The sequence below is a fragment of the Ovis canadensis genome, chromosome X (genome assembly GCF_042477335.2).
Source record: "Ovis canadensis isolate MfBH-ARS-UI-01 breed Bighorn chromosome X, ARS-UI_OviCan_v2, whole genome shotgun sequence".
NCBI lineage: Eukaryota > Metazoa > Chordata > Mammalia > Artiodactyla > Bovidae > Ovis > Ovis canadensis.
The window spans coordinates 83,788,142-83,932,320 of NC_091727.1; the positions used below are offsets into that span (position 1 = coordinate 83,788,142).

The following is a 144,179-nucleotide window of genomic DNA, read 5'->3' on the forward strand; positions in this document are numbered from 1 at the left end:
CGTGACATTGTACAGGAGACAGGGATCAAGACTATCCCCATGGAAAAGAAATGCAGAAAAGCACAAGGGCTGTCTGGGGAGGCCTTACAAATAGCTGTGAAAAGAAGAGAAGCAAAAAGCAAAGGAGCAAAGCAAAGATATAAGCATCTGAATGCAGAGTTGGTGATGGACAGGGAGGCCTGGCGTGCTGTGATTCATGGGGTCACAAAGAGTCGGACACGACTGAGCAACTGAAAAGAACTGATTGCAATAGGGAGAATGTTTTGAACACACGTTCTTAACATGTCTCAAAATGGAACAGAAAAAGATATTTCGTTAACATGAAAGGATAAGCAGGGTGAGCAACAGCTCTGTGTGTGTGCGTGAGTTTGTGTATCTGTGTGTGTGTGTGTGTGTGTGTGAGTGTGTGTGTGTGTGTGAGAGATGGGGCAAGAGGTGGGGATGGATGAACAGACAGCATGATGGAGCAGTGCGACAGGAAGTGTTTCTTTCTGTAGTGAGCTGATTCTTAGAATGAGCTGTTAAGGGAGCCAGAAAGGTCTGACGCTTTGTGCCTGCTCAAGCTTGGGGGAAAGCTGAAGTTCAGAGGAGAGAAGGTTGGCTAAAGCTTAGCCAAGCCAAATGAATGGGTATATTATGGATGACTGTGAGCACTTGGCCAGTCTCTGCTGTTGTTTAAGAGAGGCAAAGTCAGCCCTTAGACAGTATTGTTGTTACCACAATTGCAAGTCCATGTGCTTGATGCAGAATGAGGCCCATCAAAAGGAAATGTTTGAGTTTGGGACAGGGAAAGGTTGATTACAGATTCATACAAGGATGAGGGTGGCTCTTGCCCTAAGAACCCAAAGTTACTGAACGTTTTCAGTAAGTATGTTTAAAAGCAAAGGTTAGAGAAAGTTGTGGTAAGTTGTTTCAGACTTCGTGGTGTCACACCCTTTGTGCTTAAGGTTAGGTCATGGTCAGGTAATGATGTGCCTAAATATCTCTATCAGATGAATGTCATTTTCTGTCCTGCCAAGAGAGGGCAAAGTCTCAAGGAACACCTTTCACCGTGAAATGTCCCATCCTGGTCAAACAGAAACAGGTTTCCATTGGCAGCTCCTTCAGGGCAAGGTTCCCATATTCGACCCAGCTCTCATCCTTGATGGAGCCAGGTACCCAACACAATAGGTCCTGTCTCCTCAAGCTGTCCAACTGAGGAGACCAGTTCTCACAGCCTGAGACCCAGAAAGATGGCCACCTGCTATTAAGTTGCAGAGACAGGGATGGGGGAGAGGTTCACCGCTCCGCACGGCCTGGGCCAAGGCTAGTGGAGGGACTTAGTGAGGGCTCTGAATCACTAAAGGATGTAGTCCCCAGTCTATCCCCTGGGACCATCCAGCTCACCCACTGGCGCAACGTTGGGTGATCTCCAGGCCCTCCACAAGAATGCCAGAATCTCTCTTCTCTCACTTTCCACCTGATGACCACCACACCACCCTTACTTAATCACTTCCCCAATGAATGGTCCCTCATTGACAGTAACTGTGGGCAGGGCCCACTGTGGTGCTGACCAATAGCTGAGCAGGACAATGAATGGCCACTCCTAGACAGTTGGCTGCTTGCAAATGGGGCCCTCTGAGGCACCAAGCAAGGCTGAGCCACACCTGCTGCCTAGGATCAGGGTGCATTGAAAAGAAGCAGCCCAATGGCTAACTGCATAGGGCTGTGCTCACTCTGCTCTGTTACACTGTGCATAGAATAAGAATCACTGTGAGGTGAAGGTTTGTGAAAGTCGTTCTCAAGGTGGGCTGGCTTTCACATTCTTGTTGGCTTTGAAATATTAGCTATGCTATATGCGGCACATGTGATCATGTGGCAGCTGTCGGAGGGGCATATAGATGAGCACTGCTGACAGGCATGCCTGGGAATACAATGAAAAGAATGATGTACAACAGTTAAAGAAGCCTGTGAAATCAAATCCAGATTTGGAACAGAGTCCATTAAACAGAGTAAAGCACACTGGACCCAACGTATCCTTCGGTAAGAGAGCAGCATGAGCACAGCCCTTAGCAGGTAGCCATTGCTGTGCCTGATGACTCCATATCCTGTTACTAAGCAACCGGTCTTGCCTAGCAGTTGGACAGTGCAACCCTGGGCCCTGCCCATAAGCAACCAACTATCAATGAGGTACCTACTGGTACTTCTCTTGCTCAGCTATTGGTCAGCTCCACAGTGGGCCCTATCTGATGATCACTGTTAATGTGGGCCCACTGGGGAAGTGATTCACTCAAGAGTTAGGGGCGCAGTGGAAAACGGACTCTTGCCTTTGGGCACCTTCCTTTCCTTTTCTTCATTTTTGCCTAAATCGGGAATGTCTTTCTGGTAGATGGGGCAAAGTGAGTTTCCCTCCTCAACATGAGAGTTGAAGTGTCCCCAACAATATTAGTGGAGGAGGCATTTAACACTTTCTTTGCTCTGAAGTGTAATCTTATGGAGACGGTGTATAGATCTTGGGGCAACGGACTGAAGTTTCACCAAGCCTTGGGGTCTCTAAAGCTCACTGGAGTAGACAGAACTTCCAACCTGTTCTCAATTACCTGCTCGCTCTTAAGTTCCTTAAGCCCCTCAAGAACCCCCGATAGGAAGAGGGTGGTCTAAAGATGAAGTGACTAGAGGACTCTGAAATGCTGAAATGGGATGAAAAGTGTTTGGCAGAGGTTCATACAGGGATGGAGGGGGCAGGAGTGTTGAAGGGGGACATCCAAGTCAAAGAATAAAGGGCACTGAAGGAAAGTCTGAGGGTCACGAGAAGAAACACCATGCCCCTGAATCACCACTCCCCAGAATCAGACACACAGAGGGGTCAAGGGTGGGAAAGTTGTTTCATGGCCTCCCTCAGCACCCACTAACCCATGTGGATGGGCACCGTGGTACCTTGTGATGTCTAAGACTCCCAAAGCCCCCATTGGCTGGGGGAGTGCCTAGCTGACCAATCAGAGTGAAGGGTGTGGCTCCTCATTGTCCTGGGAAGGTATATATAGGGAGGTCCGAGGCAGAGATTCTGGGTTAGGCCACTTCATGGTGTCATCATGGCTAAGGGAACTAGGAAGCCACGGCAGCCAAGAAGAGTTGCAGTGCGGTTTGCTTCAAGGATGAAAGGAAGAAAGAAGACCCTTTGGCAACGGAGATACAGAGGCAGCGTGAAGGTAAGATGATTCCATCGACACTCCCCAGGTTCTCCATTGACTTTGGTGCCCAAGACCTCTACACTGCCCTTGCCTGGCGCAAAAGTCCTCATCAGGCCACCTCCCTTTTCATGAAGTCTCCTTTCCAACTCAGTTGTTATACTCTTTCCTCAAAACTCATAGCCTTCTCTTGTCTTTCAAGGCACGAAATATGACCATGAGGGTCAGAAGACCTCTAAAAGGAACCTTGAGAAAGAAAATCCGATCGTACGCCACTCCGTCGAAGAAGGTGAAGAAAACAAGAGAACCAAACTGTTTTCTCCGTTCCTGTGCACGTGAGAAACTGAACCAAGCCGAAAAAGGTACCAAAATATGAGTCAGAGTCAAAGAAGGGGGCAGAATCAAAAGAGAAGATAAGCTCAGCCACCCCAGAATGAGAGACCCTGGAGAAGTACAACCTGGGCAGCCAGTAACTGAATAGAAAAGGTCAGACAGTTTAGAATTGTGTCTCCAGTGGTCTGCTTTCTTAGAAATGGTTAACCAGGAAAAGACTGACTCTCACACTAACATAGTAAACTGATGGCTGCGATTAAAATAAACATCAAAGGGTGAAAAGATGATATTTGTGTGTGTGTGAATTTTCTGATGGGAAGGGAGGGAAGGAAGAACAGAGGTGGGCACCTGAGTGGGGAGGGGTGCGAGGTCCCGAGACATTGGGGGACAGACCCTGAGGTCCCCAGTTAGCCAGAGAGGAGAGGCCTGGACTGGCTCAGGAGTCTGCACTGAAGATGGCTAACCCGGCTTATCAATGGATCTCAGCGGCAAGGAGTAGTGGTGTGGTGTTACTGCCATTGTTTGGGGTGTGGAATGACATGAGGGGCTAGATTGCCAGAACCCAGATGGGAAGAGGGTTTCACATGGGGATGGTGAATGTCATACTTCCCCTGAGAGAGGCAGGCAGAAATCACATCCTGGCCACTTACGTCATAATGGGCTTTGTTGCATCACTCACCTTTGCTGTCAGCTAAAGGTGCTCAGGAGGCACAAAATGCTGATCCAACTGAAACCCACAACCAGCACTCCCAAAGATTAAAATAATGTTTGGAGGGAACAGACCAAATATCAATTAGGCCACTGTTTTCCTAAGAAATTGGTGGGAGCAGTGTGTTCTCAAGGGCAGGGCAGTGGAGCTGGCCCAAATCCCGGTGCAGATGACAAACAGGATCACCACACACAGATAAATTTTTTGGGTGGTGGGCACCATGCAGTTTGTGGGATCTTAGTTCCCTGACCAGGGATTGAACCGGTTCCCCTTCTAGTGAAAGCATGGAGTCCTAACCCCTGGACAGCCAGAGAAGTCAGGACAGAGATTTTTGATACAGGTATCAACATAAGACTGAGTAAAAGCTGGTCTTATATTGATCATCATCCCCTCGTATTTCTAAATAACTACAGTCGTAAAATATTCTTCCCCCCAAAAATCTTTTGTAGTCCAAGCTCTGCAAGTTTTGTGGTTTAAATATAAGAGTATGGGGTATCTACTTTGAAGGCAAATTGGAAGTGGTCAAACAAGAGATGGCAAGGGTGAACGTCGACATTCTAGGGATCAGCGAACGAAAATGGACTGGAAAGTGTGGACTTACCTCAGATGACCATTATATCTACCACTGCGGGCAGGAACTCCTCAGAAGACATGGAGTAGCCATCACAGTCAACGAAAGAGTCCGGAATGCAGTACTTGGACGCAATCTCAAAAACGACAGAATGATCTCTGTTCGTCTCCAAGGCAAACCATTCAATATCACAGTTATCCAAGTCTAGGCCCCAAGCAGGAATGCTTAAGAAACTGAAATTGAACGGTTTTATGAAGACCTACAAGACCTTTTAGAACTAACACCCCAAAAAGATGCCCTTTTCATTATAGGGGTCTGGAATGCAAAAGTAGGAAGTCAAGAAACACCTGGAGTAACAGGCAAATTTGGCCTTGGAATGCAGAACGAAGCACGGCAAAGGCTAATAGAGTTTCGCCAAGAAAATGCACTGGTCATAACAAATACACTCTTCCAACCACACAAGTAAGACTCTACACATGGACATCACCTGATGGTCAAGAGTGAAATCAGATTGATTATATCCTTTGCCACCAAAGATGGAGAAGGTCTATACAGTCAACAAAAACAAGACCAGGAGCAGACTGTGGCTCAGGTCATGAACTCCTTATTACCAAATCCAGACTCAAATTGAAGAAAATAGGGAAAACCACTAGACCATTCAGGTATGACTTAAATCAAATCCCTTATGATTATGCAGTGGAAGTGAGAAATAGATTTAAGGGCCCAGATCTGATAGATAGAGTGCCTGATGAACGATGGAATGAGGTTCGTGACATTGTACAGGAGACAGGGATCAAGACTATCCCCATGGAAAAGAAATGCAGAAAAGCACAAGGGCTGTCTGGGGAGGCCTTACAAATAGCTGTGAAAAGAAGAGAAGCAAAAAGCAAAGGAGCAAAGCAAAGATATAAGCATCTGAATGCAGAGTTGGTGATGGACAGGGAGGCCTGGCGTGCTGTGATTCATGGGGTCACAAAGAGTCGGACACGACTGAGCAACTGAAAAGAACTGATTGCAATAGGGAGAATGTTTTGAACACACGTTCTTAACATGTCTCAAAATGGAACAGAAAAAGATATTTCGTTAACATGAAAGGATAAGCAGGGTGAGCAACAGCTCTGTGTGTGTGCGTGAGTTTGTGTATCTGTGTGTGTGTGTGTGTGTGTGTGATGGGTCAAGAGGTGGGGATGGATGAACAGACAGCATGATGGAGCAGTGTGACAGGAAGTGTTTCTTTCTGTAGTGAGCTGATTCTTAGAATGAGCTGTTAAGGGAGCCAGAAAGGTCTGACGCTTTGTGCCTGCTCAAGCTTGGGGGAAAGCTGAAGTTCAGAGGAGAGAAGGTTGGCTAAAGCTTAGCCAAGCCAAATGAGTGGGTATATTATGGATGACTGTGAGCACTTGGCCAGTCTCTGCTGTTGTTTAAGAGAGGCAAAGTCAGCCCTTAGACAGTATTGTTGTTACCACAATTGCAAGTCCATGTGCTTGATGCAGAATGAGGCCCATCAAAAGGAAATGTTTGAGTTTGGGACAGGGAAAGGTTGATTACAGATTCATACAAGGATGAGGGTGGCTCTTGCCCTAAGAACCCAAAGTTACTGAACGTTTTCAGTAAGTATGTTTAAAAGCAAAGGTTAGAGAAAGTTGTGGTAAGTTGTTTCAGACTTCGTGGTGTCACACCCTTTGTGCTTAAGGTTAGGTCATGGTCAGGTAATGATGTGCCTAAATATCTCTATCAGATGAATGTCATTTTCTGTCCTGCCAAGAGAGGGCAAAGTCTCAAGGAACACCTTTCACCGTGAAATGTCCCATCCTGGTCAAAGAGAAACAGGATTCCATTGGCAGCTCCTTCAGGGCAAGGTTCCCATATTCGACCCAGCTCTCATCCTTGATGGAGCCAGGTACCCAACACAATAGGTCCTGTCTCCTCAAGCTGTCCAACTGAGGAGACCAGTTCTCACAGCCTGAGACCCAGAAAGATGGCCACCTGCTATTAAGTTGCAGAGACAGGGATGGGGGAGAGGTTCACCGCTCCGCACGGCCTGGGCCAAGGCTAGTGCAGGGACTTAGTGAGGGCTCTGAATCACTAAAGGATGTAATCCCCAGTCTATTCCCTGGGACCATCCAGCTCACCCACTGGCGCAACGTTGGGTGATCTCCAGGCCCTCCACAAGAATGCCAGAATCTCTCTTCTCTCACTTTCCACCTGATGACCACCACACCACCCTTACTTAATCACTTCCCCAATGAATGGTCCCTCATTGACAGTAACTGTGGGCAGGGCCCACTGTGGTGCTGATCAATAGCTGAGCAGGACAATGAATGGCCACTCCTAGACAGTTGGCTGCTTGTAAATGGGGCCCTCTGAGGCACCAAGCAAGGCTGAGCCACACCTGCTGCCTAGGATCAGGGTGCGTTGAAAAGAAGCAGCCCAATGGCTAACTGCATAGGGCTGTGCTCACTCTGCTCTGTTACACTGTGCATAGAATAAGAATCACTGTGAGGTGAAGGTTTGCAAAGTAGTTCTCAAGGTGGGCTGGCTTTCACATTCTTGTTGGCTTTGAAATATTAGCTATGCTATATGCGGCACATGTGATCATGTGGCAGCTGTCGGAGGGGCATATAGATGAGCACTGCTGACAGGCATGCCTGGGAATACAATGAAAAGAATGATGTACAACAGTTAAAGAAGCCTGTGAAATCAAATCCTGATTTGGAACAGAGTCCATTAAACAGAGTAAAGCACACTGGACCCAACGTATCCTTCGGTAACAGAGCAGCATGAGCACAGCCCTTAGCAGGTAGCCATTGCTGTGCCTGATGACTCCATATCCTGTTACTAAGCAACCGGTCTTGCCTAGCAGTTGGACAGTGCAACCCTGGGCCCTGCCCATAAGCAACCAACTATCAATGAGGTACCTACTGGTACTTCTCTTGCTCAGCTATTGGTCAGCTCCACAGTGGGCCCTATCTGATGATCGCTGTTAATGTGGGCCCACTGGGGAAGTGATTCACTCAAGAGTTAGGGGCGCAGTGGAAAACGGACTCTTGCCTTTGGGCACCTTCCTTTCCTTTTCTTCATTTTTGCCTAAATCGGGAATGTCTTTCTGGTAGATGGGGCAAAGTGAGTTTCCCTCCTCAACATGAGAGTTGAAGTGTCCCCAACAATATTAGTGGAGGAGGCATTTAACACTTTCTTTGCTCTGAAGTGTAATCTTATGGAGACGGTGTATAGATCTTGGGGCAACGGACTGAAGATTCACCAAGCCTTGGGGTCTCTAAAGCTCACTGGAGTAGACAGAACTTCCAACCTGTTCTCAATTACCTGCTCGCTCTTAAGTTCCTTAAGCCCCTCAAGAACCCCCGATAGGAAGAGGGTGGTCTAAAGATGAAGTGACTAGAGGACTCTGAAATGCTGAAATGGGATGAAAAGTGTTTGGCAGAGGTTCATACAGGGATGGAGGGGGCAGGAGTGTTGAAGGGGGACATCCAAGTCAAAGAATAAAGGGCACTGAAGGAAAGTCTGAGGGTCACGAGAAGAAACACCATGCCCCTGAATCACCACTCCCCAGAATCAGACACACAGAGGGGTCAAGGGTGGGAAAGTTGTTTCATGGCCTCCCTCAGCACCCACTAACCCATGTGGATGGGCACCGTGGTACCTTGTGATGTCTAAGACTCCCAAAGCCCCCATTGGCTGGGGGAGTGCCTAGCTGACCAATCAGTGTGAAGGGTGTGGCTCCTCATTGTCCTGGGAAGGTATATATAGGGAGGTCCGAGGCAGAGATTCTGGGTTAGGCCACTTCATGGTGTCATCATGGCTAAGGGAACTAGGAAGCCACGGCAGCCAAGAAGAGTTGCAGTGCGGTTTGCTTCAAGGATGAAAGGAAGAAAGAAGACCCTTTGGCAACGGAGATACAGAGGCAGCGTGAAGGTAAGATGATTCCATCGACACTCCCCAGGTTCTCCATTGACTTTGGTGCCCAAGACCTCTACACTGCCCTTGCCTGGCGCAAAAGTCCTCATCAGGCCACCTCCCTTTTCATGAAGTCTCCTTTCCAACTCAGTTGTTATACTCTTTCCTCAAAACTCATAGCCTTCTCTTGTCTTTCAAGGCACGAAATATGACCATGAGGGTCAGAAGACCTCTAAAAGGAACCTTGAGAAAGAAAATCCGATCGTACGCCACTCCGTCGAAGAAGGTGAAGAAAACAAGAGAACCAAACTGTTTTCTCCGTTCCTGTGCACGTGAGAAACTGAACCAAGCCGAAAAAGGTACCAAAATATGAGTCAGAGTCAAAGAAGGGGGCAGAATCAAAAGAGAAGATAAGCTCAGCCACCCCAGAATGAGAGACCCTGGAGAAGTACAACCTGGGCAGCCAGTAACTGAATAGAAAAGGTCAGACAGTTTAGAATTGTGTCTCCAGTGGTCTGCTTTCTTAGAAATGGTTAACCAGGAAAAGACTGACTCTCACACTAACATAGTAAACTGATGGCTGCGATTAAAATAAACATCAAAGGGTGAAAAGATGATATTTGTGTGTGTGTGAATTTTCTGATGGGAAGGGAGGGAAGGAAGAACAGAGGTGGGCACCTGAGTGGGGAGGGGTGCGAGGTCCCGAGACATTGGGGGACAGACCCTGAGGTCCCCAGTTAGCCAGAGAGGAGAGGCCTGGACTGGCTCAGGAGTCTGCACTGAAGATGGCTAACCCCGCTTATCAATGGATCTCAGCGGCAAGGAGTAGTGGTGTGGTGTTACTGCCATTGTTTGGGGTGTGGAATGACATGAGGGGCTAGATTGCCAGAACCCAGATGGGAAGAGGGTTTCACATGGGGATGGTGAATGTCATACTTCCCCTGAGAGAGGCAGGCAGAAATCACATCCTGGCCACTTACGTCATAATGGGCTTTGTTGCATCACTCACCTTTGCTGTCAGCTAAAGGTGCTCAGGAGGCACAAAATGCTGATCCAACTGAAACCCACAACCAGCACTCCCAAAGATTAAAATAATGTTTGGAGGGAACAGACCAAATATCAATTAGGCCACTGTTTTCCTAAGAAATTGGTGGGAGCAGTGTGTTCTCAAGGGCAGGGCAGTGGAGCTGGCCCAAATCCCGGTGCAGATGACAAACAGGATCACCACACACAGATAAATTTTTTGGGTGGTGGGCACCATGCAGTTTGTGGGATCTTAGTTCCCTGACCAGGGATTGAACCGGTTCCCCTTCTAGTGAAAGCATGGAGTCCTAACCCCTGGACAGCCAGAGAAGTCAGGACAGAGATTTTTGATACAGGTATCAACATAAGACTGAGTAAAAGCTGGTCTTATATTGATCATCATCCCCTCGTATTTCTAAATAACTACAGTCGTAAAATATTCTTCCCCCCAAAAATCTTTTGTAGTCCAAGCTCTGCAAGTTTTGTGGTTTAAATATAAGAGTATGGGGTATCTACTTTGAAGGCAAATTGGAAGTGGTCAAACAAGAGATGGCAAGGGTGAACGTCGACATTCTAGGGATCAGCGAACGAAAATGGACTGGAAAGTGTGGACTTACCTCAGATGACCATTATATCTACCACTGCGGGCAGGAACTCCTCAGAAGACAAGGAGTAGCCATCACAGTCAACGAAAGAGTCCGGAATGCAGTACTTGGACGCAATCTCAAAAACGACAGAATGATCTCTGTTCGTCTCCAAGGCAAACCATTCAATATCACAGTTATCCAAGTCTAGGCCCCAAGCAGGAATGCTTAAGAAACTGAAATTGAACGGTTTTATGAAGACCTACAAGACCTTTTAGAACTAACACCCCAAAAAGATGCCCTTTTCATTATAGGGGTCTGGAATGCAAAAGTAGGAAGTCAAGAAACACCTGGAGTAACAGGCAAATTTGGCCTTGGAATGCAGAACGAAGCACGGCAAAGGCTAATAGAGTTTCGCCAAGAAAATGCACTGGTCATAACAAATACACTCTTCCAACCACACAAGTAAGACTCTACACATGGACATCACCTGATGGTCAAGAGTGAAATCAGATTGATTATATCCTTTGCCACCAAAGATGGAGAAGGTCTATACAGTCAACAAAAACAAGACCAGGAGCAGACTGTGGCTCAGGTCATGAACTCCTTATTACCAAATCCAGACTCAAATTGAAGAAAATAGGGAAAACCACTAGACCATTCAGGTATGACTTAAATCAAATCCCTTATGATTATGCAGTGGAAGTGAGAAATAGATTTAAGGGCCCAGATCTGATAGATAGAGTGCCTGATGAACGATGGAATGAGGTTCGTGACATTGTACAGGAGACAGGGATCAAGACTATCCCCATGGAAAAGAAATGCAGAAAAGCACAAGGGCTGTCTGGGGAGGCCTTACAAATAGCTGTGAAAAGAAGAGAAGCAAAAAGCAAAGGAGCAAAGCAAAGATATAAGCATCTGAATGCAGAGTTGGTGATGGACAGGGAGGCCTGGCGTGCTGTGATTCATGGGGTCACAAAGAGTCGGACACGACTGAGCAACTGAAAAGAACTGATTGCAATAGGGAGAATGTTTTGAACACACGTTCTTAACATGTCTCAAAATGGAACAGAAAAAGATATTTCGTTAACATGAAAGGATAAGCAGGGTGAGCAACAGCTCTGTGTGTGTGCGTGAGTTTGTGTATCTGTGTGTGTGTGTGTGTGTGTGTGATGGGTCAAGAGGTGGGGATGGATGAACAGACAGCATGATGGAGCAGTGTGACAGGAAGTGTTTCTTTCTGTAGTGAGCTGATTCTTAGAATGAGCTGTTAAGGGAGCCAGAAAGGTCTGACGCTTTGTGCCTGCTCAAGCTTGGGGGAAAGCTGAAGTTCAGAGGAGAGAAGGTTGGCTAAAGCTTAGCCAAGCCAAATGAGTGGGTATATTATGGATGACTGTGAGCACTTGGCCAGTCTCTGCTGTTGTTTAAGAGAGGCAAAGTCAGCCCTTAGACAGTATTGTTGTTACCACAATTGCAAGTCCATGTGCTTGATGCAGAATGAGGCCCATCAAAAGGAAATGTTTGAGTTTGGGACAGGGAAAGGTTGATTACAGATTCATACAAGGATGAGGGTGGCTCTTGCCCTAAGAACCCAAAGTTACTGAACGTTTTCAGTAAGTATGTTTAAAAGCAAAGGTTAGAGAAAGTTGTGGTAAGTTGTTTCAGACTTCGTGGTGTCACACCCTTTGTGCTTAAGGTTAGGTCATGGTCAGGTAATGATGTGCCTAAATATCTCTATCAGATGAATGTCATTTTCTGTCCTGCCAAGAGAGGGCAAAGTCTCAAGGAACACCTTTCACCGTGAAATGTCCCATCCTGGTCAAAGAGAAACAGGATTCCATTGGCAGCTCCTTCAGGGCAAGGTTCCCATATTCGACCCAGCTCTCATCCTTGATGGAGCCAGGTACCCAACACAATAGGTCCTGTCTCCTCAAGCTGTCCAACTGAGGAGACCAGTTCTCACAGCCTGAGACCCAGAAAGATGGCCACCTGCTATTAAGTTGCAGAGACAGGGATGGGGGAGAGGTTCACCGCTCCGCACGGAATGGGCCAAGGCTAGTGCAGGGACTTAGTGAGGGCTCTGAATCACTAAAGGATGTAATCCCCAGTCTATTCCCTGGGACCATCCAGCTCACCCACTGGCGCAACTTTGGGTGATCTCCAGGCCCTCCACAAGAATGCCAGAATCTCTCTTCTCTCACTTTCCACCTGATGACCACCACACCACCCTTACTTAATCACTTCCCCAATGAATGGTCCCTCATTGACAGTAACTGTGGGCAGGGCCCACTGTGGTGCTGATCAATAGCTGAGCAGGACAATGAATGGCCACTCCTAGACAGTTGGCTGCTTGTAAATGTGGCCCTCTGAGGCACCAAGCAAGGCTGAGCCACACCTGCTGCCTAGGATCAGGGTGCGTTGAAAAGAAGCAGCCCAATGGCTAACTGCATAGGGCTGTGCTCACTCTGCTCTGTTACACTGTGCATAGAATAAGAATCACTGTGAGGTGAAGGTTTGCAAAGTAGTTCTCAAGGTGGGCTGGCTTTCACATTCTTGTTGGCTTTGAAATATTAGCTATGCTATATGCGGCACATGTGATCATGTGGCAGCTGTCGGAGGGGCATATAGATGAGCACTGCTGACAGGCATGCCTGGGAATACAATGAAAAGAATGATGTACAACAGTTAAAGAAGCCTGTGAAATCAAATCCTGATTTGGAACAGAGTCCATTAAACAGAGTAAAGCACACTGGACCCAACGTATCCTTCGGTAACAGAGCAGCATGAGCACAGCCCTTAGCAGGTAGCCATTGCTGTGCCTGATGACTCCATATCCTGTTACTAAGCAACCGGTCTTGCCTAGCAGTTGGACAGTGCAACCCTGGGCCCTGCCCATAAGCAACCAACTATCAATGAGGTACCTACTGGTACTTCTCTTGCTCAGCTATTGGTCAGCTCCACAGTGGGTCCTATCTGATGATCGCTGTTAATGTGGGCCCACTGGGGAAGTGATTCACTCAAGAGTTAGGGGCGCAGTGGAAAACGGACTCTTGCCTTTGGGCACCTTCCTTTCCTTTTCTTCATTTTTGCCTAAATCGGGAATGTCTTTCTGGTAGATGGGGCAAAGTGAGTTTCCCTCCTCAACATGAGAGTTGAAGTGTCCCCAACAATATTAGTGGAGGAGGCATTTAACACTTTCTTTGCTCTGAAGTGTAATCTTATGGAGACGGTGTATAGATCTTGGGGCAACGGACTGAAGATTCACCAAGCCTTGGGGTCTCTAAAGCTCACTGGAGTAGACAGAACTTCCAACCTGTTCTCAATTACCTGCTCGCTCTTAAGTTCCTTAAGCCCCTCAAGAACCCCCGATAGGAAGAGGGTGGTCTAAAGATGAAGTGACTAGAGGACTCTGAAATGCTGAAATGGGATGAAAAGTGTTTGGCAGAGGTTCATACAGGGATGGAGGGGGCAGGAGTGTTGAAGGGGGACATCCAAGTCAAAGAATAAAGGGCACTGAAGGAAAGTCTGAGGGTCACGAGAAGAAACACCATGCCCCTGAATCACCACTCCCCAGAATCAGACACACAGAGGGGTCAAGGGTGGGAAAGTTGTTTCATGGCCTCCCTCAGCACCCACTAACCCATGTGGATGGGCACCGTGGTACCTTGTGATGTCTAAGACTCCCAAAGCCCCCATTGGCTGGGGGAGTGCCTAGCTGACCAATCAGAGTGAAGGGTGTGGCTCCTCATTGTCCTGGGAAGGTATATATAGGGAGGTCCGAGGCAGAGATTCTGGGTTAGGCCACTTCATGGTGTCATCATGGCTAAGGGAACTAGGAAGCCATGGCAGCCAAGAAGAGTTGCAGTGCGGTTTGCTTCAAGGATGAAAGGAAGAAAGAAGACCCTTTGGCAACGGAGATACAGAGGCAGCGTGAAGGTAAGATGATTCCATCGACACTCCCCAGGTTCTCCATTGACTTTGGTGCCCAAGACCTCTACACTGCCCTTGCCTGGCGCAAAAGTCCTCATCAGGCCACCTCCCTTTTCATGAAGTCTCCTTTCCAACTCAGTTGTTATACTCTTTCCTCAAAACTCATAGCCTTCTCTTGTCTTTCAAGGCACGAAATATGACCATGAGGGTCAGAAGACCTCTAAAAGGAACCTTGAGAAAGAAAATCCGATCGTACGCCACTCCGTCGAAGAAGGTGAAGAAAACAAGAGAACCAAACTGTTTTCTCCGTTCCTGTGCACGTGAGAAACTGAACCAAGCCGAAAAAGGTACCAAAATATGAGTCAGAGTCAAAGAAGGGGGCAGAATCAAAAGAGAAGATAAGCTCAGCCACCCCAGAATGAGAGACCCTGGAGAAGTACAACCTGGGCAGCCAGTAACTGAATAGAAAAGGTCAGACAGTTTAGAATTGTGTCTCCAGTGGTCTGCTTTCTTAGAAATGGTTAACCAGGAAAAGACTGACTCTCACACTAACATAGTAAACTGATGGCTGCGATTAAAATAAACATCAAAGGGTGAAAAGATGATATTTGTGTGTGTGTGAATTTTCTGATGGGAAGGGAGGGAAGGAAGAAAAGAGGTGGGCACCTGAGTGGGGAGGGGTGCGAGGTCCCGAGACATTGGGGGACAGACCCTGAGGTCCCCAGTTAGCCAGAGAGGAGAGGCCTGGACTGGCTCAGGAGTCTGCACTGAAGATGGCTAACCCCGCTTATCAATGGATCTCAGCGGCAAGGAGTAGTGGTGTGGTGTTACTGCCATTGTTTGGGGTGTGGAATGACATGAGGGGCTAGATTGCCAGAACCCAGATGGGAAGAGGGTTTCACATGGGGATGGTGAATGTCATACTTCCCCTGAGAGAGGCAGGCAGAAATCACATCCTGGCCACTTACGTCATAATGGGCTTTGTTGCATCACTCACCTTTGCTGTCAGCTAAAGGTGCTCAGGAGGCACAAAATGCTGATCCAACTGAAACCCACAACCAGCACTCCCAAAGATTAAAATAATGTTTGGAGGGAACAGACCAAATATCAATTAGGCCACTGTTTTCCTAAGAAATTGGTGGGAGCAGTGTGTTCTCAAGGGCAGGGCAGTGGAGCTGGCCCAAATCCCGGTGCAGATGACAAACAGGATCACCACACACAGATAAATTTTTTGGGTGGTGGGCACCATGCAGTTTGTGGGATCTTAGTTCCCTGACCAGGGATTGAACCGGTTCCCCTTCTAGTGAAAGCATGGAGTCCTAACCCCTGGACAGCCAGAGAAGTCAGGACAGAGATTTTTGATACAGGTATCAACATAAGACTGAGTAAAAGCTGGTCTTATATTGATCATCATCCCCTCATATTTCTAAATAACTACAGTCGTAAAATATTCTTCCCCCCAAAAATCTTTTGTAGTCCAAGCTCTGCAAGTTTTGTGGTTTAAATATAAGAGTATGGGGTATCTACTTTGAAGGCAAATTGGAAGTGGTCAAACAAGAGATGGCAAGGGTGAACGTCGACATTCTAGGGATCAGCGAACGAAAATGGACTGGAAAGTGTGGACTTACCTCAGATGACCATTATATCTACCACTGCAGGCAGGAACTCCTCAGAAGACATGGAGTAGCCATCACAGTCAACGAAAGAGTCCGGAATGCAGTACTTGGACGCAATCTCAAAAACGACAGAATGATCTCTGTTCGTCTCCAAGGCAAACCATTCAATATCACAGTTATCCAAGTCTAGGCCCCAAGCAGGAATGCTTAAGAAACTGAAATTGAACGGTTTTATGAAGACCTACAAGACCTTTTAGAACTAACACCCCAAAAAGATGCCCTTTTCATTATAGGGGTCTGGAATGCAAAAGTAGGAAGTCAAGAAACACCTGGAGTAACAGGCAAATTTGGCCTTGGAATGCAGAACGAAGCACGGCAAAGGCTAATAGAGTTTCGCCAAGAAAATGCACTGGTCATAACAAATACACTCTTCCAACCACACAAGTAAGACTCTACACATGGACATCACCTGATGGTCAAGAGTGAAATCAGATTGATTATATCCTTTGCCACCAAAGATGGAGAAGGTCTATACAGTCAACAAAAACAAGACCAGGAGCAGACTGTGGCTCAGGTCATGAACTCCTTATTACCAAATCCAGACTCAAATTGAAGAAAATAGGGAAAACCACTAGACCATTCAGGTATGACTTAAATCAAATCCCTTATGATTATGCAGTGGAAGTGAGAAATAGATTTAAGGGCCCAGATCTGATAGATAGAGTGCCTGATGAACGATGGAATGAGGTTCGTGACATTGTACAGGAGACAGGGATCAAGACTATCCCCATGGAAAAGAAATGCAGAAAAGCACAAGGGCTGTCTGGGGAGGCCTTACAAATAGCTGTGAAAAGAAGAGAAGCAAAAAGCAAAGGAGCAAAGCAAAGATATAAGCATCTGAATGCAGAGTTGGTGATGGACAGGGAGGCCTGGCGTGCTGTGATTCATGGGGTCACAAAGAGTCGGACACGACTGAGCAACTGAAAAGAACTGATTGCAATAGGGAGAATGTTTTGAACACACGTTCTTAACATGTCTCAAAATGGAACAGAAAAAGATATTTCGTTAACATGAAAGGATAAGCAGGGTGAGCAACAGCTCTGTGTGTGTGCGTGAGTTTGTGTATCTGTGTGTGTGTGTGTGTGTGTGTGATGGGTCAAGAGGTGGGGATGGATGAACAGACAGCATGATGGAGCAGTGTGACAGGAAGTGTTTCTTTCTGTAGTGAGCTGATTCTTAGAATGAGCTGTTAAGGGAGCCAGAAAGGTCTGACGCTTTGTGCCTGCTCAAGCTTGGGGGAAAGCTGAAGTTCAGAGGAGAGAAGGTTGGCTAAAGCTTAGCCAAGCCAAATGAGTGGGTATATTATGGATGACTGTGAGCACTTGGCCAGTCTCTGCTGTTGTTTAAGAGAGGCAAAGTCAGCCCTTAGACAGTATTGTTGTTACCACAATTGCAAGTCCATGTGCTTGATGCAGAATGAGGCCCATCAAAAGGAAATGTTTGAGTTTGGGACAGGGAAAGGTTGATTACAGATTCATACAAGGATGAGGGTGGCTCTTGCCCTAAGAACCCAAAGTTACTGAACGTTTTCAGTAAGTATGTTTAAAAGCAAAGGTTAGAGAAAGTTGTGGTAAGTTGTTTCAGACTTCGTGGTGTCACACCCTTTGTGCTTAAGGTTAGGTCATGGTCAGGTAATGATGTGCCTAAATATCTCTATCAGATGAATGTCATTTTCTGTCCTGCCAAGAGAGGGCAAAGTCTCAAGGAACACCTTTCACCGTGAAATGTCCCATCCTGGTCAAACAGAAACAGGTTTCCATTGGCAGCTCCTTCAGGGCAAGGTTCCCATATTCGACCCAGCTCTCATCCTTGATGGAGCCAGGTACCCAACACAATAGGTCCTGTCTCCTCAAGCTGTCCAACTGAGGAGACCAGTTCTCACAGCCTGAGACCCAGAAAGATGGCCACCTGCTATTAAGTTGCAGAGACAGGGATAGGGGAGAGGTTCACCGTTCCGCACGGCCTGGGCCAAGGCTAGTGGAGGGACTTAGTGAGGGCTCTGAATCACTAAAGGATGTAGTCCCCAGTCTATCCCCTGGGACCATCCAGCTCACCCACTGGCGCAACGTTGGGTGATCTCCAGGCCCTCCACAAGAATGCCAGAATCTCTCTTCTCTCACTTTCCACCTGATGACCACCACACCACCCTTACTTAATCACTTCCCCAATGAATGGTCCCTCATTGACAGTAACTGTGGGCAGGGCCCACTGTGGTGCTGATCAATAGATGAGCAGGACAATGAATGGCCACTCCTAGACAGTTGGCTGCTTGCAAATGGGGCCCTCTGAGGCACCAAGCAAGGCTGAGCCACACCTGCTGCCTAGGATCAGGGTGCGTTGAAAAGAAGCAGCCCAATGGCTAACTGCATAGGGCTGTGCTCACTCTGCTCTGTTACACTGTGCATAGAATAAGAATCACTGTGAGGTGAAGGTTTGTGAAAGTAGTTCTCAAGGTGGGCTGGCTTTCACATTCTTGTTGGCTTTGAAATATTAGCTATGCTATATGTGGCACATGTGATCATGAGGCAGCTGTCGGAGGGGCATATAGATGAGCACTGCTGACAGGCATGCCTGGGAATACAATGAAAAGTATGATGTACAACAGTTAAAGAAGCCTGTGAAATCAAATCCTGATTTGGAACAGAGTCCATTAAACAGAGTAAAGCACACTGGACCCAACGTATCCTTCGGTAACAGAGCAGCATGAGCACAGCCCTTAGCAGGTAGCCATTGCTGTGCCTGATGACTCCATATCCTGTTACTAAGCAACCGGTCTTGCCTAGCAGTTGGACAGTGCAACCCTGGGCCCTGCCCATAAGCAACCAACTATCAATGAGGTACCTACTGGTACTTCTCTTGCTCAGCTATTGGTCAGCTCCACAGTGGGCCCTATCTGATGATCGCTGTTAATGTGGGCCCACTGGGGAAGTGATTCACTCAAGAGTTAGGGGCGCAGTGGAAAACGGACTCTTGCCTTTGGGCACCTTCCTTTCCTTTTCTTCATTTTTGCCTAAATCGGGAATGTCTTTCTGGTAGATGGGGCAAAGTGAGTTTCCCTCCTCAACATGAGAGTTGAAGTGTCCCCAACAATATTAGTGGAGGAGGCATTTAACACTTTCTTTGCTCTGAAGTGTAATCTTATGGAGACGGTGTATAGATCTTGGGGCAACGGACTGAAGATTCACCAAGCCTTGGGGTCTCTAAAGCTCACTGGAGTAGACAGAACTTCCAACCTGTTCTCAATTACCTGCTCGCTCTTAAGTTCCTTAAGCCCCTCAAGAACCCCCGATAGGAAGAGGGTGGTCTAAAGATGAAGTGACTAGAGGACTCTGAAATGCTGAAATGGGATGAAAAGTGTTTGGCAGAGGTTCATACAGGGATGGAGGGGGCAGGAGTGTTGAAGGGGGACATCCAAGTCAAAGAATAAAGGGCACTGAAGGAAAGTCTGAGGGTCACGAGAAGAAACACCATGCCCCTGAATCACCACTCCCCAGAATCAGACACACAGAGGGGTCAAGGGTGGGAAAGTTGTTTCATGGCCTCCCTCAGCACCCACTAACCCATGTGGATGGGCACCGTGGTACCTTGTGATGTCTAAGACTCCCAAAGCCCCCATTGGCTGGGGGAGTGCCTAGCTGACCAATCAGAGTGAAGGGTGTGGCTCCTCATTGTCCTGGGAAGGTATATATAGGGAGGTCCGAGGCAGAGATTCTGGGTTAGGCCACTTCATGGTGTCATCATGGCTAAGGGAACTAGGAAGCCACGGCAGCCAAGAAGAGTTGCAGTGCGGTTTGCTTCAAGGATGAAAGGAAGAAAGAAGACCCTTTGGCAACGGAGATACAGAGGCAGCGTGAAGGTAAGATGATTCCATCGACACTCCCCAGGTTCTCCATTGACTTTGGTGCCCAAGACCTCTACACTGCCCTTGCCTGGCGCAAAAGTCCTCATCAGGCCACCTCCCTTTTCATGAAGTCTCCTTTCCAACTCAGTTGTTATACTCTTTCCTCAAAACTCATAGCCTTCTCTTGTCTTTCAAGGCACGAAATATGACCATGAGGGTCAGAAGACCTCTAAAAGGAACCTTGAGAAAGAAAATCCGATCGTACGCCACTCCGTCGAAGAAGGTGAAGAAAACAAGAGAACCAAACTGTTTTCTCCGTTCCTGTGCACGTGAGAAACTGAACCAAGCCGAAAAACGTACCAAAATATGAGTCAGAGTCAAAGAAGGGGGCAGAATCAAAAGAGAAGATAAGCTCAGCCACCCCAGAATGAGAGACCCTGGAGAAGTACAACCTGGGCAGCCAGTAACTGAATAGAAAAGGTCAGACAGTTTAGAATTGTGTCTCCAGTGGTCTGCTTTCTTAGAAATGGTTAACCAGGAAAAGACTGACTCTCACACTAACATAGTAAACTGATGGCTGCGATTAAAATAAACATCAAAGGGTGAAAAGATGATATTTGTGTGTGTGTGAATTTTCTGATGGGAAGGGAGGGAAGGAAGAAAAGAGGTGGGCACCTGAGTGGGGAGGGGTGCGAGGTCCCGAGACATTGGGGGACAGACCCTGAGGTCCCCAGTTAGCCAGAGAGGAGAGGCCTGGACTGGCTCAGGAGTCTGCACTGAAGATGGCTAACCCCGCTTATCAATGGATCTCAGCGGCAAGGAGTAGTGGTGTGGTGTTACTGCCATTGTTTGGGGTGTGGAATGACATGAGGGGCTAGATTGCCAGAACCCAGATGGGAAGAGGGTTTCACATGGGGATGGTGAATGTCATACTTCCCCTGAGAGAGGCAGGCAGAAATCACATCCTGGCCACTTACGTCATAATGGGCTTTGTTGCATCACTCACCTTTGCTGTCAGCTAAAGGTGCTCAGGAGGCACAAAATGCTGATCCAACTGAAACCCACAACCAGCACTCCCAAATATTAAAATAATGTTTGGAGGGAACAGACCAAATATCAATTAGGCCACTGTTTTCCTAAGAAATTGGTGGGAGCAGTGTGTTCTCAAGGGCAGGGCAGTGGAGCTGGCCCAAATCCCGGTGCAGATGACAAACAGGATCACCACACACAGATAAATTTTTTGGGTGGTGGGCACCATGCAGTTTGTGGGATCTTAGTTCCCTGACCAGGGATTGAACCGGTTCCCCTTCTAGTGAAAGCATGGAGTCCTAACCCCTGGACAGCCAGAGAAGTCAGGACAGAGATTTTTGATACAGGTATCAACATAAGACTGAGTAAAAGCTGGTCTTATATTGATCATCATCCCCTCGTATTTCTAAATAACTACAGTCGTAAAATATTCTTCCCCCCAAAAATCTTTTGTAGTCCAAGCTCTGCAAGTTTTGTGGTTTAAATATAAGAGTATGGGGTATCTACTTTGAAGGCAAATTGGAAGTGGTCAAACAAGAGATGGCAAGGGTGAACGTCGACATTCTAGGGATCAGCGAACGAAAATGGACTGGAAAGTGTGGACTTACCTCAGATGACCATTATATCTACCACTGCGGGCAGGAACTCCTCAGAAGACATGGAGTAGCCATCACAGTCAACGAAAGAGTCCGGAATGCAGTACTTGGACGCAATCTCAAAAACGACAGAATGATCTCTGTTCGTCTCCAAGGCAAACCATTCAATATCACAGTTATCCAAGTCTAGGCCCCAAGCAGGAATGCTTAAGAAACTGAAATTGAACGGTTTTATGAAGACCTACAAGACCTTTTAGAACTAACACCCCAAAAAGATGCCCTTTTCATTATAGGGGTCTGGAATGCAAAAGTAGGAAGTCAAGAAACACCTGGAGTAACAGGCAAATTTGGCCTTGGAATGCAGAACGAAGCACGGCAAAGGCTAATAGAGTTTCGCCAAGAAAATGCACTGGTCATAACAAATACACTCTTCCAACCACACAAGTAAGACTCTACACATGGACATCACCTGATGGTCAAGAGTGAAATCAGATTGATTATATCCTTTGCCACCAAAGATGGAGAAGGTCTATACAGTCAACAAAAACAAGACCAGGAGCAGACTGTGGCTCAGGTCATGAACTCCTTATTACCAAATCCAGACTCAAATTGAAGAAAATAGGGAAAACCACTAGACCATTCAGGTATGACTTAAATCAAATCCCTTATGATTATGCAGTGGAAGTGAGAAATAGATTTAAGGGCCCAGATCTGATAGATAGAGTGCCTGATGAACGATGGAATGAGGTTCGTGACATTGTACAGGAGACAGGGATCAAGACTATCCCCATGGAAAAGAAATGCAGAAAAGCACAAGGGCTGTCTGGGGAGGCCTTACAAATAGCTGTGAAAAGAAGAGAAGCAAAAAGCAAAGGAGCAAAGCAAAGATATAAGCATCTGAATGCAGAGTTGGTGATGGACAGGGAGGCCTGGCGTGCTGTGATTCATGGGGTCACAAAGAGTCGGACACGACTGAGCAACTGAAAAGAACTGATTGCAATAGGGAGAATGTTTTGAACACACGTTCTTAACATGTCTCAAAATGGAACAGAAAAAGATATTTCGTTAACATGAAAGGATAAGCAGGGTGAGCAACAGCTCTGTGTGTGTGCGTGAGTTTGTGTATCTGTGTGTGTGTGTGTGTGTGTGTGTGATGGGTCAAGAGGTGGGGATGGATGAACAGACAGCATGATGGAGCAGTGCGACAGGAAGTGTTTCTTTCTGTAGTGAGCTGATTCTTAGAATGAGCTGTTAAGGGAGCCAGAAAGGTCTGACGCTTTGTGCCTGCTCAAGCTTGGGGGAAAGCTGAAGTTCAGAGGAGAGAAGGTTGGCTAAAGCTTAGCCAAGCCAAATGAGTGGGTATATTATGGATGACTGTGAGCACTTGGCCAGTCTCTGCTGTTGTTTAAGAGAGGCAAAGTCAGCCCTTAGACAGTATTGTTGTTACCACAATTGCAAGTCCATGTGCTTGATGCAGAATGAGGCCCATCAAAAGGAAATGTTTGAGTTTGGGACAGGGAAAGGTTGATTACAGATTCATACAAGGATGAGGGTGGCTCTTGCCCTAAGAACCCAAAGTTACTGAACGTTTTCAGTAAGTATGTTTAAAAGCAAAGGTTAGAGAAAGTTGTGGTAAGTTGTTTCAGACTTCGTGGTGTCACACCCTTTGTGCTTAAGGTTAGGTCATGGTCAGGTAATGATGTGCCTAAATATCTCTATCAGATGAATGTCATTTTCTGTCCTGCCAAGAGAGGGCAAAGTCTCAAGGAACACCTTTCACCGTGAAATGTCCCATCCTGGTCAAAGAGAAACAGGATTCCATTGGCAGCTCCTTCAGGGCAAGGTTCCCATATTCGACCCAGCTCTCATCCTTGATGGAGCCAGGTACCCAACACAATAGGTCCTGTCTCCTCAAGCTGTCCAACTGAGGAGACCAGTTCTCACAGCCTGAGACCCAGAAAGATGGCCACCTGCTATTAAGTTGCAGAGACAGGGATGGGGGAGAGGTTCACCGCTCCGCACGGCCTGGGCCAAGGCTAGTGCAGGGACTTAGTGAGGGCTCTGAATCACTAAAGGATGTAATCCCCAGTCTATTCCCTGGGACCATCCAGCTCACCCACTGGCGCAACGTTGGGTGATCTCCAGGCCCTCCACAAGAATGCCAGAATCTCTCTTCTCTCACTTTCCACCTGATGACCACCACACCACCCTTACTTAATCACTTCCCCAATGAATGGTCCCTCATTGACAGTAACTGTGGGCAGGGCCCACTGTGGTGCTGATCAATAGCTGAGCAGGACAATGAATGGCCACTCCTAGACAGTTGGCTGCTTGTAAATGGGGCCCTCTGAGGCACCAAGCAAGGCTGAGCCACACCTGCTGCCTAGGATCAGGGTGCGTTGAAAAGAAGCAGCCCAATGGCTAACTGCATAGGGCTGTGCTCACTCTGCTCTGTTACACTGTGCATAGAATAAGAATCACTGTGAGGTGAAGGTTTGCAAAGTAGTTCTCAAGGTGGGCTGGCTTTCACATTCTTGTTGGCTTTGAAATATTAGCTATGCTATATGCGGCACATGTGATCATGTGGCAGCTGTCGGAGGGGCATATAGATGAGCACTGCTGACAGGCATGCCTGGGAATACAATGAAAAGAATGATGTACAACAGTTAAAGAAGCCTGTGAAATCAAATCCTGATTTGGAACAGAGTCCATTAAACAGAGTAAAGCACACTGGACCCAACGTATCCTTCGGTAACAGAGCAGCATGAGCACAGCCCTTAGCAGGTAGCCATTGCTGTGCCTGATGACTCCATATCCTGTTACTAAGCAACCGGTCTTGCCTAGCAGTTGGACAGTGCAACCCTGGGCCCTGCCCATAAGCAACCAACTATCAATGAGGTACCTACTGGTACTTCTCTTGCTCAGCTATTGGTCAGCTCCACAGTGGGCCCTATCTGATGATCGCTGTTAATGTGGGCCCACTGGGGAAGTGATTCACTCAAGAGTTAGGGGCGCAGTGGAAAACGGACTCTTGCCTTTGGGCACCTTCCTTTCCTTTTCTTCATTTTTGCCTAAATCGGGAATGTCTTTCTGGTAGATGGGGCAAAGTGAGTTTCCCTCCTCAACATGAGAGTTGAAGTGTCCCCAACAATATTAGTGGAGGAGGCATTTAACACTTTCTTTGCTCTGAAGTGTAATCTTATGGAGACGGTGTATAGATCTTGGGGCAACGGACTGAAGATTCACCAAGCCTTGGGGTCTCTAAAGCTCACTGGAGTAGACAGAACTTCCAACCTGTTCTCAATTACCTGCTCGCTCTTAAGTTCCTTAAGCCCCTCAAGAACCCCCGATAGGAAGAGGGTGGTCTAAAGATGAAGTGACTAGAGGACTCTGAAATGCTGAAATGGGATGAAAAGTGTTTGGCAGAGGTTCATACAGGGATGGAGGGGGCAGGAGTGTTGAAGGGGGACATCCAAGTCAAAGAATAAAGGGCACTGAAGGAAAGTCTGAGGGTCACGAGAAGAAACACCATGCCCCTGAATCACCACTCCCCAGAATCAGACACACAGAGGGGTCAAGGGTGGGAAAGTTGTTTCATGGCCTCCCTCAGCACCCACTAACCCATGTGGATGGGCACCGTGGTACCTTGTGATGTCTAAGACTCCCAAAGCCCCCATTGGCTGGGGGAGTGCCTAGCTGACCAATCAGAGTGAAGGGTGTGGCTCCTCATTGTCCTGGGAAGGTATATATAGGGAGGTCCGAGGCAGAGATTCTGGGTTAGGCCACTTCATGGTGTCATCATGGCTAAGGGAACTAGGAAGCCACGGCAGCCAAGAAGAGTTGCAGTGCGGTTTGCTTCAAGGATGAAAGGAAGAAAGAAGACCCTTTGGCAACGGAGATACAGAGGCAGCGTGAAGGTAAGATGATTCCATCGACACTCCCCAGGTTCTCCATTGACTTTGGTGCCCAAGACCTCTACACTGCCCTTGCCTGGCGCAAAAGTCCTCATCAGGCCACCTCCCTTTTCATGAAGTCTCCTTTCCAACTCAGTTGTTATACTCTTTCCTCAAAACTCATAGCCTTCTCTTGTCTTTCAAGGCACGAAATATGACCATGAGGGTCAGAAGACCTCTAAAAGGAACCTTGAGAAAGAAAATCCGATCGTACGCCACTCCGTCGAAGAAGGTGAAGAAAACAAGAGAACCAAACTGTTTTCTCCGTTCCTGTGCACGTGAGAAACTGAACCAAGCCGAAAAAGGTACCAAAATATGAGTCAGAGTCAAAGAAGGGGGCAGAATCAAAAGAGAAGATAAGCTCAGCCACCCCAGAATGAGAGACCCTGGAGAAGTACAACCTGGGCAGCCAGTAACTGAATAGAAAAGGTCAGACAGTTTAGAATTGTGTCTCCAGTGGTCTGCTTTCTTAGAAATGGTTAACCAGGAAAAGACTGACTCTCACACTAACATAGTAAACTGATGGCTGCGATTAAAATAAACATCAAAGGGTGAAAAGATGATATTTGTGTGTGTGTGAATTTTCTGATGGGAAGGGAGGGAAGGAAGAACAGAGGTGGGCACCTGAGTGGGGAGGGGTGCGAGGTCCCGAGACATTGGGGGACAGACCCTGAGGTCCCCAGTTAGCCAGAGAGGAGAGGCCTGGACTGGCTCAGGAGTCTGCACTGAAGATGGCTAACCCCGCTTATCAATGGATCTCAGCGGCAAGGAGTAGTGGTGTGGTGTTACTGCCATTGTTTGGGGTGTGGAATGACATGAGGGGCTAGATTGCCAGAACCCAGATGGGAAGAGGGTTTCACATGGGGATGGTGAATGTCATACTTCCCCTGAGAGAGGCAGGCAGAAATCACATCCTGGCCACTTACGTCATAATGGGCTTTGTTGCATCACTCACCTTTGCTGTCAGCTAAAGGTGCTCAGGAGGCACAAAATGCTGATCCAACTGAAACCCACAACCAGCACTCCCAAAGATTAAAATAATGTTTGGAGGGAACAGACCAAATATCAATTAGGCCACTGTTTTCCTAAGAAATTGGTGGGAGCAGTGTGTTCTCAAGGGCAGGGCAGAGGAGCTGGCCCAAATCCCGGTGCAGATGACAAACAGGATCACCACACACAGATAAATTTTTTGGGTGGTGGGCACCATGCAGTTTGTGGGATCTTAGTTCCCTGACCAGGGATTGAACCGGTTCCCCTTCTAGTGAAAGCATGGAGTCCTAACCCCTGGACAGCCAGAGAAGTCAGGACAGAGATTTTTGATACAGGTATCAACATAAGACTGAGTAAAAGCTGGTCTTATATTGATCATCATCCCCTCGTATTTCTAAATAACTACAGTCGTAAAATATTCTTCCCCCCAAAAATCTTTTGTAGTCCAAGCTCTGCAAGTTTTGTGGTTTAAATATAAGAGTATGGGGTATCTACTTTGAAGGCAAATTGGAAGTGGTCAAACAAGAGATGGCAAGGGTGAACGTCGACATTCTAGGGATCAGCGAACGAAAATGGACTGGAAAGTGTGGACTTACCTCAGATGACCATTATATCTACCACTGCGGGCAGGAACTCCTCAGAAGACAAGGAGTAGCCATCACAGTCAACGAAAGAGTCCGGAATGCAGTACTTGGACGCAATCTCAAAAACGACAGAATGATCTCTGTTCGTCTCCAAGGCAAACCATTCAATATCACAGTTATCCAAGTCTAGGCCCCAAGCAGGAATGCTTAAGAAACTGAAATTGAACGGTTTTATGAAGACCTACAAGACCTTTTAGAACTAACACCCCAAAAAGATGCCCTTTTCATTATAGGGGTCTGGAATGCAAAAGTAGGAAGTCAAGAAACACCTGGAGTAACAGGCAAATTTGGCCTTGGAATGCAGAACGAAGCACGGCAAAGGCTAATAGAGTTTCGCCAAGAAAATGCACTGGTCATAACAAATACACTCTTCCAACCACACAAGTAAGACTCTACACATGGACATCACCTGATGGTCAAGAGTGAAATCAGATTGATTATATCCTTTGCCACCAAAGATGGAGAAGGTCTATACAGTCAACAAAAACAAGACCAGGAGCAGACTGTGGCTCAGGTCATGAACTCCTTATTACCAAATCCAGACTCAAATTGAAGAAAATAGGGAAAACCACTAGACCATTCAGGTATGACTTAAATCAAATCCCTTATGATTATGCAGTGGAAGTGAGAAATAGATTTAAGGGCCCAGATCTGATAGATAGAGTGCCTGATGAACGATGGAATGAGGTTCGTGACATTGTACAGGAGACAGGGATCAAGACTATCCCCATGGAAAAGAAATGCAGAAAAGCACAAGGGCTGTCTGGGGAGGCCTTACAAATAGCTGTGAAAAGAAGAGAAGCAAAAAGCAAAGGAGCAAAGCAAAGATATAAGCATCTGAATGCAGAGTTGGTGATGGACAGGGAGGCCTGGCGTGCTGTGATTCATGGGGTCACAAAGAGTCGGACACGACTGAGCAACTGAAAAGAACTGATTGCAATAGGGAGAATGTTTTGAACACACGTTCTTAACATGTCTCAAAATGGAACAGAAAAAGATATTTCGTTAACATGAAAGGATAAGCAGGGTGAGCAACAGCTCTGTGTGTGTGCGTGAGTTTGTGTATCTGTGTGTGTGTGTGTGTGTGTGTGTGATGGGTCAAGAGGTGGGGATGGATGAACAGACAGCATGATGGAGCAGTGCGACAGGAAGTGTTTCTTTCTGTAGTGAGCTGATTCTTAGAATGAGCTGTTAAGGGAGCCAGAAAGGTCTGACGCTTTGTGCCTGCTCAAGCTTGGGGGAAAGCTGAAGTTCAGAGGAGAGAAGGTTGGCTAAAGCTTAGCCAAGCCAAATGAGTGGGTATATTATGGATGACTGTGAGCACTTGGCCAGTCTCTGCTGTTGTTTAAGAGAGGCAAAGTCAGCCCTTAGACAGTATTGTTGTTACCACAATTGCAAGTCCATGTGCTTGATGCAGAATGAGGCCCATCAAAAGGAAATGTTTGAGTTTGGGACAGGGAAAGGTTGATTACAGATTCATACAAGGATGAGGGTGGCTCTTGCCCTAAGAACCCAAAGTTACTGAACGTTTTCAGTAAGTATGTTTAAAAGCAAAGGTTAGAGAAAGTTGTGGTAAGTTGTTTCAGACTTCGTGGTGTCACACCCTTTGTGCTTAAGGTTAGGTCATGGTCAGGTAATGATGTGCCTAAATATCTCTATCAGATGAATGTCATTTTCTGTCCTGCCAAGAGAGGGCAAAGTCTCAAGGAACACCTTTCACCGTGAAATGTCCCATCCTGGTCAAAGAGAAACAGGATTCCATTGGCAGCTCCTTCAGGGCAAGGTTCCCATATTCGACCCAGCTCTCATCCTTGATGGAGCCAGGTACCCAACACAATAGGTCCTGTCTCCTCAAGCTGTCCAACTGAGGAGACCAGTTCTCACAGCCTGAGACCCAGAAAGATGGCCACCTGCTATTAAGTTGCAGAGACAGGGATGGGGGAGAGGTTCACCGCTCCGCACGGCCTGGGCCAAGGCTAGTGCAGGGACTTAGTGAGGGCTCTGAATCACTAAAGGATGTAATCCCCAGTCTATTCCCTGGGACCATCCAGCTCACCCACTGGCGCAACGTTGGGTGATCTCCAGGCCCTCCACAAGAATGCCAGAATCTCTCTTCTCTCACTTTCCACCTGATGACCACCACACCACCCTTACTTAATCACTTCCCCAATGAATGGTCCCTCATTGACAGTAACTGTGGGCAGGGCCCACTGTGGTGCTGATCAATAGCTGAGCAGGACAATGAATGGCCACTCCTAGACAGTTGGCTGCTTGTAAATGGGGCCCTCTGAGGCACCAAGCAAGGCTGAGCCACACCTGCTGCCTAGGATCAGGGTGCGTTGAAAAGAAGCAGCCCAATGGCTAACTGCATAGGGCTGTGCTCACTCTGCTCTGTTACACTGTGCATAGAATAAGAATCACTGTGAGGTGAAGGTTTGCAAAGTAGTTCTCAAGGTGGGCTGGCTTTCACATTCTTGTTGGCTTTGAAATATTAGCTATGCTATATGCGGCACATGTGATCATGTGGCAGCTGTCGGAGGGGCATATAGATGAGCACTGCTGACAGGCATGCCTGGGAATACAATGAAAAGAATGATGTACAACAGTTAAAGAAGCCTGTGAAATCAAATCCTGATTTGGAACAGAGTCCATTAAACAGAGTAAAGCACACTGGACCCAACGTATCCTTCGGTAACAGAGCAGCATGAGCACAGCCCTTAGCAGGTAGCCATTGCTGTGCCTGATGACTCCATATCCTGTTACTAAGCAACCGGTCTTGCCTAGCAGTTGGACAGTGCAACCCTGGGCCCTGCCCATAAGCAACCAACTATCAATGAGGTACCTACTGGTACTTCTCTTGCTCAGCTATTGGTCAGCTCCACAGTGGGCCCTATCTGATGATCGCTGTTAATGTGGGCCCACTGGGGAAGTGATTCACTCAAGAGTTAGGGGCGCAGTGGAAAACGGACTCTTGCCTTTGGGCACCTTCCTTTCCTTTTCTTCATTTTTGCCTAAATCGGGAATGTCTTTCTGGTAGATGGGGCAAAGTGAGTTTCCCTCCTCAACATGAGAGTTGAAGTGTCCCCAACAATATTAGTGGAGGAGGCATTTAACACTTTCTTTGCTCTGAAGTGTAATCTTATGGAGACGGTGTATAGATCTTGGGGCAACGGACTGAAGATTCACCAAGCCTTGGGGTCTCTAAAGCTCACTGGAGTAGACAGAACTTCCAACCTGTTCTCAATTACCTGCTCGCTCTTAAGTTCCTTAAGCCCCTCAAGAACCCCCGATAGGAAGAGGGTGGTCTAAAGATGAAGTGACTAGAGGACTCTGAAATGCTGAAATGGGATGAAAAGTGTTTGGCAGAGGTTCATACAGGGATGGAGGGGGCAGGAGTGTTGAAGGGGGACATCCAAGTCAAAGAATAAAGGGCACTGAAGGAAAGTCTGAGGGTCACGAGAAGAAACACCATGCCCCTGAATCACCACTCCCCAGAATCAGACACACAGAGGGGTCAAGGGTGGGAAAGTTGTTTCATGGCCTCCCTCAGCACCCACTAACCCATGTGGATGGGCACCGTGGTACCTTGTGATGTCTAAGACTCCCAAAGCCCCCATTGGCTGGGGGAGTGCCTAGCTGACCAATCAGAGTGAAGGGTGTGGCTCCTCATTGTCCTGGGAAGGTATATATAGGGAGGTCCGAGGCAGAGATTCTGGGTTAGGCCACTTCATGGTGTCATCATGGCTAAGGGAACTAGGAAGCCACGGCAGCCAAGAAGAGTTGCAGTGCGGTTTGCTTCAAGGATGAAAGGAAGAAAGAAGACCCTTTGGCAACGGAGATACAGAGGCAGCGTGAAGGTAAGATGATTCCATCGACACTCCCCAGGTTCTCCATTGACTTTGGTGCCCAAGACCTCTACACTGCCCTTGCCTGGCGCAAAAGTCCTCATCAGGCCACCTCCCTTTTCATGAAGTCTCCTTTCCAACTCAGTTGTTATACTCTTTCCTCAAAACTCATAGCCTTCTCTTGTCTTTCAAGGCACGAAATATGACCATGAGGGTCAGAAGACCTCTAAAAGGAACCTTGAGAAAGAAAATCCGATCGTACGCCACTCCGTCGAAGAAGGTGAAGAAAACAAGAGAACCAAACTGTTTTCTCCGTTCCTGTGCACGTGAGAAACTGAACCAAGCCGAAAAAGGTACCAAAATATGAGTCAGAGTCAAAGAAGGGGGCAGAATCAAAAGAGAAGATAAGCTCAGCCACCCCAGAATGAGAGACCCTGGAGAAGTACAACCTGGGCAGCCAGTAACTGAATAGAAAAGGTCAGACAGTTTAGAATTGTGTCTCCAGTGGTCTGCTTTCTTAGAAATGGTTAACCAGGAAAAGACTGACTCTCACACTAACATAGTAAACTGATGGCTGCGATTAAAATAAACATCAAAGGGTGAAAAGATGATATTTGTGTGTGTGTGAATTTTCTGATGGGAAGGGAGGGAAGGAAGAAAAGAGGTGGGCACCTGAGTGGGGAGGGGTGCGAGGTCCCGAGACATTGGGGGACAGACCCTGAGGTCCCCAGTTAGCCAGAGAGGAGAGGCCTGGACTGGCTCAGGAGTCTGCACTGAAGATGGCTAACCCCGCTTATCAATGGATCTCAGCGGCAAGGAGTAGTGGTGTGGTGTTACTGCCATTGTTTGGGGTGTGGAATGACATGAGGGGCTAGATTGCCAGAACCCAGATGGGAAGAGGGTTTCACATGGGGATGGTGAATGTCATACTTCCCCTGAGAGAGGCAGGCAGAAATCACATCCTGGCCACTTACGTCATAATGGGCTTTGTTGCATCACTCACCTTTGCTGTCAGCTAAAGGTGCTCAGGAGGCACAAAATGCTGATCCAACTGAAACCCACAACCAGCACTCCCAAAGATTAAAATAATGTTTGGAGGGAACAGACCAAATATCAATTAGGCCACTGTTTTCCTAAGAAATTGGTGGGAGCAGTGTGTTCTCAAGGGCAGGGCAGTGGAGCTGGCCCAAATCCCGGTGCAGATGACAAACAGGATCACCACACACAGATAAATTTTTTGGGTGGTGGGCACCATGCAGTTTGTGGGATCTTAGTTCCCTGACCAGGGATTGAACCGGTTCCCCTTCTAGTGAAAGCATGGAGTCCTAACCCCTGGACAGCCAGAGAAGTCAGGACAGAGATTTTTGATACAGGTATCAACATAAGACTGAGTAAAAGCTGGTCTTATATTGATCATCATCCCCTCGTATTTCTAAATAACTACAGTCGTAAAATATTCTTCCCCCCAAAAATCTTTTGTAGTCCAAGCTCTGCAAGTTTTGTGGTTTAAATATAAGAGTATGGGGTATCTACTTTGAAGGCAAATTGGAAGTGGTCAAACAAGAGATGGCAAGGGTGAACGTCGACATTCTAGGGATCAGCGAACGAAAATGGACTGGAAAGTGTGGACTTACCTCAGATGACCATTATATCTACCACTGCGGGCAGGAACTCCTCAGAAGACATGGAGTAGCCATCACAGTCAACGAAAGAGTCCGGAATGCAGTACTTGGACGCAATCTCAAAAACGACAGAATGATCTCTGTTCGTCTCCAAGGCAAACCATTCAATATCACAGTTATCCAAGTCTAGGCCCCAAGCAGGAATGCTTAAGAAACTGAAATTGAACGGTTTTATGAAGACCTACAAGACCTTTTAGAACTAACACCCCAAAAAGATGCCCTTTTCATTATAGGGGTCTGGAATGCAAAAGTAGGAAGTCAAGAAACACCTGGAGTAACAGGCAAATTTGGCCTTGGAATGCAGAACGAAGCACGGCAAAGGCTAATAGAGTTTCGCCAAGAAAATGCACTGGTCATAACAAATACACTCTTCCAACCACACAAGTAAGACTCTACACATGGACATCACCTGATGGTCAAGAGTGAAATCAGATTGATTATATCCTTTGCCACCAAAGATGGAGAAGGTCTATACAGTCAACAAAAACAAGACCAGGAGCAGACTGTGGCTCAGGTCATGAACTCCTTATTACCAAATCCAGACTCAAATTGAAGAAAATAGGGAAAACCACTAGACCATTCAGGTATGACTTAAATCAAATCCCTTATGATTATGCAGTGGAAGTGAGAAATAGATTTAAGGGCCCAGATCTGATAGATAGAGTGCCTGATGAACGATGGAATGAGGTTCGTGACATTGTACAGGAGACAGGGATCAAGACTATCCCCATGGAAAAGAAATGCAGAAAAGCACAAGGGCTGTCTGGGGAGGCCTTACAAATAGCTGTGAAAAGAAGAGAAGCAAAAAGCAAAGGAGCAAAGCAAAGATATAAGCATCTGAATGCAGAGTTGGTGATGGACAGGGAGGCCTGGCGTGCTGTGATTCATGGGGTCACAAAGAGTCGGACACGACTGAGCAACTGAAAAGAACTGATTGCAATAGGGAGAATGTTTTGAACACACGTTCTTAACATGTCTCAAAATGGAACAGAAAAAGATATTTCGTTAACATGAAAGGATAAGCAGGGTGAGCAACAGCTCTGTGTGTGTGCGTGAGTTTGTGTATCTGTGTGTGTGTGTGTGTGTGTGTGAGTGTGTGTGTGTGTGTGTGAGATGGGGCAAGAGGTGGGGATGGATGAACAGACAGCATGATGGAGCAGTGCGACAGGAAGTGTTTCTTTCTGTAGTGAGCTGATTCTTAGAATGAGCTGTTAAGGGAGCCAGAAAGGTCTGACGCTTTGTGCCTGCTCAAGCTTGGGGGAAAGCTGAAGTTCAGAGGAGAGAAGGTTGGCTAAAGCTTAGCCAAGCCAAATGAGTGGGTATATTATGGATGACTGTGAGCACTTGGCCAGTCTCTGCTGTTGTTTAAGAGAGGCAAAGTCAGCCCTTAGACAGTATTGTTGTTACCACAATTGCAAGTCCATGTGCTTGATGCAGAATGAGGCCCATCAAAAGGAAATGTTTGAGTTTGGGACAGGGAAAGGTTGATTACAGATTCATACAAGGATGAGGGTGGCTCTTGCCCTAAGAACCCAAAGTTACTGAACGTTTTCAGTAAGTATGTTTAAAAGCAAAGGTTAGAGAAAGTTGTGGTAAGTTGTTTCAGACTTCGTGGTGTCACACCCTTTGTGCTTAAGGTTAGGTCATGGTCAGGTAATGATGTGCCTAAATATCTCTATCAGATGAATGTCATTTTCTGTCCTGCCAAGAGAGGGCAAAGTCTCAAGGAACACCTTTCACCGTGAAATGTCCCATCCTGGTCAAACAGAAACAGGTTTCCATTGGCAGCTCCTTCAGGGCAAGGTTCCCATATTCGACCCAGCTCTCATCCTTGATGGAGCCAGGTACCCCACACAATAGGTCCTGTCTCCTCAAGCTGTCCAACTGAGGAGACCAGTTCTCACAGCCTGAGACCCAGAAAGATGGCCACCTGCTATTAAGTTGCAGAGACAGGGATGGGGGAGAGGTTCACCGCTCCGCACGGCCTGGGCCAAGGCTAGTGGAGGGACTTAGTGAGGGCTCTGAATCACTAAAGGATGTAGTCCCCAGTCTATCCCCTGGGACCATCCAGCTCCCCCACTGGCGCAACGTTGGGTGATCTCCAGGCCCTCCACAAGAATGCCAGAATCTCTCTTCTCTCACTTTCCACCTGATGACCACCACACCACCCTTACTTAATCACTTCCCCAATGAATGGTCCCTCATTGACAGTAACTGTGGGCAGGGCCCACTGTGGTGCTGACCAATAGCTGAGCAGGACAATGAATGGCCACTCCTAGACAGTTGGCTGCTTGCAAATGGGGCCCTCTGAGGCACCAAGCAAGGCTGAGCCACACCTGCTGCCTAGGATCAGGGTGCGTTGAAAAGAAGCAGCCCAATGGCTAACTGCATAGGGCTGTGCTCACTCTGCTCTGTTACACTGTGCATAGAATAAGAATCACTGTGAGGTGAAGGTTTGTGAAAGTCGTTCTCAAGGTGGGCTGGCTTTCACATTCTTGTTGGCTTTGAAATATTAGCTATGCTATATGTGGCACATGTGATCATGTGGCAGCTGTCGGAGGGGCATATAGATGAGCACTGCTGACAGGCATGCCTGGGAATACAATGAAAAGAATGATGTACAACAGTTAAAGAAGCCTGTGAAATCAAATCCTGATTTGGAACAGAGTCCATTAAACAGAGTAAAGCACACTGGACCCAACGTATCCTTCGGTAAGAGAGCAGCATGAGCACAGCCCTTAGCAGGTAGCCATTGCTGTGCCTGATGACTCCATATCCTGTTACTAAGCAACCGGTCTTGCCTAGCAGTTGGACAGTGCAACCCTGGGCCCTGCCCATAAGCAACCAACTATCAATGAGGTACCTACTGGTACTTCTCTTGCTCAGCTATTGGTCAGCTCCACAGTGGGCCCTATCTGATGATCGCTGTTAATGTGGGCCCACTGGGGAAGTGATTCACTCAAGAGTTAGGGGCGCAGTGGAAAACGGACTCTTGCCTTTGGGCACCTTCCTTTCCTTTTCTTCATTTTTGCCTAAATCGGGAATGTCTTTCTGGTAGATGGGGCAAAGTGAGTTTCCCTCCTCAACATGAGAGTTGAAGTGTCCCCAACAATATTAGTGGAGGAGGCATTTAACACTTTCTTTGCTCTGAAGTGTAATCTTATGGAGACGGTGTATAGATCTTGGGGCAACGGACTGAAGATTCACCAAGCCTTGGGGTCTCTAAAGCTCACTGGAGTAGACAGAACTTCCAACCTGTTCTCAATTACCTGCTCGCTCTTAAGTTCCTTAAGCCCCTCAAGAACCCCCGATAGGAAGAGGGTGGTCTAAAGATGAAGTGACTAGAGGACTCTGAAATGCTGAAATGGGATGAAAAGTGTTTGGCAGAGGTTCATACAGGGATGGAGGGGGCAGGAGTGTTGAAGGGGGACATCCAAGTCAAAGAATAAAGGGCACTGAAGGAAAGTCTGAGGGTCACGAGAAGAAACACCATGCCCCTGAATCACCACTCCCCAGAATCAGACACACAGAGGGGTCAAGGGTGGGAAAGTTGTTTCATGGCCTCCCTCAGCACCCACTAACCCATGTGGATGGGCACCGTGGTACCTTGTGATGTCTAAGACTCCCAAAGCCCCCATTGGCTGGGGGAGTGCCTAGCTGACCAATCAGAGTGAAGGGTGTGGCTCCTCATTGTCCTGGGAAGGTATATATAGGGAGGTCCGAGGCAGAGATTCTGGGTTAGGCCACTTCATGGTGTCATCATGGCTAAGGGAACTAGGAAGCCACGGCAGCCAAGAAGAGTTGCAGTGCGGTTTGCTTCAAGGATGAAAGGAAGAAAGAAGACCCTTTGGCAACGGAGATACAGAGGCAGCGTGAAGGTAAGATGATTCCATCGACACTCCCCAGGTTCTCCATTGACTTTGGTGCCCAAGACCTCTACACTGCCCTTGCCTGGCGCAAAAGTCCTCATCAGGCCACCTCCCTTTTCATGAAGTCTCCTTTCCAACTCAGTTGTTATACTCTTTCCTCAAAACTCATAGCCTTCTCTTGTCTTTCAAGGCACGAAATATGACCATGAGGGTCAGAAGACCTCTAAAAGGAACCTTGAGAAAGAAAATCCGATCGTACGCCACTCCGTCGAAGAAGGTGAAGAAAACAAGAGAACCAAACTGTTTTCTCCGTTCCTGTGCACGTGAGAAACTGAACCAAGCCGAAAAAGGTACCAAAATATGAGTCAGAGTCAAAGAAGGGGGCAGAATCAAAAGAGAAGATAAGCTCAGCCACCCCAGAATGAGAGACCCTGGAGAAGTACAACCTGGGCAGCCAGTAACTGAATAGAAAAGGTCAGACAGTTTAGAATTGTGTCTCCAGTGGTCTGCTTTCTTAGAAATGGTTAACCAGGAAAAGACTGACTCTCACACTAACATAGTAAACTGATGGCTGCGATTAAAATAAACATCAAAGGGTGAAAAGATGATATTTGTGTGTGTGTGAATTTTCTGATGGGAAGGGAGGGAAGGAAGAACAGAGGTGGGCACCTGAGTGGGGAGGGGTGCGAGGTCCCGAGACATTGGGGGACAGACCCTGAGGTCCCCAGTTAGCCAGAGAGGAGAGGCCTGGACTGGCTCAGGAGTCTGCACTGAAGATGGCTAACCCCGCTTATCAATGGATCTCAGCGGCAAGGAGTAGTGGTGTGGTGTTACTGCCATTGTTTGGGGTGTGGAATGACATGAGGGGCTAGATTGCCAGAACCCAGATGGGAAGAGGGTTTCACATGGGGATGGTGAATGTCATACTTCCCCTGAGAGAGGCAGGCAGAAATCACATCCTGGCCACTTACGTCATAATGGGCTTTGTTGCATCACTCACCTTTGCTGTCAGCTAAAGGTGCTCAGGAGGCACAAAATGCTGATCCAACTGAAACCCACAACCAGCACTCCCAAAGATTAAAATAATGTTTGGAGGGAACAGACCAAATATCAATTAGGCCACTGTTTTCCTAAGAAATTGGTGGGAGCAGTGTGTTCTCAAGGGCAGGGCAGTGGAGCTGGCCCAAATCCCGGTGCAGATGACAAACAGGATCACCACACACAGATAAATTTTTTGGGTGGTGGGCACCATGCAGTTTGTGGGATCTTAGTTCCCTGACCAGGGATTGAACCGGTTCCCCTTCTAGTGAAAGCATGGAGTCCTAACCCCTGGACAGCCAGAGAAGTCAGGACAGAGATTTTTGATACAGGTATCAACATAAGACTGAGTAAAAGCTGGTCTTATATTGATCATCATCCCCTCGTATTTCTAAATAACTACAGTCGTAAAATATTCTTCCCCCCAAAAATCTTTTGTAGTCCAAGCTCTGCAAGTTTTGTGGTTTAAATATAAGAGTATGGGGTATCTACTTTGAAGGCAAATTGGAAGTGGTCAAACAAGAGATGGCAAGGGTGAACGTCGACATTCTAGGGATCAGCGAACGAAAATGGACTGGAAAGTGTGGACTTACCTCAGATGACCATTATATCTACCACTGCGGGCAGGAACTCCTCAGAAGACATGGAGTAGCCATCACAGTCAACGAAAGAGTCCGGAATGCAGTACTTGGACGCAATCTCAAAAACGACAGAATGATCTCTGTTCGTCTCCAAGGCAAACCATTCAATATCACAGTTATCCAAGTCTAGGCCCCAAGCAGGAATGCTTAAGAAACTGAAATTGAACGGTTTTATGAAGACCTACAAGACCTTTTAGAACTAACACCCCAAAAAGATGCCCTTTTCATTATAGGGGTCTGGAATGCAAAAGTAGGAAGTCAAGAAACACCTGGAGTAACAGGCAAATTTGGCCTTGGAATGCAGAACGAAGCACGGCAAAGGCTAATAGAGTTTCGCCAAGAAAATGCACTGGTCATAACAAATACACTCTTCCAACCACACAAGTAAGACTCTACACATGGACATCACCTGATGGTCAAGAGTGAAATCAGATTGATTATATCCTTTGCCACCAAAGATGGAGAAGGTCTATACAGTCAACAAAAACAAGACCAGGAGCAGACTGTGGCTCAGGTCATGAACTCCTTATTACCAAATCCAGACTCAAATTGAAGAAAATAGGGAAAACCACTAGACCATTCAGGTATGACTTAAATCAAATCCCTTATGATTATGCAGTGGAAGTGAGAAATAGATTTAAGGGCCCAGATCTGATAGATAGAGTGCCTGATGAACGATGGAATGAGGTTCGTGACATTGTACAGGAGACAGGGATCAAGACTATCCCCATGGAAAAGAAATGCAGAAAAGCACAAGGGCTGTCTGGGGAGGCCTTACAAATAGCTGTGAAAAGAAGAGAAGCAAAAAGCAAAGGAGCAAAGCAAAGATATAAGCATCTGAATGCAGAGTTGGTGATGGACAGGGAGGCCTGGCGTGCTGTGATTCATGGGGTCACAAAGAGTCGGACACGACTGAGCAACTGAAAAGAACTGATTGCAATAGGGAGAATGTTTTCAACACACGTTCTTAACATGTCTCAAAATGGAACAGAAAAAGATATTTCGTTAACATGAAAGGATAAGCAGGGTGAGCAACAGCTCTGTGTGTGTGCGTGAGTTTGTGTATCTGTGTGTGTGTGTGTGTGTGTGTGAGTGTGTGTGTGTGTGTGTGAGATGGGGCAAGAGGTGGGGATGGATGAACAGACAGCATGATGGAGCAGTGCGACAGGAAGTGTTTCTTTCTGTAGTGAGCTGATTCTTAGAATGAGCTGTTAAGGGAGCCAGAAAGGTCTGACGCTTTGTGCCTGCTCAAGCTTGGGGGAAAGCTGAAGTTCAGAGGAGAGAAGGTTGGCTAAAGCTTAGCCAAGCCAAATGAGTGGGTATATTATGGATGACTGTGAGCACTTGGCCAGTCTCTGCTGTTGTTTAAGAGAGGCAAAGTCAGCCCTTAGACAGTATTGTTGTTACCACAATTGCAAGTCCATGTGCTTGATGCAGAATGAGGCCCATCAAAAGGAAATGTTTGAGTTTGGGACAGGGAAAGGTTGATTACAGATTCATACAAGGATGAGGGTGGCTCTTGCCCTAAGAACCCAAAGTTACTGAACGTTTTCAGTAAGTATGTTTAAAAGCAAAGGTTAGAGAAAGTTGTGGTAAGTTGTTTCAGACTTCGTGGTGTCACACCCTTTGTGCTTAAGGTTAGGTCATGGTCAGGTAATGATGTGCCTAAATATCTCTATCAGATGAATGTCATTTTCTGTCCTGCCAAGAGAGGGCAAAGTCTCAAGGAACACCTTTCACCGTGAAATGTCCCATCCTGGTCAAAGAGAAACAGGTTTCCATTGGCAGCTCCTTCAGGGCAAGGTTCCCATATTCGACCCAGCTCTCATCCTTGATGGAGCCAGGTACCCCACACAATAGGTCCTGTCTCCTCAAGCTGTCCAACTGAGGAGACCAGTTCTCACAGCCTGAGACCCAGAAAGATGGCCACCTGCTATTAAGTTGCAGAGACAGGGATGGGGGAGAGGTTCACCGCTCCGCACGGCCTGGGCCAAGGCTAGTGGAGGGACTTAGTGAGGGCTCTGAATCACTAAAGGATGTAGTCCCCAGTCTATCCCCTGGGACCATCCAGCTCCCCCACTGGCGCAACGTTGGGTGATCTCCAGGCCCTCCACAAGAATGCCAGAATCTCTCTTCTCTCACTTTCCACCTGATGACCACCACACCACCCTTACTTAATCACTTCCCCAATGAATGGTCCCTCATTGACAGTAACTGTGGGCAGGGCCCACTGTGGTGCTGACCAATAGCTGAGCAGGACAATGAATGGCCACTCCTAGACAGTTGGCTGCTTGCAAATGGGGCCCTCTGAGGCACCAAGCAAGGCTGAGCCACACCTGCTGCCTAGGATCAGGGTGCGTTGAAAAGAAGCAGCCCAATGGCTAACTGCATAGGGCTGTGCTCACTCTGCTCTGTTACACTGTGCATAGAATAAGAATCACTGTGAGGTGAAGGTTTGTGAAAGTCGTTCTCAAGGTGGGCTGGCTTTCACATTCTTGTTGGCTTTGAAATATTAGCTATGCTATATGTGGCACATGTGATCATGTGGCAGCTGTCGGAGGGGCATATAGATGAGCACTGCTGACAGGCATGCCTGGGAATACAATGAAAAGAATGATGTACAACAGTTAAAGAAGCCTGTGAAATCAAATCCTGATTTGGAACAGAGTCCATTAAACAGAGTAAAGCACACTGGACCCAACGTATCCTTCGGTAACAGAGCAGCATGAGCACAGCCCTTAGCAGGTAGCCATTGCTGTGCCTGATGACTCCATATCCTGTTACTAAGCAACCGGTCTTGCCTAGCAGTTGGACAGTGCAACCCTGGGCCCTGCCCATAAGCAACCAACTATCAATGAGGTACCTACTGGTACTTCTCTTGCTCAGCTATTGGTCAGCTCCACAGTGGGCCCTATCTGATGATCGCTGTTAATGTGGGCCCACTGGGGAAGTGATTCACTCAAGAGTTAGGGGCGCAGTGGAAAACGGACTCTTGCCTTTGGGCACCTTCCTTTCCTTTTCTTCATTTTTGCCTAAATCGGGAATGTCTTTCTGGTAGATGGGGCAAAGTGAGTTTCCCTCCTCAACATGAGAGTTGAAGTGTCCCCAACAATATTAGTGGAGGAGGCATTTAACACTTTCTTTGCTCTGAAGTGTAATCTTATGGAGACGGTGTATAGATCTTGGGGCAACGGACTGAAGATTCACCAAGCCTTGGGGTCTCTAAAGCTCACTGGAGTAGACAGAACTTCCAACCTGTTCTCAATTACCTGCTCGCTCTTAAGTTCCTTAAGCCCCTCAAGAACCCCCGATAGGAAGAGGGTGGTCTAAAGATGAAGTGACTAGAGGACTCTGAAATGCTGAAATGGGATGAAAAGTGTTTGGCAGAGGTTCATACAGGGATGGAGGGGGCAGGAGTGTTGAAGGGGGACATCCAAGTCAAAGAATAAAGGGCACTGAAGGAAAGTCTGAGGGTCACGAGAAGAAACACCATGCCCCTGAATCACCACTCCCCAGAATCAGACACACAGAGGGGTCAAGGGTGGGAAAGTTGTTTCATGGCCTCCCTCAGCACCCACTAACCCATGTGGATGGGCACCGTGGTACCTTGTGATGTCTAAGACTCCCAAAGCCCCCATTGGCTGGGGGAGTGCCTAGCTGACCAATCAGAGTGAAGGGTGTGGCTCCTCATTGTCCTGGGAAGGTATATATAGGGAGGTCCGAGGCAGAGATTCTGGGTTAGGCCACTTCATGGTGTCATCATGGCTAAGGGAACTAGGAAGCCACGGCAGCCAAGAAGAGTTGCAGTGCGGTTTGCTTCAAGGATGAAAGGAAGAAAGAAGACCCTTTGGCAACGGAGATACAGAGGCAGCGTGAAGGTAAGATGATTCCATCGACACTCCCCAGGTTCTCCATTGACTTTGGTGCCCAAGACCTCTACACTGCCCTTGCCTGGCGCAAAAGTCCTCATCAGGCCACCTCCCTTTTCATGAAGTCTCCTTTCCAACTCAGTTGTTATACTCTTTCCTCAAAACTCATAGCCTTCTCTTGTCTTTCAAGGCACGAAATATGACCATGAGGGTCAGAAGACCTCTAAAAGGAACCTTGAGAAAGAAAATCCGATCGTACGCCACTCCGTCGAAGAAGGTGAAGAAAACAAGAGAACCAAACTGTTTTCTCCGTTCCTGTGCACGTGAGAAACTGAACCAAGCCGAAAAAGGTACCAAAATATGAGTCAGAGTCAAAGAAGGGGGCAGAATCAAAAGAGAAGATAAGCTCAGCCACCCCAGAATGAGAGACCCTGGAGAAGTACAACCTGGGCAGCCAGTAACTGAATAGAAAAGGTCAGACAGTTTAGAATTGTGTCTCCAGTGGTCTGCTTTCTTAGAAATGGTTAACCAGGAAAAGACTGACTCTCACACTAACATAGTAAACTGATGGCTGCGATTAAAATAAACATCAAAGGGTGAAAAGATGATATTTGTGTGTGTGTGAATTTTCTGATGGGAAGGGAGGGAAGGAAGAAAAGAGGTGGGCACCTGAGTGGGGAGGGGTGCGAGGTCCCGAGACATTGGGGGACAGACCCTGAGGTCCCCAGTTAGCCAGAGAGGAGAGGCCTGGACTGGCTCAGGAGTCTGCACTGAAGATGGCTAACCCCGCTTATCAATGGATCTCAGCGGCAAGGAGTAGTGGTGTGGTGTTACTGCCATTGTTTGGGGTGTGGAATGACATGAGGGGCTAGATTGCCAGAACCCAGATGGGAAGAGGGTTTCACATGGGGATGGTGAATGTCATACTTCCCCTGAGAGAGGCAGGCAGAAATCACATCCTGGCCACTTACGTCATAATGGGCTTTGTTGCATCACTCACCTTTGCTGTCAGCTAAAGGTGCTCAGGAGGCACAAAATGCTGATCCAACTGAAACCCACAACCAGCACTCCCAAAGATTAAAATAATGTTTGGAGGGAACAGACCAAATATCAATTAGGCCACTGTTTTCCTAAGAAATTGGTGGGAGCAGTGTGTTCTCAAGGGCAGGGCAGTGGAGCTGGCCCAAATCCCGGTGCAGATGACAAACAGGATCACCACACACAGATAAATTTTTTGGGTGGTGGGCACCATGCAGTTTGTGGGATCTTAGTTCCCTGACCAGGGATTGAACCGGTTCCCCTTCTAGTGAAAGCATGGAGTCCTAACCCCTGGACAGCCAGAGAAGTCAGGACAGAGATTTTTGATACAGGTATCAACATAAGACTGAGTAAAAGCTGGTCTTATATTGATCATCATCCCCTCGTATTTCTAAATAACTACAGTCGTAAAATATTCTTCCCCCCAAAAATCTTTTGTAGTCCAAGCTCTGCAAGTTTTGTGGTTTAAATATAAGAGTATGGGGTATCTACTTTGAAGGCAAATTGGAAGTGGTCAAACAAGAGATGGCAAGGGTGAACGTCGACATTCTAGGGATCAGCGAACGAAAATGGACTGGAAAGTGTGGACTTACCTCAGATGACCATTATATCTACCACTGCGGGCAGGAACTCCTCAGAAGACATGGAGTAGCCATCACAGTCAACGAAAGAGTCCGGAATGCAGTACTTGGACGCAATCTCAAAAACGACAGAATGATCTCTGTTCGTCTCCAAGGCAAACCATTCAATATCACAGTTATCCAAGTCTAGGCCCCAAGCAGGAATGCTTAAGAAACTGAAATTGAACGGTTTTATGAAGACCTACAAGACCTTTTAGAACTAACACCCCAAAAAGATGCCCTTTTCATTATAGGGGTCTGGAATGCAAAAGTAGGAAGTCAAGAAACACCTGGAGTAACAGGCAAATTTGGCCTTGGAATGCAGAACGAAGCACGGCAAAGGCTAATAGAGTTTCGCCAAGAAAATGCACTGGTCATAACAAATACACTCTTCCAACCACACAAGTAAGACTCTACACATGGACATCACCTGATGGTCAAGAGTGAAATCAGATTGATTATATCCTTTGCCACCAAAGATGGAGAAGGTCTATACAGTCAACAAAAACAAGACCAGGAGCAGACTGTGGCTCAGGTCATGAACTCCTTATTACCAAATCCAGACTCAAATTGAAGAAAATAGGGAAAACCACTAGACCATTCAGGTATGACTTAAATCAAATCCCTTATGATTATGCAGTGGAAGTGAGAAATAGATTTAAGGGCCCAGATCTGATAGATAGAGTGCCTGATGAACGATGGAATGAGGTTCGTGACATTGTACAGGAGACAGGGATCAAGACTATCCCCATGGAAAAGAAATGCAGAAAAGCACAAGGGCTGTCTGGGGAGGCCTTACAAATAGCTGTGAAAAGAAGAGAAGCAAAAAGCAAAGGAGCAAAGCAAAGATATAAGCATCTGAATGCAGAGTTGGTGATGGACAGGGAGGCCTGGCGTGCTGTGATTCATGGGGTCACAAAGAGTCGGACACGACTGAGCAACTGAAAAGAACTGATTGCAATAGGGAGAATGTTTTGAACACACGTTCTTAACATGTCTCAAAATGGAACAGAAAAAGATATTTCGTTAACATGAAAGGATAAGCAGGGTGAGCAACAGCTCTGTGTGTGTGCGTGAGTTTGTGTATCTGTGTGTGTGTGTGTGTGTGTGAGTGTGTGTGTGTGTGTGTGAGATGGGGCAAGAGGTGGGGATGGATGAACAGACAGCATGATGGAGCAGTGCGACAGGAAGTGTTTCTTTCTGTAGTGAGCTGATTCTTAGAATGAGCTGTTAAGGGAGCCAGAAAGGTCTGACGCTTTGTGCCTGCTCAAGCTTGGGGGAAAGCTGAAGTTCAGAGGAGAGAAGGTTGGCTAAAGCTTAGCCAAGCCAAATGAGTGGGTATATTATGGATGACTGTGAGCACTTGGCCAGTCTCTGCTGTTGTTTAAGAGAGGCAAAGTCAGCCCTTAGACAGTATTGTTGTTACCACAATTGCAAGTCCATGTGCTTGATGCAGAATGAGGCCCATCAAAAGGAAATGTTTGAGTTTGGGACAGGGAAAGGTTGATTACAGATTCATACAAGGATGAGGGTGGCTCTTGCCCTAAGAACCCAAAGTTACTGAACGTTTTCAGTAAGTATGTTTAAAAGCAAAGGTTAGAGAAAGTTGTGGTAAGTTGTTTCAGACTTCGTGGTGTCACACCCTTTGTGCTTAAGGTTAGGTCATGGTCAGGTAATGATGTGCCTAAATATCTCTATCAGATGAATGTCATTTTCTGTCCTGCCAAGAGAGGGCAAAGTCTCAAGGAACACCTTTCACCGTGAAATGTCCCATCCTGGTCAAACAGAAACAGGTTTCCATTGGCAGCTCCTTCAGGGCAAGGTTCCCATATTCGACCCAGCTCTCATCCTTGATGGAGCCAGGTACCCAACACAATAGGTCCTGTCTCCTCAAGCTGTCCAACTGAGGAGACCAGTTCTCACAGCCTGAGACCCAGAAAGATGGCCACCTGCTATTAAGTTGCAGAGACAGGGATGGGGGAGAGGTTCACCGCTCCGCACGGCCTGGGCCAAGGCTAGTGGAGGGACTTAGTGAGGGCTCTGAATCACTAAAGGATGTAGTCCCCAGTCTATCCCCTGGGACCATCCAGCTCCCCCACTGGCGCAACGTTGGGTGATCTCCAGGCCCTCCACAAGAATGCCAGAATCTCTCTTCTCTCACTTTCCACCTGATGACCACCACACCACCCTTACTTAATCACTTCCCCAATGAATGGTCCCTCATTGACAGTAACTGTGGGCAGGGCCCACTGTGGTGCTGACCAATAGCTGAGCAGGACAATGAATGGCCACTCCTAGACAGTTGGCTGCTTGCAAATGGGGCCCTCTGAGGCACCAAGCAAGGCTGAGCCACACCTGCTGCCTAGGATCAGGGTGCGTTGAAAAGAAGCAGCCCAATGGCTAACTGCATAGGGCTGTGCTCACTCTGCTCTGTTACACTGTGCATAGAATAAGAATCACTGTGAGGTGAAGGTTTGTGAAAGTCGTTCTCAAGGTGGGCTGGCTTTCACATTCTTGTTGGCTTTGAAATATTAGCTATGCTATATGCGGCACATGTGATCATGTGGCAGCTGTCGGAGGGGCATATAGATGAGCACTGCTGACAGGCATGCCTGGGAATACAATGAAAAGAATGATGTACAACAGTTAAAGAAGCCTGTGAAATCAAATCCTGATTTGGAACAGAGTCCATTAAACAGAGTAAAGCACACTGGACCCAACGTATCCTTCGGTAACAGAGCAGCATGAGCACAGCCCTTAGCAGGTAGCCATTGCTGTGCCTGATGACTCCATATCCTGTTACTAAGCAACCGGTCTTGCCTAGCAGTTGGACAGTGCAACCCTGGGCCCTGCCCATAAGCAACCAACTATCAATGAGGTACCTACTGGTACTTCTCTTGCTCAGCTATTGGTCAGCTCCACAGTGGGCCCTATCTGATGATCGCTGTTAATGTGGGCCCACTGGGGAAGTGATTCACTCAAGAGTTAGGGGCGCAGTGGAAAACGGACTCTTGCCTTTGGGCACCTTCCTTTCCTTTTCTTCATTTTTGCCTAAATCGGGAATGTCTTTCTGGTAGATGGGGCAAAGTGAGTTTCCCTCCTCAACATGAGAGTTGAAGTGTCCCCAACAATATTAGTGGAGGAGGCATTTAACACTTTCTTTGCTCTGAAGTGTAATCTTATGGAGACGGTGTATAGATCTTGGGGCAACGGACTGAAGATTCACCAAGCCTTGGGGTCTCTAAAGCTCACTGGAGTAGACAGAACTTCCAACCTGTTCTCAATTACCTGCTCGCTCTTAAGTTCCTTAAGCCCCTCAAGAACCCCCGATAGGAAGAGGGTGGTCTAAAGATGAAGTGACTAGAGGACTCTGAAATGCTGAAATGGGATGAAAAGTGTTTGGCAGAGGTTCATACAGGGATGGAGGGGGCAGGAGTGTTGAAGGGGGACATCCAAGTCAAAGAATAAAGGGCACTGAAGGAAAGTCTGAGGGTCACGAGAAGAAACACCATGCCCCTGAATCACCACTCCCCAGAATCAGACACACAGAGGGGTCAAGGGTGGGAAAGTTGTTTCATGGCCTCCCTCAGCACCCACTAACCCATGTGGATGGGCACCGTGGTACCTTGTGATGTCTAAGACTCCCAAAGCCCCCATTGGCTGGGGGAGTGCCTAGCTGACCAATCAGAGTGAAGGGTGTGGCTCCTCATTGTCCTGGGAAGGTATATATAGGGAGGTCCGAGGCAGAGATTCTGGGTTAGGCCACTTCATGGTGTCATCATGGCTAAGGGAACTAGGAAGCCACGGCAGCCAAGAAGAGTTGCAGTGCGGTTTGCTTCAAGGATGAAAGGAAGAAAGAAGACCCTTTGGCAACGGAGATACAGAGGCAGCGTGAAGGTAAGATGATTCCATCGACACTCCCCAGGTTCTCCATTGACTTTGGTGCCCAAGACCTCTACACTGCCCTTGCCTGGCGCAAAAGTCCTCATCAGGCCACCTCCCTTTTCATGAAGTCTCCTTTCCAACTCAGTTGTTATACTCTTTCCTCAAAACTCATAGCCTTCTCTTGTCTTTCAAGGCACGAAATATGACCATGAGGGTCAGAAGACCTCTAAAAGGAACCTTGAGAAAGAAAATCCGATCGTACGCCACTCCGTCGAAGAAGGTGAAGAAAACAAGAGAACCAAACTGTTTTCTCCGTTCCTGTGCACGTGAGAAACTGAACCAAGCCGAAAAACGTACCAAAATATGAGTCAGAGTCAAAGAAGGGGGCAGAATCAAAAGAGAAGATAAGCTCAGCCACCCCAGAATGAGAGACCCTGGAGAAGTACAACCTGGGCAGCCAGTAACTGAATAGAAAAGGTCAGACAGTTTAGAATTGTGTCTCCAGTGGTCTGCTTTCTTAGAAATGGTTAACCAGGAAAAGACTGACTCTCACACTAACATAGTAAACTGATGGCTGCGATTAAAATAAACATCAAAGGGTGAAAAGATGATATTTGTGTGTGTGTGAATTTTCTGATGGGAAGGGAGGGAAGGAAGAACAGAGGTGGGCACCTGAGTGGGGAGGGGTGCGAGGTCCCGAGACATTGGGGGACAGACCCTGAGGTCCCCAGTTAGCCAGAGAGGAGAGGCCTGGACTGGCTCAGGAGTCTGCACTGAAGATGGCTAACCCCGCTTATCAATGGATCTCAGCGGCAAGGAGTAGTGGTGTGGTGTTACTGCCATTGTTTGGGGTGTGGAATGACATGAGGGGCTAGATTGCCAGAACCCAGATGGGAAGAGGGTTTCACATGGGGATGGTGAATGTCATACTTCCCCTGAGAGAGGCAGGCAGAAATCACATCCTGGCCACTTACGTCATAATGGGCTTTGTTGCATCACTCACCTTTGCTGTCAGCTAAAGGTGCTCAGGAGGCACAAAATGCTGATCCAACTGAAACCCACAACCAGCACTCCCAAAGATTAAAATAATGTTTGGAGGGAACAGACCAAATATCAATTAGGCCACTGTTTTCCTAAGAAATTGGTGGGAGCAGTGTGTTCTCAAGGGCAGGGCAGTGGAGCTGGCCCAAATCCCGGTGCAGATGACAAACAGGATCACCACACACAGATAAATTTTTTGGGTGGTGGGCACCATGCAGTTTGTGGGATCTTAGTTCCCTGACCAGGGATTGAACCGGTTCCCCTTCTAGTGAAAGCATGGAGTCCTAACCCCTGGACAGCCAGAGAAGTCAGGACAGAGATTTTTGATACAGGTATCAACATAAGACTGAGTAAAAGCTGGTCTTATATTGATCATCATCCCCTCGTATTTCTAAATAACTACAGTCGTAAAATATTCTTCCCCCCAAAAATCTTTTGTAGTCCAAGCTCTGCAAGTTTTGTGGTTTAAATATAAGAGTATGGGGTATCTACTTTGAAGGCAAATTGGAAGTGGTCAAACAAGAGATGGCAAGGGTGAACGTCGACATTCTAGGGATCAGCGAACGAAAATGGACTGGAAAGTGTGGACTTACCTCAGATGACCATTATATCTACCACTGCGGGCAGGAACTCCTCAGAAGACATGGAGTAGCCATCACAGTCAACGAAAGAGTCCGGAATGCAGTACTTGGACGCAATCTCAAAAACGACAGAATGATCTCTGTTCGTCTCCAAGGCAAACCATTCAATATCACAGTTATCCAAGTCTAGGCCCCAAGCAGGAATGCTTAAGAAACTGAAATTGAACGGTTTTATGAAGACCTACAAGACCTTTTAGAACTAACACCCCAAAAAGATGCCCTTTTCATTATAGGGGTCTGGAATGCAAAAGTAGGAAGTCAAGAAACACCTGGAGTAACAGGCAAATTTGGCCTTGGAATGCAGAACGAAGCACGGCAAAGGCTAATAGAGTTTCGCCAAGAAAATGCACTGGTCATAACAAATACACTCTTCCAACCACACAAGTAAGACTCTACACATGGACATCACCTGATGGTCAAGAGTGAAATCAGATTGATTATATCCTTTGCCACCAAAGATGGAGAAGGTCTATACAGTCAACAAAAACAAGACCAGGAGCAGACTGTGGCTCAGGTCATGAACTCCTTATTACCAAATCCAGACTCAAATTGAAGAAAATAGGGAAAACCACTAGACCATTCAGGTATGACTTAAATCAAATCCCTTATGATTATGCAGTGGAAGTGAGAAATAGATTTAAGGGCCCAGATCTGATAGATAGAGTGCCTGATGAACGATGGAATGAGGTTCGTGACATTGTACAGGAGACAGGGATCAAGACTATCCCCATGGAAAAGAAATGCAGAAAAGCACAAGGGCTGTCTGGGGAGGCCTTACAAATAGCTGTGAAAAGAAGAGAAGCAAAAAGCAAAGGAGCAAAGCAAAGATATAAGCATCTGAATGCAGAGTTGGTGATGGACAGGGAGGCCTGGCGTGCTGTGATTCATGGGGTCACAAAGAGTCGGACACGACTGAGCAACTGAAAAGAACTGATTGCAATAGGGAGAATGTTTTGAACACACGTTCTTAACATGTCTCAAAATGGAACAGAAAAAGATATTTCGTTAACATGAAAGGATAAGCAGGGTGAGCAACAGCTCTGTGTGTGTGCGTGAGTTTGTGTATCTGTGTGTGTGTGTGTGTGTGTGTGAGTGTGTGTGTGTGTGTGTGAGATGGGGCAAGAGGTGGGGATGGATGAACAGACAGCATGATGGAGCAGTGCGACAGGAAGTGTTTCTTTCTGTAGTGAGCTGATTCTTAGAATGAGCTGTTAAGGGAGCCAGAAAGGTCTGACGCTTTGTGCCTGCTCAAGCTTGGGGGAAAGCTGAAGTTCAGAGGAGAGAAGGTTGGCTAAAGCTTAGCCAAGCCAAATGAGTGGGTATATTATGGATGACTGTGAGCACTTGGCCAGTCTCTGCTGTTGTTTAAGAGAGGCAAAGTCAGCCCTTAGACAGTATTGTTGTTACCACAATTGCAAGTCCATGTGCTTGATGCAGAATGAGGCCCATCAAAAGGAAATGTTTGAGTTTGGGACAGGGAAAGGTTGATTACAGATTCATACAAGGATGAGGGTGGCTCTTGCCCTAAGAACCCAAAGTTACTGAACGTTTTCAGTAAGTATGTTTAAAAGCAAAGGTTAGAGAAAGTTGTGGTAAGTTGTTTCAGACTTCGTGGTGTCACACCCTTTGTGCTTAAGGTTAGGTCATGGTCAGGTAATGATGTGCCTAAATATCTCTATCAGATGAATGTCATTTTCTGTCCTGCCAAGAGAGGGCAAAGTCTCAAGGAACACCTTTCACCGTGAAATGTCCCATCCTGGTCAAAGAGAAACAGGTTTCCATTGGCAGCTCCTTCAGGGCAAGGTTCCCATATTCGACCCAGCTCTCATCCTTGATGGAGCCAGGTACCCAACACAATAGGTCCTGTCTCCTCAAGCTGTCCAACTGAGGAGACCAGTTCTCACAGCCTGAGACCCAGAAAGATGGCCACCTGCTATTAAGTTGCAGAGACAGGGATGGGGGAGAGGTTCACCGCTCCGCACGGCCTGGGCCAAGGCTAGTGGAGGGACTTAGTGAGGGCTCTGAATCACTAAAGGATGTAGTCCCCAGTCTATCCCCTGGGACCATCCAGCTCCCCCACTGGCGCAACGTTGGGTGATCTCCAGGCCCTCCACAAGAATGCCAGAATCTCTCTTCTCTCACTTTCCACCTGATGACCACCACACCACCCTTACTTAATCACTTCCCCAATGAATGGTCCCTCATTGACAGTAACTGTGGGCAGGGCCCACTGTGGTGCTGACCAATAGCTGAGCAGGACAATGAATGGCCACTCCTAGACAGTTGGCTGCTTGCAAATGGGGCCCTCTGAGGCACCAAGCAAGGCTGAGCCACACCTGCTGCCTAGGATCAGGGTGCGTTGAAAAGAAGCAGCCCAATGGCTAACTGCATAGGGCTGTGCTCACTCTGCTCTGTTACACTGTGCATAGAATAAGAATCACTGTGAGGTGAAGGTTTGTGAAAGTCGTTCTCAAGGTGGGCTGGCTTTCACATTCTTGTTGGCTTTGAAATATTAGCTATGCTATATGCGGCACATGTGATCATGTGGCAGCTGTCGGAGGGGCATATAGATGAGCACTGCTGACAGGCATGCCTGGGAATACAATGAAAAGAATGATGTACAACAGTTAAAGAAGCCTGTGAAATCAAATCCTGATTTGGAACAGAGTCCATTAAACAGAGTAAAGCACACTGGACCCAACGTATCCTTCGGTAACAGAGCAGCATGAGCACAGCCCTTAGCAGGTAGCCATTGCTGTGCCTGATGACTCCATATCCTGTTACTAAGCAACCGGTCTTGCCTAGCAGTTGGACAGTGCAACCCTGGGCCCTGCCCATAAGCAACCAACTATCAATGAGGTACCTACTGGTACTTCTCTTGCTCAGCTATTGGTCAGCTCCACAGTGGGCCCTATCTGATGATCGCTGTTAATGTGGGCCCACTGGGGAAGTGATTCACTCAAGAGTTAGGGGCGCAGTGGAAAACGGACTCTTGCCTTTGGGCACCTTCCTTTCCTTTTCTTCATTTTTGCCTAAATCGGGAATGTCTTTCTGGTAGATGGGGCAAAGTGAGTTTCCCTCCTCAACATGAGAGTTGAAGTGTCCCCAACAATATTAGTGGAGGAGGCATTTAACACTTTCTTTGCTCTGAAGTGTAATCTTATGGAGACGGTGTATAGATCTTGGGGCAACGGACTGAAGATTCACCAAGCCTTGGGGTCTCTAAAGCTCACTGGAGTAGACAGAACTTCCAACCTGTTCTCAATTACCTGCTCGCTCTTAAGTTCCTTAAGCCCCTCAAGAACCCCCGATAGGAAGAGGGTGGTCTAAAGATGAAGTGACTAGAGGACTCTGAAATGCTGAAATGGGATGAAAAGTGTTTGGCAGAGGTTCATACAGGGATGGAGGGGGCAGGAGTGTTGAAGGGGGACATCCAAGTCAAAGAATAAAGGGCACTGAAGGAAAGTCTGAGGGTCACGAGAAGAAACACCATGCCCCTGAATCACCACTCCCCAGAATCAGACACACAGAGGGGTCAAGGGTGGGAAAGTTGTTTCATGGCCTCCCTCAGCACCCACTAACCCATGTGGATGGGCACCGTGGTACCTTGTGATGTCTAAGACTCCCAAAGCCCCCATTGGCTGGGGGAGTGCCTAGCTGACCAATCAGAGTGAAGGGTGTGGCTCCTCATTGTCCTGGGAAGGTATATATAGGGAGGTCCGAGGCAGAGATTCTGGGTTAGGCCACTTCATGGTGTCATCATGGCTAAGGGAACTAGGAAGCCACGGCAGCCAAGAAGAGTTGCAGTGCGGTTTGCTTCAAGGATGAAAGGAAGAAAGAAGACCCTTTGGCAACGGAGATACAGAGGCAGCGTGAAGGTAAGATGATTCCATCGACACTCCCCAGGTTCTCCATTGACTTTGGTGCCCAAGACCTCTACACTGCCCTTGCCTGGCGCAAAAGTCCTCATCAGGCCACCTCCCTTTTCATGAAGTCTCCTTTCCAACTCAGTTGTTATACTCTTTCCTCAAAACTCATAGCCTTCTCTTGTCTTTCAAGGCACGAAATATGACCATGAGGGTCAGAAGACCTCTAAAAGGAACCTTGAGAAAGAAAATCCGATCGTACGCCACTCTGTCGAAGAAGGTGAAGAAAACAAGAGAACCAAACTGTTTTCTCCGTTCCTGTGCACGTGAGAAACTGAACCAAGCCGAAAAAGGTACCAAAATATGAGTCAGAGTCAAAGAAGGGGGCAGAATCAAAAGAGAAGATAAGCTCAGCCACCCCAGAATGAGAGACCCTGGAGAAGTACAACCTGGGCAGCCAGTAACTGAATAGAAAAGGTCAGACAGTTTAGAATTGTGTCTCCAGTGGTCTGCTTTCTTAGAAATGGTTAACCAGGAAAAGACTGACTCTCACACTAACATAGTAAACTGATGGCTGCGATTAAAATAAACATCAAAGGGTGAAAAGATGATATTTGTGTGTGTGTGAATTTTCTGATGGGAAGGGAGGGAAGGAAGAAAAGAGGTGGGCACCTGAGTGGGGAGGGGTGCGAGGTCCCGAGACATTGGGGGACAGACCCTGAGGTCCCCAGTTAGCCAGAGAGGAGAGGCCTGGACTGGCTCAGGAGTCTGCACTGAAGATGGCTAACCCCGCTTATCAATGGATCTCAGCGGCAAGGAGTAGTGGTGTGGTGTTACTGCCATTGTTTGGGGTGTGGAATGACATGAGGGGCTAGATTGCCAGAACCCAGATGGGAAGAGGGTTTCACATGGGGATGGTGAATGTCATACTTCCCCTGAGAGAGGCAGGCAGAAATCACATCCTGGCCACTTACGTCATAATGGGCTTTGTTGCATCACTCACCTTTGCTGTCAGCTAAAGGTGCTCAGGAGGCACAAAATGCTGATCCAACTGAAACCCACAACCAGCACTCCCAAAGATTAAAATAATGTTTGGAGGGAACAGACCAAATATCAATTAGGCCACTGTTTTCCTAAGAAATTGGTGGGAGCAGTGTGTTCTCAAGGGCAGGGCAGTGGAGCTGGCCCAAATCCCGGTGCAGATGACAAACAGGATCACCACACACAGATAAATTTTTTGGGTGGTGGGCACCATGCAGTTTGTGGGATCTTAGTTCCCTGACCAGGGATTGAACCGGTTCCCCTTCTAGTGAAAGCATGGAGTCCTAACCCCTGGACAGCCAGAGAAGTCAGGACAGAGATTTTTGATACAGGTATCAACATAAGACTGAGTAAAAGCTGGTCTTATATTGATCATCATCCCCTCGTATTTCTAAATAACTACAGTCGTAAAATATTCTTCCCCCCAAAAATCTTTTGTAGTCCAAGCTCTGCAAGTTTTGTGGTTTAAATATAAGAGTATGGGGTATCTACTTTGAAGGCAAATTGGAAGTGGTCAAACAAGAGATGGCAAGGGTGAACGTCGACATTCTAGGGATCAGCGAACGAAAATGGACTGGAAAGTGTGGACTTACCTCAGATGACCATTATATCTACCACTGCGGGCAGGAACTCCTCAGAAGACATGGAGTAGCCATCACAGTCAACGAAAGAGTCCGGAATGCAGTACTTGGACGCAATCTCAAAAACGACAGAATGATCTCTGTTCGTCTCCAAGGCAAACCATTCAATATCACAGTTATCCAAGTCTAGGCCCCAAGCAGGAATGCTTAAGAAACTGAAATTGAACGGTTTTATGAAGACCTACAAGACCTTTTAGAACTAACACCCCAAAAAGATGCCCTTTTCATTATAGGGGTCTGGAATGCAAAAGTAGGAAGTCAAGAAACACCTGGAGTAACAGGCAAATTTGGCCTTGGAATGCAGAACGAAGCACGGCAAAGGCTAATAGAGTTTCGCCAAGAAAATGCACTGGTCATAACAAATACACTCTTCCAACCACACAAGTAAGACTCTACACATGGACATCACCTGATGGTCAAGAGTGAAATCAGATTGATTATATCCTTTGCCACCAAAGATGGAGAAGGTCTATACAGTCAACAAAAACAAGACCAGGAGCAGACTGTGGCTCAGGTCATGAACTCCTTATTACCAAATCCAGACTCAAATTGAAGAAAATAGGGAAAACCACTAGACCATTCAGGTATGACTTAAATCAAATCCCTTATGATTATGCAGTGGAAGTGAGAAATAGATTAAAGGGCCCAGATCTGATAGATAGAGTGCCTGATGAACGATGGAATGAGGTTCGTGACATTGTACAGGAGACAGGGATCAAGACTATCCCCATGGAAAAGAAATGCAGAAAAGCACAAGGGCTGTCTGGGGAGGCCTTACAAATAGCTGTGAAAAGAAGAGAAGCAAAAAGCAAAGGAGCAAAGCAAAGATATAAGCATCTGAATGCAGAGTTGGTGATGGACAGGGAGGCCTGGCGTGCTGTGATTCATGGGGTCACAAAGAGTCGGACACGACTGAGCAACTGAAAAGAACTGATTGCAATAGGGAGAATGTTTTGAACACACGTTCTTAACATGTCTCAAAATGGAACAGAAAAAGATATTTCGTTAACATGAAAGGATAAGCAGGGTGAGCAACAGCTCTGTGTGTGTGCGTGAGTTTGTGTATCTGTGTGTGTGTGTGTGTGTGTGAGTGTGTGTGTGTGTGTGTGAGATGGGGCAAGAGGTGGGGATGGATGAACAGACAGCATGATGGAGCAGTGCGACAGGAAGTGTTTCTTTCTGTAGTGAGCTGATTCTTAGAATGAGCTGTTAAGGGAGCCAGAAAGGTCTGACGCTTTGTGCCTGCTCAAGCTTGGGGGAAAGCTGAAGTTCAGAGGAGAGAAGGTTGGCTAAAGCTTAGCCAAGCCAAATGAGTGGGTATATTATGGATGACTGTGAGCACTTGGCCAGTCTCTGCTGTTGTTTAAGAGAGGCAAAGTCAGCCCTTAGACAGTATTGTTGTTACCACAATTGCAAGTCCATGTGCTTGATGCAGAATGAGGCCCATCAAAAGGAAATGTTTGAGTTTGGGACAGGGAAAGGTTGATTACAGATTCATACAAGGATGAGGGTGGCTCTTGCCCTAAGAACCCAAAGTTACTGAACGTTTTCAGTAAGTATGTTTAAAAGCAAAGGTTAGAGAAAGTTGTGGTAAGTTGTTTCAGACTTCGTGGTGTCACACCCTTTGTGCTTAAGGTTAGGTCATGGTCAGGTAATGATGTGCCTAAATATCTCTATCAGATGAATGTCATTTTCTGTCCTGCCAAGAGAGGGCAAAGTCTCAAGGAACACCTTTCACCGTGAAATGTCCCATCCTGGTCAAAGAGAAACAGGTTTCCATTGGCAGCTCCTTCAGGGCAAGGTTCCCATATTCGACCCAGCTCTCATCCTTGATGGAGCCAGGTACCCCACACAATAGGTCCTGTCTCCTCAAGCTGTCCACCTGAGGAGACCAGTTCTCACAGCCTGAGACCCAGAAAGATGGCCACCTGCTATTAAGTTGCAGAGACAGGGATGGGGGAGAGGTTCACCGCTCCGCACGGCCTGGGCCAAGGCTAGTGGAGGGACTTAGTGAGGGCTCTGAATCACTAAAGGATGTAGTCCCCAGTCTATCCCCTGGGACCATCCAGCTCCCCCACTGGCGCAACGTTGGGTGATCTCCAGGCCCTCCACAAGAATGCCAGAATCTCTCTTCTCTCACTTTCCACCTGATGACCACCACACCACCCTTACTTAATCACTTCCCCAATGAATGGTCCCTCATTGACAGTAACTGTGGGCAGGGCCCACTGTGGTGCTGACCAATAGCTGAGCAGGACAATGAATGGCCACTCCTAGACAGTTGGCTGCTTGCAAATGGGGCCCTCTGAGGCACCAAGCAAGGCTGAGCCACACCTGCTGCCTAGGATCAGGGTGCGTTGAAAAGAAGCAGCCCAATGGCTAACTGCATAGGGCTGTGCTCACTCTGCTCTGTTACACTGTGCATAGAATAAGAATCACTGTGAGGTGAAGGTTTGTGAAAGTCGTTCTCAAGGTGGGCTGGCTTTCACATTCTTGTTGGCTTTGAAATATTAGCTATGCTATATGCGGCACATGTGATCATGTGGCAGCTGTCGGAGGGGCATATAGATGAGCACTGCTGACAGGCATGCCTGGGAATACAATGAAAAGAATGATGTACAACAGTTAAAGAAGCCTGTGAAATCAAATCCTGATTTGGAACAGAGTCCATTAAACAGAGTAAAGCACACTGGACCCAACGTATCCTTCGGTAACAGAGCAGCATGAGCACAGCCCTTAGCAGGTAGCCATTGCTGTGCCTGATGACTCCATATCCTGTTACTAAGCAACCGGTCTTGCCTAGCAGTTGGACAGTGCAACCCTGGGCCCTGCCCATAAGCAACCAACTATCAATGAGGTACCTACTGGTACTTCTCTTGCTCAGCTATTGGTCAGCTCCACAGTGGGCCCTATCTGATGATCGCTGTTAATGTGGGCCCACTGGGGAAGTGATTCACTCAAGAGTTAGGGGCGCAGTGGAAAACGGACTCTTGCCTTTGGGCACCTTCCTTTCCTTTTCTTCATTTTTGCCTAAATCGGGAATGTCTTTCTGGTAGATGGGGCAAAGTGAGTTTCCCTCCTCAACATGAGAGTTGAAGTGTCCCCAACAATATTAGTGGAGGAGGCATTTAACACTTTCTTTGCTCTGAAGTGTAATCTTATGGAGACGGTGTATAGATCTTGGGGCAACGGACTGAAGATTCACCAAGCCTTGGGGTCTCTAAAGCTCACTGGAGTAGACAGAACTTCCAACCTGTTCTCAATTACCTGCTCGCTCTTAAGTTCCTTAAGCCCCTCAAGAACCCCCGATAGGAAGAGGGTGGTCTAAAGATGAAGTGACTAGAGGACTCTGAAATGCTGAAATGGGATGAAAAGTGTTGGCAGAGGTTCATACAGGGATGGAGGGGGCAGGAGTGTTGAAGGGGGACATCCAAGTCAAAGAATAAAGGGCACTGAAGGAAAGTCTGAGGGTCACGAGAAGAAACACCATGCCCCTGAATCACCACTCCCCAGAATCAGACACACAGAGGGGTCAAGGGTGGGAAAGTTGTTTCATGGCCTCCCTCAGCACCCACTAACCCATGTGGATGGGCACCGTGGTACCTTGTGATGTCTAAGACTCCCAAAGCCCCCATTGGCTGGGGGAGTGCCTAGCTGACCAATCAGAGTGAAGGGTGTGGCTCCTCATTGTCCTGGGAAGGTATATATAGGGAGGTCCGAGGCAGAGATTCTGGGTTAGGCCACTTCATGGTGTCATCATGGCTAAGGGAACTAGGAAGCCACGGCAGCCAAGAAGAGTTGCAGTGCGGTTTGCTTCAAGGATGAAAGGAAGAAAGAAGACCCTTTGGCAACGGAGATACAGAGGCAGCGTGAAGGTAAGATGATTCCATCGACACTCCCCAGGTTCTCCATTGACTTTGGTGCCCAAGACCTCTACACTGCCCTTGCCTGGCGCAAAAGTCCTCATCAGGCCACCTCCCTTTTCATGAAGTCTCCTTTCCAACTCAGTTGTTATACTCTTTCCTCAAAACTCATAGCCTTCTCTTGTCTTTCAAGGCACGAAATATGACCATGAGGGTCAGAAGACCTCTAAAAGGAACCTTGAGAAAGAAAATCCGATCGTACGCCACTCCGTCGAAGAAGGTGAAGAAAACAAGAGAACCAAACTGTTTTCTCCGTTCCTGTGCACGTGAGAAACTGAACCAAGCCGAAAAAGGTACCAAAATATGAGTCAGAGTCAAAGAAGGGGGCAGAATCAAAAGAGAAGATAAGCTCAGCCACCCCAGAATGAGAGACCCTGGAGAAGTACAACCTGGGCAGCCAGTAACTGAATAGAAAAGGTCAGACAGTTTAGAATTGTGTCTCCAGTGGTCTGCTTTCTTAGAAATGGTTAACCAGGAAAAGACTGACTCTCACACTAACATAGTAAACTGATGGCTGCGATTAAAATAAACATCAAAGGGTGAAAAGATGATATTTGTGTGTGTGTGAATTTTCTGATGGGAAGGGAGGGAAGGAAGAAAAGAGGTGGGCACCTGAGTGGGGAGGGGTGCGAGGTCCCGAGACATTGGGGGACAGACCCTGAGGTCCCCAGTTAGCCAGAGAGGAGAGGCCTGGACTGGCTCAGGAGTCTGCACTGAAGATGGCTAACCCCGCTTATCAATGGATCTCAGCGGCAAGGAGTAGTGGTGTGGTGTTACTGCCATTGTTTGGGGTGTGGAATGACATGAGGGGCTAGATTGCCAGAACCCAGATGGGAAGAGGGTTTCACATGGGGATGGTGAATGTCATACTTCCCCTGAGAGAGGCAGGCAGAAATCACATCCTGGCCACTTACGTCATAATGGGCTTTGTTGCATCACTCACCTTTGCTGTCAGCTAAAGGTGCTCAGGAGGCACAAAATGCTGATCCAACTGAAACCCACAACCAGCACTCCCAAAGATTAAAATAATGTTTGGAGGGAACAGACCAAATATCAATTAGGCCACTGTTTTCCTAAGAAATTGGTGGGAGCAGTGTGTTCTCAAGGGCAGGGCAGTGGAGCTGGCCCAAATCCCGGTGCAGATGACAAACAGGATCACCACACACAGATAAATTTTTTGGGTGGTGGGCACCATGCAGTTTGTGGGATCTTAGTTCCCTGACCAGGGATTGAACCGGTTCCCCTTCTAGTGAAAGCATGGAGTCCTAACCCCTGGACAGCCAGAGAAGTCAGGACAGAGATTTTTGATACAGGTATCAACATAAGACTGAGTAAAAGCTGGTCTTATATTGATCATCATCCCCTCGTATTTCTAAATAACTACAGTCGTAAAATATTCTTCCCCCCAAAAATCTTTTGTAGTCCAAGCTCTGCAAGTTTTGTGGTTTAAATATAAGAGTATGGGGTATCTACTTTGAAGGCAAATTGGAAGTGGTCAAACAAGAGATGGCAAGGGTGAACGTCGACATTCTAGGGATCAGCGAACGAAAATGGACTGGAAAGTGTGGACTTACCTCAGATGACCATTATATCTACCACTGCGGGCAGGAACTCCTCAGAAGACATGGAGTAGCCATCACAGTCAACGAAAGAGTCCGGAATGCAGTACTTGGACGCAATCTCAAAAACGACAGAATGATCTCTGTTCGTCTCCAAGGCAAACCATTCAATATCACAGTTATCCAAGTCTAGGCCCCAAGCAGGAATGCTTAAGAAACTGAAATTGAACGGTTTTATGAAGACCTACAAGACCTTTTAGAACTAACACCCCAAAAAGATGCCCTTTTCATTATAGGGGTCTGGAATGCAAAAGTAGGAAGTCAAGAAACACCTGGAGTAACAGGCAAATTTGGCCTTGGAATGCAGAACGAAGCACGGCAAAGGCTAATAGAGTTTCGCCAAGAAAATGCACTGGTCATAACAAATACACTCTTCCAACCACACAAGTAAGACTCTACACATGGACATCACCTGATGGTCAAGAGTGAAATCAGATTGATTATATCCTTTGCCACCAAAGATGGAGAAGGTCTATACAGTCAACAAAAACAAGACCAGGAGCAGACTGTGGCTCAGGTCATGAACTCCTTATTACCAAATCCAGACTCAAATTGAAGAAAATAGGGAAAACCACTAGACCATTCAGGTATGACTTAAATCAAATCCCTTATGATTATGCAGTGGAAGTGAGAAATAGATTTAAGGGCCCAGATCTGATAGATAGAGTGCCTGATGAACGATGGAATGAGGTTCGTGACATTGTACAGGAGACAGGGATCAAGACTATCCCCATGGAAAAGAAATGCAGAAAAGCACAAGGGCTGTCTGGGGAGGCCTTACAAATAGCTGTGAAAAGAAGAGAAGCAAAAAGCAAAGGAGCAAAGCAAAGATATAAGCATCTGAATGCAGAGTTGGTGATGGACAGGGAGGCCTGGCGTGCTGTGATTCATGGGGTCACAAAGAGTCGGACACGACTGAGCAACTGAAAAGAACTGATTGCAATAGGGAGAATGTTTTGAACACACGTTCTTAACATGTCTCAAAATGGAACAGAAAAAGATATTTCGTTAACATGAAAGGATAAGCAGGGTGAGCAACAGCTCTGTGTGTGTGCGTGAGTTTGTGTATCTGTGTGTGTGTGTGTGTGTGAGTGTGTGTGTGTGTGTGTGAGATGGGGCAAGAGGTGGGGATGGATGAACAGACAGCATGATGGAGCAGTGCGACAGGAAGTGTTTCTTTCTGTAGTGAGCTGATTCTTAGAATGAGCTGTTAAGGGAGCCAGAAAGGTCTGACGCTTTGTGCCTGCTCAAGCTTGGGGGAAAGCTGAAGTTCAGAGGAGAGAAGGTTGGCTAAAGCTTAGCCAAGCCAAATGAGTGGGTATATTATGGATGACTGTGAGCACTTGGCCAGTCTCTGCTGTTGTTTAAGAGAGGCAAAGTCAGCCCTTAGACAGTATTGTTGTTACCACAATTGCAAGTCCATGTGCTTGATGCAGAATGAGGCCCATCAAAAGGAAATGTTTGAGTTTGGGACAGGGAAAGGTTGATTACAGATTCATACAAGGATGAGGGTGGCTCTTGCCCTAAGAACCCAAAGTTACTGAACGTTTTCAGTAAGTATGTTTAAAAGCAAAGGTTAGAGAAAGTTGTGGTAAGTTGTTTCAGACTTCGTGGTGTCACACCCTTTGTGCTTAAGGTTAGGTCATGGTCAGGTAATGATGTGCCTAAATATCTCTATCAGATGAATGTCATTTTCTGTCCTGCCAAGAGAGGGCAAAGTCTCAAGGAACACCTTTCACCGTGAAATGTCCCATCCTGGTCAAACAGAAACAGGTTTCCATTGGCAGCTCCTTCAGGGCAAGGTTCCCATATTCGACCCAGCTCTCATCCTTGATGGAGCCAGGTACCCAACACAATAGGTCCTGTCTCCTCAAGCTGTCCACCTGAGGAGACCAGTTCTCACAGCCTGAGACCCAGAAAGATGGCCACCTGCTATTAAGTTGCAGAGACAGGGATGGGGGAGAGGTTCACCGCTCCGCACGGCCTGGGCCAAGGCTAGTGGAGGGACTTAGTGAGGGCTCTGAATCACTAAAGGATGTAGTCCCCAGTCTATCCCCTGGGACCATCCAGCTCCCCCACTGGCGCAACGTTGGGTGATCTCCAGGCCCTCCACAAGAATGCCAGAATCTCTCTTCTCTCACTTTCCACCTGATGACCACCACACCACCCTTACTTAATCACTTCCCCAATGAATGGTCCCTCATTGACAGTAACTGTGGGCAGGGCCCACTGTGGTGCTGACCAATAGCTGAGCAGGACAATGAATGGCCACTCCTAGACAGTTGGCTGCTTGCAAATGGGGCCCTCTGAGGCACCAAGCAAGGCTGAGCCACACCTGCTGCCTAGGATCAGGGTGCGTTGAAAAGAAGCAGCCCAATGGCTAACTGCATAGGGCTGTGCTCACTCTGCTCTGTTACACTGTGCATAGAATAAGAATCACTGTGAGGTGAAGGTTTGTGAAAGTCGTTCTCAAGGTGGGCTGGCTTTCACATTCTTGTTGGCTTTGAAATATTAGCTATGCTATATGCGGCACATGTGATCATGTGGCAGCTGTCGGAGGGGCATATAGATGAGCACTGCTGACAGGCATGCCTGGGAATACAATGAAAAGAATGATGTACAACAGTTAAAGAAGCCTGTGAAATCAAATCCTGATTTGGAACAGAGTCCATTAAACAGAGTAAAGCACACTGGACCCAACGTATCCTTCGGTAACAGAGCAGCATGAGCACAGCCCTTAGCAGGTAGCCATTGCTGTGCCTGATGACTCCATATCCTGTTACTAAGCAACCGGTCTTGCCTAGCAGTTGGACAGTGCAACCCTGGGCCCTGCCCATAAGCAACCAACTATCAATGAGGTACCTACTGGTACTTCTCTTGCTCAGCTATTGGTCAGCTCCACAGTGGGCCCTATCTGATGATCGCTGTTAATGTGGGCCCACTGGGGAAGTGATTCACTCAAGAGTTAGGGGCGCAGTGGAAAACGGACTCTTGCCTTTGGGCACCTTCCTTTCCTTTTCTTCATTTTTGCCTAAATCGGGAATGTCTTTCTGGTAGATGGGGCAAAGTGAGTTTCCCTCCTCAACATGAGAGTTGAAGTGTCCCCAACAATATTAGTGGAGGAGGCATTTAACACTTTCTTTGCTCTGAAGTGTAATCTTATGGAGACGGTGTATAGATCTTGGGGCAACGGACTGAAGATTCACCAAGCCTTGGGGTCTCTAAAGCTCACTGGAGTAGACAGAACTTCCAACCTGTTCTCAATTACCTGCTCGCTCTTAAGTTCCTTAAGCCCCTCAAGAACCCCCGATAGGAAGAGGGTGGTCTAAAGATGAAGTGACTAGAGGACTCTGAAATGCTGAAATGGGATGAAAAGTGTTTGGCAGAGGTTCATACAGGGATGGAGGGGGCAGGAGTGTTGAAGGGGGACATCCAAGTCAAAGAATAAAGGGCACTGAAGGAAAGTCTGAGGGTCACGAGAAGAAACACCATGCCCCTGAATCACCACTCCCCAGAATCAGACACACAGAGGGGTCAAGGGTGGGAAAGTTGTTTCATGGCCTCCCTCAGCACCCACTAACCCATGTGGATGGGCACCGTGGTACCTTGTGATGTCTAAGACTCCCAAAGCCCCCATTGGCTGGGGGAGTGCCTAGCTGACCAATCAGAGTGAAGGGTGTGGCTCCTCATTGTCCTGGGAAGGTATATATAGGGAGGTCCGAGGCAGAGATTCTGGGTTAGGCCACTTCATGGTGTCATCATGGCTAAGGGAACTAGGAAGCCACGGCAGCCAAGAAGAGTTGCAGTGCGGTTTGCTTCAAGGATGAAAGGAAGAAAGAAGACCCTTTGGCAACGGAGATACAGAGGCAGCGTGAAGGTAAGATGATTCCATCGACACTCCCCAGGTTCTCCATTGACTTTGGTGCCCAAGACCTCTACACTGCCCTTGCCTGGCGCAAAAGTCCTCATCAGGCCACCTCCCTTTTCATGAAGTCTCCTTTCCAACTCAGTTGTTATACTCTTTCCTCAAAACTCATAGCCTTCTCTTGTCTTTCAAGGCACGAAATATGACCATGAGGGTCAGAAGACCTCTAAAAGGAACCTTGAGAAAGAAAATCCGATCGTACGCCACTCCGTCGAAGAAGGTGAAGAAAACAAGAGAACCAAACTGTTTTCTCCGTTCCTGTGCACGTGAGAAACTGAACCAAGCCGAAAAAGGTACCAAAATATGAGTCAGAGTCAAAGAAGGGGGCAGAATCAAAAGAGAAGATAAGCTCAGCCACCCCAGAATGAGAGACCCTGGAGAAGTACAACCTGGGCAGCCAGTAACTGAATAGAAAAGGTCAGACAGTTTAGAATTGTGTCTCCAGTGGTCTGCTTTCTTAGAAATGGTTAACCAGGAAAAGACTGACTCTCACACTAACATAGTAAACTGATGGCTGCGATTAAAATAAACATCAAAGGGTGAAAAGATGATATTTGTGTGTGTGTGAATTTTCTGATGGGAAGGGAGGGAAGGAAGAAAAGAGGTGGGCACCTGAGTGGGGAGGGGTGCGAGGTCCCGAGACATTGGGGGACAGACCCTGAGGTCCCCAGTTAGCCAGAGAGGAGAGGCCTGGACTGGCTCAGGAGTCTGCACTGAAGATGGCTAACCCCGCTTATCAATGGATCTCAGCGGCAAGGAGTAGTGGTGTGGTGTTACTGCCATTGTTTGGGGTGTGGAATGACATGAGGGGCTAGATTGCCAGAACCCAGATGGGAAGAGGGTTTCACATGGGGATGGTGAATGTCATACTTCCCCTGAGAGAGGCAGGCAGAAATCACATCCTGGCCACTTACGTCATAATGGGCTTTGTTGCATCACTCACCTTTGCTGTCAGCTAAAGGTGCTCAGGAGGCACAAAATGCTGATCCAACTGAAACCCACAACCAGCACTCCCAAAGATTAAAATAATGTTTGGAGGGAACAGACCAAATATCAATTAGGCCACTGTTTTCCTAAGAAATTGGTGGGAGCAGTGTGTTCTCAAGGGCAGGGCAGTGGAGCTGGCCCAAATCCCGGTGCAGATGACAAACAGGATCACCACACACAGATAAATTTTTTGGGTGGTGGGCACCATGCAGTTTGTGGGATCTTAGTTCCCTGACCAGGGATTGAACCGGTTCCCCTTCTAGTGAAAGCATGGAGTCCTAACCCCTGGACAGCCAGAGAAGTCAGGACAGAGATTTTTGATACAGGTATCAACATAAGACTGAGTAAAAGCTGGTCTTATATTGATCATCATCCCCTCGTATTTCTAAATAACTACAGTCGTAAAATATTCTTCCCCCCAAAAATCTTTTGTAGTCCAAGCTCTGCAAGTTTTGTGGTTTAAATATAAGAGTATGGGGTATCTACTTTGAAGGCAAATTGGAAGTGGTCAAACAAGAGATGGCAAGGGTGAACGTCGACATTCTAGGGATCAGCGAACGAAAATGGACTGGAAAGTGTGGACTTACCTCAGATGACCATTATATCTACCACTGCGGGCAGGAACTCCTCAGAAGACATGGAGTAGCCATCACAGTCAACGAAAGAGTCCGGAATGCAGTACTTGGACGCAATCTCAAAAACGACAGAATGATCTCTGTTCGTCTCCAAGGCAAACCATTCAATATCACAGTTATCCAAGTCTAGGCCCCAAGCAGGAATGCTTAAGAAACTGAAATTGAACGGTTTTATGAAGACCTACAAGACCTTTTAGAACTAACACCCCAAAAAGATGCCCTTTTCATTATAGGGGTCTGGAATGCAAAAGTAGGAAGTCAAGAAACACCTGGAGTAACAGGCAAATTTGGCCTTGGAATGCAGAACGAAGCACGGCAAAGGCTAATAGAGTTTCGCCAAGAAAATGCACTGGTCATAACAAATACACTCTTCCAACCACACAAGTAAGACTCTACACATGGACATCACCTGATGGTCAAGAGTGAAATCAGATTGATTATATCCTTTGCCACCAAAGATGGAGAAGGTCTATACAGTCAACAAAAACAAGACCAGGAGCAGACTGTGGCTCAGGTCATGAACTCCTTATTACCAAATCCAGACTCAAATTGAAGAAAATAGGGAAAACCACTAGACCATTCAGGTATGACTTAAATCAAATCCCTTATGATTATGCAGTGGAAGTGAGAAATAGATTTAAGGGCCCAGATCTGATAGATAGAGTGCCTGATGAACGATGGAATGAGGTTCGTGACATTGTACAGGAGACAGGGATCAAGACTATCCCCATGGAAAAGAAATGCAGAAAAGCACAAGGGCTGTCTGGGGAGGCCTTACAAATAGCTGTGAAAAGAAGAGAAGCAAAAAGCAAAGGAGCAAAGCAAAGATATAAGCATCTGAATGCAGAGTTGGTGATGGACAGGGAGGCCTGGCGTGCTGTGATTCATGGGGTCACAAAGAGTCGGACACGACTGAGCAACTGAAAAGAACTGATTGCAATAGGGAGAATGTTTTGAACACACGTTCTTAACATGTCTCAAAATGGAACAGAAAAAGATATTTCGTTAACATGAAAGGATAAGCAGGGTGAGCAACAGCTCTGTGTGTGTGCGTGAGTTTGTGTATCTGTGTGTGTGTGTGTGTGTGTGAGTGTGTGTGTGTGTGTGTGAGATGGGGCAAGAGGTGGGGATGGATGAACAGACAGCATGATGGAGCAGTGCGACAGGAAGTGTTTCTTTCTGTAGTGAGCTGATTCTTAGAATGAGCTGTTAAGGGAGCCAGAAAGGTCTGACGCTTTGTGCCTGCTCAAGCTTGGGGGAAAGCTGAAGTTCAGAGGAGAGAAGGTTGGCTAAAGCTTAGCCAAGCCAAATGAGTGGGTATATTATGGATGACTGTGAGCACTTGGCCAGTCTCTGCTGTTGTTTAAGAGAGGCAAAGTCAGCCCTTAGACAGTATTGTTGTTACCACAATTGCAAGTCCATGTGCTTGATGCAGAATGAGGCCCATCAAAAGGAAATGTTTGAGTTTGGGACAGGGAAAGGTTGATTACAGATTCATACAAGGATGAGGGTGGCTCTTGCCCTAAGAACCCAAAGTTACTGAACGTTTTCAGTAAGTATGTTTAAAAGCAAAGGTTAGAGAAAGTTGTGGTAAGTTGTTTCAGACTTCGTGGTGTCACACCCTTTGTGCTTAAGGTTAGGTCATGGTCAGGTAATGATGTGCCTAAATATCTCTATCAGATGAATGTCATTTTCTGTCCTGCCAAGAGAGGGCAAAGTCTCAAGGAACACCTTTCACCGTGAAATGTCCCATCCTGGTCAAACAGAAACAGGTTTCCATTGGCAGCTCCTTCAGGGCAAGGTTCCCATATTCGACCCAGCTCTCATCCTTGATGGAGCCAGGTACCCAACACAATAGGTCCTGTCTCCTCAAGCTGTCCAACTGAGGAGACCAGTTCTCACAGCCTGAGACCCAGAAAGATGGCCACCTGCTATTAAGTTGCAGAGACAGGGATGGGGGAGAGGTTCACCGCTCCGCACGGCCTGGGCCAAGGCTAGTGCAGGGACTTAGTGAGGGCTCTGAATCACTAAAGGATGTAGTCCCCAGTCTATCCCCTGGGACCATCCAGCTCACCCACTGGCGCAACGTTGGGTGATCTCCAGGCCCTCCACAAGAATGCCAGAATCTCTCTTCTCTCACTTTCCACCTGATGACCACCACACCACCCTTACTTAATCACTTCCCCAATGAATGGTCCCTCATTGACAGTAACTGTGGGCAGGGCCCACTGTGGTGCTGACCAATAGCTGAGCAGGACAATGAATGGCCACTCCTAGACAGTTGGCTGCTTGCAAATGGGGCCCTCTGAGGCACCAAGCAAGGCTGAGCCACACCTGCTGCCTAGGATCAGGGTGCGTTGAAAAGAAGCAGCCCAATGGCTAACTGCATAGGGCTGTGCTCACTCTGCTCTGTTACACTGTGCATAGAATAAGAATCACTGTGAGGTGAAGGTTTGTGAAAGTCGTTCTCAAGGTGGGCTGGCTTTCACATTCTTGTTGGCTTTGAAATATTAGCTATGCTATATGCGGCACATGTGATCATGTGGCAGCTGTCGGAGGGGCATATAGATGAGCACTGCTGACAGGCATGCCTGGGAATACAATGAAAAGAATGATGTACAACAGTTAAAGAAGCCTGTGAAATCAAATCCTGATTTGGAACAGAGTCCATTAAACAGAGTAAAGCACACTGGACCCAACGTATCCTTCGGTAACAGAGCAGCATGAGCACAGCCCTTAGCAGGTAGCCATTGCTGTGCCTGATGACTCCATATCCTGTTACTAAGCAACCGGTCTTGCCTAGCAGTTGGACAGTGCAACCCTGGGCCCTGCCCATAAGCAACCAACTATCAATGAGGTACCTACTGGTACTTCTCTTGCTCAGCTATTGGTCAGCTCCACAGTGGGCCCTATCTGATGATCGCTGTTAATGTGGGCCCACTGGGGAAGTGATTCACTCAAGAGTTAGGGGCGCAGTGGAAAACGGACTCTTGCCTTTGGGCACCTTCCTTTCCTTTTCTTCATTTTTGCCTAAATCGGGAATGTCTTTCTGGTAGATGGGGCAAAGTGAGTTTCCCTCCTCAACATGAGAGTTGAAGTGTCCCCAACAATATTAGTGGAGGAGGCATTTAACACTTTCTTTGCTCTGAAGTGTAATCTTATGGAGACGGTGTATAGATCTTGGGGCAACGGACTGAAGATTCACCAAGCCTTGGGGTCTCTAAAGCTCACTGGAGTAGACAGAACTTCCAACCTGTTCTCAATTACCTGCTCGCTCTTAAGTTCCTTAAGCCCCTCAAGAACCCCCGATAGGAAGAGGGTGGTCTAAAGATGAAGTGACTAGAGGACTCTGAAATGCTGAAATGGGATGAAAAGTGTTTGGCAGAGGTTCATACAGGGATGGAGGGGGCAGGAGTGTTGAAGGGGGACATCCAAGTCAAAGAATAAAGGGCACTGAAGGAAAGTCTGAGGGTCACGAGAAGAAACACCATGCCCCTGAATCACCACTCCCCAGAATCAGACACACAGAGGGGTCAAGGGTGGGAAAGTTGTTTCATGGCCTCCCTCAGCACCCACTAACCCATGTGGATGGGCACCGTGGTACCTTGTGATGTCTAAGACTCCCAAAGCCCCCATTGGCTGGGGGAGTGCCTAGCTGACCAATCAGAGTGAAGGGTGTGGCTCCTCATTGTCCTGGGAAGGTATATATAGGGAGGTCCGAGGCAGAGATTCTGGGTTAGGCCACTTCATGGTGTCATCATGGCTAAGGGAACTAGGAAGCCACGGCAGCCAAGAAGAGTTGCAGTGCGGTTTGCTTCAAGGATGAAAGGAAGAAAGAAGACCCTTTGGCAACGGAGATACAGAGGCAGCGTGAAGGTAAGATGATTCCATCGACACTCCCCAGGTTCTCCATTGACTTTGGTGCCCAAGACCTCTACACTGCCCTTGCCTGGCGCAAAAGTCCTCATCAGGCCACCTCCCTTTTCATGAAGTCTCCTTTCCAACTCAGTTGTTATACTCTTTCCTCAAAACTCATAGCCTTCTCTTGTCTTTCAAGGCACGAAATATGACCATGAGGGTCAGAAGACCTCTAAAAGGAACCTTGAGAAAGAAAATCCGATCGTACGCCACTCCGTCGAAGAAGGTGAAGAAAACAAGAGAACCAAACTGTTTTCTCCGTTCCTGTGCACGTGAGAAACTGAACCAAGCCGAAAAAGGTACCAAAATATGAGTCAGAGTCAAAGAAGGGGGCAGAATCAAAAGAGAAGATAAGCTCAGCCACCCCAGAATGAGAGACCCTGGAGAAGTACAACCTGGGCAGCCAGTAACTGAATAGAAAAGGTCAGACAGTTTAGAATTGTGTCTCCAGTGGTCTGCTTTCTTAGAAATGGTTAACCAGGAAAAGACTGACTCTCACACTAACATAGTAAACTGATGGCTGCGATTAAAATAAACATCAAAGGGTGAAAAGATGATATTTGTGTGTGTGTGAATTTTCTGATGGGAAGGGAGGGAAGGAAGAACAGAGGTGGGCACCTGAGTGGGGAGGGGTGCGAGGTCCCGAGACATTGGGGGACAGACCCTGAGGTCCCCAGTTAGCCAGAGAGGAGAGGCCTGGACTGGCTCAGGAGTCTGCACTGAAGATGGCTAACCCCGCTTATCAATGGATCTCAGCGGCAAGGAGTAGTGGTGTGGTGTTACTGCCATTGTTTGGGGTGTGGAATGACATGAGGGGCTAGATTGCCAGAACCCAGATGGGAAGAGGGTTTCACATGGGGATGGTGAATGTCATACTTCCCCTGAGAGAGGCAGGCAGAAATCACATCCTGGCCACTTACGTCATAATGGGCTTTGTTGCATCACTCACCTTTGCTGTCAGCTAAAGGTGCTCAGGAGGCACAAAATGCTGATCCAACTGAAACCCACAACCAGCACTCCCAAAGATTAAAATAATGTTTGGAGGGAACAGACCAAATATCAATTAGGCCACTGTTTTCCTAAGAAATTGGTGGGAGCAGTGTGTTCTCAAGGGCAGGGCAGTGGAGCTGGCCCAAATCCCGGTGCAGATGACAAACAGGATCACCACACACAGATAAATTTTTTGGGTGGTGGGCACCATGCAGTTTGTGGGATCTTAGTTCCCTGACCAGGGATTGAACCGGTTCCCCTTCTAGTGAAAGCATGGAGTCCTAACCCCTGGACAGCCAGAGAAGTCAGGACAGAGATTTTTGATACAGGTATCAACATAAGACTGAGTAAAAGCTGGTCTTATATTGATCATCATCCCCTCGTATTTCTAAATAACTACAGTCGTAAAATATTCTTCCCCCCAAAAATCTTTTGTAGTCCAAGCTCTGCAAGTTTTGTGGTTTAAATATAAGAGTATGGGGTATCTACTTTGAAGGCAAATTGGAAGTGGTCAAACAAGAGATGGCAAGGGTGAACGTCGACATTCTAGGGATCAGCGAACGAAAATGGACTGGAAAGTGTGGACTTACCTCAGATGACCATTATATCTACCACTGCGGGCAGGAACTCCTCAGAAGACATGGAGTAGCCATCACAGTCAACGAAAGAGTCCGGAATGCAGTACTTGGACGCAATCTCAAAAACGACAGAATGATCTCTGTTCGTCTCCAAGGCAAACCATTCAATATCACAGTTATCCAAGTCTAGGCCCCAAGCAGGAATGCTTAAGAAACTGAAATTGAACGGTTTTATGAAGACCTACAAGACCTTTTAGAACTAACACCCCAAAAAGATGCCCTTTTCATTATAGGGGTCTGGAATGCAAAAGTAGGAAGTCAAGAAACACCTGGAGTAACAGGCAAATTTGGCCTTGGAATGCAGAACGAAGCACGGCAAAGGCTAATAGAGTTTCGCCAAGAAAATGCACTGGTCATAACAAATACACTCTTCCAACCACACAAGTAAGACTCTACACATGGACATCACCTGATGGTCAAGAGTGAAATCAGATTGATTATATCCTTTGCCACCAAAGATGGAGAAGGTCTATACAGTCAACAAAAACAAGACCAGGAGCAGACTGTGGCTCAGGTCATGAACTCCTTATTACCAAATCCAGACTCAAATTGAAGAAAATAGGGAAAACCACTAGACCATTCAGGTATGACTTAAATCAAATCCCTTATGATTATGCAGTGGAAGTGAGAAATAGATTTAAGGGCCCAGATCTGATAGATAGAGTGCCTGATGAACGATGGAATGAGGTTCGTGACATTGTACAGGAGACAGGGATCAAGACTATCCCCATGGAAAAGAAATGCAGAAAAGCACAAGGGCTGTCTGGGGAGGCCTTACAAATAGCTGTGAAAAGAAGAGAAGCAAAAAGCAAAGGAGCAAAGCAAAGATATAAGCATCTGAATGCAGAGTTGGTGATGGACAGGGAGGCCTGGCGTGCTGTGATTCATGGGGTCACAAAGAGTCGGACACGACTGAGCAACTGAAAAGAACTGATTGCAATAGGGAGAATGTTTTGAACACACGTTCTTAACATGTCTCAAAATGGAACAGAAAAAGATATTTCGTTAACATGAAAGGATAAGCAGGGTGAGCAACAGCTCTGTGTGTGTGCGTGAGTTTGTGTATCTGTGTGTGTGTGTGTGTGTGAGTGTGTGTGTGTGTGTGTGAGATGGGGCAAGAGGTGGGGATGGATGAACAGACAGCATGATGGAGCAGTGCGACAGGAAGTGTTTCTTTCTGTAGTGAGCTGATTCTTAGAATGAGCTGTTAAGGGAGCCAGAAAGGTCTGACGCTTTGTGCCTGCTCAAGCTTGGGGGAAAGCTGAAGTTCAGAGGAGAGAAGGTTGGCTAAAGCTTAGCCAAGCCAAATGAGTGGGTATATTATGGATGACTGTGAGCACTTGGCCAGTCTCTGCTGTTGTTTAAGAGAGGCAAAGTCAGCCCTTAGACAGTATTGTTGTTACCACAATTGCAAGTCCATGTGCTTGATGCAGAATGAGGCCCATCAAAAGGAAATGTTTGAGTTTGGGACAGGGAAAGGTTGATTACAGATTCATACAAGGATGAGGGTGGCTCTTGCCCTAAGAACCCAAAGTTACTGAACGTTTTCAGTAAGTATGTTTAAAAGCAAAGGTTAGAGAAAGTTGTGGTAAGTTGTTTCAGACTTCGTGGTGTCACACCCTTTGTGCTTAAGGTTAGGTCATGGTCAGGTAATGATGTGCCTAAATATCTCTATCAGATGAATGTCATTTTCTGTCCTGCCAAGAGAGGGCAAAGTCTCAAGGAACACCTTTCACCGTGAAATGTCCCATCCTGGTCAAACAGAAACAGGTTTCCATTGGCAGCTCCTTCAGGGCAAGGTTCCCATATTCGACCCAGCTCTCATCCTTGATGGAGCCAGGTACCCAACACAATAGGTCCTGTCTCCTCAAGCTGTCCAACTGAGGAGACCAGTTCTCACAGCCTGAGACCCAGAAAGATGGCCACCTGCTATTAAGTTGCAGAGACAGGGATGGGGGAGAGGTTCACCGCTCCGCACGGCCTGGGCCAAGGCTAGTGCAGGGACTTAGTGAGGGCTCTGAATCACTAAAGGATGTAGTCCCCAGTCTATCCCCTGGGACCGTCCAGCTCACCCACTGGCGCAACGTTGGGTGATCTCCAGGCCCTCCACAAGAATGCCAGAATCTCTCTTCTCTCACTTTCCACCTGATGACCACCACACCACCCTTACTTAATCACTTCCCCAATGAATGGTCCCTCATTGACAGTAACTGTGGGCAGGGCCCACTGTGGTGCTGACCAATAGCTGAGCAGGACAATGAATGGCCACTCCTAGACAGTTGGCTGCTTGCAAATGGGGCCCTCTGAGGCACCAAGCAAGGCTGAGCCACACCTGCTGCCTAGGATCAGGGTGCGTTGAAAAGAAGCAGCCCAATGGCTAACTGCATAGGGCTGTGCTCACTCTGCTCTGTTACACTGTGCATAGAATAAGAATCACTGTGAGGTGAAGGTTTGTGAAAGTCGTTCTCAAGGTGGGCTGGCTTTCACATTCTTGTTGGCTTTGAAATATTAGCTATGCTATATGCGGCACATGTGATCATGTGGCAGCTGTCGGAGGGGCATATAGATGAGCACTGCTGACAGGCATGCCTGGGAATACAATGAAAAGAATGATGTACAACAGTTAAAGAAGCCTGTGAAATCAAATCCTGATTTGGAACAGAGTCCATTAAACAGAGTAAAGCACACTGGACCCAACGTATCCTTCGGTAACAGAGCAGCATGAGCACAGCCCTTAGCAGGTAGCCATTGCTGTGCCTGATGACTCCATATCCTGTTACTAAGCAACCGGTCTTGCCTAGCAGTTGGACAGTGCAACCCTGGGCCCTGCCCATAAGCAACCAACTATCAATGAGGTACCTACTGGTACTTCTCTTGCTCAGCTATTGGTCAGCTCCACAGTGGGCCCTATCTGATGATCGCTGTTAATGTGGGCCCACTGGGGAAGTGATTCACTCAAGAGTTAGGGGCGCAGTGGAAAACGGACTCTTGCCTTTGGGCACCTTCCTTTCCTTTTCTTCATTTTTGCCTAAATCGGGAATGTCTTTCTGGTAGATGGGGCAAAGTGAGTTTCCCTCCTCAACATGAGAGTTGAAGTGTCCCCAACAATATTAGTGGAGGAGGCATTTAACACTTTCTTTGCTCTGAAGTGTAATCTTATGGAGACGGTGTATAGATCTTGGGGCAACGGACTGAAGATTCACCAAGCCTTGGGGTCTCTAAAGCTCACTGGAGTAGACAGAACTTCCAACCTGTTCTCAATTACCTGCTCGCTCTTAAGTTCCTTAAGCCCCTCAAGAACCCCCGATAGGAAGAGGGTGGTCTAAAGATGAAGTGACTAGAGGACTCTGAAATGCTGAAATGGGATGAAAAGTGTTTGGCAGAGGTTCATACAGGGATGGAGGGGGCAGGAGTGTTGAAGGGGGACATCCAAGTCAAAGAATAAAGGGCACTGAAGGAAAGTCTGAGGGTCACGAGAAGAAACACCATGCCCCTGAATCACCACTCCCCAGAATCAGACACACAGAGGGGTCAAGGGTGGGAAAGTTGTTTCATGGCCTCCCTCAGCACCCACTAACCCATGTGGATGGGCACCGTGGTACCTTGTGATGTCTAAGACTCCCAAAGCCCCCATTGGCTGGGGGAGTGCCTAGCTGACCAATCAGAGTGAAGGGTGTGGCTCCTCATTGTCCTGGGAAGGTATATATAGGGAGGTCCGAGGCAGAGATTCTGGGTTAGGCCACTTCATGGTGTCATCATGGCTAAGGGAACTAGGAAGCCACGGCAGCCAAGAAGAGTTGCAGTGCGGTTTGCTTCAAGGATGAAAGGAAGAAAGAAGACCCTTTGGCAACGGAGATACAGAGGCAGCGTGAAGGTAAGATGATTCCATCGACACTCCCCAGGTTCTCCATTGACTTTGGTGCCCAAGACCTCTACACTGCCCTTGCCTGGCGCAAAAGTCCTCATCAGGCCACCTCCCTTTTCATGAAGTCTCCTTTCCAACTCAGTTGTTATACTCTTTCCTCAAAACTCATAGCCTTCTCTTGTCTTTCAAGGCACGAAATATGACCATGAGGGTCAGAAGACCTCTAAAAGGAACCTTGAGAAAGAAAATCCGATCGTACGCCACTCCGTCGAAGAAGGTGAAGAAAACAAGAGAACCAAACTGTTTTCTCCGTTCCTGTGCACGTGAGAAACTGAACCAAGCCGAAAAAGGTACCAAAATATGAGTCAGAGTCAAAGAAGGGGGCAGAATCAAAAGAGAAGATAAGCTCAGCCACCCCAGAATGAGAGACCCTGGAGAAGTACAACCTGGGCAGCCAGTAACTGAATAGAAAAGGTCAGACAGTTTAGAATTGTGTCTCCAGTGGTCTGCTTTCTTAGAAATGGTTAACCAGGAAAAGACTGACTCTCACACTAACATAGTAAACTGATGGCTGCGATTAAAATAAACATCAAAGGGTGAAAAGATGATATTTGTGTGTGTGTGAATTTTCTGATGGGAAGGGAGGGAAGGAAGAACAGAGGTGGGCACCTGAGTGGGGAGGGGTGCGAGGTCCCGAGACATTGGGGGACAGACCCTGAGGTCCCCAGTTAGCCAGAGAGGAGAGGCCTGGACTGGCTCAGGAGTCTGCACTGAAGATGGCTAACCCCGCTTATCAATGGATCTCAGCGGCAAGGAGTAGTGGTGTGGTGTTACTGCCATTGTTTGGGGTGTGGAATGACATGAGGGGCTAGATTGCCAGAACCCAGATGGGAAGAGGGTTTCACATGGGGATGGTGAATGTCATACTTCCCCTGAGAGAGGCAGGCAGAAATCACATCCTGGCCACTTACGTCATAATGGGCTTTGTTGCATCACTCACCTTTGCTGTCAGCTAAAGGTGCTCAGGAGGCACAAAATGCTGATCCAACTGAAACCCACAACCAGCACTCCCAAAGATTAAAATAATGTTTGGAGGGAACAGACCAAATATCAATTAGGCCACTGTTTTCCTAAGAAATTGGTGGGAGCAGTGTGTTCTCAAGGGCAGGGCAGTGGAGCTGGCCCAAATCCCGGTGCAGATGACAAACAGGATCACCACACACAGATAAATTTTTTGGGTGGTGGGCACCATGCAGTTTGTGGGATCTTAGTTCCCTGACCAGGGATTGAACCGGTTCCCCTTCTAGTGAAAGCATGGAGTCCTAACCCCTGGACAGCCAGAGAAGTCAGGACAGAGATTTTTGATACAGGTATCAACATAAGACTGAGTAAAAGCTGGTCTTATATTGATCATCATCCCCTCGTATTTCTAAATAACTACAGTCGTAAAATATTCTTCCCCCCAAAAATCTTTTGTAGTCCAAGCTCTGCAAGTTTTGTGGTTTAAATATAAGAGTATGGGGTATCTACTTTGAAGGCAAATTGGAAGTGGTCAAACAAGAGATGGCAAGGGTGAACGTCGACATTCTAGGGATCAGCGAACGAAAATGGACTGGAAAGTGTGGACTTACCTCAGATGACCATTATATCTACCACTGCGGGCAGGAACTCCTCAGAAGACATGGAGTAGCCATCACAGTCAACGAAAGAGTCCGGAATGCAGTACTTGGACGCAATCTCAAAAACGACAGAATGATCTCTGTTCGTCTCCAAGGCAAACCATTCAATATCACAGTTATCCAAGTCTAGGCCCCAAGCAGGAATGCTTAAGAAACTGAAATTGAACGGTTTTATGAAGACCTACAAGACCTTTTAGAACTAACACCCCAAAAAGATGCCCTTTTCATTATAGGGGTCTGGAATGCAAAAGTAGGAAGTCAAGAAACACCTGGAGTAACAGGCAAATTTGGCCTTGGAATGCAGAACGAAGCACGGCAAAGGCTAATAGAGTTTCGCCAAGAAAATGCACTGGTCATAACAAATACACTCTTCCAACCACACAAGTAAGACTCTACACATGGACATCACCTGATGGTCAAGAGTGAAATCAGATTGATTATATCCTTTGCCACCAAAGATGGAGAAGGTCTATACAGTCAACAAAAACAAGACCAGGAGCAGACTGTGGCTCAGGTCATGAACTCCTTATTACCAAATCCAGACTCAAATTGAAGAAAATAGGGAAAACCACTAGACCATTCAGGTATGACTTAAATCAAATCCCTTATGATTATGCAGTGGAAGTGAGAAATAGATTTAAGGGCCCAGATCTGATAGATAGAGTGCCTGATGAACGATGGAATGAGGTTCGTGACATTGTACAGGAGACAGGGATCAAGACTATCCCCATGGAAAAGAAATGCAGAAAAGCACAAGGGCTGTCTGGGGAGGCCTTACAAATAGCTGTGAAAAGAAGAGAAGCAAAAAGCAAAGGAGCAAAGCAAAGATATAAGCATCTGAATGCAGAGTTGGTGATGGACAGGGAGGCCTGGCGTGCTGTGATTCATGGGGTCACAAAGAGTCGGACACGACTGAGCAACTGAAAAGAACTGATTGCAATAGGGAGAATGTTTTGAACACACGTTCTTAACATGTCTCAAAATGGAACAGAAAAAGATATTTCGTTAACATGAAAGGATAAGCAGGGTGAGCAACAGCTCTGTGTGTGTGCGTGAGTTTGTGTATCTGTGTGTGTGTGTGTGTGTGTGAGTGTGTGTGTGTGTGTGTGAGATGGGGCAAGAGGTGGGGATGGATGAACAGACAGCATGATGGAGCAGTGCGACAGGAAGTGTTTCTTTCTGTAGTGAGCTGATTCTTAGAATGAGCTGTTAAGGGAGCCAGAAAGGTCTGACGCTTTGTGCCTGCTCAAGCTTGGGGGAAAGCTGAAGTTCAGAGGAGAGAAGGTTGGCTAAAGCTTAGCCAAGCCAAATGAGTGGGTATATTACGGATGACTGTGAGCACTTGGCCAGTCTCTGCTGTTGTTTAAGAGAGGCAAAGTCAGCCCTTAGACAGTATTGTTGTTACCACAATTGCAAGTCCATGTGCTTGATGCAGAATGAGGCCCATCAAAAGGAAATGTTTGAGTTTGGGACAGGGAAAGGTTGATTACAGATTCATACAAGGATGAGGGTGGCTCTTGCCCTAAGAACCCAAAGTTACTGAACGTTTTCAGTAAGTATGTTTAAAAGCAAAGGTTAGAGAAAGTTGTGGTAAGTTGTTTCAGACTTCGTGGTGTCACACCCTTTGTGCTTAAGGTTAGGTCATGGTCAGGTAATGATGTGCCTAAATATCTCTATCAGATGAATGTCATTTTCTGTCCTGCCAAGAGAGGGCAAAGTCTCAAGGAACACCTTTCACCGTGAAATGTCCCATCCTGGTCAAAGAGAAACAGGTTTCCATTGGCAGCTCCTTCAGGGCAAGGTTCCCATATTCGACCCAGCTCTCATCCTTGATGGAGCCAGGTACCCAACACAATAGGTCCTGTCTCCTCAAGCTGTCCAACTGAGGAGACCAGTTCTCACAGCCTGAGACCCAGAAAGATGGCCACCTGCTATTAAGTTGCAGAGACAGGGATGGGGGAGAGGTTCACCGCTCCGCACGGCCTGGGCCAAGGCTAGTGGAGGGACTTAGTGAGGGCTCTGAATCACTAAAGGATGTAGTCCCCAGTCTATCCCCTGGGACCATCCAGCTCCCCCACTGGCGCAACGTTGGGTGATCTCCAGGCCCTCCACAAGAATGCCAGAATCTCTCTTCTCTCACTTTCCACCTGATGACCACCACACCACCCTTACTTAATCACTTCCCCAATGAATGGTCCCTCATTGACAGTAACTGTGGGCAGGGCCCACTGTGGTGCTGACCAATAGCTGAGCAGGACAATGAATGGCCACTCCTAGACAGTTGGCTGCTTGCAAATGGGGCCCTCTGAGGCACCAAGCAAGGCTGAGCCACACCTGCTGCCTAGGATCAGGGTGCGTTGAAAAGAAGCAGCCCAATGGCTAACTGCATAGGGCTGTGCTCACTCTGCTCTGTTACACTGTGCATAGAATAAGAATCACTGTGAGGTGAAGGTTTGTGAAAGTAGTTCTCAAGGTGGGCTGGCTTTCACATTCTTGTTGGCTTTGAAATATTAGCTATGCTATATGCGGCACATGTGATCATGTGGCAGCTGTCGGAGGGGCATATAGATGAGCACTGCTGACAGGCATGCCTGGGAATACAATGAAAAGAATGATGTACAACAGTTAAAGAAGCCTGTGAAATCAAATCCTGATTTGGAACAGAGTCCATTAAACAGAGTAAAGCACACTGGACCCAACGTATCCTTCGGTAACAGAGCAGCATGAGCACAGCCCTTAGCAGGTAGCCATTGCTGTGCCTGATGACTCCATATCCTGTTACTAAGCAACCGGTCTTGCCTAGCAGTTGGACAGTGCAACCCTGGGCCCTGCCCATAAGCAACCAACTATCAATGAGGTACCTACTGGTACTTCTCTTGCTCAGCTATTGGTCAGCTCCACAGTGGGCCCTATCTGATGATCGCTGTTAATGTGGGCCCACTGGGGAAGTGATTCACTCAAGAGTTAGGGGCGCAGTGGAAAACGGACTCTTGCCTTTGGGCACCTTCCTTTCCTTTTCTTCATTTTTGCCTAAATCGGGAATGTCTTTCTGGTAGATGGGGCAAAGTGAGTTTCCCTCCTCAACATGAGAGTTGAAGTGTCCCCAACAATATTAGTGGAGGAGGCATTTAACACTTTCTTTGCTCTGAAGTGTAATCTTATGGAGACGGTGTATAGATCTTGGGGCAACGGACTGAAGATTCACCAAGCCTTGGGGTCTCTAAAGCTCACTGGAGTAGACAGAACTTCCAACCTGTTCTCAATTACCTGCTCGCTCTTAAGTTCCTTAAGCCCCTCAAGAACCCCCGATAGGAAGAGGGTGGTCTAAAGATGAAGTGACTAGAGGACTCTGAAATGCTGAAATGGGATGAAAAGTGTTTGGCAGAGGTTCATACAGGGATGGAGGGGGCAGGAGTGTTGAAGGGGGACATCCAAGTCAAAGAATAAAGGGCACTGAAGGAAAGTCTGAGGGTCACGAGAAGAAACACCATGCCCCTGAATCACCACTCCCCAGAATCAGACACACAGAGGGGTCAAGGGTGGGAAAGTTGTTTCATGGCCTCCCTCAGCACCCACTAACCCATGTGGATGGGCACCGTGGTACCTTGTGATGTCTAAGACTCCCAAAGCCCCCATTGGCTGGGGGAGTGCCTAGCTGACCAATCAGAGTGAAGGGTGTGGCTCCTCATTGTCCTGGGAAGGTATATATAGGGAGGTCCGAGGCAGAGATTCTGGGTTAGGCCACTTCATGGTGTCATCATGGCTAAGGGAACTAGGAAGCCACGGCAGCCAAGAAGAGTTGCAGTGCGGTTTGCTTCAAGGATGAAAGGAAGAAAGAAGACCCTTTGGCAACGGAGATACAGAGGCAGCGTGAAGGTAAGATGATTCCATCGACACTCCCCAGGTTCTCCATTGACTTTGGTGCCCAAGACCTCTACACTGCCCTTGCCTGGCGCAAAAGTCCTCATCAGGCCACCTCCCTTTTCATGAAGTCTCCTTTCCAACTCAGTTGTTATACTCTTTCCTCAAAACTCATAGCCTTCTCTTGTCTTTCAAGGCACGAAATATGACCATGAGGGTCAGAAGACCTCTAAAAGGAACCTTGAGAAAGAAAATCCGATCGTACGCCACTCCGTCGAAGAAGGTGAAGAAAACAAGAGAACCAAACTGTTTTCTCCGTTCCTGTGCACGTGAGAAACTGAACCAAGCCGAAAAAGGTACCAAAATATGAGTCAGAGTCAAAGAAGGGGGCAGAATCAAAAGAGAAGATAAGCTCAGCCACCCCAGAATGAGAGACCCTGGAGAAGTACAACCTGGGCAGCCAGTAACTGAATAGAAAAGGTCAGACAGTTTAGAATTGTGTCTCCAGTGGTCTGCTTTCTTAGAAATGGTTAACCAGGAAAAGACTGACTCTCACACTAACATAGTAAACTGATGGCTGCGATTAAAATAAACATCAAAGGGTGAAAAGATGATATTTGTGTGTGTGTGAATTTTCTGATGGGAAGGGAGGGAAGGAAGAAAAGAGGTGGGCACCTGAGTGGGGAGGGGTGCGAGGTCCCGAGACATTGGGGGACAGACCCTGAGGTCCCCAGTTAGCCAGAGAGGAGAGGCCTGGACTGGCTCAGGAGTCTGCACTGAAGATGGCTAACCCCGCTTATCAATGGATCTCAGCGGCAAGGAGTAGTGGTGTGGTGTTACTGCCATTGTTTGGGGTGTGGAATGACATGAGGGGCTAGATTGCCAGAACCCAGATGGGAAGAGGGTTTCACATGGGGATGGTGAATGTCATACTTCCCCTGAGAGAGGCAGGCAGAAATCACATCCTGGCCACTTACGTCATAATGGGCTTTGTTGCATCACTCACCTTTGCTGTCAGCTAAAGGTGCTCAGGAGGCACAAAATGCTGATCCAACTGAAACCCACAACCAGCACTCCCAAAGATTAAAATAATGTTTGGAGGGAACAGACCAAATATCAATTAGGCCACTGTTTTCCTAAGAAATTGGTGGGAGCAGTGTGTTCTCAAGGGCAGGGCAGTGGAGCTGGCCCAAATCCCGGTGCAGATGACAAACAGGATCACCACACACAGATAAATTTTTTGGGTGGTGGGCACCATGCAGTTTGTGGGATCTTAGTTCCCTGACCAGGGATTGAACCGGTTCCCCTTCTAGTGAAAGCATGGAGTCCTAACCCCTGGACAGCCAGAGAAGTCAGGACAGAGATTTTTGATACAGGTATCAACATAAGACTGAGTAAAAGCTGGTCTTATATTGATCATCATCCCCTCGTATTTCTAAATAACTACAGTCGTAAAATATTCTTCCCCCCAAAAATCTTTTGTAGTCCAAGCTCTGCAAGTTTTGTGGTTTAAATATAAGAGTATGGGGTATCTACTTTGAAGGCAAATTGGAAGTGGTCAAACAAGAGATGGCAAGGGTGAACGTCGACATTCTAGGGATCAGCGAACGAAAATGGACTGGAAAGTGTGGACTTACCTCAGATGACCATTATATCTACCACTGCGGGCAGGAACTCCTCAGAAGACATGGAGTAGCCATCACAGTCAACGAAAGAGTCCGGAATGCAGTACTTGGACGCAATCTCAAAAACGACAGAATGATCTCTGTTCGTCTCCAAGGCAAACCATTCAATATCACAGTTATCCAAGTCTAGGCCCCAAGCAGGAATGCTTAAGAAACTGAAATTGAACGGTTTTATGAAGACCTACAAGACCTTTTAGAACTAACACCCCAAAAAGATGCCCTTTTCATTATAGGGGTCTGGAATGCAAAAGTAGGAAGTCAAGAAACACCTGGAGTAACAGGCAAATTTGGCCTTGGAATGCAGAACGAAGCACGGCAAAGGCTAATAGAGTTTCGCCAAGAAAATGCACTGGTCATAACAAATACACTCTTCCAACCACACAAGTAAGACTCTACACATGGACATCACCTGATGGTCAAGAGTGAAATCAGATTGATTATATCCTTTGCCACCAAAGATGGAGAAGGTCTATACAGTCAACAAAAACAAGACCAGGAGCAGACTGTGGCTCAGGTCATGAACTCCTTATTACCAAATCCAGACTCAAATTGAAGAAAATAGGGAAAACCACTAGACCATTCAGGTATGACTTAAATCAAATCCCTTATGATTATGCAGTGGAAGTGAGAAATAGATTTAAGGGCCCAGATCTGATAGATAGAGTGCCTGATGAACGATGGAATGAGGTTCGTGACATTGTACAGGAGACAGGGATCAAGACTATCCCCATGGAAAAGAAATGCAGAAAAGCACAAGGGCTGTCTGGGGAGGCCTTACAAATAGCTGTGAAAAGAAGAGAAGCAAAAAGCAAAGGAGCAAAGCAAAGATATAAGCATCTGAATGCAGAGTTGGTGATGGACAGGGAGGCCTGGCGTGCTGTGATTCATGGGGTCACAAAGAGTCGGACACGACTGAGCAACTGAAAAGAACTGATTGCAATAGGGAGAATGTTTTGAACACACGTTCTTAACATGTCTCAAAATGGAACAGAAAAAGATATTTCGTTAACATGAAAGGATAAGCAGGGTGAGCAACAGCTCTGTGTGTGTGCGTGAGTTTGTGTATCTGTGTGTGTGTGTGTGTGTGAGTGTGTGTGTGTGTGTGTGAGATGGGGCAAGAGGTGGGGATGGATGAACAGACAGCATGATGGAGCAGTGCGACAGGAAGTGTTTCTTTCTGTAGTGAGCTGATTCTTAGAATGAGCTGTTAAGGGAGCCAGAAAGGTCTGACGCTTTGTGCCTGCTCAAGCTTGGGGGAAAGCTGAAGTTCAGAGGAGAGAAGGTTGGCTAAAGCTTAGCCAAGCCAAATGAGTGGGTATATTATGGATGACTGTGAGCACTTGGCCAGTCTCTGCTGTTGTTTAAGAGAGGCAAAGTCAGCCCTTAGACAGTATTGTTGTTACCACAATTGCAAGTCCATGTGCTTGATGCAGAATGAGGCCCATCAAAAGGAAATGTTTGAGTTTGGGACAGGGAAAGGTTGATTACAGATTCATACAAGGATGAGGGTGGCTCTTGCCCTAAGAACCCAAAGTTACTGAACGTTTTCAGTAAGTATGTTTAAAAGCAAAGGTTAGAGAAAGTTGTGGTAAGTTGTTTCAGACTTCGTGGTGTCACACCCTTTGTGCTTAAGGTTAGGTCATGGTCAGGTAATGATGTGCCTAAATATCTCTATCAGATGAATGTCATTTTCTGTCCTGCCAAGAGAGGGCAAAGTCTCAAGGAACACCTTTCACCGTGAAATGTCCCATCCTGGTCAAACAGAAACAGGTTTCCATTGGCAGCTCCTTCAGGGCAAGGTTCCCATATTCGACCCAGCTCTCATCCTTGATGGAGCCAGGTACCCAACACAATAGGTCCTGTCTCCTCAAGCTGTCCAACTGAGGAGACCAGTTCTCACAGCCTGAGACCCAGAAAGATGGCCACCTGCTATTAAGTTGCAGAGACAGGGATGGGGGAGAGGTTCACCGCTCCGCACGGCCTGGGCCAAGGCTAGTGCAGGGACTTAGTGAGGGCTCTGAATCACTAAAGGATGTAGTCCCCAGTCTATCCCCTGGGACCATCCAGCTCCCCCACTGGCGCAACGTTGGGTGATCTCCAGGCCCTCCACAAGAATGCCAGAATCTCTCTTCTCTCACTTTCCACCTGATGACCACCACACCACCCTTACTTAATCACTTCCCCAATGAATGGTCCCTCATTGACAGTAACTGTGGGCAGGGCCCACTGTGGTGCTGACCAATAGCTGAGCAGGACAATGAATGGCCACTCCTAGACAGTTGGCTGCTTGCAAATGGGGCCCTCTGAGGCACCAAGCAAGGCTGAGCCACACCTGCTGCCTAGGATCAGGGTGCGTTGAAAAGAAGCAGCCCAATGGCTAACTGCATAGGGCTGTGCTCACTCTGCTCTGTTACACTGTGCATAGAATAAGAATCACTGTGAGGTGAAGGTTTGTGAAAGTCGTTCTCAAGGTGGGCTGGCTTTCACATTCTTGTTGGCTTTGAAATATTAGCTATGCTATATGCGGCACATGTGATCATGTGGCAGCTGTCGGAGGGGCATATAGATGAGCACTGCTGACAGGCATGCCTGGGAATACAATGAAAAGAATGATGTACAACAGTTAAAGAAGCCTGTGAAATCAAATCCTGATTTGGAACAGAGTCCATTAAACAGAGTAAAGCACACTGGACCCAACGTATCCTTCGGTAACAGAGCAGCATGAGCACAGCCCTTAGCAGGTAGCCATTGCTGTGCCTGATGACTCCATATCCTGTTACTAAGCAACCGGTCTTGCCTAGCAGTTGGACAGTGCAACCCTGGGCCCTGCCCATAAGCAACCAACTATCAATGAGGTACCTACTGGTACTTCTCTTGCTCAGCTATTGGTCAGCTCCACAGTGGGCCCTATCTGATGATCGCTGTTAATGTGGGCCCACTGGGGAAGTGATTCACTCAAGAGTTAGGGGCGCAGTGGAAAACGGACTCTTGCCTTTGGGCACCTTCCTTTCCTTTTCTTCATTTTTGCCTAAATCGGGAATGTCTTTCTGGTAGATGGGGCAAAGTGAGTTTCCCTCCTCAACATGAGAGTTGAAGTGTCCCCAACAATATTAGTGGAGGAGGCATTTAACACTTTCTTTGCTCTGAAGTGTAATCTTATGGAGACGGTGTATAGATCTTGGGGCAACGGACTGAAGATTCACCAAGCCTTGGGGTCTCTAAAGCTCACTGGAGTAGACAGAACTTCCAACCTGTTCTCAATTACCTGCTCGCTCTTAAGTTCCTTAAGCCCCTCAAGAACCCCCGATAGGAAGAGGGTGGTCTAAAGATGAAGTGACTAGAGGACTCTGAAATGCTGAAATGGGATGAAAAGTGTTTGGCAGAGGTTCATACAGGGATGGAGGGGGCAGGAGTGTTGAAGGGGGACATCCAAGTCAAAGAATAAAGGGCACTGAAGGAAAGTCTGAGGGTCACGAGAAGAAACACCATGCCCCTGAATCACCACTCCCCAGAATCAGACACACAGAGGGGTCAAGGGTGGGAAAGTTGTTTCATGGCCTCCCTCAGCACCCACTAACCCATGTGGATGGGCACCGTGGTACCTTGTGATGTCTAAGACTCCCAAAGCCCCCATTGGCTGGGGGAGTGCCTAGCTGACCAATCAGAGTGAAGGGTGTGGCTCCTCATTGTCCTGGGAAGGTATATATAGGGAGGTCCGAGGCAGAGATTCTGGGTTAGGCCACTTCATGGTGTCATCATGGCTAAGGGAACTAGGAAGCCACGGCAGCCAAGAAGAGTTGCAGTGCGGTTTGCTTCAAGGATGAAAGGAAGAAAGAAGACCCTTTGGCAACGGAGATACAGAGGCAGCGTGAAGGTAAGATGATTCCATCGACACTCCCCAGGTTCTCCATTGACTTTGGTGCCCAAGACCTCTACACTGCCCTTGCCTGGCGCAAAAGTCCTCATCAGGCCACCTCCCTTTTCATGAAGTCTCCTTTCCAACTCAGTTGTTATACTCTTTCCTCAAAACTCATAGCCTTCTCTTGTCTTTCAAGGCACGAAATATGACCATGAGGGTCAGAAGACCTCTAAAAGGAACCTTGAGAAAGAAAATCCGATCGTACGCCACTCCGTCGAAGAAGGTGAAGAAAACAAGAGAACCAAACTGTTTTCTCCGTTCCTGTGCACGTGAGAAACTGAACCAAGCCGAAAAAGGTACCAAAATATGAGTCAGAGTCAAAGAAGGGGGCAGAATCAAAAGAGAAGATAAGCTCAGCCACCCCAGAATGAGAGACCCTGGAGAAGTACAACCTGGGCAGCCAGTAACTGAATAGAAAAGGTCAGACAGTTTAGAATTGTGTCTCCAGTGGTCTGCTTTCTTAGAAATGGTTAACCAGGAAAAGACTGACTCTCACACTAACATAGTAAACTGATGGCTGCGATTAAAATAAACATCAAAGGGTGAAAAGATGATATTTGTGTGTGTGTGAATTTTCTGATGGGAAGGGAGGGAAGGAAGAACAGAGGTGGGCACCTGAGTGGGGAGGGGTGCGAGGTCCCGAGACATTGGGGGACAGACCCTGAGGTCCCCAGTTAGCCAGAGAGGAGAGGCCTGGACTGGCTCAGGAGTCTGCACTGAAGATGGCTAACCCCGCTTATCAATGGATCTCAGCGGCAAGGAGTAGTGGTGTGGTGTTACTGCCATTGTTTGGGGTGTGGAATGACATGAGGGGCTAGATTGCCAGAACCCAGATGGGAAGAGGGTTTCACATGGGGATGGTGAATGTCATACTTCCCCTGAGAGAGGCAGGCAGAAATCACATCCTGGCCACTTACGTCATAATGGGCTTTGTTGCATCACTCACCTTTGCTGTCAGCTAAAGGTGCTCAGGAGGCACAAAATGCTGATCCAACTGAAACCCACAACCAGCACTCCCAAAGATTAAAATAATGTTTGGAGGGAACAGACCAAATATCAATTAGGCCACTGTTTTCCTAAGAAATTGGTGGGAGCAGTGTGTTCTCAAGGGCAGGGCAGTGGAGCTGGCCCAAATCCCGGTGCAGATGACAAACAGGATCACCACACACAGATAAATTTTTTGGGTGGTGGGCACCATGCAGTTTGTGGGATCTTAGTTCCCTGACCAGGGATTGAACCGGTTCCCCTTCTAGTGAAAGCATGGAGTCCTAACCCCTGGACAGCCAGAGAAGTCAGGACAGAGATTTTTGATACAGGTATCAACATAAGACTGAGTAAAAGCTGGTCTTATATTGATCATCATCCCCTCGTATTTCTAAATAACTACAGTCGTAAAATATTCTTCCCCCCAAAAATCTTTTGTAGTCCAAGCTCTGCAAGTTTGGTGGTTTAAATATAAGAGTATGGGGTATCTACTTTGAAGGCAAATTGGAAGTGGTCAAACAAGAGATGGCAAGGGTGAACGTCGACATTCTAGGGATCAGCGAACGAAAATGGACTGGAAAGTGTGGACTTACCTCAGATGACCATTATATCTACCACTGCGGGCAGGAACTCCTCAGAAGACAAGGAGTAGCCATCACAGTCAACGAAAGAGTCCGGAATGCAGTACTTGGACGCAATCTCAAAAACGACAGAATGATCTCTGTTCGTCTCCAAGGCAAACCATTCAATATCACAGTTATCCAAGTCTAGGCCCCAAGCAGGAATGCTTAAGAAACTGAAATTGAACGGTTTTATGAAGACCTACAAGACCTTTTAGAACTAACACCCCAAAAAGATGCCCTTTTCATTATAGGGGTCTGGAATGCAAAAGTAGGAAGTCAAGAAACACCTGGAGTAACAGGCAAATTTGGCCTTGGAATGCAGAACGAAGCACGGCAAAGGCTAATAGAGTTTCGCCAAGAAAATGCACTGGTCATAACAAATACACTCTTCCAACCACACAAGTAAGACTCTACACATGGACATCACCTGATGGTCAAGAGTGAAATCAGATTGATTATATCCTTTGCCACCAAAGATGGAGAAGGTCTATACAGTCAACAAAAACAAGACCAGGAGCAGACTGTGGCTCAGGTCATGAACTCCTTATTACCAAATCCAGACTCAAATTGAAGAAAATAGGGAAAACCACTAGACCATTCAGGTATGACTTAAATCAAATCCCTTATGATTATGCAGTGGAAGTGAGAAATAGATTAAAGGGCCCAGATCTGATAGATAGAGTGCCTGATGAACGATGGAATGAGGTTCGTGACATTGTACAGGAGACAGGGATCAAGACTATCCCCATGGAAAAGAAATGCAGAAAAGCACAAGGGCTGTCTGGGGAGGCCTTACAAATAGCTGTGAAAAGAAGAGAAGCAAAAAGCAAAGGAGCAAAGCAAAGATATAAGCATCTGAATGCAGAGTTGGTGATGGACAGGGAGGCCTGGCGTGCTGTGATTCATGGGGTCACAAAGAGTCGGACACGACTGAGCAACTGAAAAGAACTGATTGCAATAGGGAGAATGTTTTGAACACACGTTCTTAACATGTCTCAAAATGGAACAGAAAAAGATATTTCGTTAACATGAAAGGATAAGCAGGGTGAGCAACAGCTCTGTGTGTGTGCGTGAGTTTGTGTATCTGTGTGTGTGTGTGTGTGTGTGAGTGTGTGTGTGTGTGTGTGAGATGGGGCAAGAGGTGGGGATGGATGAACAGACAGCATGATGGAGCAGTGCGACAGGAAGTGTTTCTTTCTGTAGTGAGCTGATTCTTAGAATGAGCTGTTAAGGGAGCCAGAAAGGTCTGACGCTTTGTGCCTGCTCAAGCTTGGGGGAAAGCTGAAGTTCAGAGGAGAGAAGGTTGGCTAAAGCTTAGCCAAGCCAAATGAGTGGGTATATTACGGATGACTGTGAGCACTTGGCCAGTCTCTGCTGTTGTTTAAGAGAGGCAAAGTCAGCCCTTAGACAGTATTGTTGTTACCACAATTGCAAGTCCATGTGCTTGATGCAGAATGAGGCCCATCAAAAGGAAATGTTTGAGTTTGGGACAGGGAAAGGTTGATTACAGATTCATACAAGGATGAGGGTGGCTCTTGCCCTAAGAACCCAAAGTTACTGAACGTTTTCAGTAAGTATGTTTAAAAGCAAAGGTTAGAGAAAGTTGTGGTAAGTTGTTTCAGACTTCGTGGTGTCACACCCTTTGTGCTTAAGGTTAGGTCATGGTCAGGTAATGATGTGCCTAAATATCTCTATCAGATGAATGTCATTTTCTGTCCTGCCAAGAGAGGGCAAAGTCTCAAGGAACACCTTTCACCGTGAAATGTCCCATCCTGGTCAAAGAGAAACAGGTTTCCATTGGCAGCTCCTTCAGGGCAAGGTTCCCATATTCGACCCAGCTCTCATCCTTGATGGAGCCAGGTACCCAACACAATAGGTCCTGTCTCCTCAAGCTGTCCAACTGAGGAGACCAGTTCTCACAGCCTGAGACCCAGAAAGATGGCCACCTGCTATTAAGTTGCAGAGACAGGGATGGGGGAGAGGTTCACCGCTCCGCACGGCCTGGGCCAAGGCTAGTGGAGGGACTTAGTGAGGGCTCTGAATCACTAAAGGATGTAGTCCCCAGTCTATCCCCTGGGACCATCCAGCTCCCCCACTGGCGCAACGTTGGGTGATCTCCAGGCCCTCCACAAGAATGCCAGAATCTCTCTTCTCTCACTTTCCACCTGATGACCACCACACCACCCTTACTTAATCACTTCCCCAATGAATGGTCCCTCATTGACAGTAACTGTGGGCAGGGCCCACTGTGGTGCTGACCAATAGCTGAGCAGGACAATGAATGGCCACTCCTAGACAGTTGGCTGCTTGCAAATGGGGCCCTCTGAGGCACCAAGCAAGGCTGAGCCACACCTGCTGCCTAGGATCAGGGTGCGTTGAAAAGAAGCAGCCCAATGGCTAACTGCATAGGGCTGTGCTCACTCTGCTCTGTTACACTGTGCATAGAATAAGAATCACTGTGAGGTGAAGGTTTGTGAAAGTCGTTCTCAAGGTGGGCTGGCTTTCACATTCTTGTTGGCTTTGAAATATTAGCTATGCTATATGCGGCACATGTGATCATGTGGCAGCTGTCGGAGGGGCATATAGATGAGCACTGCTGACAGGCATGCCTGGGAATACAATGAAAAGAATGATGTACAACAGTTAAAGAAGCCTGTGAAATCAAATCCTGATTTGGAACAGAGTCCATTAAACAGAGTAAAGCACACTGGACCCAACGTATCCTTCAGTAACAGAGCAGCATGAGCACAGCCCTTAGCAGGTAGCCATTGCTGTGCCTGATGACTCCATATCCTGTTACTAAGCAACCGGTCTTGCCTAGCAGTTGGACAGTGCAACCCTGGGCCCTGCCCATAAGCAACCAACTATCAATGAGGTACCTACTGGTACTTCTCTTGCTCAGCTATTGGTCAGCTCCACAGTGGGCCCTATCTGATGATCGCTGTTAATGTGGGCCCACTGGGGAAGTGATTCACTCAAGAGTTAGGGGCGCAGTGGAAAACGGACTCTTGCCTTTGGGCACCTTCCTTTCCTTTTCTTCATTTTTGCCTAAATCGGGAATGTCTTTCTGGTAGATGGGGCAAAGTGAGTTTCCCTCCTCAACATGAGAGTTGAAGTGTCCCCAACAATATTAGTGGAGGAGGCATTTAACACTTTCTTTGCTCTGAAGTGTAATCTTATGGAGACGGTGTATAGATCTTGGGGCAACGGACTGAAGATTCACCAAGCCTTGGGGTCTCTAAAGCTCACTGGAGTAGACAGAACTTCCAACCTGTTCTCAATTACCTGCTCGCTCTTAAGTTCCTTAAGCCCCTCAAGAACCCCCAATAGGAAGAGGGTGGTCTAAAGATGAAGTGACTAGAGGACTCTGAAATGCTGAAATGGGATGAAAAGTGTTTGGCAGAGGTTCATACAGGGATGGAGGGGGCAGGAGTGTTGAAGGGGGACATCCAAGTCAAAGAATAAAGGGCACTGAAGGAAAGTCTGAGGGTCACGAGAAGAAACACCATGCCCCTGAATCACCACTCCCCAGAATCAGACACACAGAGGGGTCAAGGGTGGGAAAGTTGTTTCATGGCCTCCCTCAGCACCCACTAACCCATGTGGATGGGCACCGTGGTACCTTGTGATGTCTAAGACTCCCAAAGCCCCCATTGGCTGGGGGAGTGCCTAGCTGACCAATCAGAGTGAAGGGTGTGGCTCCTCATTGTCCTGGGAAGGTATATATAGGGAGGTCCGAGGCAGAGATTCTGGGTTAGGCCACTTCATGGTGTCATCATGGCTAAGGGAACTAGGAAGCCACGGCAGCCAAGAAGAGTTGCAGTGCGGTTTGCTTCAAGGATGAAAGGAAGAAAGAAGACCCTTTGGCAACGGAGATACAGAGGCAGCGTGAAGGTAAGATGATTCCATCGACACTCCCCAGGTTCTCCATTGACTTTGGTGCCCAAGACCTCTACACTGCCCTTGCCTGGCGCAAAAGTCCTCATCAGGCCACCTCCCTTTTCATGAAGTCTCCTTTCCAACTCAGTTGTTATACTCTTTCCTCAAAACTCATAGCCTTCTCTTGTCTTTCAAGGCACGAAATATGACCATGAGGGTCAGAAGACCTCTAAAAGGAACCTTGAGAAAGAAAATCCGATCGTACGCCACTCCGTCGAAGAAGGTGAAGAAAACAAGAGAACCAAACTGTTTTCTCCGTTCCTGTGCACGTGAGAAACTGAACCAAGCCGAAAAACGTACCAAAATATGAGTCAGAGTCAAAGAAGGGGGCAGAATCAAAAGAGAAGATAAGCTCAGCCACCCCAGAATGAGAGACCCTGGAGAAGTACAACCTGGGCAGCCAGTAACTGAATAGAAAAGGTCAGACAGTTTAGAATTGTGTCTCCAGTGGTCTGCTTTCTTAGAAATGGTTAACCAGGAAAAGACTGACTCTCACACTAACATAGTAAACTGATGGCTGCGATTAAAATAAACATCAAAGGGTGAAAAGATGATATTTGTGTGTGTGTGAATTTTCTGATGGGAAGGGAGGGAAGGAAGAACAGAGGTGGGCACCTGAGTGGGGAGGGGTGCGAGGTCCCGAGACATTGGGGGACAGACCCTGAGGTCCCCAGTTAGCCAGAGAGGAGAGGCCTGGACTGGCTCAGGAGTCTGCACTGAAGATGGCTAACCCCGCTTATCAATGGATCTCAGCGGCAAGGAGTAGTGGTGTGGTGTTACTGCCATTGTTTGGGGTGTGGAATGACATGAGGGGCTAGATTGCCAGAACCCAGATGGGAAGAGGGTTTCACATGGGGATGGTGAATGTCATACTTCCCCTGAGAGAGGCAGGCAGAAATCACATCCTGGCCACTTACGTCATAATGGGCTTTGTTGCATCACTCACCTTTGCTGTCAGCTAAAGGTGCTCAGGAGGCACAAAATGCTGATCCAACTGAAACCCACAACCAGCACTCCCAAAGATTAAAATAATGTTTGGAGGGAACAGACCAAATATCAATTAGGCCACTGTTTTCCTAAGAAATTGGTGGGAGCAGTGTGTTCTCAAGGGCAGGGCAGTGGAGCTGGCCCAAATCCCGGTGCAGATGACAAACAGGATCACCACACACAGATAAATTTTTTGGGTGGTGGGCACCATGCAGTTTGTGGGATCTTAGTTCCCTGACCAGGGATTGAACCGGTTCCCCTTCTAGTGAAAGCATGGAGTCCTAACCCCTGGACAGCCAGAGAAGTCAGGACAGAGATTTTTGATACAGGTATCAACATAAGACTGAGTAAAAGCTGGTCTTATATTGATCATCATCCCCTCGTATTTCTAAATAACTACAGTCGTAAAATATTCTTCCCCCCAAAAATCTTTTGTAGTCCAAGCTCTGCAAGTTTTGTGGTTTAAATATAAGAGTATGGGGTATCTACTTTGAAGGCAAATTGGAAGTGGTCAAACAAGAGATGGCAAGGGTGAACGTCGACATTCTAGGGATCAGCGAACGAAAATGGACTGGAAAGTGTGGACTTACCTCAGATGACCATTATATCTACCACTGCGGGCAGGAACTCCTCAGAAGACATGGAGTAGCCATCACAGTCAACGAAAGAGTCCGGAATGCAGTACTTGGACGCAATCTCAAAAACGACAGAATGATCTCTGTTCGTCTCCAAGGCAAACCATTCAATATCACAGTTATCCAAGTCTAGGCCCCAAGCAGGAATGCTTAAGAAACTGAAATTGAACGGTTTTATGAAGACCTACAAGACCTTTTAGAACTAACACCCCAAAAAGATGCCCTTTTCATTATAGGGGTCTGGAATGCAAAAGTAGGAAGTCAAGAAACACCTGGAGTAACAGGCAAATTTGGCCTTGGAATGCAGAACGAAGCACGGCAAAGGCTAATAGAGTTTCGCCAAGAAAATGCACTGGTCATAACAAATATACTCTTCCAACCACACAAGTAAGACTCTACACATGGACATCACCTGATGGTCAAGAGTGAAATCAGATTGATTATATCCTTTGCCACCAAAGATGGAGAAGGTCTATACAGTCAACAAAAACAAGACCAGGAGCAGACTGTGGCTCAGGTCATGAACTCCTTATTACCAAATCCAGACTCAAATTGAAGAAAATAGGGAAAACCACTAGACCATTCAGGTATGACTTAAATCAAATCCCTTATGATTATGCAGTGGAAGTGAGAAATAGATTTAAGGGCCCAGATCTGATAGATAGAGTGCCTGATGAACGATGGAATGAGGTTCGTGACATTGTACAGGAGACAGGGATCAAGACTATCCCCATGGAAAAGAAATGCAGAAAAGCACAAGGGCTGTCTGGGGAGGCCTTACAAATAGCTGTGAAAAGAAGAGAAGCAAAAAGCAAAGGAGCAAAGCAAAGATATAAGCATCTGAATGCAGAGTTGGTGATGGACAGGGAGGCCTGGCGTGCTGTGATTCATGGGGTCACAAAGAGTCGGACACGACTGAGCAACTGAAAAGAACTGATTGCAATAGGGAGAATGTTTTGAACACACGTTCTTAACATGTCTCAAAATGGAACAGAAAAAGATATTTCGTTAACATGAAAGGATAAGCAGGGTGAGCAACAGCTCTGTGTGTGTGCGTGAGTTTGTGTATCTGTGTGTGTGTGTGTGTGTGTGAGTGTGTGTGTGTGTGTGTGAGATGGGGCAAGAGGTGGGGATGGATGAACAGACAGCATGATGGAGCAGTGCGACAGGAAGTGTTTCTTTCTGTAGTGAGCTGATTCTTAGAATGAGCTGTTAAGGGAGCCAGAAAGGTCTGACGCTTTGTGCCTGCTCAAGCTTGGGGGAAAGCTGAAGTTCAGAGGAGAGAAGGTTGGCTAAAGCTTAGCCAAGCCAAATGAGTGGGTATATTACGGATGACTGTGAGCACTTGGCCAGTCTCTGCTGTTGTTTAAGAGAGGCAAAGTCAGCCCTTAGACAGGGTTGCTGTTACCACAATTGCAAGTCCATGTGCTTGATGCAGAATGAGGCCCATCAAAAGGAAATGTTTGAGTTTGGGACAGGGAAAGGTTGATTACAGATTCATACAAGGATGAGGGTGGCTCTTGCCCTAAGAACCCAAAGTTACTGAACGTTTTCAGTAAGTATGTTTAAAAGCAAAGGTTAGAGAAAGTTGTGGTAAGTTGTTTCAGACTTCGTGGTGTCACACCCTTTGTGCTTAAGGTTAGGTCATGGTCAGGTAAAGATGTGCCTAAATATCTCTATCAGATGAATGTCATTTTCTGTCCTGCCAAGAGAGGGCAAAGTCTCAAGGAACACCTTTCACCGTGAAATGTCCCATCGTGGTCAAAGAGAAACAGGTTTCCATTGGCAGCTCCTTCAGGGCAAGGTTCCCATATTCGACCCAGCTCTCATCCTTGATGGAGCCAGGTACCCAACACAATAGGTCCTGTCTCCTCAAGCTGTCCAACTGAGGAGACCAGTTCTCACAGCCTGAGACCCAGAAAGATGGCCACCTGCTATTAAGTTGCAGAGACAGGGATGGGGGAGAGGTTCACCGCTCCGCACGGCCTGGGCCAAGGCTAGTGGAGGGACTTAGTGAGGGCTCTGAATCACTAAAGGATGTAGTCCCCAGTCTATCCCCTGGGACCATCCAGCTCCCCCACTGGCGCAACGTTGGGTGATCTCCAGGCCCTCCACAAGAATGCCAGAATCTCTCTTCTCTCACTTTCCACCTGATGACCACCACACCACCCTTACTTAATCACTTCCCCAATGAATGGTCCCTCATTGACAGTAACTGTGGGCAGGGCCCACTGTGGTGCTGACCAATAGCTGAGCAGGACAATGAATGGCCACTCCTAGACAGTTGGCTGCTTGCAAATGGGGCCCTCTGAGGCACCAAGCAAGGCTGAGCCACACCTGCTGCCTAGGATCAGGGTGCGTTGAAAAGAAGCAGCCCAATGGCTAACTGCATAGGGCTGTGCTCACTCTGCTCTGTTACACTGTGCATAGAATAAGAATCACTGTGAGGTGAAGGTTTGTGAAAGTCGTTCTCAAGGTGGGCTGGCTTTCACATTCTTGTTGGCTTTGAAATATTAGCTATGCTATATGCGGCACATGTGATCATGTGGCAGCTGTCGGAGGGGCATATAGATGAGCACTGCTGACAGGCATGCCTGGGAATACAATGAAAAGAATGATGTACAACAGTTAAAGAAGCCTGTGAAATCAAATCCTGATTTGGAACAGAGTCCATTAAACAGAGTAAAGCACACTGGACCCAACGTATCCTTAGGTAAGAGAGCAGCATGAGCACAGCCCTTAGCAGGTAGCCATTGCTGTGCCTGATGACTCCATATCCTGTTACTAAGCAACCGGTCTTGCCTAGCAGTTGGACAGTGCAACCCTGGGCCCTGCCCATAAGCAACCAACTATCAATGAGGTACCTACTGGTACTTCTCTTGCTCAGCTATTGGTCAGCTCCACAGTGGGCCCTATCTGATGATCGCTGTTAATGTGGGCCCACTGGGGAAGTGATTCACTCAAGAGTTAGGGGCGCAGTGGAAAACGGACTCTTGCCTTTGGGCACCTTCCTTTCCTTTTCTTCATTTTTGCCTAAATCGGGAATGTCTTTCTGGTAGATGGGGCAAAGTGAGTTTCCCTCCTCAACATGAGAGTTGAAGTGTCCCCAACAATATTAGTGGAGGAGGCATTTAACACTTTCTTTGCTCTGAAGTGTAATCTTATGGAGACGGTGTATAGATCTTGGGGCAACGGACTGAAGTTTCACCAAGCCTTGGGGTCTCTAAACTAACTGGAGTAGACAGAACTTCCAACCTGTTCTCAATTACCTGCTCGCTCTTAAGTTCCTTAAGCCCCTCAAGAACCCCCGATAGGAAGAGGGTGGTCTAAAGATGAAGTGACTAGAGGACTCTGAAATGCTGAAATGGGATGAAAAGTGTTTGGCAGAGGTTCATACAGGGATGGAGGGGGCAGGAGTGTTGAAGGGGGACATCCAAGTCAAAGAATAAAGGGCACTGAAGGAAAGTCTGAGGGTCACGAGAAGAAACACCATGCCCCTGAATCACCACTCCCCAGAATCAGACACACAGAGGGGTCAAGGGTGGGAAAGTTGTTTCATGGCCTCCCTCAGCACCCACTAACCCATGTGGATGGGCACCGTGGTACCTTGTGATGTCTAAGACTCCCAAAGCCCCCATTGGCTGGGGGAGTGCCTAGCTGACCAATCAGAGTGAAGGGTGTGGCTCCTCATTGTCCTGGGAAGGTATATATAGGGAGGTCCGAGGCAGAGATTCTGGGTTAGGCCACTTCATGGTGTCATCATGGCTAAGGGAACTAGGAAGCCACGGCAGCCAAGAAGAGTTGCAGTGCGGTTTGCTTCAAGGATGAAAGGAAGAAAGAAGACCCTTTGGCAACGGAGATACAGAGGCAGCGTGAAGGTAAGATGATTCCATCGACACTCCCCAGGTTCTCCATTGACTTTGGTGCCCAAGACCTCTACACTGCCCTTGCCTGGCGCAAAAGTCCTCATCAGGCCACCTCCCTTTTCATGAAGTCTCCTTTCCAACTCAGTTGTTATACTCTTTCCTCAAAACTCATAGCCTTCTCTTGTCTTTCAAGGCACGAAATATGACCATGAGGGTCAGAAGACCTCTAAAAGGAACCTTGAGAAAGAAAATCCGATCGTACGCCACTCCGTCGAAGAAGGTGAAGAAAACAAGAGAACCAAACTGTTTTCTCCGTTCCTGTGCACGTGAGAAACTGAACCAAGCCGAAAAAGGTACCAAAATATGAGTCAGAGTCAAAGAAGGGGGCAGAATCAAAAGAGAAGATAAGCTCAGCCACCCCAGAATGAGAGACCCTGGAGAAGTACAACCTGGGCAGCCAGTAACTGAATAGAAAAGGTCAGACAGTTTAGAATTGTGTCTCCAGTGGTCTGCTTTCTTAGAAATGGTTAACCAGGAAAAGACTGACTCTCACACTAACATAGTAAACTGATGGCTGCGATTAAAATAAACATCAAAGGGTGAAAAGATGATATTTGTGTGTGTGTGAATTTTCTGATGGGAAGGGAGGGAAGGAAGAACAGAGGTGGGCACCTGAGTGGGGAGGGGTGCGAGGTCCCGAGACATTGGGGGACAGACCCTGAGGTCCCCAGTTAGCCAGAGAGGAGAGGCCTGGACTGGCTCAGGAGTCTGCACTGAAGATGGCTAACCCCGCTTATCAATGGATCTCAGCGGCAAGGAGTAGTGGTGTGGTGTTACTGCCATTGTTTGGGGTGTGGAATGACATGAGGGGCTAGATTGCCAGAACCCAGATGGGAAGAGGGTTTCACATGGGGATGGTGAATGTCATACTTCCCCTGAGAGAGGCAGGCAGAAATCACATCCTGGCCACTTACGTCATAATGGGCTTTGTTGCATCACTCACCTTTGCTGTCAGCTAAAGGTGCTCAGGAGGCACAAAATGCTGATCCAACTGAAACCCACAACCAGCACTCCCAAAGATTAAAATAATGTTTGGAGGGAACAGACCAAATATCAATTAGGCCACTGTTTTCCTAAGAAATTGGTGGGAGCAGTGTGTTCTCAAGGGCAGGGCAGTGGAGCTGGCCCAAATCCCGGTGCAGATGACAAACAGGATCACCACACACAGATAAATTTTTTGGGTGGTGGGCACCATGCAGTTTGTGGGATCTTAGTTCCCTGACCAGGGATTGAACCGGTTCCCCTTCTAGTGAAAGCATGGAGTCCTAACCCCTGGACAGCCAGAGAAGTCAGGACAGAGATTTTTGATACAGGTATCAACATAAGACTGAGTAAAAGCTGGTCTTATATTGATCATCATCCCCTCGTATTTCTAAATAACTACAGTCGTAAAATATTCTTCCCCCCAAAAATCTTTTGTAGTCCAAGCTCTGCAAGTTTTGTGGTTTAAATATAAGAGTATGGGGTATCTACTTTGAAGGCAAATTGGAAGTGGTCAAACAAGAGATGGCAAGGGTGAACGTCGACATTCTAGGGATCAGCGAACGAAAATGGACTGGAAAGTGTGGACTTACCTCAGATGACCATTATATCTACCACTGCGGGCAGGAACTCCTCAGAAGACATGGAGTAGCCATCACAGTCAACGAAAGAGTCCGGAATGCAGTACTTGGACGCAATCTCAAAAACGACAGAATGATCTCTGTTCGTCTCCAAGGCAAACCATTCAATATCACAGTTATCCAAGTCTAGGCCCCAAGCAGGAATGCTTAAGAAACTGAAATTGAACGGTTTTATGAAGACCTACAAGACCTTTTAGAACTAACACCCCAAAAAGATGCCCTTTTCATTATAGGGGTCTGGAATGCAAAAGTAGGAAGTCAAGAAACACCTGGAGTAACAGGCAAATTTGGCCTTGGAATGCAGAACGAAGCACGGCAAAGGCTAATAGAGTTTCGCCAAGAAAATGCACTGGTCATAACAAATACACTCTTCCAACCACACAAGTAAGACTCTACACATGGACATCACCTGATGGTCAAGAGTGAAATCAGATTGATTATATCCTTTGCCACCAAAGATGGAGAAGGTCTATACAGTCAACAAAAACAAGACCAGGAGCAGACTGTGGCTCAGGTCATGAACTCCTTATTACCAAATCCAGACTCAAATTGAAGAAAATAGGGAAAACCACTAGACCATTCAGGTATGACTTAAATCAAATCCCTTATGATTATGCAGTGGAAGTGAGAAATAGATTTAAGGGCCCAGATCTGATAGATAGAGTGCCTGATGAACGATGGAATGAGGTTCGTGACATTGTACAGGAGACAGGGATCAAGACTATCCCCATGGAAAAGAAATGCAGAAAAGCACAAGGGCTGTCTGGGGAGGCCTTACAAATAGCTGTGAAAAGAAGAGAAGCAAAAAGCAAAGGAGCAAAGCAAAGATATAAGCATCTGAATGCAGAGTTGGTGATGGACAGGGAGGCCTGGCGTGCTGTGATTCATGGGGTCACAAAGAGTCGGACACGACTGAGCAACTGAAAAGAACTGATTGCAATAGGGAGAATGTTTTGAACACACGTTCTTAACATGTCTCAAAATGGAACAGAAAAAGATATTTCGTTAACATGAAAGGATAAGCAGGGTGAGCAACAGCTCTGTGTGTGTGCGTGAGTTTGTGTATCTGTGTGTGTGTGTGTGTGTGTGAGTGTGTGTGTGTGTGTGTGAGATGGGGCAAGAGGTGGGGATGGATGAACAGACAGCATGATGGAGCAGTGCGACAGGAAGTGTTTCTTTCTGTAGTGAGCTGATTCTTAGAATGAGCTGTTAAGGGAGCCAGAAAGGTCTGACGCTTTGTGCCTGCTCAAGCTTGGGGGAAAGCTGAAGTTCAGAGGAGAGAAGGTTGGCTAAAGCTTAGCCAAGCCAAATGAGTGGGTATATTACGGATGACTGTGAGCACTTGGCCAGTCTCTGCTGTTGTTTAAGAGAGGCAAAGTCAGCCCTTAGACAGGGTTGCTGTTACCACAATTGCAAGTCCATGTGCTTGATGCAGAATGAGGCCCATCAAAAGGAAATGTTTGAGTTTGGGACAGGGAAAGGTTGATTACAGATTCATACAAGGATGAGGGTGGCTCTTGCCCTAAGAACCCAAAGTTACTGAACGTTTTCAGTAAGTATGTTTAAAAGCAAAGGTTAGAGAAAGTTGTGGTAAGTTGTTTCAGACTTCGTGGTGTCACACCCTTTGTGCTTAAGGTTAGGTCATGGTCAGGTAAAGATGTGCCTAAATATCTCTATCAGATGAATGTCATTTTCTGTCCTGCCAAGAGAGGGCAAAGTCTCAAGGAACACCTTTCACCGTGAAATGTCCCATCGTGGTCAAAGAGAAACAGGTTTCCATTGGCAGCTCCTTCAGGGCAAGGTTCCCATATTCGACCCAGCTCTCATCCTTGATGGAGCCAGGTACCCAACACAATAGGTCCTGTCTCCTCAAGCTGTCCAACTGAGGAGACCAGTTCTCACAGCCTGAGACCCAGAAAGATGGCCACCTGCTATTAAGTTGCAGAGACAGGGATGGGGGAGAGGTTCACCGCTCCGCACGGCCTGGGCCAAGGCTAGTGGAGGGACTTAGTGAGGGCTCTGAATCACTAAAGGATGTAGTCCCCAGTCTATCCCCTGGGACCATCCAGCTCCCCCACTGGCGCAACGTTGGGTGATCTCCAGGCCCTCCACAAGAATGCCAGAATCTCTCTTCTCTCACTTTCCACCTGATGACCACCACACCACCCTTACTTAATCACTTCCCCAATGAATGGTCCCTCATTGACAGTAACTGTGGGCAGGGCCCACTGTGGTGCTGACCAATAGCTGAGCAGGACAATGAATGGCCACTCCTAGACAGTTGGCTGCTTGCAAATGGGGCCCTCTGAGGCACCAAGCAAGGCTGAGCCACACCTGCTGCCTAGGATCAGGGTGCGTTGAAAAGAAGCAGCCCAATGGCTAACTGCATAGGGCTGTGCTCACTCTGCTCTGTTACACTGTGCATAGAATAAGAATCACTGTGAGGTGAAGGTTTGTGAAAGTAGTTCTCAAGGTGGGCTGGCTTTCACATTCTTGTTGGCTTTGAAATATTAGCTATGCTATATGCGGCACATGTGATCATGTGGCAGCTGTCGGAGGGGCATATAGATGAGCACTGCTGACAGGCATGCCTGGGAATACAATGAAAAGAATGATGTACAACAGTTAAAGAAGCCTGTGAAATCAAATCCTGATTTGGAACAGAGTCCATTAAACAGAGTAAAGCACACTGGACCCAACGTATCCTTAGGTAAGAGAGCAGCATGAGCACAGCCCTTAGCAGGTAGCCATTGCTGTGCCTGATGACTCCATATCCTGTTACTAAGCAACCGGTCTTGCCTAGCAGTTGGACAGTGCAACCCTGGGCCCTGCCCATAAGCAACCAACTATCAATGAGGTACCTACTGGTACTTCTCTTGCTCAGCTATTGGTCAGCTCCACAGTGGGCCCTATCTGATGATCGCTGTTAATGTGGGCCCACTGGGGAAGTGATTCACTCAAGAGTTAGGGGCGCAGTGGAAAACGGACTCTTGCCTTTGGGCACCTTCCTTTCCTTTTCTTCATTTTTGCCTAAATCGGGAATGTCTTTCTGGTAGATGGGGCAAAGTGAGTTTCCCTCCTCAACATGAGAGTTGAAGTGTCCCCAACAATATTAGTGGAGGAGGCATTTAACACTTTCTTTGCTCTGAAGTGTAATCTTATGGAGACGGTGTATAGATCTTGGGGCAACGGACTGAAGTTTCACCAAGCCTTGGGGTCTCTAAACTAACTGGAGTAGACAGAACTTCCAACCTGTTCTCAATTACCTGCTCGCTCTTAAGTTCCTTAAGCCCCTCAAGAACCCCCGATAGGAAGAGGGTGGTCTAAAGATGAAGTGACTAGAGGACTCTGAAATGCTGAAATGGGATGAAAAGTGTTTGGCAGAGGTTCATACAGGGATGGAGGGGGCAGGAGTGTTGAAGGGGGACATCCAAGTCAAAGAATAAAGGGCACTGAAGGAAAGTCTGAGGGTCACGAGAAGAAACACCATGCCCCTGAATCACCACTCCCCAGAATCAGACACACAGAGGGGTCAAGGGTGGGAAAGTTGTTTCATGGCCTCCCTCAGCACCCACTAACCCATGTGGATGGGCACCGTGGTACCTTGTGATGTCTAAGACTCCCAAAGCCCCCATTGGCTGGGGGAGTGCCTAGCTGACCAATCAGAGTGAAGGGTGTGGCTCCTCATTGTCCTGGGAAGGTATATATAGGGAGGTCCGAGGCAGAGATTCTGGGTTAGGCCACTTCATGGTGTCATCATGGCTAAGGGAACTAGGAAGCCACGGCAGCCAAGAAGAGTTGCAGTGCGGTTTGCTTCAAGGATGAAAGGAAGAAAGAAGACCCTTTGGCAACGGAGATACAGAGGCAGCGTGAAGGTAAGATGATTCCATCGACACTCCCCAGGTTCTCCATTGACTTTGGTGCCCAAGACCTCTACACTGCCCTTGCCTGGCGCAAAAGTCCTCATCAGGCCACCTCCCTTTTCATGAAGTCTCCTTTCCAACTCAGTTGTTATACTCTTTCCTCAAAACTCATAGCCTTCTCTTGTCTTTCAAGGCACGAAATATGACCATGAGGGTCAGAAGACCTCTAAAAGGAACCTTGAGAAAGAAAATCCGATCGTACGCCACTCCGTCGAAGAAGGTGAAGAAAACAAGAGAACCAAACTGTTTTCTCCGTTCCTGTGCACGTGAGAAACTGAACCAAGCCGAAAAAGGTACCAAAATATGAGTCAGAGTCAAAGAAGGGGGCAGAATCAAAAGAGAAGATAAGCTCAGCCACCCCAGAATGAGAGACCCTGGAGAAGTACAACCTGGGCAGCCAGTAACTGAATAGAAAAGGTCAGACAGTTTAGAATTGTGTCTCCAGTGGTCTGCTTTCTTAGAAATGGTTAACCAGGAAAAGACTGACTCTCACACTAACATAGTAAACTGATGGCTGCGATTAAAATAAACATCAAAGGGTGAAAAGATGATATTTGTGTGTGTGTGAATTTTCTGATGGGAAGGGAGGGAAGGAAGAACAGAGGTGGGCACCTGAGTGGGGAGGGGTGCGAGGTCCCGAGACATTGGGGGACAGACCCTGAGGTCCCCAGTTAGCCAGAGAGGAGAGGCCTGGACTGGCTCAGGAGTCTGCACTGAAGATGGCTAACCCCGCTTATCAATGGATCTCAGCGGCAAGGAGTAGTGGTGTGGTGTTACTGCCATTGTTTGGGGTGTGGAATGACATGAGGGGCTAGATTGCCAGAACCCAGATGGGAAGAGGGTTTCACATGGGGATGGTGAATGTCATACTTCCCCTGAGAGAGGCAGGCAGAAATCACATCCTGGCCACTTACGTCATAATGGGCTTTGTTGCATCACTCACCTTTGCTGTCAGCTAAAGGTGCTCAGGAGGCACAAAATGCTGATCCAACTGAAACCCACAACCAGCACTCCCAAAGATTAAAATAATGTTTGGAGGGAACAGACCAAATATCAATTAGGCCACTGTTTTCCTAAGAAATTGGTGGGAGCAGTGTGTTCTCAAGGGCAGGGCAGTGGAGCTGGCCCAAATCCCGGTGCAGATGACAAACAGGATCACCACACACAGATAAATTTTTTGGGTGGTGGGCACCATGCAGTTTGTGGGATCTTAGTTCCCTGACCAGGGATTGAACCGGTTCCCCTTCTAGTGAAAGCATGGAGTCCTAACCCCTGGACAGCCAGAGAAGTCAGGACAGAGATTTTTGATACAGGTATCAACATAAGACTGAGTAAAAGCTGGTCTTATATTGATCATCATCCCCTCGTATTTCTAAATAACTACAGTCGTAAAATATTCTTCCCCCCAAAAATCTTTTGTAGTCCAAGCTCTGCAAGTTTTGTGGTTTAAATATAAGAGTATGGGGTATCTACTTTGAAGGCAAATTGGAAGTGGTCAAACAAGAGATGGCAAGGGTGAACGTCGACATTCTAGGGATCAGCGAACGAAAATGGACTGGAAAGTGTGGACTTACCTCAGATGACCATTATATCTACCACTGCGGGCAGGAACTCCTCAGAAGACATGGAGTAGCCATCACAGTCAACGAAAGAGTCCGGAATGCAGTACTTGGACGCAATCTCAAAAACGACAGAATGATCTCTGTTCGTCTCCAAGGCAAACCATTCAATATCACAGTTATCCAAGTCTAGGCCCCAAGCAGGAATGCTTAAGAAACTGAAATTGAACGGTTTTATGAAGACCTACAAGACCTTTTAGAACTAACACCCCAAAAAGATGCCCTTTTCATTATAGGGGTCTGGAATGCAAAAGTAGGAAGTCAAGAAACACCTGGAGTAACAGGCAAATTTGGCCTTGGAATGCAGAACGAAGCACGGCAAAGGCTAATAGAGTTTCGCCAAGAAAATGCACTGGTCATAACAAATACACTCTTCCAACCACACAAGTAAGACTCTACACATGGACATCACCTGATGGTCAAGAGTGAAATCAGATTGATTATATCCTTTGCCACCAAAGATGGAGAAGGTCTATACAGTCAACAAAAACAAGACCAGGAGCAGACTGTGGCTCAGGTCATGAACTCCTTATTACCAAATCCAGACTCAAATTGAAGAAAATAGGGAAAACCACTAGACCATTCAGGTATGACTTAAATCAAATCCCTTATGATTATGCAGTGGAAGTGAGAAATAGATTTAAGGGCCCAGATCTGATAGATAGAGTGCCTGATGAACGATGGAATGAGGTTCGTGACATTGTACAGGAGACAGGGATCAAGACTATCCCCATGGAAAAGAAATGCAGAAAAGCACAAGGGCTGTCTGGGAAGGCCTTACAAATAGCTGTGAAAAGAAGAGAAGCAAAAAGCAAAGGAGCAAAGCAAAGATATAAGCATCTGAATGCAGAGTTGGTGATGGACAGGGAGGCCTGGCGTGCTGTGATTCATGGGGTCACAAAGAGTCGGACACGACTGAGCAACTGAAAAGAACTGATTGCAATAGGGAGAATGTTTTCAACACACGTTCTTAACATGTCTCAAAATGGAACAGAAAAAGATATTTCGTTAACATGAAAGGATAAGCAGGGTGAGCAACAGCTCTGTGTGTGTGCGTGAGTTTGTGTATCTGTGTGTGTGTGTGTGTGTGTGAGTGTGTGTGTGTGTGTGTGAGATGGGGCAAGAGGTGGGGATGGATGAACAGACAGCATGATGGAGCAGTGCGACAGGAAGTGTTTCTTTCTGTAGTGAGCTGATTCTTAGAATGAGCTGTTAAGGGAGCCAGAAAGGTCTGACGCTTTGTGCCTGCTCAAGCTTGGGGGAAAGCTGAAGTTCAGAGGAGAGAAGGTTGGCTAAAGCTTAGCCAAGCCAAATGAGTGGGTATATTACGGATGACTGTGAGCACTTGGCCAGTCTCTGCTGTTGTTTAAGAGAGGCAAAGTCAGCCCTTAGACAGGGTTGCTGTTACCACAATTGCAAGTCCATGTGCTTGATGCAGAATGAGGCCCATCAAAAGGAAATGTTTGAGTTTGGGACAGGGAAAGGTTGATTACAGATTCATACAAGGATGAGGGTGGCTCTTGCCCTAAGAACCCAAAGTTACTGAACGTTTTCAGTAAGTATGTTTAAAAGCAAAGGTTAGAGAAAGTTGTGGTAAGTTGTTTCAGACTTCGTGGTGTCACACCCTTTGTGCTTAAGGTTAGGTCATGGTCAGGTAAAGATGTGCCTAAATATCTCTATCAGATGAATGTCATTTTCTGTCCTGCCAAGAGAGGGCAAAGTCTCAAGGAACACCTTTCACCGTGAAATGTCCCATCGTGGTCAAAGAGAAACAGGTTTCCATTGGCAGCTCCTTCAGGGCAAGGTTCCCATATTCGACCCAGCTCTCATCCTTGATGGAGCCAGGTACCCAACACAATAGGTCCTGTCTCCTCAAGCTGTCCAACTGAGGAGACCAGTTCTCACAGCCTGAGACCCAGAAAGATGGCCACCTGCTATTAAGTTGCAGAGACAGGGATGGGGGAGAGGTTCACCGCTCCGCACGGCCTGGGCCAAGGCTAGTGGAGGGACTTAGTGAGGGCTCTGAATCACTAAAGGATGTAGTCCCCAGTCTATCCCCTGGGACCATCCAGCTCCCCCACTGGCGCAACGTTGGGTGATCTCCAGGCCCTCCACAAGAATGCCAGAATCTCTCTTCTCTCACTTTCCACCTGATGACCACCACACCACCCTTACTTAATCACTTCCCCAATGAATGGTCCCTCATTGACAGTAACTGTGGGCAGGGCCCACTGTGGTGCTGACCAATAGCTGAGCAGGACAATGAATGGCCACTCCTAGACAGTTGGCTGCTTGCAAATGGGGCCCTCTGAGGCACCAAGCAAGGCTGAGCCACACCTGCTGCCTAGGATCAGGGTGCGTTGAAAAGAAGCAGCCCAATGGCTAACTGCATAGGGCTGTGCTCACTCTGCTCTGTTACACTGTGCATAGAATAAGAATCACTGTGAGGTGAAGGTTTGTGAAAGTCGTTCTCAAGGTGGGCTGGCTTTCACATTCTTGTTGGCTTTGAAATATTAGCTATGCTATATGCGGCACATGTGATCATGTGGCAGCTGTCGGAGGGGCATATAGATGAGCACTGCTGACAGGCATGCCTGGGAATACAATGAAAAGAATGATGTACAACAGTTAAAGAAGCCTGTGAAATCAAATCCTGATTTGGAACAGAGTCCATTAAACAGAGTAAAGCACACTGGACCCAACGTATCCTTCGGTAACAGAGCAGCATGAGCACAGCCCTTAGCAGGTAGCCATTGCTGTGCCTGATGACTCCATATCCTGTTACTAAGCAACCGGTCTTGCCTAGCAGTTGGACAGTGCAACCCTGGGCCCTGCCCATAAGCAACCAACTATCAATGAGGTACCTACTGGTACTTCTCTTGCTCAGCTATTGGTCAGCTCCACAGTGGGCCCTATCTGATGATCGCTGTTAATGTGGGCCCACTGGGGAAGTGATTCACTCAAGAGTTAGGGGCGCAGTGGAAAACGGACTCTTGCCTTTGGGCACCTTCCTTTCCTTTTCTTCATTTTTGCCTAAATCGGGAATGTCTTTCTGGTAGATGGGGCAAAGTGAGTTTCCCTCCTCAACATGAGAGTTGAAGTGTCCCCAACAATATTAGTGGAGGAGGCATTTAACACTTTCTTTGCTCTGAAGTGTAATCTTATGGAGACGGTGTATAGATCTTGGGGCAACGGACTGAAGTTTCACCAAGCCTTGGGGTCTCTAAACTAACTGGAGTAGACAGAACTTCCAACCTGTTCTCAATTACCTGCTCGCTCTTAAGTTCCTTAAGCCCCTCAAGAACCCCCGATAGGAAGAGGGTGGTCTAAAGATGAAGTGACTAGAGGACTCTGAAATGCTGAAATGGGATGAAAAGTGTTTGGCAGAGGTTCATACAGGGATGGAGGGGGCAGGAGTGTTGAAGGGGGACATCCAAGTCAAAGAATAAAGGGCACTGAAGGAAAGTCTGAGGGTCACGAGAAGAAACACCATGCCCCTGAATCACCACTCCCCAGAATCAGACACACAGAGGGGTCAAGGGTGGGAAAGTTGTTTCATGGCCTCCCTCAGCACCCACTAACCCATGTGGATGGGCACCGTGGTACCTTGTGATGTCTAAGACTCCCAAAGCCCCCATTGGCTGGGGGAGTGCCTAGCTGACCAATCAGAGTGAAGGGTGTGGCTCCTCATTGTCCTGGGAAGGTATATATAGGGAGGTCCGAGGCAGAGATTCTGGGTTAGGCCACTTCATGGTGTCATCATGGCTAAGGGAACTAGGAAGCCACGGCAGCCAAGAAGAGTTGCAGTGCGGTTTGCTTCAAGGATGAAAGGAAGAAAGAAGACCCTTTGGCAACGGAGATACAGAGGCAGCGTGAAGGTAAGATGATTCCATCGACACTCCCCAGGTTCTCCATTGACTTTGGTGCCCAAGACCTCTACACTGCCCTTGCCTGGCGCAAAAGTCCTCATCAGGCCACCTCCCTTTTCATGAAGTCTCCTTTCCAACTCAGTTGTTATACTCTTTCCTCAAAACTCATAGCCTTCTCTTGTCTTTCAAGGCACGAAATATGACCATGAGGGTCAGAAGACCTCTAAAAGGAACCTTGAGAAAGAAAATCCGATCGTACGCCACTCCGTCGAAGAAGGTGAAGAAAACAAGAGAACCAAACTGTTTTCTCCGTTCCTGTGCACGTGAGAAACTGAACCAAGCCGAAAAAGGTACCAAAATATGAGTCAGAGTCAAAGAAGGGGGCAGAATCAAAAGAGAAGATAAGCTCAGCCACCCCAGAATGAGAGACCCTGGAGAAGTACAACCTGGGCAGCCAGTAACTGAATAGAAAAGGTCAGACAGTTTAGAATTGTGTCTCCAGTGGTCTGCTTTCTTAGAAATGGTTAACCAGGAAAAGACTGACTCTCACACTAACATAGTAAACTGATGGCTGCGATTAAAATAAACATCAAAGGGTGAAAAGATGATATTTGTGTGTGTGTGAATTTTCTGATGGGAAGGGAGGGAAGGAAGAACAGAGGTGGGCACCTGAGTGGGGAGGGGTGCGAGGTCCCGAGACATTGGGGGACAGACCCTGAGGTCCCCAGTTAGCCAGAGAGGAGAGGCCTGGACTGGCTCAGGAGTCTGCACTGAAGATGGCTAACCCCGCTTATCAATGGATCTCAGCGGCAAGGAGTAGTGGTGTGGTGTTACTGCCATTGTTTGGGGTGTGGAATGACATGAGGGGCTAGATTGCCAGAACCCAGATGGGAAGAGGGTTTCACATGGGGATGGTGAATGTCATACTTCCCCTGAGAGAGGCAGGCAGAAATCACATCCTGGCCACTTACGTCATAATGGGCTTTGTTGCATCACTCACCTTTGCTGTCAGCTAAAGGTGCTCAGGAGGCACAAAATGCTGATCCAACTGAAACCCACAACCAGCACTCCCAAAGATTAAAATAATGTTTGGAGGGAACAGACCAAATATCAATTAGGCCACTGTTTTCCTAAGAAATTGGTGGGAGCAGTGTGTTCTCAAGGGCAGGGCAGTGGAGCTGGCCCAAATCCCGGTGCAGATGACAAACAGGATCACCACACACAGATAAATTTTTTGGGTGGTGGGCACCATGCAGTTTGTGGGATCTTAGTTCCCTGACCAGGGATTGAACCGGTTCCCCTTCTAGTGAAAGCATGGAGTCCTAACCCCTGGACAGCCAGAGAAGTCAGGACAGAGATTTTTGATACAGGTATCAACATAAGACTGAGTAAAAGCTGGTCTTATATTGATCATCATCCCCTCGTATTTCTAAATAACTACAGTCGTAAAATATTCTTCCCCCCAAAAATCTTTTGTAGTCCAAGCTCTGCAAGTTTTGTGGTTTAAATATAAGAGTATGGGGTATCTACTTTGAAGGCAAATTGGAAGTGGTCAAACAAGAGATGGCAAGGGTGAACGTCGACATTCTAGGGATCAGCGAACGAAAATGGACTGGAAAGTGTGGACTTACCTCAGATGACCATTATATCTACCACTGCGGGCAGGAACTCCTCAGAAGACATGGAGTAGCCATCACAGTCAACGAAAGAGTCCGGAATGCAGTACTTGGACGCAATCTCAAAAACGACAGAATGATCTCTGTTCGTCTCCAAGGCAAACCATTCAATATCACAGTTATCCAAGTCTAGGCCCCAAGCAGGAATGCTTAAGAAACTGAAATTGAACGGTTTTATGAAGACCTACAAGACCTTTTAGAACTAACACCCCAAAAAGATGCCCTTTTCATTATAGGGGTCTGGAATGCAAAAGTAGGAAGTCAAGAAACACCTGGAGTAACAGGCAAATTTGGCCTTGGAATGCAGAACGAAGCACGGCAAAGGCTAATAGAGTTTCGCCAAGAAAATGCACTGGTCATAACAAATACACTCTTCCAACCACACAAGTAAGACTCTACACATGGACATCACCTGATGGTCAAGAGTGAAATCAGATTGATTATATCCTTTGCCACCAAAGATGGAGAAGGTCTATACAGTCAACAAAAACAAGACCAGGAGCAGACTGTGGCTCAGGTCATGAACTCCTTATTACCAAATCCAGACTCAAATTGAAGAAAATAGGGAAAACCACTAGACCATTCAGGTATGACTTAAATCAAATCCCTTATGATTATGCAGTGGAAGTGAGAAATAGATTTAAGGGCCCAGATCTGATAGATAGAGTGCCTGATGAACGATGGAATGAGGTTCGTGACATTGTACAGGAGACAGGGATCAAGACTATCCCCATGGAAAAGAAATGCAGAAAAGCACAAGGGCTGTCTGGGGAGGCCTTACAAATAGCTGTGAAAAGAAGAGAAGCAAAAAGCAAAGGAGCAAAGCAAAGATATAAGCATCTGAATGCAGAGTTGGTGATGGACAGGGAGGCCTGGCGTGCTGTGATTCATGGGGTCACAAAGAGTCGGACACGACTGAGCAACTGAAAAGAACTGATTGCAATAGGGAGAATGTTTTCAACACACGTTCTTAACATGTCTCAAAATGGAACAGAAAAAGATATTTCGTTAACATGAAAGGATAAGCAGGGTGAGCAACAGCTCTGTGTGTGTGCGTGAGTTTGTGTATCTGTGTGTGTGTGTGTGTGTGTGAGTGTGTGTGTGTGTGTGTGTGAGATGGGGCAAGAGGTGGGGATGGATGAACAGACAGCATGATGGAGCAGTGCGACAGGAAGTGTTTCTTTCTGTAGTGAGCTGATTCTTAGAATGAGCTGTTAAGGGAGCCAGAAAGGTCTGACGCTTTGTGCCTGCTCAAGCTTGGGGGAAAGCTGAAGTTCAGAGGAGAGAAGGTTGGCTAAAGCTTAGCCAAGCCAAATGAGTGGGTATATTATGGATGACTGTGAGCACTTGGCCAGTCTCTGCTGTTGTTTAAGAGAGGCAAAGTCAGCCCTTAGACAGTATTGTTGTTACCACAATTGCAAGTCCATGTGCTTGATGCAGAATGAGGCCCATCAAAAGGAAATGTTTGAGTTTGGGACAGGGAAAGGTTGATTACAGATTCATACAAGGATGAGGGTGGCTCTTGCCCTAAGAACCCAAAGTTACTGAACGTTTTCAGTAAGTATGTTTAAAAGCAAAGGTTAGAGAAAGTTGTGGTAAGTTGTTTCAGACTTCGTGGTGTCACACCCTTTGTGCTTAAGGTTAGGTCATGGTCAGGTAATGATGTGCCTAAATATCTCTATCAGATGAATGTCATTTTCTGTCCTGACCAGAGAGGGCAAAGTCTCAAGGAACACCTTTCACCGTGAAATGTCCCATCCTGGTCAAACAGAAACAGGTTTCCATTGGCAGCTCCTTCAGGGCAAGGTTCCCATATTCGACCCAGCTCTCATCCTTGATGGAGCCAGGTACCCAACACAATAGGTCCTGTCTCCTCAAGCTGTCCAACTGAGGAGACCAGTTCTCACAGCCTGAGACCCAGAAAGATGGCCACCTGCTATTAAGTTGCAGAGACAGGGATGGGGGAGAGGTTCACCGCTCCGCACGGCCTGGGCCAAGGCTAGTGGAGGGACTTAGTGAGGGCTCTGAATCACTAAAGGATGTAGTCCCCAGTCTATCCCCTGGGACCATCCAGCTCCCCCACTGGCGCAACGTTGGGTGATCTCCAGGCCCTCCACAAGAATGCCAGAATCTCTCTTCTCTCACTTTCCACCTGATGACCACCACACCACCCTTACTTAATCACTTCCCCAATGAATGGTCCCTCATTGACAGTAACTGTGGGCAGGGCCCACTGTGGTGCTGACCAATAGCTGAGCAGGACAATGAATGGCCACTCCTAGACAGTTGGCTGCTTGCAAATGGGGCCCTCTGAGGCACCAAGCAAGGCTGAGCCACACCTGCTGCCTAGGATCAGGGTGCGTTGAAAAGAAGCAGCCCAATGGCTAACTGCATAGGGCTGTGCTCACTCTGCTCTGTTACACTGTGCATAGAATAAGAATCACTGTGAGGTGAAGGTTTGTGAAAGTAGTTCTCAAGGTGGGCTGGCTTTCACATTCTTGTTGGCTTTGAAATATTAGCTATGCTATATGCGGCACATGTGATCATGTGGCAGCTGTCGGAGGGGCATATAGATGAGCACTGCTGACAGGCATGCCTGGGAATACAATGAAAAGAATGATGTACAACAGTTAAAGAAGCCTGTGAAATCAAATCCTGATTTGGAACAGAGTCCGTTAAACAGAGTAAAGCACACTGGACCCAACGTATCCTTCGGTAACAGAGCAGCATGAGCACAGCCCTTAGCAGGTAGCCATTGCTGTGCCTGATGACTCCATATCCTGTTACTAAGCAACCGGTCTTGCCTAGCAGTTGGACAGTGCAACCCTGGGCCCTGCCCATAAGCAACCAACTATCAATGAGGTACCTACTGGTACTTCTCTTGCTCAGCTATTGGTCAGCTCCACAGTGGGCCCTATCTGATGATCGCTGTTAATGTGGGCCCACTGGGGAAGTGATTCACTCAAGAGTTAGGGGCGCAGTGGAAAACGGACTCTTGCCTTTGGGCACCTTCCTTTCCTTTTCTTCATTTTTGCCTAAATCGGGAATGTCTTTCTGGTAGATGGGGCAAAGTGAGTTTCCCTCCTCAACATGAGAGTTGAAGTGTCCCCAACAATATTAGTGGAGGAGGCATTTAACACTTTCTTTGCTCTGAAGTGTAATCTTATGGAGACGGTGTATAGATCTTGGGGCAACGGACTGAAGATTCACCAAGCCTTGGGGTCTCTAAAGCTCACTGGAGTAGACAGAACTTCCAACCTGTTCTCAATTACCTGCTCGCTCTTAAGTTCCTTAAGCCCCTCAAGAACCCCCAATAGGAAGAGGGTGGTCTAAAGATGAAGTGACTAGAGGACTCTGAAATGCTGAAATGGGATGAAAAGTGTTTGGCAGAGGTTCATACAGGGATGGAGGGGGCAGGAGTGTTGAAGGGGGACATCCAAGTCAAAGAATAAAGGGCACTGAAGGAAAGTCTGAGGGTCACGAGAAGAAACACCATGCCCCTGAATCACCACTCCCCAGAATCAGACACACAGAGGGGTCAAGGGTGGGAAAGTTGTTTCATGGCCTCCCTCAGCACCCACTAACCCATGTGGATGGGCACCGTGGTACCTTGTGATGTCTAAGACTCCCAAAGCCCCCATTGGCTGGGGGAGTGCCTAGCTGACCAATCAGAGTGAAGGGTGTGGCTCCTCATTGTCCTGGGAAGGTATATATAGGGAGGTCCGAGGCAGAGATTCTGGGTTAGGCCACTTCATGGTGTCATCATGGCTAAGGGAACTAGGAAGCCACGGCAGCCAAGAAGAGTTGCAGTGCGGTTTGCTTCAAGGATGAAAGGAAGAAAGAAGACCCTTTGGCAGCGGAGATACAGAGGCAGCGTGAAGGTAAGATGATTCCATCGACACTCCCCAGGTTCTCCATTGACTTTGGTGCCCAAGACCTCTACACTGCCCTTGCCTGGCGCAAAAGTCCTCATCAGGCCACCTCCCTTTTCATGAAGTCTCCTTTCCAACTCAGTTGTTATACTCTTTCCTCAAAACTCATAGCCTTCTCTTGTCTTTCAAGGCACGAAATATGACCATGAGGGTCAGAAGACCTCTAAAAGGAACCTTGAGAAAGAAAATCCGATCGTACGCCACTCCGTCGAAGAAGGTGAAGAAAACAAGAGAACCAAACTGTTTTCTCCGTTCCTGTGCACGTGAGAAACTGAACCAAGCCGAAAAAGGTACCAAAATATGAGTCAGAGTCAAAGAAGGGGGCAGAATCAAAAGAGAAGATAAGCTCAGCCACCCCAGAATGAGAGACCCTGGAGAAGTACAACCTGGGCAGCCAGTAACTGAATAGAAAAGGTCAGACAGTTTAGAATTGTGTCTCCAGTGGTCTGCTTTCTTAGAAATGGTTAACCAGGAAAAGACTGACTCTCACACTAACATAGTAAACTGATGGCTGCGATTAAAATAAACATCAAAGGGTGAAAAGATGATATTTGTGTGTGTGTGAATTTTCTGATGGGAAGGGAGGGAAGGAAGAAAAGAGGTGGGCACCTGAGTGGGGAGGGGTGCGAGGTCCCGAGACATTGGGGGACAGACCCTGAGGTCCCCAGTTAGCCAGAGAGGAGAGGCCTGGACTGGCTCAGGAGTCTGCACTGAAGATGGCTAACCCGGCTTATCAATGGATCTCAGCGGCAAGGAGTAGTGGTGTGGTGTTACTGCCATTGTTTGGGGTGTGGAATGACATGAGGGGCTAGATTGCCAGAACCCAGATGGGAAGAGGGTTTCACATGGGGATGGTGAATGTCATACTTCCCCTGAGAGAGGCAGGCAGAAATCACATCCTGGCCACTTACGTCATAATGGGCTTTGTTGCATCACTCACCTTTGCTGTCAGCTAAAGGTGCTCAGGAGGCACAAAATGCTGATCCAACTGAAACCCACAACCAGCACTCCCAAAGATTAAAATAATGTTTGGAGGGAACAGACCAAATATCAATTAGGCCACTGTTTTCCTAAGAAATTGGTGGGAGCAGTGTGTTCTCAAGGGCAGGGCAGTGGAGCTGGCCCAAATCCCGGTGCAGATGACAAACAGGATCACCACACACAGATAAATTTTTTGGGTGGTGGGCACCATGCAGTTTGTGGGATCTTAGTTCCCTGACCAGGGATTGAACCGGTTCCCCTTCTAGTGAAAGCATGGAGTCCTAACCCCTGGACAGCCAGAGAAGTCAGGACAGAGATTTTTGATACAGGTATCAACATAAGACTGAGTAAAAGCTGGTCTTATATTGATCATCATCCCCTCGTATTTCTAAATAACTACAGTCGTAAAATATTCTTCCCCCCAAAAATCTTTTGTAGTCCAAGCTCTGCAAGTTTTGTGGTTTAAATATAAGAGTATGGGGTATCTACTTTGAAGGCAAATTGGAAGTGGTCAAACAAGAGATGGCAAGGGTGAACGTCGACATTCTAGGGATCAGCGAACGAAAATGGACTGGAAAGTGTGGACTTACCTCAGATGACCATTATATCTACCACTGCGGGCAGGAACTCCTCAGAAGACATGGAGTAGCCATCACAGTCAACGAAAGAGTCCGGAATGCAGTACTTGGACGCAATCTCAAAAACGACAGAATGATCTCTGTTCGTCTCCAAGGCAAACCATTCAATATCACAGTTATCCAAGTCTAGGCCCCAAGCAGGAATGCTTAAGAAACTGAAATTGAACGGTTTTATGAAGACCTACAAGACCTTTTAGAACTAACACCCCAAAAAGATGCCCTTTTCATTATAGGGGTCTGGAATGCAAAAGTAGGAAGTCAAGAAACACCTGGAGTAACAGGCAAATTTGGCCTTGGAATGCAGAACGAAGCACGGCAAAGGCTAATAGAGTTTCGCCAAGAAAATGCACTGGTCATAACAAATACACTCTTCCAACCACACAAGTAAGACTCTACACATGGACATCACCTGATGGTCAAGAGTGAAATCAGATTGATTATATCCTTTGCCACCAAAGATGGAGAAGGTCTATACAGTCAACAAAAACAAGACCAGGAGCAGACTGTGGCTCAGGTCATGAACTCCTTATTACCAAATCCAGACTCAAATTGAAGAAAATAGGGAAAACCACTAGACCATTCAGGTATGACTTAAATCAAATCCCTTATGATTATGCAGTGGAAGTGAGAAATAGATTTAAGGGCCCAGATCTGATAGATAGAGTGCCTGATGAACTATGGAATGAGGTTCGTGACATTGTACAGGAGACAGGGATCAAGACTATCCCCATGGAAAAGAAATGCAGAAAAGCACAAGGGCTGTCTGGGGAGGCCTTACAAATAGCTGTGAAAAGAAGAGAAGCAAAAAGCAAAGGAGCAAAGCAAAGATATAAGCATCTGAATGCAGAGTTGGTGATGGACAGGGAGGCCTGGCGTGCTGTGATTCATGGGGTCACAAAGAGTCGGACACGACTGAGCAACTGAAAAGAACTGATTGCAATAGGGAGAATGTTTTGAACACACGTTCTTAACATGTCTCAAAATGGAACAGAAAAAGATATTTCGTTAACATGAAAGGATAAGCAGGGTGAGCAACAGCTCTGTGTGTGTGTGTGAGTTTGTGTATCTGTGTGTGTGTGTGTGTGTGTGTGTGATGGGTCAAGAGGTGGGGATGGATGAACAGACAGCATGATGGAGCAGTGTGACAGGAAGTGTTTCTTTCTGTAGTGAGCTGATTCTTAGAATGAGCTGTTAAGGGAGCCAGAAAGGTCTGACGCTTTGTGCCTGCTCAAGCTTGGGGGAAAGCTGAAGTTCAGAGGAGAGAAGGTTGGCTAAAGCTTAGCCAAGCCAAATGAGTGGGTATATTATGGATGACTGTGAGCACTTGGCCAGTCTCTGCTGTTGTTTAAGAGAGGCAAAGTCAGCCCTTAGACAGTATTGTTGTTACCACAATTGCAAGTCCATGTGCTTGATGCAGAATGAGGCCCATCAAAAGGAAATGTTTGAGTTTGGGACAGGGAAAGGTTGATTACAGATTCATACAAGGATGAGGGTGGCTCTTGCCCTAAGAACCCAAAGTTACTGAACGTTTTCAGTAAGTATGTTTAAAAGCAAAGGTTAGAGAAAGTTGTGGTAAGTTGTTTCAGACTTCGTGGTGTCACACCCTTTGTGCTTAAGGTTAGGTCATGGTCAGGTAATGATGTGCCTAAATATCTCTATCAGATGAATGTCATTTTCTGTCCTGCCAAGAGAGGGCAAAGTCTCAAGGAACACCTTTCACCATGAAATGTCCCATCCTGGTCAAAGAGAAACAGGATTCCATTGGCAGCTCCTTCAGGGCAAGGTTCCCATATTCGACCCAGCTCTCATCCTTGATGGAGCCAGGTACCCAACACAATAGGTCCTGTCTCCTCAAGCTGTCCAACTGAGGAGACCAGTTCTCACAGCCTGAGACCCAGAAAGATGGCCACCTGCTATTAAGTTGCAGAGACAGGGATGGGGGAGAGGTTCACCGCTCCGCACGGCCTGGGCCAAGGCTAGTGCAGGGACTTAGTGAGGGCTCTGAATCACTAAAGGATGTAATCCCCAGTCTATTCCCTGGGACCATCCAGCTCACCCACTGGTGCAACGTTGGGTGATCTCCAGGCCCTCCACAAGAATGCCAGAATCTCTCTTCTCTCACTTTCCACCTGATGACCACCACACCACCCTTACTTAATCACTTCCCCAATGAATGGTCCCTCATTGACAGTAACTGTGGGCAGGGCCCACTGTGGTGCTGATCAATAGCTGAGCAGGACAATGAATGGCCACTCCTAGACAGTTGGCTGCTTGTAAATGGGGCCCTCTGAGGCACCAAGCAAGGCTGAGCCACACCTGCTGCCTAGGATCAGGGTGCGTTGAAAAGAAGCAGCCCAATGGCTAACTGCATAGGGCTGTGCTCACTCTGCTCTGTTACACTGTGCATAGAATAAGAATCACTGTGAGGTGAAGGTTTGCAAAGTAGTTCTCAAGGTGGGCTGGCTTTCACATTCTTGTTGGCTTTGAAATATTAGCTATGCTATATGCGGCACATGTGATCATGTGGCAGCTGTCGGAGGGGCATATAGATGAGCACTGCTGACAGGCATGCCTGGGAATACAATGAAAAGAATGATGTACAACAGTTAAAGAAGCCTGTGAAATCAAATCCTGATTTGGAACAGAGTCCGTTAAACAGAGTAAAGCACACTGGACCCAACGTATCCTTCGGTAACAGAGCAGCATGAGCACAGCCCTTAGCAGGTAGCCATTGCTGTGCCTGATGACTCCATATCCTGTTACTAAGCAACCGGTCTTGCCTAGCAGTTGGACAGTGCAACCCTGGGCCCTGCCCATAAGCAACCAACTATCAATGAGGTACCTACTGGTACTTCTCTTGCTCAGCTATTGGTCAGCTCCACAGTGGGCCCTATCTGATGATCGCTGTTAATGTGGGCCCACTGGGGAAGTGATTCACTCAAGAGTTAGGGGCGCAGTGGAAAACGGACTCTTGCCTTTGGGCACCTTCCTTTCCTTTTCTTCATTTTTGCCTAAATCGGGAATGTCTTTCTGGTAGATGGGGCAAAGTGAGTTTCCCTCCTCAACATGAGAGTTGAAGTGTCCCCAACAATATTAGTGGAGGAGGCATTTAACACTTTCTTTGCTCTGAAGTGTAATCTTATGGAGACGGTGTATAGATCTTGGGGCAACGGACTGAAGATTCACCAAGCCTTGGGGTCTCTAAAGCTCACTGGAGTAGACAGAACTTCCAACCTGTTCTCAATTACCTGCTTGCTCTTAAGTTCCTTAAGCCCCTCAAGAACCCCCGATAGGAAGAGGGTGGTCTAAAGATGAAGTGACTAGAGGACTCTGAAATGCTGAAATGGGATGAAAAGTGTTTGGCAGAGGTTCATACAGGGATGGAGGGGGCAGGAGTGTTGAAGGGGGACATCCAAGTCAAAGAATAAAGGGCACTGAAGGAAAGTCTGAGGGTCACGAGAAGAAACACCATGCCCCTGAATCACCACTCCCCAGAATCAGACACACAGAGGGGTCAAGGGTGGGAAAGTTGTTTCATGGCCTCCCTCAGCACCCACTAACCCATGTGGATGGGCACCGTGGTACCTTGTGATGTCTAAGACTCCCAAAGCCCCCATTGGCTGGGGGAGTGCCTAGCTGACCAATCAGAGTGAAGGGTGTGGCTCCTCATTGTCCTGGGAAGGTATATATAGGGAGGTCCGAGGCAGAGATTCTGGGTTAGGCCACTTCATGGTGTCATCATGGCTAAGGGAACTAGGAAGCCACGGCAGCCAAGAAGAGTTGCAGTGCGGTTTGCTTCAAGGATGAAAGGAAGAAAGAAGACCCTTTGGCAACGGAGATACAGAGGCAGCGTGAAGGTAAGATGATTCCATCGACACTCCCCAGGTTCTCCATTGACTTTGGTGCCCAAGACCTCTACACTGCCCTTGCCTGGCGCAAAAGTCCTCATCAGGCCACCTCCCTTTTCATGAAGTCTCCTTTCCAACTCAGTTGTTATACTCTTTCCTCAAAACTCATAGCCTTCTCTTGTCTTTCAAGGCACGAAATATGACCATGAGGGTCAGAAGACCTCTAAAAGGAACCTTGAGAAAGAAAATCCGATCGTACGCCACTCCGTCGAAGAAGGTGAAGAAAACAAGAGAACCAAACTGTTTTCTCCGTTCCTGTGCACGTGAGAAACTGAACCAAGCCGAAAAACGTACCAAAATATGAGTCAGAGTCAAAGAAGGGGGCAGAATCAAAAGAGAAGATAAGCTCAGCCACCCCAGAATGAGAGACCCTGGAGAAGTACAACCTGGGCAGCCAGTAACTGAATAGAAAAGGTCAGACAGTTTAGAATTGTGTCTCCAGTGGTCTGCTTTCTTAGAAATGGTTAACCAGGAAAAGACTGACTCTCACACTAACATAGTAAACTGATGGCTGCGATTAAAATAAACATCAAAGGGTGAAAAGATGATATTTGTGTGTGTGTGAATTTTCTGATGGGAAGGGAGGGAAGGAAGAAAAGAGGTGGGCACCTGAGTGGGGAGGGGTGCGAGGTCCCGAGACATTGGGGGACAGACCCTGAGGTCCCCAGTTAGCCAGAGAGGAGAGGCCTGGACTGGCTCAGGAGTCTGCACTGAAGATGGCTAACCCGGCTTATCAATGGATCTCAGCGGCAAGGAGTAGTGGTGTGGTGTTACTGCCATTGTTTGGGGTGTGGAATGACATGAGGGGCTAGATTGCCAGAACCCAGATGGGAAGAGGGTTTCACATGGGGATGGTGAATGTCATACTTCCCCTGAGAGAGGCAGGCAGAAATCACATCCTGGCCACTTACGTCATAATGGGCTTTGTTGCATCACTCACCTTTGCTGTCAGCTAAAGGTGCTCAGGAGGCACAAAATGCTGATCCAACTGAAACCCACAACCAGCACTCCCAAAGATTAAAATAATGTTTGGAGGGAACAGACCAAATATCAATTAGGCCACTGTTTTCCTAAGAAATTGGTGGGAGCAGTGTGTTCTCAAGGGCAGGGCAGTGGAGCTGGCCCAAATCCCGGTGCAGATGACAAACAGGATCACCACACACAGATAAATTTTTTGGGTGGTGGGCACCATGCAGTTTGTGGGATCTTAGTTCCCTGACCAGGGATTGAACCGGTTCCCCTTCTAGTGAAAGCATGGAGTCCTAACCCCTGGACAGCCAGAGAAGTCAGGACAGAGATTTTTGATACAGGTATCAACATAAGACTGAGTAAAAGCTGGTCTTATATTGATCATCATCCCCTCGTATTTCTAAATAACTACAGTCGTAAAATATTCTTCCCCCCAAAAATCTTTTGTAGTCCAAGCTCTGCAAGTTTTGTGGTTTAAATATAAGAGTATGGGGTATCTACTTTGAAGGCAAATTGGAAGTGGTCAAACAAGAGATGGCAAGGGTGAACGTCGACATTCTAGGGATCAGCGAACGAAAATGGACTGGAAAGTGTGGACTTACCTCAGATGACCATTATATCTACCACTGCGGGCAGGAACTCCTCAGAAGACATGGAGTAGCCATCACAGTCAACGAAAGAGTCCGGAATGCAGTACTTGGACGCAATCTCAAAAACGACAGAATGATCTCTGTTCGTCTCCAAGGCAAACCATTCAATATCACAGTTATCCAAGTCTAGGCCCCAAGCAGGAATGCTTAAGAAACTGAAATTGAACGGTTTTATGAAGACCTACAAGACCTTTTAGAACTAACACCCCAAAAAGATGCCCTTTTCATTATAGGGGTCTGGAATGCAAAAGTAGGAAGTCAAGAAACACCTGGAGTAACAGGCAAATTTGGCCTTGGAATGCAGAAGGAAGCACGGCAAAGGCTAATAGAGTTTCGCCAAGAAAATGCACTGGTCATAACAAATACACTCTTCCAACCACACAAGTAAGACTCTACACATGGACATCACCTGATGGTCAAGAGTGAAATCAGATTGATTATATCCTTTGCCACCAAAGATGGAGAAGGTCTATACAGTCAACAAAAACAAGACCAGGAGCAGACTGTGGCTCAGGTCATGAACTCCTTATTACCAAATCCAGACTCAAATTGAAGAAAATAGGGAAAACCACTAGACCATTCAGGTATGACTTAAATCAAATCCCTTATGATTATGCAGTGGAAGTGAGAAATAGATTTAAGGGCCCAGATCTGATAGATAGAGTGCCTGATGAACGATGGAATGAGGTTCGTGACATTGTACAGGAGACAGGGATCAAGACTATCCCCGTGGAAAAGAAATGCAGAAAAGCACAAGGGCTGTCTGGGAAGGCCTTACAAATAGCTGTGAAAAGAAGAGAAGCAAAAAGCAAAGGAGCAAAGCAAAGATATAAGCATCTGAATGCAGAGTTGGTGATGGACAGGGAGGCCTGGCGTGCTGTGATTCATGGGGTCACAAAGAGTCGGACACGACTGAGCAACTGAAAAGAACTGATTGCAATAGGTAGAATGTTTTGAACACACGTTCTTAACATGTCTCAAAATGGAACAGAAAAAGATATTTCGTTAACATGAAAGGATAAGCAGGGTGAGCAACAGCGCTGTGTGTGTGCGTGAGTTTGTGTATCTGTGTGTGTGTGTGTGTGTGTGTGTGTGTGTGTGTGTGTGATGGGTCAAGAGGTGGGGATGGATGAACAGACAGCATGATGGAGCAGTGCGACAGGAAGTGTTTCTTTCTGTAGTGAGCTGATTCTTAGAATGAGCTGTTAAGGGAGCCAGAAAGGTCTGACGCTTTGTGCCTGCTCAAGCTTGGGGGAAAGCTGAAGTTCAGAGGAGAGAAGGTTGGCTAAAGCTTAGCCAAGCCAAATGAGTGGGTATATTATGGATGACTGTGAGCACTTGGCCAGTCTCTGCTGTTGTTTAAGAGAGGCAAAGTCAGCCCTTAGACAGTATTGTTGTTACCACAATTGCAAGTCCATGTGCTTGATGCAGAATGAGGCCCATCAAAAGGAAATGTTTGAGTTTGGGACAGGGAAAGGTTGATTACAGATTCATACAAGGATGAGGGTGGCTCTTGCCCTAAGAACCCAAAGTTACTGAACGTTTTCAGTAAGTATGTTTAAAAGCAAAGGTTAGAGAAAGTTGTGGTAAGTTGTTTCAGACTTCGTGGTGTCACACCCTTTGTGCTTAAGGTTAGGTCATGGTCAGGTAATGATGTGCCTAAATATCTCTATCAGATGAATGTCATTTTCTGTCCTGCCAAGAGAGGGCAAAGTCTCAAGGAACACCTTTCACCATGAAATGTCCCATCCTGGTCAAACAGAAACAGGTTTCCATTGGCAGCTCCTTCAGGGCAAGGCTCCTTGATGGAGCCAGGTTGACCATGGGAATTCCAATCCTATTGGCACCAAAACGAACATTATGAGTTGCTACCACATCTCAGGGACTGTGTGCTGTACCTTCAGTGCATTCATTCATCTTAGTTCCAATTGTGGACTCATCTGGAGAAGTTACATGGCTAACACATGGAGTCTCATCATTTCAGAACAAGGTATGAATCACTGAGTCATTGAGCCAAGGCTTGCATAGGTCCTTCCTGCTGTAGGCCCTGTATTAAATGATTTTCCTGGTTTTTCTCAGGAAACAGGTGCTGGAATAGGAACCATTTCATGAATGAAGGCACAGAGGCTCAGGGGCATGAACTGATTTGTCAACATGCATGTCCAGAAATGATGAGTGGCCGAGTCCAGATGCGAGCCCAGGTATGGCTGTGGCTGGCCTCTGTGATGTTGATCCACACAACTACACAACGTGGCTTCGGAAGGTACCAAGTCTAGGCATGATGACAACATCAATCATAGTTGATGATTATTGCAATAGGGATCAGAACTGTCCATCTGCTGTCAGTGAACATCAGGCTGTGTTCTAAGCCTTTTCATACATTAATTTATTAGCCCTGTCAACAGCCATGTGAAATAGATAACACATTACCCCATTTTAACAAAGACATTACTAAGGCACAGGAAGGTTAAGTCATTTGTCCAGAGTCACAGAGCTCATGACTGGGATTGAGCACCAGGCAGCATGGCTGCAAAACCCTGGCTCCTGAATGCTATCCAAGGAAGAAACAGCTCTGAGCCTGCCATGAGGCCAGCAGCTTTGGAGAAAGTGGGCCATAGAGATGAAGGACTGTGAGTGGGAGGATTCAGTTCTGGGAAAATGGGGGCCAGTGTGAGTGGCTAATATGGTGACTGCCAGAGCTCATGCGCATTTCATGAACTAGTGAAAAAAAAAAAAGTGGAGGCAAGAAATCCAGGGGCCTCAGAGTTAGAACTTGGATAGCCAAATCCTGCCTCAAATTCACTGAAGGATAAAGAGCCACCCACCTAAGAGTACCACGAGTAACCCAGAGAGAAGCCCTAGTGATAGACCTCAAGGCCAAGGCAAATCACTGTTCCATTCAATTCTTCATTTCAGTCTTTCCTGGGCCCAGCTAGACATTTGGCCCTTGGTTTCTGGAATATACTGCACTGTACCCTATTCCCTTCTTCTAGTAATAAATCCTCCCTTAGTTTTGAATCATTTTGAAGGGGACTTGATTCTAGCCCCATCAGTCCGTGGTAGAGACACAGGGAGACCAGGCAGGATGTGAGAGCCAAACAGGCCAGGAACTATAGGAGGGAGGGAGGGGTAACCCGCCTGGAGCATGAGGCAGAGTGGAGGAGGCTGCGTGTTCCCTCAGGAGGTGTGGAGGAGAACCTACTCAGTCAAAGCAGGTCTTCCAGCTCTGCAGCATCACCTCCTGCTATGGGGTCCTTGGGGCTAGGTCTTCTAGGCCAGGAACTTGAAATGAAGGACATGGCCATATCCTCAAAGGTCACTGATCCCCAGAAAGTCAAAGAGAGGCAAGGATGTCACCCTTGTGGCTAACAGAATGAGGCTAGAGTCTGTCACTCAGTCACTGGAACAATCTAGAAGGACCCTAGCTCTGAATCCCATGGGGGTGTGTAACTCCTAGGGCCCTGGATCTGTGCTGAGTACTTTCTGTGCCACATCCAACTGATGACTTGTGCCCAGCACTGGAGCCAGACTCCTAAGTCTGAACACAGCTTCTTCAACCTGACCCTTGCCAGCTGTGTGGCCTTGGGGACATCACTGCATTTCTCTGAGCAGTGATTTCTGCATCCATACCCTCATCGTTCCCACTGCCAGGTTGCTGTGAGTATGGAAGAGACAGTGGTTATCAAGTGAACCCTGGGATGCCAAGCACAAGTCTGTCGGTGCTTGGTGTGTGTTTTCTTACTTGGATTACCCATGAGGCAAACACTGTCAGCATGCCAATGTCACAGTCAGTGTGCTGAGGCTCAGGGACAGTCAACCAGAAGTCAAACAGAGTCAAGTGTCAAATAAGCAGTGATCTGAACTCAGACAGGTCTCTCTGGTTCAGAGCCAGTGTGTGTAACCCCCATCCTCTGCCAGCACCAAAAGGTGGGATGAATATCCAGGACACCATCTCACAATCTACCTTCAGAGACACATCTCAGCAGATGGAGGGAGCAGTTAAACTCCATTCAGCAACCCGCACAGGCCCTCTTCTGCCTCCTCAAACAATACATATCCCTCCCTTTGCCCATGTGGTACTCTCTGCCTGGAAGGCCCACTATACCATCCTCATACCTAAGCCCAAACCCGGCCGGCAATGTTGACTTTAAGTGTTGCCCTGAGGCCTCCCCAGCCCGCAGTGGGTATTATCATGGTTAGAGTGGAGGCTCTCTTGACTGACATACGGATTTTGAATTTCTGCCAATGAAGAGCTGTGTGACCTTCAACAGGTAATTTTTCTAAGACTCAAAGTTTCTGTTCTGTAAAGTAAGGATGATAAGAAAAACTAATCCTAAGCAGATGAGAGTTAAACGAGGAAGTCATTGTACCTTGGTGGATAATAAGCGCTCACTTCAGTTCAGTCGCTCAGTCATGTCAGACTCTTTGTGACCCCGTGGACTGCAGCACAACAGGCTTCCAGTCCATCACCAAATCCCGAGTTTACTCAAATTCATGTCCATTAAGTCGGTGATGCCATCCAACCATCTCATCCTCTATCATTCCCTTGTCCTCCTGCTGTCAATCTTTCCCAGAGTCAGGGTCTTTTTAAAGGAGCCAGTTCTTCATATGAGATGACCAAAATATTGGAATTTCAGCTTCAACATCAGTCCTTCCAATGAATATTCAGGACTGATTTCCTTTACAATGGACTCCTTGGGATCTTCTTGCTGTCCGAGGGACTCTCAAGAGTCTTCTCCAACACCACAGTTCAAAAGAATCAATTCTTCCATGCTCAGCTTTCTTTATAGTCCAACTTTCACATCCATACATGATAACTGGAAAACATAACTCTGACTAGATGGGCTTTGTTGGCACAGTAATGTCTCTGCTTTTAGATATGCTGTCTAGGTTTGCCGTAGCTTTTCTTCCAAGGAGCAAGTATCTTTTAATTTCATGGCTGCAGTCACCATATGCAATGATTTTGGAGCCCCTGAAAATAAAGTCAGCCACTGTTTCCACTGTTTCCCCATCTCTATGCCATGAAGTGATGGGACTTGCACCGTGATTTTAGTTTTCTGAATGTTGAGTTTTAAGTCGACTTTTTCACTCTCCTCTCACTTTTATCAAGAGGCTCTTTAGCTCTTCTTCAATTTCTGCCATAAGTGTGGTGACATCTACATATCTGAGGTTATTGATATTTCTCCCGGCAATCTTGATTCCAGCTTGTGCTTCATCCAGTCCACAATTTCTCCTGATGTACTCTGCATATAAGTTAAATAAGCAGGGTGACAATATACAACCTTGATGTACTCCTTTCCAGATTTGGAACCAGTCCGTTGTTCCATGTCTAGTTCTAACTTTTGCTTCCTGACCTGCATACAGATTTCTCAAGAGGCAGGTCAGGTGGTCTGGTATTCCCATCTGGTGAAGAATTTTCCACAGATTTTTATGATCCACACAGTCAAAGGCTTTGGAATATTCAATAAAGCAGAAGTACATCACTTTCTGGAACTCTCTTGCTTTTTTGATGATCCAACAGCTGTTGGCAATTTGATCTCTGGTTCCTCTGCCTTTTCTAAATCCATCTTGAACATCTGGAAGTTCACGGTTCATGTACTGTTGAAGCCTGGCTTGGAGAATTTTGAGCATCACTTTGCTATCACGTGAGATGAGCACAATTGTGTGGTAGTTTGAGCATTCTTTGGCATTGTCTTTCTTCGGGATTGAAATGAAAACTGACATTTTCCAGTCCTGCGGCCACTGCTGAGTTTTCCAAATTTGCTAATATATTGAGTGTAGCACTTTCACAGCATCATCCTTTAGGATTTGAAATAGCTCGGCTGGGATTCCATCAGTTCCACTAACTTTGCTTGCAGTGATGCTTCCTAAAGCCCACTTGACTTCACATTCCAGAATCTCTGGCTCTAGCTGAGTGATCACACCATTGTGATTATCTGGTTTGTGGATATCTTTTTTGTACAGTTCTTCTGTGTATTCTTGCACCTCTTCTTAATATCTTCTGCTTCTGTTAGGTCCATTCTATTTCTGTCCTTTATTCTGCCCATCTTCGCATGAAAAGTTCCCTGGCAATCTGTAATTTTCTTGAAGAGATCTCCAGTTGTTCACATTTTATTGTTTTTGTCTATTTATTTGCACTGATCATTGAAGAATGCTTTCTTATCTCTCCTTGCTGTTCCTTGGAACTCTGCATTCAAATAGGTGTATCTTTCCTTTTTCCTTTGCCTTTCACTTCTCTTCTTTTCATAGCTATTTGTATGCCCTCCAGATAATCATTTTGCCTTTTCGCGTTTCTTTTTCTTGGGGGTGGTCTTGATCCCTGTCTCCTGTACAATGTCATGATCCTCAGTCCGTAGTTCTTCAGGCACTCTGTCTATCTGATCTAATCCCTTGAATCTAGTTGTCACTTCCACTGTATAATCATAAGGAATTTGATTTAGGTCCCATCTGAATGGTCCAGTGGTTTTCCCTACTTTCTTCAAGTCTGAATTTGACTATAAGGAATTCATGATCTGAGCCACAGTCAGCTCCTGGTCTTGTTTTTGTTGACTGTATAGAGCTTCTCCATCTTTGACTGCAAAGAATATAATCAGTCTGATTCTGGTATTGACGTCTGGTGATGTCCATGTGCAGAGAAGGCAATGGCACTCCACTCCAGTAATCTTGCCTAGAAAATCCCATGGACAGAGGAGCCTGGTAGGCTGCAGTCCATGGATTAGCTACTAGTCAGACACGACTGAGCGACTTCACTTTCACTTTTCACTTTCATCCGTTGGAGAAGGAAATGGCAGCCCACTCCAGTGTTCTTGCCTGGAGAATCCCAGGGACGGGGGAGCCTGGTGGGCTGCCCTGTATGGGGTCGCACAGAGTCGGACACGACTGAAGTGACTTAGCAGCAGCAGCAGATGTCCATGTGTAGAGCCGTCTCTTGTGTTGTTGGAAGAGGGTGTTTGCTATGACCAGTATATTCCCTAGGCAAAACTCTATTAGCCTTTGCCGTGCTTCATTCTGTACTCCAAGACCAAATTTGCCCATTATTCCAGGTATTTCTTAACTTCCTACGTTTGCATTCCTTCCCCTATAATGAAAAGGACATCTTTTTTAGGTGTTAGTTTAAGAAGGTCTTGTAGGTCTTCATAGAACCATTCAACTTCAACTTCTTCAGCATACCAGTCAGGGCATAGACTTGGATTACTGTGATACTGAATGGTTTGCCTTGGAAACGAACAGAGATCATTCTGTCATTTTTGAGATTGCATCCAAGTACTGCATTTCAGACTCTTTTGTTGACTATGATGGCTATTCCATTTCTTCTAAGGGATTCTTGCCCACAATAGTAGATAAATGGTCATCTGAGGTAAATTCACCCATTCCAATCCATTTTAGTTTGCTGATTCCTAAAATGTCAATGTTCACTCTTGCCATCTGTTTGACCACTTCCAATTTGCCTTGATTCATACACCTAATATCCCAGGTTCCTATGCAATGTTGTTCTTTACAACATTGGACTTTACTTCCATCACCAGTCACATTCACAACTGGGTGTTGTTTTTCCTTTGGCTCCATGTCTTCATTATTTCTGGGGTTATTTCTCCACTGATCTCCAGTAGCATATTGGGCACCTGCCGACCTGGGGAGTTCATCTTTCAGTGTCCTATCTTTTTGCCTTTTCATACTGTTTATGGGGTTCTCAAGGCAAGAATACTGAAGTAGTTTGCCATTCCCTTCTCCAGTGGATCACGTTTTGTCAGAATTCTCCACCATGACCCGTTCATCTTGCGTGGCCCTTCACCACATGGCTCATCGTTTCATTGACTTAGACAAGCTTGTGGTCCATGTGATCAGATTAGTTAGTTTTCTGTGATTGTGGTTAAGCACAATGAAGGCCAACTCTTAAGGTTGTTCTGTTATTAATATTTTCCCTATTTACTCCCTCAGCAACCTGAACAAGCACAACTAAACCTATATTTTTGCTTTTGTCATGCCAAATTCCCTGCATGCACACATACATTCACACACACACAATTCCAAAATGGGGGCAAGTGGAACAGGGGCTATTTTAGCTAGAACTCTCTTCAAAGAGGTGACATTTGAACAGAGCCTGGAAGGATGTGAGAGGGTTCCAGTGTGAGATCTGGTGATGGTGTCCCAGGTAAAGAGAACTCCAATGGCATGGCCTGGGATGAGGGGAAGAGCTTGGCACATTCAGCTCTGGGTGCCTGGGAGGCACAGGGCAAGGGGAGAAGAGAAGAAGGCATGGTCAGAGGTGGTCCCCCAGGACACAGCATCAATTACTGACTGAGCACCTGGTTCAGACCATGGTTTTCCTGAATAGGAGCTCACACTCCAGAGTCAGAGACAGGTCATCCTTGGGAACTAAGCAAATGACCCAGAGAATCCTGATGACAAGAGAATAAGAGTAAGGCAGTAAAGACTGGGGGCAATTTTCTACAGGGTAACCAGGGTAATCATGTGAAATGCAGGGCTGGGTGAAGCGCAAGTTGGAATCAAGACTGCCAGGAGAAATATCAATAACCTCAGATACGCAGATGACACCACCCTTATGGCAGAAAGTGAAGAAGAACTAAAGAACTTCTTGATGAAAGTGAAAGAGGAGATTGAAAGAGTTGGCTTAAAACTCAACATTGAGAAAACTAAGATCATGACATGCGGTCCTATCACTTCATGGCAAGTAGATGGGGAAACAATGGAAGCAGTGACAGACTTTATTTTCTTGGGCTCCAAAATTACTGCATATGGTGACTGAAGCCATGAAATTAAAAGACACTTGCTCCTTGGAAGAACAACCTAGACAGCATATTAAAAAGCAGAGACATTATTTGCCAACAAAGATTTGTCTAGTCAAAACTCTGTTTTTTTCAGTAGTCATGTATGGATGTGAGAGTTGGACTATACAGAAAGCTGAGTGCCAAGGAATTGATGCTTTTGAACTGTGGTGTTGGAGAAGACTCTTGAGGGTCCCTCAGACTGTAAGGAGATCCAACCAGTCAATCCTAAAGGATATCAGTCCTAAATATTCATTTTAAAGGCAGATGCTGAAGCTGAAACTCCAATACTTTGGCCACCTTATGTGAAGACCTGACTCATTTGAAAAGACCCTGATGCTGGGAAAGATTGGAGGCAGGAGGAGAAGGGGATGACAGAGAATGAGCTGGCTGGATGGCATCACTGACTCAATGGACGTGAGTTTTAGTAAGCTCTGGGAGATGGTGAAGGACAAGGAAGCCTGTGGTGCTGCAGTCCACGGGGTCGCAAAGAGTCAAACATGAATGAGCAACTGAACTGAACCAAGGAAGGCTTTTCCAAGGAGGAGACATTGGAGTGAGCCAAAGGATGAAGCCATGTGGACAACTAATGAAAAAAAAGTAGGGAGGGTTACATCCTGATGGCCATCAGGGCTGTGGTGAGAGTAAACGAGATGACTGGGACTGGTGTATGTTTACATCCAAAGGGACACTTGGCTTCAGATTACAGCTGCATGAACTTGCATAAGGACTCAACCTCCCAGTCCTCTTTGAGGACTGTGCCTCAAAGTCCTCCTCTGTCTAATGGGTATAAAACCAGTACCCATCTTATAGGGCTGTTGTTGGTCTGAAATATGTACATGGCAAGTGCTAAATATCAGCTTTTATTTTCCACAGGATTAGCACTTTGGTGAATGTTTTTGGTGTAAAGAAGGTAACGAACTTTTGAAACTGTGGGTGACTTTCTTGCTTTTTAAGCATTTGAATGAATGTGGTTTTTCAGACTTTTGATTTTATTTAAATGTTTATAGGTACGGTAACTTTTCCAACTGTTAGTAAGAATCTGCCTACATTTGACTAGGTAAATCCATAAGCTTTATATATCTTCTGTGTGTTTTTTCTTTAGAGAAATGTACAAAGAAGCAATTATTTCATAAGTAAATTCTGGAGAATGGGTCTGAACAGGCCAGTGCGACGCTAGCTGTTTTAGCACTGCAGCTGGCCTTGTGCATGTCCATCCCCAAAGGTCAACCTGCTCAAGGAAATTTCCGTCAGAACACTGGATCACTCTTCCTGCCAAGGGGCTTGTTGTGGTGGAGGAGCTGACAAACTGGTCTGGCCTGGCTGATGCTTCTCTCATTCTCAGGGATTAGATTCAACGTCTTGCTGAGTCCACATGGCAATGAACATAGGCCATTCCCTAGCTCTGGCTCCTGATGCACATGGGCCTCTCTTCCCTCAGGTAACAGCCAGAAGCACTGGGACTGAGGGCCCCTCCCTCCTGGTGGCAGTGTTGGGGCTGCCCACCTGAGGTATCTAACCTCCAGCCCCTCCCTCTGTCATTTCAGGCCCACTTGAAATAACCTTAAGATTCCCTCCCCTAAATCTGATCCCCTGGCTGTGCCCAGGTCCACATTTAAAGTTATCTGAATATCTCCAGCCTAGACCCCTGCTAAAACTGCAGACATGCTTGTCCAGATGTCTATGTGACATACACAGACACACACACTTTTGAACCTCTCAGAATCACCACATGCAAAGTCAACCTCTGACCTTCCTCCAACACACAACCAGCTCCTTCCACCCAACTTCTCCATCTCCATTCTCCGAGAAGTACAGGGGGGGAAAATAATGGAAGAGAAAGAAAAGAAACAAATAGAAAATAATCTTAGGATGGTCCTTCACTCCCTTCCTTCTTCCTTCACAGTATCTGATACAGCAGGGAACCCTGAAGGCTTGGCTCTCTTCCCTGCCATCACTCTGGCCTGGCCCAGCCAAACTGCCAGCAGCCTCCTCTTTGGTTTTCCTGCCTCCACCTCATCCCTGCTCCCTCCACCTCCCTATCTTCCCTGACCAACCCTTGGGAAACTGAAAATATTAACTCAGATTGTGTCCCTTTTCTGGTCACAACTCCCCAGGGCCTGCAAAGCCCTAGGAATGAAGGTTCCAGATGTGACTCCTCCCCTCACGCTCAGTTCCTTGCAGACGGCACACGGATCCTAGGTTTGCCAGATGCCCTGGACTCAGTCGCACAGCCAAGCCTTTGCACATGCTGGTCCCTCTGCTTGCAGCTGTCCCACATCTTTCCTCACTGGCTGTCAGGAGGGGACATCACTCACGAGCAACGCTCTGTCCTGGACACGGTCACCTGCACTTCAGTGCCCTGAGCAGGCACTTTCATCTAGGAGCTTTAGGATTTGGGTGATGATCTGGGAATGGCAGCACTCACCTGCACGGGTCCATCAGCGCAGAGGCCATCACCAGAGCTGGCAGAGGCAGGCGACAAGGGCAGCGAATCTGGCTTTGTAGTTCCCAGTCCAGGACACAGGCCGCGACGCTGCCAAGCCTCAGACCCGCCTCTGTGCAGTGTGGACCATGCTTTCTCGTCCACCACCTTGGCTGTGACACTCCTTGGGAACCTCTAAGCCCCGGAACCAAGCCAAGAACAGATAAAGTAACTGCCTGGAAGACCTGGCCAGAAGCCCAGCCCCGAAGTGGCCCCCTGTAAGGCACGGAAACGTCCTTCCCCTGCTTCCTCATTGGTTCAACTATGCTCAGGTGCAGCCCCTTCTGGGTGACGTAGTTCCCACAGCGCGAGGCCGAGGCCTTTGGTCTGGAGCTCACAGACCAACACACATAATCCTAAGGGTGAGAGTTTTGTGAAGTTCAGGATTTTCAGTCAGCGCAAAAAGACTTCAGACAGGACCGTGGTGGTGAATATGGAGGAGGTGTAGACTGAAGAAAAACACACAACCTGAAAGTTGTGAGTTATGTTTGGACTGTACTAGAGCGCAGGAAACAGCCTCTCAGAGGGCTCTGGGGAACTGTTCAAAGAGGTAAGGGAGGAACCAGGGTATATAGGAGTTTTTGGTGGAAAAAAAGCAAACATGTAATGGAACAAGAAAATGTTACCACTGAGCACAAAACAAACATCCCTGGTTGAGTAATTTAGCGCTTTTCTCTCTATAGAAAGATTCAAAAGCATGGGCTCATGGAAATCATTCCTTTGATGTTCATCTCAGCTATCTAGGGCCAGAATCATGGTGTTTCCCACCCCGGGCCCTTCAAGGTGCACCTTCAGGGATGGTTTCAGCGGCTGCTGACTGGCTGGCCAAAACATCCTTTGTTTGCTGAATTGGCAGGTGAGGTTGTTTGTCCACGGAGGCATGCCAGGTCGTCCTGAAGCTGGTAGAAAAGGGCGGCTCCTGCCTCTGCTTCTGTCAAAAAATCAAATCTCCCCTGTATAATTGTAAACTGTGTTGCACACCAGCGAGCAATACTGTTGTATCCAGGTACAGTTCTTTTTAGCAATATAAGAACTATCTCAGAAAAAAAAAAAAGGTGACTTACCAAGTGCCATTTCCTGTGGGGATAGTGGCTCCACTGGCCACAGTCAACAGGTATGGAAAGCGGCCATTTGAGCCCTGAGTAAAAGTTGGGAACACCATGATCTCATTCCCTTGCTGGAAAGTGATTATAACTCCCCCTGAAATTTTAGTGACAGTGTCTGTGTTGTGTAGGGAACTGAGATTATCTCAGAAAAAACGGTTGTGAAATAGCTGCTTATTTAAAGCTATGGATCATCATTATGTAGTTATTCTAAAGCAGTAGCAAAAAGAGCTCTGGGTAAACATGTCTGTGATATTTGAAAAGGTTAGGATCTCATTGAAGTTTGACCAGGGAACTCTGAAGCCTGAGAAGCTGAAGTCATGGTTACACTGGAAACTTGGCTATCCTGAGGCTTTGACTTTCTAAAGTTGATATTTTTATCATTCTGAGCAATACCGTTTCAGAAACCAGTAATCGAGAAACCAAGCACCACACTTGGAGAGTTGGAGAACTCAGATTTATTATGCCGGTGGGCCCAGAGGAGTCAACATTCCAGCTCTGAGCCCTGAACAAAGGGGTTATAGGGTTTTTATAGACAGACTATAGTGGGCAACACTGCCTGTTAACAGGATGGTTTAAACTAAGGGGTTTCATGTGTGTGGGAACAGTGGTCAAGATGGGGAGGGGGATGCCTGACCTGGACAGGCATTGTTGTAGCAGCAAGTTCTGGGAAACAAACTCACTTAGAAGGACAATGCAGATAGTGGAGTGCAGTTTATTACACCGACAGGCCCAAGGCAGAGTCTCCTCTCAGCCAAGGACCCCGACCAGCATTTGTGAAAATCTTTTATACCCCATGTGTACATGTCTGAACCCACCACTCCAAATTCCTTGAGACTTACATAAACCAAGTGAAAGCGAAAGTGAAGTCGCTCAGTCGTGTCCGACTCTTTGTGGCCCCGTGGCCTGTAGCCTACCAGGCTCCTCCATCCATGGGATTCTCCAGGCAAGATACTGGAGTGGGTTGCCATTTCCTTCTCCAGGGGGTCTTCCCAACCCAGGGATCGAACCCGGGTCTCCCACATTGGAGGCAGATGCTTTAACCTCTAAGTCACCAGGGAAGCCGAGGAAAATACAATCCCAATAACTCCATCATTCACGTGCTATGTGCTCATGTGCCCAAACAGTCAAACAATTAGCCAATCAATAACCAATAAACCCGAGGTTACACTCCGATTGAAACAGAAAAATTTATGGCCTGTCTGGAGGAAGGGGTGATTAGTGTATGTTTTCTCTTAGGCGATGAGTAACCTAGATACGATCTTCAAGGTTCCCCTGTCTGGAGGGGGTCTTATCCTTCTGTTGTTGTTTTCATAGGCACTAAATACAGAGTTCAGAGTCCATTGGAAAGGTAGTCAAGCAGATCAGCATGAACAGGCCTAAGGTGGAGTCCAGGCCCTATGAATTCCTTCTTCATTCCCCTCTCTTGATGCTCTTAACTCATATTATGAGCATCACTCATAGGGATATATTGCACCCTGTCTCTCCAACTACCAATTTGGGAGAATTACATCAAGCTTCGGGTTACAGAGTTCATAATATTTTGCAAAATTCAGGGTGCACAAAGCAGAACTATCAAGACAACTACAACAGTGGTAAATATAGTTTTCCCCAATTGCCCCTCATCTAAGATAGAGCCAAAGTCCAGAAAGGAATGTTTTCATTTGATATTGCTTTTTCCCTGGTTTTTCATGTCATCTAAAGCAGTCGATACATTGCCAGATAAGTCAGGAATGTATGCTTAACATTCAACCTTGAGCAGCTGTGAGTATGTCCAAAGCCATTCTATTATGAATTACTGCTTTTCTCATTTGGATTTGCTCTTCATTTAAGGCTTGGATGGCTTTTGTTCTATCTAGGAGGGCCTGTTTTGTGAAATGAGTCAAAGCCTCTACTTTAATCATGATATCTGTTGTCCCTATAGAGGGTACGAATAAGGCAGCAATATACTCATATCATCGAAACATAGATCTTGTCCACCTAGCATGTAAATAATGTAGATTTACTGTGGCTACCGGGGTAGATTTACAACAAGTAGGTTAGGCTTTTGTTACACTGGCATTGAGAGGAAGGTCTCTTTTTGTCATCCCAGAAAAGAGCAGAGTGGTTTAAAATCTCCTTGGCAGACTGGTGACACCCACCAAGGAAATCCATCCATCACTGACGGAGGCATAGCCCTACATACCCAGCAGTTGGAAGTGTTGTGGAAGTCTGCATAGGAATGTGCCCATGAGATGAAAACATTGTCCTGAGTTGAAACAGAAGTTAAATCCAAAATCACGTTGATGAGGCCAAGCAGCAGGAGGTGATTGTGCAGCTTCATCCTGAAGGGGCTCATCCAGGATCTTCTTTTCCTTCTTCTTAGGGATGGTCTTAGTCTCTCAAGGGTCAGCAGGGTCCCTCTGTGCAGTCCATTCAGCGTTTTCTCGGTCTGCGTGGTATGTTCTCTTCACCCTCGTATGATGGATCCAAGGGACAATACCTGCAACTTTAACTGCAGTAGGGGTAGTTAGAATAACATGAGGGCCCTTTCACCACGGGGCTAGCAAATCATGTTTCCAATCTTTGACCCATTCTTGGTCACCAAGTGTAAACTCATGAATCTGTACAAACTTAGTTACCCGATTTATTACCTTACCCAATTCCATCTGCTGGGAAATCCCCTTACCTGAGGCAAATTTGTTGACACCTGTTTTATTATGGGAGGGGGCCTCCCATTCACAATTTCGTATGGAGAATAGCCTTGGGACTGTGGGGTCATCCTGAGTCTGAGCAGAGCCATCGGAAGCAAGTCCACCCAGGAGCAGTCAGTCTCTATGATCCACTTGGAGAGTCTCTTTAATGTCTGGTTGGTTCATTCCACCATCTTAGAACTCTGGGCCTATATGCAGTGTGTGGTTTCCATTTGATGTTTAAAGTTTTGCTTACTTGTACTAAATCAGCTACAAAAGCCGGGTCATTGTCTGAACCAATGCTGGTAGAAAGTCCAAATCTGGGAACGATTTCCCTAAGCAGGCACCGGGCTACTTCTGATGCTCTTTCAGTTCAGGTAGGAAAAGCTTCTACCCATCCCAAGAATGTACATACCATGATCAGCAGGTAACAGTAGTGTCGGTGAGGTTCATTTCAGTGAAGTCCACTCCCGGGTGTTCAAAGGGCAGCGTGCCTTTCAGCTGAATACCCGGAGGTTTTTGTCTGAATACCCGAGAGGCAGTATTAACCTGTGAGCAGGCAGCATGGCCTAGGTGGGTCGCTTGGTGTGTTTGGCTTACCAGATTGTGTGCCAGCTCCTCTGGTACCAATAATTTGCCACCTGGCAATTCCCATCATCCCTTTTCAGTCTTGATGGCCCCTTCCACTTTGGCTAACCTGACAGCCATTGTCCTTGTTTTATCAGGCTAGTGCCATCAGTATATAGGACCCAACTAGGGTCTGGAACCTTGTGTCCTTCTTTAAAACAAACCCCAGATACCTTACCTCCCCCTTGCAGATCTGTGCCGTCTTTGACAACCGGTAACCTGCTTCCATCAGCAGCTCGAGCAGTGCTTTTGTCCCTTTCCAGCATTTTTCCTTGGTCTTGGTGGCCAACAGCAGGTCATCCCCATATTGTAGGAGCCAACATCCATACGCTTCCGGATGGAATGAGTTCAGGTCAGAAGCCAAGGCTTCCCCAAAGATGGCTGGGGAGTTCTTAAACCCTTGTGGGGGAGTCCAGATGAGCTGTTGCTTGGTGCCCCCGACTGGATCTTCCCATTCAAAGGCAAAGATGGGCTCTGATGCTGGGGCAAGGCATACGCAGAAGAAGGCATCCTTGAGATCTAGGCGAGTATAAACTTTAGTCCTCAGCAGGAGGAGGCTAAGTAAGGTACAGTGGGCTAAGTAAGAGTGGGCTAAGTACAGAGGCTAAGTAAGGAACAGTGGGGTGTAAAGTCACAGTAGCCTGGTTGACTAGCCTGAGATCCTGTATAGGCCTATAGTCCTGTCCTCCTTCCTTTTTGACTGGCAGGATCAGCATATTCCAAGCTGACTGGCACTCTACTAGAATGCCCGCTTGTTTCAGTCTATTGATGTAGGGCAGTATGCCGGCCCAGGCCTCTGTCGGTAATGGGTACTGGCACTTTCTAACCGGGATGGTGCCTGATTTGAGTTCTGTTATCACTGGGGCTTGATGTCTAGCCAGCCTGGGCGGGGGTGGGGGGGTGGAGAAGGGTTTGTCTTTTGCCCAGACCTCAGGGAATAATTGAGTTAGCTCTCCCTCATGCTTTTCCGGCCCACCTGCTTCTTCCTTCAGAGGCTCATGCAACCTCCACTCATCTTGGGGTGGTATTGAGAGAGAGAGAGCACTCAGGAATGTAGAGGAATTCATGAATCACTTAGTGCCCCCCTATCTGACATTTTCTGGGCTGGCAAAACGATTTTATCATCTCTTCTCCTGATATCCCAGTTACAGCGGTAGTCTCCTTGGACAGTGGTGCCACAGGTTTTGTTACTACTGACAATCCTGCTCCTGTATCCTCCGTGAAGTCAATGTTTTGGTCCCCCACTTTTAAGGTTACCATGGGCTCTTGGGGACCTGATATCTCTGAGCCCCGGCAGCCCTATTTAATTTCCAAGCCAGCAAGCCCCACACCTATGGGAGCTTCCTCTTCCTTCCTTGCCTTAGGGCATTCATTCTTCCAGTGGCCAAAAGCTTCGCACCAGGCACACTGGATTGGCTGTAACGGGGCCTGGGGTCTCCGTTGGGACCGGTTGAAGGACTGTCCTGTCCCTGGGGCAGAGGAGGTTTTCTGGAGGGCCCGAGATAGACTTTCCCAGAGCAGCAGCTAGCAATGCAAATCTCTTGTCTGTTCTCTTTCGTTCCCTCTGGTTCTCTGGCAAAGCACAGTCTCTGCTTAATTCCAACGTCTCCCTCCCCTTCTTGTCAATACTCACAGGAGAGACGGGTATAGCTTGGGCAGTTCAGCTGTAGCCAGATCCTGGAAGTGCTGGCCAGAAGCTTCTTTCACTGGGATCAGAGCCTGCCGAGGTGGCGGCTCTACGACCTCGGGAAGAGCTGGCAGAGGAGCAGTGGCTGCTGCAGGACTTCACCTGGCCCTGGACTGGGCATTAAGGCGGCCTCTGATCCTAGTGGAGCACTGAGGAAGGAGTGTCATCATCCAGTATGGAGGAGGGGTCAGGTTGACCCGTCCAAATCCTGTAGAATTTCCTTTTTTATCATCAGTCAATTTTTGTGTCATTAATATTTTTCCCTTTCCCTTCTGGATACAGAACCTTGTCCAAGTAGGAGGGTCTTGAGCTGACCCTAGCCATGAGTCAATATATGGATATTGATCCAGGTGTCCCGGCTCTCCTACTGCATAGACTGCTTCCACTATCTTTAAGTTCATGGTGTTCTCTGGTGGCCAGCCAACTCCCATAGGGGGCCACTCAGCCTCACAGAGAATGTGGAGGCGGTTAGGCTTCATCTTCACCCCATAGTCTCCTCCTAATCCCTTCTTAAAATTTTTAATCATGCATTCCAATACAGTTGCCTTAGATTCACTTCCTCCCATCTTGTTTACCTTCTCGGACCTTCTTCTACTTTTCCTTTTCATTCTGTCTATGAAGTTCTCAGTACCCTATGTACTTCTGATATTTTCACTCAATGACACTCAAATTGCCATTCTGCCTCCTTCTTAACTGGGGTCAGAAGAGCCTTACCTGCCAGATCCCAGAGGGAGAAGGGGAATCGGCATGCCTTCACCTGCCGGTCAGCACAGCCAAACCAGAAACCACGTGGTCCAAGACGGTTTCTCCCTTAAAGTCCATTCTGCCTTGGTGGGCTTGATCAGGTGTGGATGAAAACACAGATGGGTTAAATATACCATGTCCCAGGCCATCTCTGGGAAAGCCAATTCATACTCACTTATGTATCCCCTTCCTTCCAGCCTAACAGTTCCGAGGGGGTCAAGAATTTCACAGCAGGCGGGACACCTCCTGGGGGAGGACAGAATACAAGCATACAAGGGCCAGTTTCCTATCCTAAAAATCCCCTGGCGATCACTGGTAATAATTTTCCCTGAGACGGCATGGACATACCTCCTAAATGACCTTCACAAATTTCCTTCCTAAACTGTAGCACGCGTGTCGACCTGTGTACCAAGCAATCGCTGCTGCCTGCCTATTCCAGGCCCCTGTGGGCCCGTGCCCCTTCTAGTCCCTCCCAGGGGGGTGATCAGGCCCCCTCTTCCACCCTGCCAGGTGGGTTCCTCCTCACCTGAGCACTCAGTTCCCATGCTGCCGTTCACTACGTGCCAAAGAGAAGAAACTGGGCATTGAAAGGCTGAATTCTTCCAGAGGGGTGAGGCGCCTTCCTCCCTCTAGGAGATTCAAGCCACAAAGCCTCAGGGTGGCCTCAAATGAGACCTGTCTCCTCAAAGTGAGGAGTTTCCTGGCCCATGCATCAAATGTTGTAGACACGCATTCCGGGAAACAAACTCACTCAGAAGGACAATGCAGATAGTGGAGTGCAGTTTATTACACCGACGGACCCAAGGTGGAGTCTCCTCTTAGCCAAGGACCCCAGCCAGCATTTGTGAAAATCTTTTATACCCCATGTGTATGTGTCTGAACCCACCATTCCAAATTCCTTGAGACTTACATAAACCAAGGAAAATACAATCCCAATAACCCCATCATTCACGTGCTATGTGCTCATGTGCTCAAACAAACAGTTGACCAATAATCAGTAAACCCGAGGTTACACTCCGATTGATACAGAGAAATTTATGGCCTGTCTGGAGGAAGGGGTGATTAGTGTATGTTTTCTCTTAGGCGATGAGTAACCTAGATACGATCTTCAAGGTTCCCCTGTCTGGAGGGGGTCTTATCCTTCTGTTGTTGTTTTCATAGGCACTAAATACAGAGTTCAGAGTCCATTGGAAAGGTGGCCAAGCATGATCAGCATGAGCAGGCCTAAGATGGATTCCAGGCCCTATGAATTCCTTCTTCAGCATCATTAGGCAGGTTCACAAGAAGCTGGGTGATTATAAAGAGCAGGACAAGGGTGAGTGAGATAAATTCCAGTTCCTAGTATTGCAAGTCCCCACTTTCTGAGACTACATGACCTACGTGATCCAAACTTTCCAAGGAGCAAGCTGAGTTACAAAAGCAGAACAAGCAGGAGGTTATGTAAAATTTTAATTTTTCCTCTCCATTACCAACATTAAGTGAGAGGCAAAGTGGGATGTCAGAAAGATTTTTCAAAGCAGTAATGGCTCACACAGTTAGTTACTCAGAACTTATCCATTGGTTTGTCTACTAAAAAAATCCACAACATAGAAGTTGAGAATTATGTTTTATTTGCTGGACAAAACTGAGGATTGAAGCCCCGGAGACATCCTCTGAGATGGCTCTAAGGGACTGCTCCAAAGAGGTAAGGGAGGAGCCAGGATATATGGGAATTGTGCAATGAAAACTAGGTAGCCAGAACATCAAAATATGACTGTTAATTAAAGAAAACCAGACATCTCAAGTTAATAAATGTAGCACTTTTCTGTGTATAGGAAGATGCAAGAGTCTGGGCTCATTGAAGTCATTGAAATCATTCTTTTGTTATGCATCTTAACTATCTAAGGCCAGAATCATGCTTTTCTCCCTCTTGAATCCCCTCTGGGTGCACAGGGTTGGGAGGGGTTGGCTGCTGGCTTAATGGCGGCTGCATCTTTTTTTTTTTTTTTAATACTTTATAAGATGGTTTTATTAGCCTTTCAAGGAACAAATTATCCTAATCTTTTTTAAAAAATTTTATTTTTACTTTATTTTACTTTACAATACTGTATTGGTTTTGCCATACATTGACATGAATCTGCCACGGGTGTACATGAGTACCCAATCATGAACCCCCCTCCCACCTCTGTGGCAGGCAAGTTTTCATCCACAGGTTTGACCAAATGTTTATCAGGCTTCTCGCCACAAACCCCACATTTTGGCTCACCCTCAAGCTTAAGCAAGCACTAAGATGCAACTCTGAGTTAAATTCACCCATTCCAGTCCATTTTAGTACGCTGATTCCTAGAATGTCGACGTTCACCCTTGCCATCTCTTGTTTGACCACATCCAATTTGACCCGATTCATGGACCTGACATTCCAGGTTCCTATACAATATTGCTCTTTATAGCATCGGATCTTGCTTCTATCACCAGTCACATCCACAACTGGGTATTGTTTTGCTTTGGCTCCATCCCTTCATTCTTTCTGGAGTTATTTCTCCACTGATCTCCAGTAGCATATTGGGCACCTAATGACCTGGGGAGTTCCTCTTTCAGTATCCTATCATTTTGCCTTTTCGTACTGTTCATGGGGCTCTGAAGGCAAGAATACTGAAGTGGCTTGCCCTCCCTTCTCCAGTGGACCACATTTTGTCAGACCTCTCCACCATGACCCACCCGTCTTGGGTTGCTCCGCAGGCATGGCTTGGTTTCACTGAGTTAGACAAGGCTGTGGTCCTAGTGTGATAAGATTGACTAGTTTTCTGTGAGTATGGTTTCAGTGTGTGCCCTCTGATGCTCTCTTACAACACCTACCATCTTACTTCGGTTTCTCTTACCTTGGGCGTGGGGTATCTCTTCACGGCTGTTCCAGCAAAGCACAGCTGCTGCTCCTTACCTTGGACAAGGGGTATCTCCTTACTGCCGCTGTTCCTGACCTTCAATGTGGGGTAGCTCCTCTAGGCCCTCCTGTGCCTGAATTTCACTCAGATGACCATTATATCTACTAATGCGGGCAGGAATCCCTCAGAAGAAATGGAGTAGCCATCATGGTCAACAAGAGTCCGAAATGCAGTACTCGGATGCAATCTCAAAAAGGACAAAATGATCTCTGTTCGTCTCCAAGGCAAACCATTCAATATCACAGTTATCCAAGTCTATGCCCTGACCAGTAACGCTGAAGAAACTGAAGTTGAAAGGTTTTATGAAGACCTACAAGAACTTTTAGAACTAACACCCAAAAAAGATGTCCTTTTCATTATAGGGGACTGGAATGCAAAAGTAGGAAGTCAAGAAACACCTGGAATAACAGGCAAATTTGGCCTTAGAATGGGGAATGAAGCAGGGCAAAGACGAATAGAGTTTGCCAAGAAAATGCACTGGTCAGAGCAAACACCCTCTTCCAACAACACAAGAGAAGACTCTACACATGGACATCACCAGACAGTCAACACCGAAATCAGACTGATTCTATTCTTTGCAGCCAAAGATGGAGAAGCTCTATACAGTCAACAAAAACAAGACCAGGAGCTGACTGTGGCTCAGATCATGAACTCCTTATTACCAAATCCAGACTCAAATTGAAGAAAGTAGGGAAAACCGCTAGACCATTCAGGTATGACCTAAATCAAATCCCTTATGATTATACCATGGAAGTGAGAAATACATTTAAGGGCCTAGCTCTGATAAATAGAGTGCCTGATGAACTATGGAATGGGGTTCGTGACATTGTACAGGAGACAGGGATCAAGACCATCCCCATGGAAAAGAAATGCAGAAAAGCACAAGGGCTGTCTGGGGAGGCCTTACAAATAGCTGTGAAAAGAAGAGAGGCGAAAACCATATGAGATAAGGAAAGATATAAGCATCTGAATGCAGAGTTGCAAAGAAGAGCAAGAAGAGATAAGAAAGCCTTCTTCAGCGATCAATGCAAAGAAATAGAGGAAAACAACAGAATGGGAAAGACTAGAGATCTCTTCAAGAAAATTAGAGATACCAAGGGAACATTTCATGCAAAGATGGGCTCGATAAAGGACAGAAATAGTATGGACCTAACAGAAGCAGAAGATATTAAGACGAGGTGGAAGAATACACAGAAGAACTGACAAAAACATCTTCACGACCCAGATAACCATGATGTTGTGATCACTAATCTAGAGCCAGACATCTTGGAATGTGAAGTCAAGTGGGCCTTAGAAAGCAACAGTATGAACAAAGCTAGCAGAGGTGATGGAATTCCAGTAGAGCTATTTCAAATCCTGAAAGATGATGCTGTGAAAGTGCTGCACTCAATATGCCAACAAATTTGGAAAACTCAGCAGTGGCCACAGGACTGGACAAGGTCAGTTTTCATCCCAATTCCAAAGAAAGGCAATGCAAAAGAATGCTCAAACGACTGCACAATTGCACTCATCTCACATGTTAGCAAAGTAATGGTCAAAATTCTCCAAGCCAGGCTTCAGCAATGCATGAACTGTGAACTCCCTGATGTTCAAGCTGGTTTTAGAAAAGGCAGAGGAACCAGAGATCAAATTGCCAACATTCACTGGATCATGGAAAAAGCAAGAGAGTTCCAGAAAAACATCTATTTCTGCTTTATTGACTATGCCAAAGCCTTTGACTGTGTGGATCACAATAAACTGTGGAAAATTCTAAAAGAGTTGAAAATACCAGACCACCTGACCTGCCTCTTGAGAAATCTGTATGCAGGTCAGGAAGCAACAGTTAGAACTGGACATGGAACAACAGACTGGTTCCAAATAGGAAAAGGAGTCCGTCAAGGCTGTATATTGTCACCCTGCTTATTTAACTTCTATGCAGAATACATCATGAGAAACGCTGGACTGGAAGAAA

General features: G+C 47.1%; 1 protein-coding gene across 1 annotated transcript; it reads left to right on the forward strand.

The window, feature by feature from the left end:
• The first annotated feature begins 14,144 nt into the window (after positions 1-14,144).
• On the forward strand, positions 14,145-119,851 carry LOC138930788 (M protein, serotype 5-like). The gene is made up of 21 exons (XM_070291212.1): positions 14,145-14,238; positions 14,420-14,506; positions 19,946-20,032; positions 25,473-25,559; positions 31,000-31,086; positions 36,548-36,634; positions 42,096-42,182; positions 47,642-47,728; positions 53,190-53,276; positions 58,735-58,821; positions 64,279-64,365; positions 69,825-69,911; positions 75,369-75,455; positions 80,915-81,001; positions 86,459-86,545; positions 92,005-92,091; positions 97,550-97,636; positions 103,095-103,181; positions 108,640-108,726; positions 114,188-114,274; positions 119,715-119,851. Exons 1-21 carry the CDS (start codon positions 14,145-14,147, stop codon positions 119,849-119,851), a joined length of 1,884 nt encoding a protein of 627 aa, XP_070147313.1.
• The last annotated feature ends 24,328 nt before the right edge of the window (positions 119,852-144,179 follow it).

What these genes read in the sequence shown, in the direction of transcription:
- LOC138930788 (XM_070291212.1), top strand. Translation starts at nt 14,145, where the DNA reads ATGGCAGCCAAGAAGAGTTGCAGTGCGGTTTGCTTCAAGGATGAAAGG. An exon ending in GATACAGAGGCAGCGTGAAG is followed by an intron (nt 14,239 to 14,419) that starts GTAAGATGATTC and finishes TTGTCTTTCAAG; the next exon opens with GCACGAAATATGACCATGAG. An exon ending in ACGCCACTCCGTCGAAGAAG is followed by an intron (nt 75,456 to 80,914) that starts GTGAAGAAAACA and finishes TTGTCTTTCAAG; the next exon opens with GCACGAAATATGACCATGAG.